Source organism: Salmo salar, chromosome 05 (genome assembly GCF_965601325.2).
Source record: "Salmo salar chromosome 05, fSalSal1, whole genome shotgun sequence".
Taxonomy (NCBI): domain Eukaryota; kingdom Metazoa; phylum Chordata; class Actinopteri; order Salmoniformes; family Salmonidae; genus Salmo; species Salmo salar.
The window spans coordinates 9,119,195-9,263,373 of NC_138295.1; the positions used below are offsets into that span (position 1 = coordinate 9,119,195).

General features: G+C 42.4%; 2 protein-coding genes and 1 long non-coding RNA gene across 7 annotated transcripts; 1 reads left to right on the forward strand and 2 right to left on the reverse strand.

The window, feature by feature from the left end:
• Positions 1-387: 387 nt before the first annotated feature.
• LOC106604187 (glycine receptor subunit alphaZ1) lies at positions 388-112,179 on the forward strand. Of its 4 annotated transcripts, XM_045717859.2 has the most exons (12): positions 388-1,368; positions 24,272-24,295; positions 25,009-25,133; positions 41,640-41,666; positions 42,233-42,271; positions 64,076-64,143; positions 79,361-79,584; positions 85,043-85,125; positions 85,675-85,812; positions 93,364-93,578; positions 96,564-96,710; positions 107,728-112,179. In XM_045717859.2, exons 1-12 carry the CDS (start codon positions 1,298-1,300, stop codon positions 108,019-108,021), a joined length of 1,455 nt encoding a protein of 484 aa, XP_045573815.1. In that variant the 5' UTR covers positions 388-1,297; the 3' UTR covers positions 108,022-112,179. The 4 variants fall into 4 exon arrangements, with proteins under 4 accessions (XP_045573815.1, XP_045573818.1, XP_045573816.1 ...); XM_045717862.2 differs by lacking the exon at positions 41,640-41,666; XM_045717860.2 differs by lacking the exon at positions 24,272-24,295.
• On the reverse strand, positions 94,066-112,751 carry LOC123743075 (uncharacterized). Of its 2 annotated transcripts, none has more exons than XR_006769816.2 (5): positions 112,467-112,751; positions 112,189-112,248; positions 105,945-106,435; positions 102,678-102,876; positions 94,066-96,677 (listed from the first exon to the last, which is right to left on the reverse strand). It is a non-coding gene; the product is annotated as an uncharacterized LOC123743075 (long non-coding RNA). The 2 variants fall into 2 exon arrangements; XR_006769815.2 differs by having other exon boundaries at positions 94,066-96,682.
• Positions 112,752-128,970: 16,219 nt separating this feature from the next.
• On the reverse strand, positions 128,971-137,907 carry LOC106604193 (ras GTPase-activating protein-binding protein 1). Its single transcript, XM_014198624.3, has 12 exons — positions 137,759-137,907; positions 136,586-136,702; positions 136,371-136,452; positions 135,980-136,153; positions 135,765-135,855; positions 135,408-135,501; positions 132,157-132,379; positions 131,690-131,791; positions 130,987-131,104; positions 130,488-130,616; positions 130,052-130,161; positions 128,971-129,769 (listed from the first exon to the last, which is right to left on the reverse strand). Exons 2-12 carry the CDS (start codon positions 136,678-136,680, stop codon positions 129,527-129,529), a joined length of 1,461 nt encoding a protein of 486 aa, XP_014054099.1. The 5' UTR covers positions 136,681-136,702; positions 137,759-137,907; the 3' UTR covers positions 128,971-129,526.
• Positions 137,908-144,179: the final 6,272 nt, after the last annotated feature.

A 144,179-nucleotide genomic window follows, 5' to 3' on the forward strand; every position in this document is an offset into this window, starting at 1 on the left:
TTTTGCCGCCCTTGCAACGCTCACTTATCAAAAGTAACCTACATGAACAGTGAAATAAAAAGGAAAATACTTAATGCTGGCTGACAACCCCCCTCCAAAGGAAAATAAATAAAATTACATAATAATTGCTTAGTCGGTCCAATGATCAACATGTCAACCACTGTAGACACTGGGATGAGCAAACAGTCGACTACACTAAAAAGTACATAGAAATATGATAACCTAACATTAGACAAATCATGGACTATTCTCTATTTCCATACCAATGCGCGGGACATTAAAACTCTGCAGATGACAGCCCCTCTCTCCAATCAGAGCCGTAGCCGAACTCGTTTCACCAACATGCCGACCAATGGCAACGGCATTTGGGCGTGTGCTCAAAGGTGAGCTGCTTTTTTGAGTTTAGTAAATGACTGCAGCAAGAAATACAGTGGCGGTCTGACGTGAGAGCGCTGAGCTGTAGGAGGCAATGGATGAAGAGGCTAGTCACATCCCGATTTCACTACATTTGACATTATTACGAGGAATCTAAATGCAAGAAGACGAAACCGAGTTGTGAGTCCCGAACTTGACCGGACAATGGAAGTAGCTCTCTGCAGCAGTTACATCTCACCCCTGGGAGTCAACTATCGAGACACGGCGAGTACCTGCAGAAAAACATCAGTCAGCACCGCCGGGGTAACTACAACTACGTGTGGCTTGAAAGCAACACCTCTGTTTTTGGGATGCATATAAGAGAAAGCGTTAAGAAAAAAACACTGACTACGTATGTATATATTTCGTGTAACAACTGTGCAATTCCGCTACTGATCTAGACGTAAAGGGTATACAACCACGTAGTTAAACATCTCCTGAAATTGAGACATTCATTAAGACGCAGAGCACATGCATTGCCACATTTATCACTGAAGGAGGCATGTTGAAATTGACAAATTCCCCTTGTAACAAAATCCAAATGGATCGCATAGAATAAACGTCGGAAATATCTGTGATATCGTAGCCTAACGTGCTTGTACCCTCAAAGCAACAACAACCTGGGCTGAGTGAAATTCCGCAAACCGCGTTTGCCGCTGTCCGTTGTCCTGAAAAAGTACTCATTATTTGGGTTATCCGAATCAATAACGGCGGTCTAAGGAAGAGGGTTTCATGGCCTGGTCGGTTATGAACATCTTGTGGTTTTCTTGTGACTCTGGAATTTGAAAAAAAACAACAGAAGAATTGTTCACCTTGGAGGTCCGAAATCATTAAAGAAATTGGAATTCTACTATCGGTACTCCAGGAGCTGTAGGTATCCCGGATGAGACCGGCAAAAATGTACCGAATAAACGCTCTCGGGATCTATTTGTGGGAAACAATAGTATTTTTCAGGTAAGGAACATTATTTATTGACTTTAATGTGTTAAATATCATTTTATTGCAGTGGGGTCAGAATGTGTCCTAACATAGCTTAACATGTATTGACAAAAGTCTGAATGGAAATAAATCAACGCAGCCAATTGATTAGGTTTAATCACACGATTGTCAAAAGTTGCGTTGGCTTTATTATATATTTATGTAGTCCTAATCATTCCTCTATTGTGAGTGAGTTGCATTAAGTCACACACTACATTGAATTAAGATGTGTGTGAGAGAGACAGCGAGAGCTAATAGCGAACACTAGTGGTCATCAAACGCTAAATGACGTATTCTCTGATGAGGCATATGCTATCAACAGGCAAGTCAGAGTACAGGAACTGAGTACACACTCTCACACACATATCAGGGACGTTTTGTTGTTGTTGGTGTGTAGGCCTATCCATCACCTACTCACTGAGAAGAGACATGTCTTGTGTCTGTCTTCATTTCTCTCATGGGGCCAGTCCACTATATGTAAAAGTCTTAGACTAATCGTTTTTTCTATTCAACTATTGTGAATGAAATGAACAAATCATGTTATTTAAAGACTTTTATATTTCACAGAATATATATTGTAAATGTGCTGGATTATGACTGTTTTGTTTTCTTCCAGTAACCACACAGTATATCCGTCCTGACCAGTTGGAATATTCTAGTCTTTGACATTAATGTCTTTGTATGAATTTATCGACTACTATCAAGCTCTTGATCCTCATACATAAAGTGTATTATTCTCTGTAAATGTGAACAAGGATATCTCCAATGTTCATATTGGAGGGGAGGGAGGTATTCTGTTCAGAGAACAGCTTCTCTCCCATTGGCCCAAACATGGCTCTTTCTCTTTGTTATGCATTGCATGCCTAATCAACATTACATCCTACATTCTAGAATCAAATGAATCATCAGAGTTCTTTTTTAGACTACTTTACATTCTATATTATATTCTATAGTCCATTGGAATCCAGGTACATTCCTTGCAGACAGACAGTGTTTATTTAGCATTCTGGCCAGCGTGTTTAGCTAATGAAGTAGAATCAGGATATTGCAGCCTCAGCTACCACTGCTGAACTCTGCAGTTCTGCTTAATTGATATCTCTTTCCCAGTCTCAACCTAGACCCCCAGACCTCATTTCAAATGCAGACTTATTACCAAGAATTGATTACTTTGTCAATGTCAAAACAGCCTGATGAATGCACATTATATACATGACTGTATATACACACATCTATTTTCGTATAAATTGCACATTTCTTTCTGTTAGGGTTTGTTTTTGGCCCATATCGAAGGTTGCATGCTTGTTTAATGAATGACTATCAGAAAAAGTATGCATTTGACACTGCAAGTGAAAACATTGAATTATCTAATTATGGCCTATGTCAGTCTATGTTCATTTGCAAAACATCTGGGAATACTAGTGCTCGTTCAATCAAAATGAATGACAGGGTATTCCCTACCAGTTTGCCACCAACCATGTAAACAGTGGGAGGAAATTGAGCATTTCAAGCATTCAAAACACATTCTATAACACAGTATATTACACACTATGCACTGTTTATTAAACAGGATATATACTGTATAGCCCATATTAAACAGGATATACACTGTAGAGCCCATATTAAACAGGATATACACTGTAGAGCCCATATTAAACAGGATATACTCTGTAGAGCCCTTATTAAACAGGATATACTCTGTAGAGCCCATATTAAACAGGATATACACTGTAGAGCCCATATTAAACAGGATATACACTGTAGAGCCCATATTAAACAGGATATATACTGTAGAGCCCATATTAAACAGGATATACTCTGTATAGCCCATATTAAACAGGATATACACTGTAGAGCTCATATTAAACAGGATATACTCTGTAGAGCCCATATTAAACAGGATATACTCTGTAGAGCCCATATTAAACAGGATATACACTGCAGAGCCCATATTAAACAGGATATACACTGTAGAGCCCATATTAAACAGGATATACTCTGTATAGCCCTTATTAAACAGGATATACTCTGTATAGCCCTTATTAAACAGGATATACACTGTAGAGCCCTTATTAAAGAGGATATACACTGTATAGCCCATATTAAACAGGATATACTCTGTATAGCCCATATTAAACAGGATATACTCTGTATAGCCCTTATTAAACAGGATATACATTGCTTTCTGCAACGTAGCTCACCAATGTGTGGAAGTGAACATGTGGCCCTAATCCACTAACAAGAATCCCAGACCACCACTGGAGAATATGTACGCAGCAAATGTGTCCACACATAGTCTCTCGTGAATAAATATTCACTGATTTAAATTACGTTAAAGGCCTTACACTACAATTAATACCCCACAATTGTGCAGAAATATGCTAGTCTCAACATTGTAGAATGTGGCTATATGGTGTGTTTTTTTTATTTTTTTATTATCTTGTATTTTATGGCCATCTTTGTCTCTCTGACACCATGACACATGAATGTTAGGGACTTATTACTCTCAGTTGAATAGTTAAATCAACCAAATACATGCATAGTTTTCCATAGCAATATTGGAAATATGGAATCATTTATTTAGGCAAAAAATGTGTTGAATTGACACCTATGGATTTGTGTATTCGTAACATTGCTTTCTATTGTGAACTGGGAAATGTAAAGCTAATTGACTTGGTGATTATTTAATGTATTCCCTCCAGTATCACCTGGTCTATAGGCTCATGAATAGGATTGCAAAGGGTGGGTATTTTACTGGAAACTTTCACAGTTTACCAGTAAACTACCAACATTTTGTTTTCTTTCAAGGATTTGATGTAATCTAGCACAATACATATTGTGGCCCTTTTGGGTACTTCATATTTTCACAGGTCTCTGTAATTATCTCTGGCCCTCTGTGTGGCCTTATCACATGAAAAAAAAGAAATAAAATAATTAAATAACAGGATTTTCAAATAAAAATAGAGTGACAAAGCTGTAAAACATGATTCTACTAAATATAAACCATTTTTTGTGTGTGATTAGTGAACACCATTGTTGTTTAATATGATGGTCTCAGCATGAAACATCCTGTATATATTTGTTTAACACACTTTGATTTATTTTACTATGTCAGTATGTATTTGTTGTCAATGTTTTGGCGTCAAACTCGTGGCAGTTGTGATAAAAGTCAATTGTAGGAAAAGTTTCAGAGTTAGTTGAAAATAATGCCATTGTTGATTAGATGCTTTTTAAAATTAATTAGGCTGTTTTCTGTTGCACCATATGGTCCATCCACTAGAAACGCATTGACAATATGGACACAGATATAACAAAAAATGAATAATATATATGAATAATGTTTTTAAAAGTTATCCAAGTATAAATGACCAAAGATTGCTATAGATTTTCTGTTAATTACCAAAATTGCTGAAGATTCCTGTAACTTTGGTAAACTACTGGTAGCTTTGCGATCCTACTCATGAAACGTAACCTTGAGTTGACCTCTAACAGCAGAAAGCAGTAACACCTCTTGCATGCACAGACACCAAAGCACCAGTTGTATCCAATCACCTATAGAAAACCCCATGTCTTCAAGAAATGTTGCTGTATTTACACACACCATGCTGTTCAGCAAGCCACGTCATGTTCATGGTGATGGTGATGGCAGTCACTTGTTTTCAGGTCAGATAGGCTTTATATATTTATGGTGTGTTTATGTATGTTTTATCTGGGCCTCCCGAGTGGCTCGGCGGTCTAAGGCACTGCATCTCAGTGCTAGAGGCGTCATTAAAGACCCCGGGTTAATTCCAGGCTGTATCACAACTGGCTGTGATTGGGAGTCCCATAGGGCGGCGCACAATTGGCCCAGCGTTGTTAGGGTTTGGCCGGGGTAGGCCGTCATTGTAAATAATAATTTGTTCTTAACTGATTTGTCTAGTTAAATAAAGGTTAAATAAAAAAAAAAACGTATTGTCAGAACAGGCGGGAAAGGTGGATATATTTAGTTATAAATATTGAAGCCTCTAATGAAGAACAATTGACTGGCGTTCTCTACGATCACTTACAATCATCAATTTTAGCCAGGTTAATTTCCAAAGCTTGATGTATGGTAATACATTATTGATCAACGTAGACAAAGACAGATAGCACTATAAATAACATAGCTTATTATCAATGGCCTTACCTCTCTTTCTACTCAGTCATGGATAAATAAATGGAGGAATTCATAGCTCTGAATTCACTAAAACCTTTCAAACACAGACTATGTTCTAATATCCACACAGAACACCAGTTCCAATGCATGTCCAAAATGTTGTTCTATACAGCATGCTGTACTGTACTGCATGCTAACATTGTACGGAGCATGAATTCATGTCATGTTTCACTTCTTGATCTTTAATTTTTTTCAGCTCAACACAGTAACACCCCTAAAGACAAATGCATTACCTTATGCTGCCCACGTTTCTCATTCGTTTTGTGTAATGTCTTTTTTTTTAATGATGATGATGATGATGATGTTGGCTTATTAACAAACATTACGTTAACAGTTTGTACAGGAGAACAGAACCATCCCTCCTATCTGTGTCAGGGACTGGGAGGGGATGAAGGCTTTGGTAGGGCTTTGATTTCTCAGAATGTTACAATAAAAAAGCAAGGATAAGATCAATTAGGATTGTAGTCTTCAGAGGCTTTATTAAGAACATAAGGAGGTAAACTTAAGGCTAATGATTGGTGTTCCACATTAAAGTATGCAGAGCTCAGAGACTGGGGTTGTTTGCATATTATTCTCTCTGGCGCTGGGCGTCAGCTGTTTTTACTGCTGCCTCAGCACCGGCCACGCGGACCAGGACTCTCCACAGTTGGCCGTGGCCTGGCCAAGCAAGCATTGATCAGAAATAATTAAAGCAAATCTAAACTTTGATCATGCAAAACCTAGGAACAAGTCACTCGGGATGGGAGAAGCCCAGACGGAAGGAAGGAAATCATAGATGATCTTGTTGATACCCCCATGGGTGAGGAATCCTGATTCCTGTAGTTTTGAGTGGGATTAACTTCTAGGCCTATTGATTATATGATTTAGTGTGTAAGGGGTCTATCCTACGTTCATATATTATGTTTCTTAACCGAAGGGCCTCAATGATGTAAGGAGAAAGAGTGTGTTGGTCCCAGATTTTCTTGGTGCAAATTCCTGTGGTTTTGTGTGGGATTAACCTCCTTAGATGTTGTGATTTGGTGTGATAGCGATGCTACACTTTCCTATTATACCAAAGCCCCCAATAATGTAAGGAGAAAGAGTGTGCCGGTCCCCTAATTTCACACTGTCAAACAGATTCCTGCGTGGCCCACAGCATGGGCCCATGCTAGCTGTCTAAGGCAATTATCTCTGTAGAGGACACTGTCTAATCTCTCTATAACTAATCTGATTGTGTTGTCAGTTCGAGGGTGTTCAATACTAAATTGAAATGCTTTTTTTCACAGCGTTAGAGTATTGTATTGTCTGTATTGCGTGAGTCCTAACAACAGTTTATTTGCAGCGCTTGATCCCTAGTACTAACCTCATGGTCACAGCCGACTATTGTGTTTAGGTGATTATGATAGGATTCCACCGTGTTGTGTGGTAATTAACTGGTATTAGAATAATCCTTGAGACACTGCATTATCTGCTCAAAGCAAATTCCACTCAAAACATTCTAGAATTCTAACAGTTCTAGAATTCTAAAAGTTCTAGAATTCTAACAGTTCTAGAATTCTAAGATTCTAAGAATTCTAGGCTATACATTCTAGATTTGTCTGTCTTGGTATGGATTGATATTGATGGTTAGTATAGAAGTGTAACTCTTAGGAATGTTCCATCAATGAACCATAATGCCAGTATTGATGGAAGAGACACAGTGATTTGGCAGACTTGACAGAAACTGTTTGGACTGCAGATAGCTTCAGCTTATCAGTTGAGCCACCAGGGCTTCAGGGTATCAGATGGACCACCAGGGTTTCAGGGTATCAGTTGGACCACCAGGGTTTCAGGGTATCAGTTGAGGCACCAGGGTTTCAGGGTATCAGTTGGACCACCAGGGTTTTAGGGTATCCGTTGGACCACCAGGGTTTCAGGGTATCAATTGGACCACCAGGGTTGCTTTTGGCCGTCACAATCATCACCTATTGTTGAAAATTACAGTTGCAACACTGATAGTGTTAACAGTTATCAACACTGTCCAGTCATCAGTGTGAGTATAGAATCAACTACTTTGGCAGTGATTAGGACAACATACTGTATGTGCCTTTCAAATGGCACATTTCCAAAAATGACACAGCAGCAAAAACGCAAACAAAAGCTTAAACGATAGCGAGGAACTATTGAAAATCTAGGAATGCGTCCAAAATGGCAGAGTATTCCCCACTTATACAGTATAGTACACTACTGGTCAGAAGTAGTGCCCTATGGGGTACCATTGTACTATATAGGGTTCACATGCCATTTCTATGAAACCTGATGCATGAAGCCAGTGTTTAGAGAGTAGTGCTTGGCTGACCCAAGCAGCAGCCTCTGGGGTAGTTGGTGACTGCCCTTGTGACAGTAGCAGCAACACAGCCTGGCCAGTGGCCTGGCAGTTATAGTGGCCCACCCACACACAGACTGGTAGCAGTATGGAGAGACATGGGAGACTGCGACCTTCCTCGTTTACAGTACTTCAGTGTTCTGTGTCCATCCTCTTCTGATGGGGGAAGTTTTCTAATATGTTTATTAGTCTACTGATGGGGACAGTTGGTTAATATGTTAGTCTACTGATGGGGACAGTTGGTTACTATGTTTATTAGTCTACTGATGGGGACAGTTGGTTAATATGTTAGTCTACTGATGGGGGCAGTTGGTTAATATGTTTATTAGTCTACTGATGGGGACAGTTGGTTAATATGTTAGTCTACTGATGGGGTCAGTTGGTTAATATGTTTATTAGTCTACTGATGGGGACAGTTGGTTAATATGTTAGTCTACTGATGGGGTCAGTTGGTTAATATGTTAGTCTACTGATGGGGACAGTTGGTTAATATATGAGTCTACTGATGGGGTCAGTTGGTTAATATGTTTATTAGTCTACTGATATGGTCAGTTGGTTTATATGTTAGTCTACTGATGGTGTCAGTTGGTTAATATGTTTATTAGTCTACTGATGGGGACAGTTGGTTAATATGTTTATTAGTCTACTGATGGGGGCAGTTGGTTAATATGTTTATTAGTCTACTGATGGGGGCAGTTGGTTAATATGTTAGTCTACTGATGGGGGCAGTTGGTTAATATGTTAGTCTACTGATGGGGACAGTTGGTTAATATGTTTATTAGTCTACTGATGGGGACAGTTGGTTAATATGTTAGTCTACTGATGGGGTCAGTTGGTTAATATGTTAGTCTACTGATGGGGACAGTTGGTTAATATGTTTATTAGTCTACTGATGGGGACAGTTGGTTAATATGTTAGTCTACTGATGGGGACAGTTGGTTAATATGTTTATTAGTCTACTGATGGGGTCAGTTGGTTAATATGTTTATTAGTCTACTGATGGGGGGTCAGTTGGTTAATATGTTAGTCTACTGATGGGGACAGTTGGTTAATATGTTAGTCTACTGATGGGGACAGTTGGTTAATATGTTAGTCTACTGATGGGGGCAGTTGGTTAATATGTTTATTAGTCTACTGATGGGGACAGTTGGTTAATATGTTTATTAGTCTACTGATGGGGACAGTTTGTTAATATGTTTATTAGTCTACTGATGGGGTCAGTTGGTTAATATGTTTATTAGTCTACTGATGGGGACAGTTGGTTAATATGTTTATTAGTCTACTGATGGGGACAGTTGGTTAATATGTTAGTCTACTGATGGGGTCAGTTGGTTAATATGTTTATTAGTCTACTGATGGGGTCAGTTGGTTAATATGTTTATTAGTCTACTGATGGGGGCAGTTGGTTAATATGTTAGTCTACTGATGGGGGCAGTTGGTTAATATGTTAGTCTACTGATGGGGACAGTTGGTTAATATGTTAGTCTACTGATGGGGACAGTTGGTTAGTATGTTTATTAGTCTACTGATGGGGTCAGTTGGTTAATATGTTTGTTAGTCTACTGATGGGGACAGTTGGTTAATATGTTTATTAGTCTACTGATGGGGTCAGTTGGTTAATATGTTAGTCTACTGATGGGGGCAGTTGGTTAACATGTTTATTAGTCTACTGATGGGGTCAGTTGGTTAATATGTTTATTAGTCTACTGATGGGGTCAGTTGGTTAATACGTTCATTAGTTTATTGATGGGGACAGTTGGTTAATATGTTAGTCTACTGATGGGGTCAGTTGGTTAATATGTTAGTCTACTGATGGGGACAGTTGGTTAATATGTTTATTAGTCTACTGATGGGGTCAGTTGGTTAATATGTTTATTAGTCTACTGATGGGGACAGTTGGTTAATATGTTAGTCTACTGATGGGGTCAGTTGGTTAATATGTTAGTCTACTGATGGGGTCAGTTGGTTAATATGTTAGTCTACTGATGGGGACAGTTGGTTAATATGTTAGTCTACTGATGGGGACCGTTGGTTAATATGTTAGTCTACTGATATGGTCAGTTGGTTAATATGTTTATTAGTCTACTGATGGGGTCAGTTGGTTAATATGTTTATTACTCTACTGATGGCGACAGTTGGTTAATATGTTAGTCTACTGATGGGGTCAGTTGGTTAATATGTTTATTAGTCTACTGATGGGGTCAGTTGGTTAATATGTTTATTAGTTTACTGATGGGGGCAGTTGGTTAATATGTTAGTCTACTGATGGGGGCAGTTGGTTAATATGTTAGTCTACTGATGGAGACAGTTGGTTAATATGTTAGTCTACTGATGGGGACAGTTGGTTAGTATGTTTATTAGTCTACTGATGGGGTCAGTTGGTTAATATGTTTGTTAGTCTACTGATGGGGACAGTTGGTTAATATGTTTATTAGTCTACTGATGGGGTCAGTTGGTTAATATGTTAGTCTACTGATGGGGGCAGTTGGTTAACATGTTTATTAGTCTACTGATGGGGTCAGTTGGTTAATATGTTTATTAGTCTACTGATGGGGTCAGTTGGTTAATATGTTCATTAGTTTATTGATGGGGACAGTTGGTTAATATGTTAGTCTACTGATGGGGTCAGTTGGTTAATATGTTAGTCTACTGATGGGGACAGTTGGTTAATATGTTTATTAGTCTACTGATGGGGTCAGTTGGTTAATATGTTTATTAGTCTACTGATGGGGACAGTTGGTTAATATGTTAGTCTACTGATGGGGTCAGTTGGTTAATATGTTAGTCTACTGATGGGGTCAGTTGGTTAATATGTTAGTCTACTGATGGGGACAGTTGGTTAATATGTTAGTCTACTGATGGGGACCGTTGGTTAATATGTTAGTCTACTGATGGGGTCAGTTGGTTAATATGTTTATTAGTCTACTGATGGGGTCAGTTGGTTAATATGTTTATTACTCTACTGATGGGGACAGTTGGTTAATATGTTAGTCTACTGATGGGGTCAGTTGGTTAATATGTTTATTAGTCTACTGATGGGGACAGTTGGTTAATATGTTAGTCTACTGATGGGGACAGTTGTTTAATATGTTAGTCTACTGATGGGGTCAGTTGGTTAATATGTTAGTCTACTGATGGGGACAGTTGGTTAATATGTTAGTCTACTGATGGGGACAGTTGGTTAATATGTTAGTCTACTAATGGGGTCAGTTGGTTAATATGTTTATTAGTCTACTGATGGGGACAGTTGGTTAATATGTTAGTCTACTGATGGGGACAGTTGGTTAATATGTTAGTCTACTGATGGGGACAGTTGGTTAATATGTTAGTCTACTGATGGGGTCAGTTGGTTAATATGTTAGTCTACTGATGGGGACAGTTGGTTAATATGTTTATTAGTCTACTGATGGGGACAGTTGGTTAATATGTTAGTCTACTGATGGGGACAGTTGGTTAATATGTTTATTAGTCTACTGATGGGGTCAGTTGGTTAATATGTTTATTAGTCTACTGATGGGGGTCAGTTGGTTAATATGTTAGTCTACTGATGGGGCCAGTTGGTTAATATGTTAGTCTACTGATGGGGACAGTTGGTTAATATGTTAGTCTACTGATGGGGGCAGTTGGTTAATATGTTTATTAGTCTACTGATGGGGACAGTTGGTTAATATGTTTATTAGTCTACTGATGGGGACAGTTTGTTAATATGTTTATTAGTCTACTGATGGGGTCAGTTGGTTAATATGTTTATTAGTCTACTGATGGGGACAGTTGGTTAATATGTTTATTAGTCTACTGATGGGGTCAGTTGGTTAATATGTTAGTCTACTGATGGGGTCAGTTGGTTAATATGTTTATTAGTCTACTGATGGGGTCAGTTGGTTAATATGTTTATTAGTCTACTGATGGGGGCAGTTGGTTAATATGTTAGTCTACTGATGGGGGCAGTTGGTTAATATGTTAGTCTACTGATGGGGACAGTTGGTTAATATGTTAGTCTACTGATGGGGACAGTTGGTTAATATGTTTATTAGTCTACTGATGGGGTCAGTTGGTTAATATGTTTATTAGTCTACTGATGGGGACAGTTGGTTAATATGTTTATTAGTCTACTGATGGGGACAGTTGGTTAATATGTTAGTCTACTGATGGGGTCAGTTGGTTAATATGTTTATTAGTCTACTGATGGGGACAGTTGGTTAATATGTTAGTCTACTGATGGGGTCAGTTGGTTAATATGTTAGTCTACTGATGGGGTCAGTTGGTTAATATGTTAGTCTACTGATGGGGACAGTTGGTTAATATGTTAGTCTACTGATGGGGACAGTTGGTTAATATGTTAGTCTACTGATAGGGTCAGTTGGTTAATATGTTTATTAGTCTACTGATGGGGTCAGTTGGTTAATATGTTTATTACTCTACTGATGGGGACAGTTGGTTAATATGTTAGTCTACTGATGGGGACAGTTGGTTAATATGTTTATTAGTCTACTGATGGGGACAGTTGGTTAATATGTTTATTAGTCTACTGATGGGGTCAGTTGGTTAATATGTTAGTCTACTGATGGGGACAGTTGGTTAATATGTTAGTCTACTGATGGGGACAGTTGGTTAATATGTTAGTCTACTGATGGGGGCAGTTGGTTAATATGTTTATTAGTCTACTGATGGGGACAGTTGGTTAATATGTTTATTAGTCTACTGATGGGGACAGTTTGTTAATATGTTTATTAGTCTACTGATGGGGTCAGTTGGTTAATATGTTTATTAGTCTACTGATGGGGACAGTTGGTTAATATGTTTATTAGTCTACTGATGGGGACAGTTGGTTAATATGTTAGTCTACTGATGGGGTCAGTTGGTTAATATGTTTATTAGTCTACTGATGGGGTCAGTTGGTTAATATGTTTATTAGTCTACTGATGGGGGCAGTTGGTTAATATGTTAGTCTACTGATGGGGGCAGTTGGTTAATATGTTAGTCTACTGATGGGGACAGTTGGTTAATATGTTAGTCTACTGATGGGGACAGTTGGTTAGTATGTTTATTAGTCTACTGATGGGGTCAGTTGGTTAATATGTTTGTTAGTCTACTGATGGGGACAGTTGGTTAATATGTTTATTAGTCTACTGATGGGGTCAGTTGGTTAATATGTTAGTCTACTGATGGGGGCAGTTGGTTAACATGTTTATTAGTCTACTGATGGGGTCAGTTGGTTAATATGTTTATTAGTCTACTGATGGGGTCAGTTGGTTAATATGTTCATTAGTTTATTGATGGGGACAGTTGGTTAATATGTTAGTCTACTGATGGGGTCAGTTGGTTAATATGTTAGTCTACTGATGGGGACAGTTGGTTAATATGTTTATTAGTCTACTGATGGGGTCAGTTGGTTAATATGTTTATTAGTCTACTGATGGGGACAGTTGGTTAATATGTTAGTCTACTGATGGGGTCAGTTGGTTAATATGTTAGTCTACTGATGGGGTCAGTTGGTTAATATGTTAGTCTACTGATGGGGACAGTTGGTTAATATGTTAGTCTACTGATGGGGACCGTTGGTTAATATGTTAGTCTACTGATATGGTCAGTTGGTTAATATGTTTATTAGTCTACTGATGGGGTCAGTTGGTTAATATGTTTATTACTCTACTGATGGGGACAGTTGGTTAATATGTTAGTCTACTGATGGGGTCAGTTGGTTAATATGTTTATTAGTCTACTGATGGGGTCAGTTGGTTAATATGTTTATTAGTTTACTGATGGGGGCAGTTGGTTAATATGTTAGTCTACTGATGGGGGCAGTTGGTTAATATGTTAGTCTACTGATGGAGACAGTTGGTTAATATGTTAGTCTACTGATGGGGACAGTTGGTTAGTATGTTTATTAGTCTACTGATGGGGTCAGTTGGTTAATATGTTTGTTAGTCTACTGATGGGGACAGTTGGTTAATATGTTTATTAGTCTACTGATGGGGTCAGTTGGTTAATATGTTAGTCTACTGATGGGGGCAGTTGGTTAACATGTTTATTAGTCTACTGATGGGGTCAGTTGGTTAATATGTTTATTAGTCTACTGATGGGGTCAGTTGGTTAATATGTTCATTAGTTTATTGATGGGGACAGTTGGTTAATATGTTAGTCTACTGATGGGGTCAGTTGGTTAATATGTTAGTCTACTGATGGGGACAGTTGGTTAATATGTTTATTAGTCTACTGATGGGGTCAGTTGGTTAATATGTTTATTAGTCTACTGATGGGGACAGTTGGTTAATATGTTAGTCTACTGATGGGGTCAGTTGGTTAATATGTTAGTCTACTGATGGGGTCAGTTGGTTAATATGTTAGTCTACTGATGGGGACAGTTGGTTAATATGTTAGTCTACTGATGGGGACCGTTGGTTAATATGTTAGTCTACTGATGGGGTCAGTTGGTTAATATGTTTATTAGTCTACTGATGGGGTCAGTTGGTTAATATGTTTATTACTCTACTGATGGGGACAGTTGGTTAATATGTTAGTCTACTGATGGGGTCAGTTGGTTAATATGTTTATTAGTCTACTGATGGGGACAGTTGGTTAATATGTTAGTCTACTGATGGGGACAGTTGTTTAATATGTTAGTCTACTGATGGGGTCAGTTGGTTAATATGTTAGTCTACTGATGGGGACAGTTGGTTAATATGTTAGTCTACTGATGGGGACAGTTGGTTAATATGTTAGTCTACTAATGGGGTCAGTTGGTTAATATGTTTATTAGTCTACTGATGGGGACAGTTGGTTAATATGTTAGTCTACTGATGGGGACAGTTGGTTAATATGTTAGTCTACTGATTGGGACAGTTGGTTAATATGTTAGTCTACTGATGGGGTCAGTTGGTTAATATGTTTATTAGTCTACTGATGGGGACAGTTGGTTAATATGTTTATTAGTCTACTGATGGGGACAGTTGGTTAATATGTTTATTAGTCTACTGATGGGGGCAGTTGGTTAATATGTTAGTCTACTGATGGGTCCAGTTGGTTAATATGTTAGTCTACTGATGGGGACAGTTGGTTAATATGTTAGTCTACTGATGGGGGCAGTTGGTTAATATGTTTATTAGTCTACTGATGGGGGCAGTTGGTTAATATTTTAGTCTACTGATGGGGGCAGTTGGTTAATATGTTAGTCTACTGATGGGGACAGTTGGTTAATATGTTAGTCTACTGATGGGGGCAGTTGGTTAATATGTTTATTAGTCTACTGATGGGGGCAGTTGGTTAATATGTTAGTCTACTGATGGGGGCAGTTGGTTAATATGTTAGTCTACTGATGGGGGCAGTTGGTTAATATGTTAGTCTACTGATGGGGGCAGTTGGTTAATATGTTTATTAGTCTACTGATGGGGTCAGTTGGTTAATATGTTTATTAGTCTACTGATGGGGACAGTTGGTTAATATGATTATTAGTCTACTGATGGGGACAGTTGGTTAATATGTTTATTAGTCTACTGATGGGGGCAAATGGTTAATATGTTAGTCTACTGATGGGGATAGTTGGTTAATATGTTTATTAGTCTACTAATGGGGACAGTTGGTTAATATGTTAGTCTACTGATGGGGACAGTTGGTTAATATGTTTATTAGTCTACTGATGGGGTCAGTTGGTTAATATGTTTATTAGTCTACTGATGGGGAAGTTGGTTAATATGTTTATTAGTCTACTGATGGGGTCAGTTGGTTAATATGTTTATTAGTCTACTGATGGGGACAGTTGGTTAATATGTTAGTCTACTGATGGGGTCAGTTGGTTAATATGTTAGTCTACTGATGGGGTCAGTTGGTTAATATGTTTATTAGTCTACTGATGGGGACAGTTGGTTAATATGTTAGTCTACTGATAGGGACAGTTGGTTAATATGTTTATTAGTCTACTGATGGGGTCAGTTGGTTAATATGTTTATTACTCTACTGATGGGGACAGTTGGTTAATATGTTAGTCTACTGATGGGGTCAGTTGGTTAATATGTTTATTAGTCTACTGATGGGGACAGTTGGTTAATATGTTAGTCTACTGATGGGGACAGTTGTTTAATATGTTAGTCTACTGATGGGGTCAGTTGGTTAATATGTTAGTCTACTGATGGGGACAGTTGGTTAATATGTTAGTCTACTGATGGGGACAGTTGGTTAATATGTTAGTCTACTAATGGGGTCAGTTGGTTAATATGTTTATTAGTCTACTGATGGGGACAGTTGGTTAATATGTTAGTCTACTGATTGGGACAGTTGGTTAATATGTTAGTCTACTGATTGGGACAGTTGGTTAATATGTTAGTCTACTGATGGGGTCAGTTGGTTAATATGTTTATTAGTCTACTGATGGGGACAGTTGGTTAATATGTTTATTAGTCTACTGATGGGGACAGTTGGTTAATATGTTTATTAGTCTACTGATGGGGGCAGTTGGTTAATATGTTAGTCTACTGATGGGTCCAGTTGGTTAATATGTTAGTCTACTGATGGGGACAGTTGGTTAATATGTTAGTCTACTGATGGGGGCAGTTGGTTAATATGTTTATTAGTCTACTGATGGGGGCAGTTGGTTAATATTTTAGTCTACTGATGGGGGCAGTTGGTTAATATGTTAGTCTACTGATGGGGACAGTTGGTTAATATGTTAGTCTACTGATGGGGGCAGTTGGTTAATATGTTTATTAGTCTACTGATGGGGGCAGTTGGTTAATATGTTAGTCTACTGATGGGGGCAGTTGGTTAATATGTTAGTCTACTGATGGGGGCAGTTGGTTAATATGTTAGTCTACTGATGGGGGCAGTTGGTTAATATGTTTATTAGTCTACTGATGGGGACAGTTGGTTAATATGATTATTAGTCTACTGATGGGGACAGTTGGTTAATATGTTTATTAGTCTACTGATGGGGGCAAATGGTTAATATGTTAGTCTACTGATGGGGATAGTTGGTTAATATGTTTATTAGTCTACTAATGGGGACAGTTGGTTAATATGTTAGTCTACTGATGGGGACAGTTGGTTAATATGTTTATTAGTCTACTGATGGGGTCAGTTGGTTAATATGTTTATTAGTCTACTGATGGGGAAGTTGGTTAATATGTTTATTAGTCTACTGATGGGGTCAGTTGGTTAATATGTTTATTAGTCTACTGATGGGGACAGTTGGTTAATATGTTAGTCTACTGATGGGGTCAGTTGGTTAATATGTTAGTCTACTGATGGGGTCAGTTGGTTAATATGTTTATTAGTCTACTGATGGGGACAGTTGGTTAATATGTTAGTCTACTGATGGGGACAGTTGGTTAATATGTTAGTCTACTGATGGGGGCAGTTGGTTAATATGTTAGTCTACTGATGGGGACAGTTGGTTAATATGTTAGTCTACTGATGGGGGCAGTTGGTTAATATGTTTATTAGTCTACTGATGGGGTCAGTTGGTTAATATGTTTATTAGTCTACTGATGGGGACAGTTGGTTAATATGTTAGTCTACTGATGGGGCCAGTTGGTTAATATGTTAGTCTACTGATGGGGTCAGTTGGTTAATATGTTTATTAGTCTACTGATGGGGGCAGTTGGTTAATATGTTTATTAGTCTACTGATGGGGAAGTTGGTTAATATGTTTATTACTCTACTGATGGGGGCAGTTGGTTAATATGTTTATTAGTCTACTGATGTGGCAGTTGGTTAATATGTTAGTCTACTGATGGGGACAGTTGGTTAATATGTTAGTCTACTGATGGGATCAGTTGGTTAATATATTTATTAGTCTACTGATGGGGGCAGTTGGTTAATATGTTAGTCTACTGATAGGGTCAGTTGGTTAATATGTTAGTCTACTGATGGGGACAGTTGGTTAATATGTTAGTCTACTGATGGGGACAGTTGGTTAATATGTTAGTCTACTGATGGGGGCAGTTGTTTAATATGTTTATTAGTCTACTGATTGGGTCAGTTGGTTAATATGTTAGTCTACTAATGGGGTCAGTTGGTTAATATCTTAGTCTACTGATGGGGACAGTTGGTTAATATGTTAGTCTACTGATGGGGGCAGTTGGTTAATATGTTAGTCTACTGATGGGGTCAGTTGGTTAATATGTTTATTAGTCTACTGATGGGGGCAGTTGGTTAATATGTTTATTTTCTACTGATGGGGGCAGTTGGTTAATATGTTAGTCTACTGATGGGGTCAGTTGGTTAATATGTTTATTAGTCTACTGATGGGGGCAGTTGGTTAATATGTTAGTCTACTGATGGGGTCAGTTGGTTAATATGTTAGTCTACTGATGGGGACAGTTGGTTAATATGTTAGTCTACTGATGGGGGCAGTTGGTTAATATGTTAGTCTACTGATGGGGACAGTTGGTTAATATGTTAGTCTACTGATGGGGGCAGTTGGTTAATATGTTTATTAGTCTACTGATGGGGTCAGTTGGTTAATATGTTTATTAGTCTACTGATGGGGTCAGTTGGTTAATATGTTTATTAGTCTACTGATGGGGACAGTTGGTTAATATGTTTATTAGTCTACTGATGGGGTCAGTTGGTTAATATGTTAGTCTACTGATGGGGACAGTTGGTTAATATGTTAGTCTACTGATGGGGTCAGTTGGTTAATATGTTAGTCTACTGATGGGGGCAGTTGGTTAATATGTTAGTCTACTGATGGGGACAGTTGGTTAATATGTTAGTCTACTGAACGGGGCTGTTGGTTAATATGTTTATTAGTCTACTGATGGGGTCAGTTGGTTAATATGTTAGTCTACTGATGGGGACAGTTGGTTAATATGTTAGTCTACTGATGGGGGCAGTTGGTTAATATGTTAGTCTACTGATGGGGTCAGTTGGTTAATATGTTTATTAGTCTACTGATGGGGGCAGTTGGTTAGTATGTTTATTAGTCTACTGATGGGGGCAGTTGGTTAATATGTTAGTCTACTGATGGGGTCAGTTGGTTAATATGTTTATTAGTCTACTGATGGGGGCAGTTGGTTAATATGTTAGTCTACTGATGGGGTCAGTTGGTTAATATGTTAGTCTACTGATGGGGAAAGTTGGTTAATATGTTAGTCTACTGATGGGGACAGTTGGTTAATATGTTAGTCTACTGATGGGGACAGTTGGTTAATATGTTAGTCTACTGATGGGGTCAGTTGGTTAATATGTTAGTCTACTGATGGGGGCAGTTGGTTAATATGTTAGTCTACTGATGGGGTCAGTTGGTTAATATGTTAGTCTACTGATGGGGACAGTTGGTTAATATGTTAGTCTACTGATGGGGACAGTTGGTTAATATGTTTATTAGTCTACTGATGGGGACAGTTGGTTAATATGTTAGTCTACTGATTGGGTCAGTTGGTTAATATGTTAGTCTACTGATGGGGACAGTTGGTTAATATGTTTATTAGTCTACTGATGGGGGCAGTTGGTTAATATGTTTGTTAGTCTACTGATGGGGGCAGTTGGTTAATATGTTAGTCTACTGATGGGGGCAGTTGGTTAATATGTTAGTCTACTGATGGGGACAGTTGGTTAATATGTTAGTCTACTGATGGGGGCAGTTGGTTAATATGTTAGTCTACTGATGGGGACAGTTGGTTAATATGTTAGTCTACTGATGGGGGCAGTTGGTTAATATGTTTATTAGTCTACTGATGGGGTCAGTTGGTTAATATGTTTATTAGTCTACTGATGGGGACAGTTGGTTAATATGTTAGTCTACTGATGGGGCCAGTTGGTTAATATGTTAGTCTACTGATGGGGTCAGTTGGTTAATATGTTTATTAGTCTACTGATAGGGGCAGTTGGTTAATATGTTTATTAGTCTACTGATGGGGTCAGTTGGTTAATATGTTTATTACTTTACTGATGGGGGCAGTTGGTTAATATGTTTATTAGTCTACTGATGTGGCAGTTGGTTAATATGTTAGTCTACTGATGGGGACAGTTGGTTAATATGTTAGTCTACTGATGGGATCAGTTGGTTAATATGTTTATTAGTCTACTGATGGGGGCAGTTGGTTAATATGTTAGTCTACTGATAGGGTCAGTTGGTTAATATGTTAGTCTACTGATGGGGACAGTTGGTTAATATGTTAGTCTACTGATGGGGACAGTTGGTTAATATGTTAGTCCACTGATGGGGGCAGTTGTTTAATATGTTTATTAGTCTACTGATGGGGTCAGTTGGTTAATATGTTAGTCTACTAATGGGGTCAGTTGGTTAATATCTTAGTCTACTGATGGGGAAGGTTGGTTAATATGTTAGTCTACTGATGGGGGCAGTTGGTTAATATGTTAGTCTACTGATGGGGTCAGTTGGTTAATATGTTTATTAGTCTACTGATGGCGGCAGTTGGTTAATATGTTTATTAGTCTACTGATGGGGGCAGTTGGTTAATATGTTAGTCTACTGATGGGGTCAGTTGGTTAATATGTTAGTCTACTGATGGGGACAGTTGGTTAATATGTTAGTCTACTGATGGGGTCAGTTGGTTAATATGTTAGTCTACTGATGGGGACAGTTGGTTAATATGTTAGTCTACTGATGGGGGCAGTTGGTTAATATGTTTATTAGTCTACTGATGGGGTCAGTTGGTTAATATGTTTATTAGTCTACTGATGGGGTCAGTTGGTTAATATGTTTATTAGTCTACTGATGGGGACAGTTGGTTAATATGTTTATTAGTCTACTGATGGGGACAGTTGGTTAATATGTTTATTAGTCTACTGATGGGGTCAGTTGGTTAATATGTTTATTAGTCTACTGATAGGGTCAGTTGGTTAATATGTTTATTAGTCTACTGATGGGGGCAGTTGGTTAATATGTTAGTCTACTGATGGGGTCAGTTGGTTAATATGTTTATTAGTCTACTGATGGGGGCAGTTGGTTAATATGTTAGTCTACTGATGGGGTCAGTTGGTTAATATGTTAGTCTACTGATGGGGGCAGTTGGTTAATATGTTAGTCTACTGATGGGGGCAGTTGGTTAATATGTTAGTCTACTGATGGGGACAGTTGGTTAATATGTTAGTCTACTGATGGGGGCTGTTGGTTAATATGTTTATTAGTCTACTGATGGGGTCAGTTGGTTAATATGTTAGTCTACTGATGGGGGCAGTTGGTTAATATGTTAGTCTACTGATGGGGACAGTTGGTTAATATGTTAGTCTACTGATGGGGGCAGTTGGTTAATATGTTAGTCTACTGATGGGGTCAGTTGGTTAATATGTTTATTAGTCTACTGATGGGGGCAGTTGGTTAGTATGTTTATTAGTCTACTGATGGGGGCAGTTGGTTAATATGTTAGTCTACTGATGGGGTCAGTTGGTTAATATGTTTATTAGTCTACTGATGGGGGCAGTTGGTTAATATGTTAGTCTACTGATGGGGTCAGTTGGTTAATATGTTAGTCTACTGATGGGGACAGTTGGTTAATATGTTAGTCTACTGATGGGGACAGTTGGTTAATATGTTAGTCTACTGATGGGGACAGTTGGTTAATATGTTAGTCTACTGATGGGGTCAGTTGGTTAATATGTTAGTCTACTGATGGGGGCAGTTGGTTAATATGTTAGTCTACTGATGGGGTCAGTTGGTTAATATGTTAGTCTACTGATGGGGACAGTTGGTTAATATGTTAGTCTACTGATGGGGACAGTTGGTTAATATGTTTATTAGTCTACTGATGGGGACAGTTGGTTAATATGTTAGTCTACTGATTGGGTCAGTTGGTTAATATGTTAGTCTACTGATGGGGACAGTTGGTTAATATGTTTATTAGTCTACTGTTGGGGGCAGTTGGTTAATATGTTTGTTAGTCTACTGATGGGGGCAGTTGGTTAATATGTTAGTCTACTGATGGGGTCAGTTGGTTAATATGTTAGTCTACTGATGGGGTCAGTTGGTTAATATGTTAGTCTACTGATGGGGTCAGTTGGTTAATATGTTTATTAGTCTACTGATGGGGACAGTTGGTTAATATGTTTATTAGTCTACTGATGGGGACAGTTGGTTAATATGTTTATTAGTCTACTGATGGGGTCAGTTGGTTAATATGTTTATTAGTCTACTGATGGGGTCAGTTGGTTAATATGTTTATTAGTCTACTGATGGGGACAGTTGGTTAATATGTTTATTAGTCTACTGATGGGGACAGTTGGTTAATATGTTTATTAGTCTACTGATGGGGTCAGTTGGTTAATATGTTTATTAGTCTACTGATGGGGTCAGTTGGTTAATATGTTTATTAGTCTACTGATGGGGGCAGTTGGTTAATATGTTAGTCTACTGATGGGGTCAGTTGGTTAATATGTTTATTAGTCTACTGATGGGGGCAGTTGGTTAATATGTTAGTCTACTGATGGGGTCAGTTGGTTAATATGTTAGTCTACTGATGGGGTCAGTTGGTTAATATGTTTATTAGTCTACTGATGGGGTCAGTTGGTTAATATGTTTATTAGTCTACTGATGGGGGCAGTTGGTTAATATGTTAGTCTACTGATGGGGGCAGTTGGTTAATATGTTTATTAGTCGACTGATGGGGACAGTTGGTTAATATGTTTATTAGTCTACTGATGGGGTCAGTTGGTTAATATGTTAGTCTACTGATGGGGGCAGTTGGTTAATATGTTAGTCTACTGATGGGGTCAGTTGGTTAATATGTTTATTAGTCTACTGATGGGGTCAGTTGGTTAATATGTTAGTCTACTGATGGGGTCAGTTGGTTAATATGTTAGTCTACTGATGGGGCAGTTGGTTAATATGTTAGTCTACTGATGGGGCAGTTGGTTAATATGTTAGTCTACTGATGGGGGCAGTTGGTTAATATGTTTATTAGTCTACTGATGGGGACAGTTGGTTAATATGTTAGTCTACTGATGGGGACAGTTGGTTAATATTTTAGTCTACTGATGGGGTCAGTTGGTTAATATGTTAGTCTACTGATGGGGACAGTTGGTTAATATGTTTATTAGTCTACTGATGGGGACAGTTGGTTAATATGTTTATTAGTCTACTGATGGGGTCAGTTGGTTAATATGTTTATTAGTCTACTGATGGGGACAGTTGGTTAATATGTTTATTAGTCTACTGATGGGGACAGTTGGTTAATATGTTAGTCTACTGATGGGGACAGTTGGTTAATATGTTTATTAGTCTACTGATGGGGTCAGTTGGTTAATATGTTAGTCTACTGATGGGGACAGTTGGTTAATATGTTTATTAGTCTACTGATGGGGACAGTTGGTTAATATGTTTATTAGTTTACTGATGGGGTCAGTTGGTTAATATTATAGTCTACTGATGGGGGCAGTTGGTTAATATGTTAGTCTACTGATGGGGTCAGTTGGTTAATATGTTAGTCTACTGATGGGGACAGTTGGTTAATATGTTTCTTAGTCTACTGATGGGGACAGTTGGTTAATATGTTTGTTAGTCTACTGATGCGGTCAGTTGGTTAATATGTTAGTCTACTGATGGGGTCAGTTGGTTAATATGTTTATTAGTCTACTGATGGGGGCAGTTGGTTAATATGTTTATTAGTCTGCTGATGGGGACAGTTGGTTAATATGTTAGTCTACTGATGGGGTCAGTTGGTTAATATGTTTATTAGTCTACTGATGGGGGCAGTTGGTTAATATGTTTATTAGTCTACTGATGGGGTCAGTTGGTTAATATGTTTATTAGTCTACTGATGGGGACAGTTGGTTAATATGTTTGTTAGTCTACTGATGTGGTCAGTTGGTTAATATGTTAGTCTACTGATGGGGTCAGTTGGTTAATATGTTTATTAGTCTACTGATGGGGTCAGTTGGTTAATATGTTTATTAGTCTACTGATGGGGACAGTTGGTTAATATGTTAGTCTACTGATGGGGTCAGTTGGTTAATATGTTTATTAGTCTACTGATGGGGGCAGTTGGTTAATATGTTTATTAGTCTACTGATGGGGGCAGTTGGTGAATATGTGTTGGAATAACTTTTGAGCTGACATGACAAAATTTGCTCTTTGTTGTTGGGTTAATGATCACAGTTGTATATAAAATAAAGGCTTGTCGTTGGTGTTATTATCACATGTGATGTCAGTTCTATTTTGCGGCGGTGGTTACTGTAACACGTTTGTTATTTTCTTTCTCCTCATCTCATCTATTTCATCTCATCTATTTCATCTCAGTTTCAGAACACTGCATGCATGAAACATTAAAGGGAAAGCCTCCCTGGTCATCATCTGTCATCCTAATTATCCATAAGAGGTTCATTCTGGATATGCAAATCATCCCTGCACCAAATAATTGGGAAGTAATTAACCTATTTTCTATTTTCAGCTTTCTTTTTGGAGCTATAAGTTGGTATGTTTTTGGTATTTTCAAAAAACGTTGATTATGTTATTATCCTGTCATCACAGGAAATGGATTGTGAGGTTACAGATATTTGTAGTTATGTAAACCTTGCTTTTATTCTGTGTATGGAATGTTAATACTATTTTGTTGATGGATTTAAAAAAGGAAATACAAAAATGAATGTAGATGAGATATGTAGAACATAGCCAATAAACATACTGTTCTGTGTTGTAGGCTACGATGTAAAGAAGAATGAATGTAGATGAGATATGTAGAACATAGCCAATAAACATACTGTTCTGTGTTGTAGGCTACGATGTAAAGAAGTCGAATAACAACAACTTAATGGATAATCAATATTATTGATTATCCCCGGAGCATATAACTCATGAAGTGGATACTTCCTAAAATGTCCCCTCAAAGTTCCTACATTACATGGAGCTAATCAAAACTGCTATATATTTATTTGGAAGGCAAGTAAAGTAGTTGACTTCATATTGATTCACAGTATATAGCAAATGGACAAGTGAAGGGAATCAGTAATGGTAGCGTCCCTCAACAGAAAATCCTTGTTGGATTGGATTACTCTCAGAATGCTGCTATGTATGACAACAACTCACCATTCAAATCTCAGTTGTACACCTATCTCTCTCTCTCTCTTTCTCTCTCTCTCTTTCTATCTCTCTCTCTCCCTCCTTTTCTTTTCTCTCTTCTGTCTCTAGCTTGGCAGCCTCTAAAGAAGCCGCGGCTCGAAAAGCTGCCTCCCCAATGCCTCCCTCTGAGTTCTTGGACAAACTCATGGGCAAAGTTTCGGGTTATGATGCAAGAATCAGACCTAATTTTAAAGGTAGGAGTAGTCACCAAGACACAGTGGGATAAAACAGGAATGTAGCCAAGCACAACCAGAAAAAACATATTCCAGTCAGGATCGTAAAGAGAGGACAGTGTAGTTAAACTATGGAATCTATATAATATCAATATATGAGATATCTTTATTTTACTATTGATTTGGGCTTTAGTAAATAATTCTGATTTAAATGAGTTGGTTCTTTGAATACATTATCCGAGTGAGGTCATTTTCACACATTAAACATAACACTTTTTAACACTTTTTACACCTTAAACACTTAACACTTTTAAACCTTAAAATATTGAATTAGGCTGTTACGATGTTCCCAAATATTTACAGGATGTGGCTACAATGAAATGGAGTCATGTTATTATTTTATTGTGGAAGGCTGGCTACATTCCTGTAAAAACGTCACAACCGTCTCAATGTCCTGAATGTCTGTTTGGTGGTATACTGTAGGTAGTGTGTTGCTAAACATGTTTCTGTAACGTTAAAAGTGGCATTTTCCTATATGGACACACCCATAAAGACACATGTCAGAGGTTTCCTTATTGAACTACGGTCAGCAATACAGCTACGTTATGATGACTCAGTCCGAGCTATGATGTTCAGTGGTATAGCACCTTTGTGGCAACCCTCCAAATGTATCAATGTATCAATCCCAAAATTCCCAAAATAGAGTTCCTCTATTTTACAATATTTTTTGCTCTAGTATTATTACTACAATTATTTTCAGTACATCCTTATCTGAGGTGGTATAATTTACATACTTTATGGTATACAAAACATATATATATATATACATATTTTTTGTAAATATTCCCATCACAATAACGGAATGAATAACATAATAATAAGACAAAAATATGAATCCAATGTTCTGCATGAGAAACACCTCCCACAAACAACCCGTTTCCATACCATACACTGAGATGAGCATGGGTTCTGAAGACAATTGAAAGAATTTGATTCTGATTATCTATCGAAGATACATGCTTTGATACTCTGCAAATATTTCATGTTAACTAACTACAATGGGACTACTACTCTGTGTCCATGTTAAACATGTAACATGATGTTTTGGCTCATGAATTGCTGTGCCTTTTACAGGTATATTACATGTGATTTCCATGAGTATGATATCTCAGTATATGCAGTACTGAATCCAGGAGTGTTTGCTGTGACTAAGCATGAATTATTCAGCCTGCTAGAGTTGCAAAACCACATCTACTCATATAGTTAGACTACATAACGTCTCTTCACTATGCTCACGATGTTCACTGCAACAAAAAAACAAAAACGTTTTGCTTTGCTGTATAAACTGTTTTATGTACAGAGGCTTTGTATGAATGTATTGAATGTTATTTTATGAGCCGACGTCTCCATTCATAATGCTAACATTGATGACGTTGTGACGGATTATAGGATGCACTGGCTTGTCTGACCTGTAGAGTTCTGCTTTCAGCTAAACCTACTACATCACAGTTATAGTACACAGCCCAGAGAAAGTGCTCACTACAGGATCAGCTCAGCCTCAGTGGGCTTATCAAGTGCTTTAATACAAGAAGCACAATAGCAGTTTTCATGCTGGTGAGTGTAAATATGGTCAGATATTCGCTAAAAACTCCAATGAAAGCTAACAGTATTCTAATGTAAAATGTCTTTGCATATTAAGGAAAAATACATGACTTTATGTAATATATAATGTTAATCATATGACTAGTGTGTGGCGAAAGGCCTATTGTCATGGGATGGAACAATGTGAGATAGATTCAGAGGTTAGTCAGGGCTGTCAGGTCAACGCTGTATTGTAGTGTGAGTGGTAGACTCACTCATTCAAGCAGTCCTTCTCCCATCCTGCCAGCCAAACACATGAATCCCATTCATGAAATAAACAGGCTGGCAGGTCATTTCTTAATAATGAATGTCTGTTCAAAGACTAAGAAACATCTTCAGTCAGAGCTCCGAGAATGATGGGGGGTTGTTTATAAGATATTCAGTAAACACAATGGAAAGTTTGAACTGCTATGTTCTTTCTAGAATTAGAATGGCAAAAATATTGTTTATAGAATTGTAGAACTGCAGAGGCATTCTTTAGAACATTAGAATGTTAGAACGTTAGAAGGTATTTAATTAGAACATTAGAACATTACAATGTTAGAAGGCCTTTTTTAGAACATTAGAATGTTAGAACGTTAGAAGGCATTCTTTAGAACATTAGAACATTAGAACGTTAGAAGGCATTCTTTAGAACATTCGAATGTTAGAACGTTAGAAGGCATTCTTTAGAACATTAGAACATTAGAACGTTAGAAGGTATTCTTTAGAACATTAGAATGTTGAACGTTAGAAGACATTCTTTAGAACATTAGAATGTTAGAACGTCAAAAGGCATTCTTTAGAACATTAGAATGTTAGAAGGCATTCTTTATAACATTAGGACGTTAGAAGGCATTGTTTAGAACATTAGAATGTTAGAACGTTAGAAGGCATTGTTTAGAACATTAGAATGTTAGAAAGTTAGAAGGCATTGTTTAGAACATTAGAATGTTAGAACGTTAGAAGGCATTGTTTAGAACATTAGAATGTTAGAAAGTTAGAAGGCATTGTTTAGAACATTAGAATGTTAGAACGTTAGAAGCCATTCTTTAGAACATTAGAATGTTAGAAAGTTAGAAGCCATTCTTTAGAACATTAGAATGTTAAAACGTTAGAAGCCATTCTTTAGAACATTAGAACGTTAGAACGTTAGAAGGCTTTCTTTAGAACAGAAGGTTAGAAGGCATTCTCTGTAGGTCTAACAACAGAGCACACCTCCTCAATCTACCACCACCTCTGCTGATGTGGTGGCACAGCAAGAGTGAACAACAGGGAGAGAAAGAGCAGAGAATTGCCTGAAGCTGAATGTGCTGCTGAATGTGCTGGCATGAGAGGAAATTATGCTGATCATGACTGGGACTCACTGTGGGGAAGCCTTCTAATTGATTTAGCAGGATCTCTATTGGAATGAAAAATAGGAAATATCCTTCAGACACATTTGGGACCTCCCATGTATGGTACGAGTTTCTTTTTTATATTTAATTCATTACACTTTAACGTTCAATCTCCAACAACGGCTAAGAAGGTTAAGGTAGTCTTCCCAACGCCCCCCCACACACCTACTCTCCCCTTCCCACCCCCCCACACACCTACTCTCCCCTTCCCACCCCCCCCACACACCTACTCTCCCCTTCCCAACGCCCCCCCACACCCCTACTCTCCCCTTCCCAACCCCCCCAACACACCTACTCTCCCCTTCCCAACCCCCCAACACACCTACTCTCCCCTTCCCACCCCCCCAACACACCTACTCTCCCCTTCCCAACCCCCCAACACACCTACTCTCCCCTTCCCAACCCCCCACACACCTACTCTCCCCTTCCCACCCCCCCACACACCTACTCTCCCCTTCCTAACCCCCCCAACACACCTACTCTCCCCTTCCCACCCCCCCACACACCTACTCTCCCCTTCCCAACCCCCCAACACACCTACTCTCCCCTTCCCACCCCCCCACACACCTACTCTCCCCTTCCCAACCCCCCCAACACACCTACTCTCCCCTTCCCAACCCCCCCACACACCTACTCTCCCCTTCCCAACCCCCCCAACACACCTACTCTCCCCTTCCCAACACCCCCCCAACACACCTACTCTCCCCTTCCCACCCCCCCAACACACCTACTCTCCCCTTCCCACCCCCAACACACCTACTCTACCCTTCCCACCCCCCCAACACACCTACTCTCCCCTTCCCAACACCCCCCCAACACACCTACTCTCTCCTTCCCAACACCCCCCCAACACACCTACTCTCCCCTTCCCAACCCCCCCACACACCTACTCTCCCCTTCCCAACCCCCCCAACACACCTACTCTCCCCTTCCCAACACCCCCCCAACACACCTACTCTCCCCTTCCCACCCCCCCAACACACCTACTCTCCCCTTCCCACCCCCAACACACCTACTCTCCCCTTCCCACCCCCCCAACACACCTACTCTCCCCTTCCCAACACCCCCCCAACACACCTACTCTCTCCTTCCCAACACCCCCCCAACACACCTACTCTCCCCTTCCCAACCCCCCCAACACACCTACTCTCCCCTTCCCAACGCCCCCCCACAGCCCTACTCTCCCCTTCCCACCCCCCCAACACACCTACTCTCCCCTTCCCACCCCCCCAACACACCTACTCTCCCCTTCCCACCCCCCCAACACACCTACTCTCCCCTTCCCACACACCTACTCTCCCCTTCCCACCCCCCCAACACACCTACTCTCCCCTTCCCAACGCCCCCCCACAGCCCTACTCTCCCCTTCCCACCCCCCAACACACCTACTCTCCCCTTCCCAACCCCCCCAACACACCTACTCTCCCCTTCCCAACGCCCCCCCACACACCTACTCTCCCCTTCCCACCCCCCAACACACCTACTCTCCCCTTCCCACCCCCCAAACACACCTACTCTCCCCTTCCCAACACCCCCCCAACACACCTACTCTCCCCTTCCCACCCCCCCCACACACCTACTCTTCCCATCTCAACGCCCCCCCACACACCTACTCTCCCCTTTCCAACCCCCCCAACACACCTACTCTCCCCTTCCCACCCCCCCAACACACCTACTCTCCCCTTCCCACCCCCCCAACACACCTACTCTCCCCTTCCCACCCTCCCAACACACCTACTCTCCCCTTCCCACCCCCAACACACCTACTCTCCCCTTCCCACCACCCCACACACCACCTCTCCCCTTCCCACCCCCCCAACACACCTACTCTCCCCTTCCCACCCCCCCAACACACCTACTCTCCCCTTCCCACCACCCCACACACCACCTCTCCCCTTCCCACCCCCCCAACACACCTACTCTTCCCATCTCAACGCCCCCCCACACACCTACTCTCCCCTTTCCAACCCCCCCAACACACCTACTCTCCCCTTCCCACCCCCCCAACACACCTACTCTCCCCTTCCCACCCCCCCAACACACCTACTCTCCCCTTCCCACCCCCCCAACACACCTACTCTTCCCTTCCCACCCTCCCAACACACCTACTCTCCCCTTCCCACCACCCCACACACCACCTCTCCCCTTCCCACCCCCCCCCCCCCCAACACACCTACTCTCCCCTTCCCAACCCCCCCAACACACCTACTCTCCCCTTCCCAACCCCCCCAACACACCTACTCTCCCCTTCCCACCCCCCCAACACCCCACCACCCCAACACACCTACTCTCCCCTTCCCACCCCCCCAACACACCTACTCTCCCCTTCCCACCCCCCAACACACCTACTCTCCCCTTCCCACCCCCCCAACACACCTACTCTCCCCTTCCCACCCCCCCAACACCCCACCCCCCCAACACACCTACTCTCCCCTTCCCACCCCCCCAACACACCTACTCTCCCCTTCCCACCCCCCAACACACCTACTCTCCCCTTCCCACCCCCCAACACACCTACTCTCCCCTTCCCACCCCCCCAACACACCTACTCTCCCCTTCCCACCCCCCAACACACCTACTCTCCCCTTCCCACCCCCCCAACACCCCACCCCCCCAACACACCTACTCTCCCCTTCCCACCCCCCCAACACACCTACTCTCCCCTTCCCCCCACCTCAACACACCTACTCTCCCCTTCCCACCCCCACACCACACCTACTCTCCCCTTCCCCCCCAACACACCTACTCTCCCCTTCCCACCCCCCCAACACACCTACTCTCCCCTTCCCAACCCCCCCAACACACCTACTCTCCCCTTCCCAACCCCCCCAACACACCTACTCTCCCCTTCCCACCCCCCCAACACACCTACTCTCCCCTTCCCCCCCAACACACCTACTCTCCCCTTCCCACCCCCCCAACACACCTACTCTCCCCTTCCCAACCCCCCCAACACACCTACTCTCCCCTTCCCACCCCCCCAACACACCTACTCTCCCCTTCCCACCCCCCCAACACACCTACTCTCCCCTTCCCACCCCCCAACACACCTACTCTCCCCTTCCTAACCCCCCCAACACACCTACTCTCCCCTTCCCAACCCCCCCAACACACCTACTCTCCCCTTCCCACCCCCCCAACACACCTACTCTCCCCTTCCCAACCCCCCAACACACCTACTCTCCCCTTCCCACCCCCCCAACACACCTACTCTCCCCTTCCCACCCCCCCAACACACCTACTCTCCCCTTCCCACCCCCCCAACACACCTACTCTCCCCTTCTCAACGCCCCACCACACACCTACTCTCCCCTTCCCAACACCCCCCCAACACACGTACTCTCCCCTTCCCACCCCACCACACACCTACTCTCCCCTTCCCACCCCCCCCAACACACCTACTCTCCCCTTCCCACCCCCCAACACACCTACTCTCCCCTTCCCACCCCCCCAACACACCTACTCTCCCCTTCCCACCCCCCAAAACACCTACTCTCCCCTTCCCACCCCCCCAACACACCTACTCTCCCCTTCCCAACCCCCCAACACACCTACTCTCCCCTTCCCACCCCCCCAACACACCTACTCTCCCCTTCCCACCCCCCCAACACTCCAACCCCCCAACACACCTACTCTCCCCTTCCCACCCCCCAACACACCTACTCTCCCCTTCCCACCCCCCCAACACCCCAACCCCCCAACACACCTACTCTCCCCTTCTCAACGCCCCACCACACACCTACTCTCCCCTTCCCAACACCCCCCCAACACACCTACTCTCCCCTTCCCACCCCCCCAACACACCTACTCTCCCCTTCCCCCCCCAACACACCTACTCTCCCCTTCCCACCCCCTCAACACACCTACTCTCCCCTTCCCACCCCCCCAACACACCTACTCTCCCCTTCCCCCCCAACACACCTACTCTCCCCTTCCCACCCCCCCAACACACCTACTCTCCCCTTCCCACCCCCCCAACACACCTACTCTCCCCTTCCCACCCCCCCAACACACCTACTCTCCCCTTCCCAACCCCCCCAACACACCTACTCTCCCCTTCCCAACCCCCCCAACACACCTACTCTCCCCTTCCCAACCCCCCCAACACACCTACTCTCCCCTTCCCACCCCCCAACACACCTACTCTCCCCTTCCCACCCCCCCTTCCCACCTACTCTCCCCTTCCCACCCCCCCAACACACCTACTCTCCCCTTCCCAACCCCCCCAACACACCTACTCTCCCCTTCCCACCCCCCCAACACACCTACTCTCCCCTTCCCAACCCCCCCAACACACCTACTCTCCCCTTCCCACCCCCCAACACACCTACTCTCCCCTTCCCACCCCCCCAACACACCTACTCTCCCCTTCCCAACCCCCCCAACACATCTACTCTCCCCTTCCCACCCCCCCAACACACCTACTCTCCCCTTCCCACCCCCAACACACCTACTCTCCCCTTCCCAACCCCCCCAACACATCTACTCTCCCCTTCCCAACCCCCCCAACACACCTACTCTCCCCTTCCCACCCCCCCAACACACCTACTCTCCCCTTCCCAACCCCCAACAACCTACTCTCCCCTTCCCACCGCCCCAACACACCTACTCTCCCCTTCCCACCCCCAACACACCTACTCTCCCCCCCCCACACACACACCTACTCTCCCCTTCCCACCCCCCCAGAACACCACCTCTCCCCTTGTCTAAAGTAGTGCACTATATAGGGAATAGGGGGCCATTTGTGACACAAGCATAGAGCTGTAGGTAGGGTGAGGCCCCACTGCCTGTCTAGCAGTGATGAACAGTGGTGGGCTGTACAGCTGTGACTCCAGTCTCCTCTTCAACCTTGTCCCTCCTCATCAGTCACAGTGAGGAGTAGCTTGGCCGAGAACCATGACGCTGTGCAGATTCCACCAAAATACACATCACCACCCCATCTCCCATCACCCCATCCTGACAGTCTGTCAGTCAGTCAGTCATCACCCCACCCTGGGTTGTTACTGCTCTTTCTGTCAGACAGCCAGTCAGACTGTCAGTCTGTCAGTCAGTCAGTCATCACCCCACCCTGGGTTGTTACTGCTCTTTCTGTCAGACAGCCAGTCAGACTGTCAGTCTGTCAGTCAGTCAGTCATCACCCCACCCTGGGTTGTTACTGCTCTTTCTGTCAGACAGCCAGTCAGTCTGTCAGTCAGACAGTCAGTCAGTCATCACCCCACCCTGGGTTGTTACTGCTCTTTCTGTCAGACAGCCAGTCAGACTGTCAATCTGTCAGTCAGTCAGTCAGTCAGTCATCACCCCACCCTGGGTTGTTACTGCTCTTTCTGTCAGACAGCCAGTCAGACTGTCAGTCTGTCAGTCAGTCAGTCATCACCCCACCCTGGGTTGTTACTGCTCTTTCTGTCAGACAGCCAGTCAGTCTGTCAGTCAGACAGTCAGTCAGTCATCACCCCACCCTGCTGCTGCTTCTGATGCCTCAGTCAGACAGTCAGACAGCCAGTCAGACATCCAGTCAGTCAATCAGTCAGTCAGTCAGTCAGTCAATCAGTCAGTCCATTCAGACAGTCAGTCAGTCAGTCCATTCAGACAGCCAGTCAGTCAGTTAATCAGACAGTCATTTAGTCAGCCAATCAGACAGTCAGTCAGGCAGTCAGCCAGACAGCCAGTCAGCCAGCCAGTCAGACAGTCAGACAGCCAGTCAGCCAATCAGACAGTCAGTCAGCCAGTCAGCCAGACAGCCAGTCAGCCAGCCAGTCAGATAGTCAGACAGCCAGTCAGCCAGTCAGTCAGTCAGTCAGTCCATTCAGACAGTCAGCCTGTCAGACAGTCAGCCAGTCAGTCAGACAGTCCATTCAGACAGTCAGCCAGTCAGTCAGTCAGACAGTCAGACAGTCCATTCAGACAGTCAGACAGTCAGCCAGTCAGTCAGACAGTCCATTCAGACAGTCAGACAGTCAGCCAGTCAGTCAGACAGTCCATTCAGACAGCCAGTCAGTCAGTCAGCCAGTCAGTCAGACATTCCATTCAGACAGTCAGCCAGTCAGTCAGTCAGACAGTCAGACAGTCAGTCAGTTAGCCAGTCAGTCAGTCAGCCAGTCAGTCAGTCAGACAGTCCATTCAGACAGCCAGTCAGTACGTCAGTCCATTCAGACAGTTAGTCAGTCAGTCAGCCAGTCAGTCAGTCAGACAGTCCATTCAGACAGTCAGCCAGTCAGCCAGTCAGTCAGACAGTCAGTCACTTAGTCCTCTCTGCTCTCTCTTTCTCCCAAGCAGCTTCCTTTTTAAAGGCTGCCATGTCACATCACAGTGATGATCAGTGTAACCAAACGCTTTCACAATCAACTAGCTGTGTCACTTTGCTTCTGAATTAGTTTTGCGAGACAAGGAAACATCTGTAAATATACAGTCCTTGCTCCTGTGTATTTACTGTTTCTGGCTTCTGGCTTATTTTTCCCTACGCACCGAGTCTCTCTCGCTCTCTCTCTCGCTCTCTCTCTCTCTCTCTCTCTCTCTCGCTCTCTCTCTCGCTCTCTCTCTCCCTCTCTCTCTCTCTGTTCTACCTCTTCTTCTTCTCCTTCTCTTTTTGTTTCAACCTACCTGACTGGGGAGATGAAATATTATTAACTGGTGGAGCGTGACGTTCATTTGGTGTTATCAGCACTTGTTTAATGGGTAGCTAATAGGATTAATGGAATACCCTAATGAGAGAGGGGGCTGTGTTCAGATGCTGCTGCGTTCATATACACATGGCAACAGGGAACCACCCGGACTGATCTGCTGACTACGTCAGGAACATTAAAAGGAATGGACAAGGGTTCTTTATTGTACTGTGTGGGTTCATTAAAGAACAATCCTCAACCAGAGTTATATTCCCAGATATAACACACACACCAGCCAGTAACTGCATTACGTACTGACATTGAAACTTTAGTCTGCCTTCTTCTTAAAACAATCTATGTCAATTGAATTATTTGAGTTAATTCACTATGTTTGGTGAATGAGAAAGACATTTTCGGTCCCGAGAATAGTCAAAGGAGTTACTCCGGATGCTTGCCTTGGTAATGGATTCTCTAGGATCTAAACATTTGGACTGAACTGCTATATTGCCCTGGGAGTAGAAGTTGAATATCATTGCAGGGGTGACTCTCCCTTGAGTTATGACAAAAGTATTGATCATGTTTCAAAGTCTAAGGAGAGGCAGAATTGTAAGGACACAGCAGAAAATTGAATGGATAATGTAGCAGTCAGTCCACTGTTAGAGGGCAGGACAGGACAAGATAGGACAGAATAAGACAGGACAAGATAGGACAGGATAAGACAGGACAAGATAGGACAGGACAAGATAGGACAGGACAAGATAGGACAGGACAGCAGGATATGACAGGATAGGACAAGATAGGACAGGATAAAACAGGACAAGATAGGACAGGACAAGATAGGACAGGACAAGATAGGACAGGACAGCAGGATATGACAGGATAGGACAGGACAAGATAGGACAGGACAGCAGGATATGACAAGATAGGACAGGACAATATTAGATAGGACAAGATAGGACAGGACAAGATAGGACAGGACAGCAGGATATGACAGGATAGGACAGGACAAGATAGGACAGGACAGCAGGATATGACAGGATAGGACAGGACAGGATAGGACAGGACAGCAGGATATGACAGGATAGGACAGGACAAGATAGGACAGGACAAGATAGGACAGGATAAGACAGGACATGATAGGATAGGACAAGATAGGATAGGACAGGACAGCAGGATATGACAGGATAAGCCAGGACATGATAGGATAGGACAAGATAGGATAGGACAGGACAGCAGGATATGACAGGATAAGACAGGACATGATAGTATAGGACAGGATAGGACAGCAGAACAGGATAGGACAGCAGGACAGGATAGGACAGCAGAACAGGATAGGACAGCAGGACAGGATAGGACATCAGGACAGGAAAGGACAGGATATGACAGCAGGACAGGATAGGACAGGACAGGATAGGACAGGACAGGATATGACAGCAGGATAGGACAGGATAGGACAGGACTGGATAGGACAGCATACACAGGATAGGATAAGACAGGACAGGATAGGACAGCAAGACAGGATAGGACAGCAGGACAGGATAGGACAGAACAGGACTGGATAGGACAGCATACACAGGATATGATAGGACAGGACAGGATAGGACAGCATACACAGGATAGGACAGGACATGATAGGACAGGATAGGACAGCAGAACAGGATAGGAGAGCAGGACAGGATAGGACAGCAGGACAGGATAGGACAGCAGGACAGGATATGACAGCAGGATAGGACAGGATAAGACAGGACAGGATAGGACAGCATACACAGGATAGGACAGGACATGATAGGACAGGATAGGACAGCAGTACAGGATAGGACAGCAGGGCAGGATAGGACAGGACATGATAGGACAGTATAGGACAGGATGTGACAGGATATGACAGGATAGAACAGGATATGGCAGGACAGGATAGGACAGCAGGACAGGATAGGACAAGATAGGATAGCAGAACAGGATAGGACAGGATAGGACAGCAGCCTAGGACATGATAGGACAGGACATAACAGGACAGGATATGACAGGATAGGATAGGATAGTACAGCAGGACAGGATAGGACAGGATAGAAAAAGATAGGATAGGACAGGATAGGACATGACAGGATAGGACAGGACGGGACAGGATAGAATATAACAAGATAGGACAGGATAGAACAAGATAGGACAGGATAGGATAGAACAAGATAGGACAGGACAGGACAGGATAGGACAGGATAGGACAGGATGGGACAGGACATGATAGAACAAGATAGGACAGGATTGGACAGGATAGGATAGAACAAGATAGGACAGGACAGAATAGGACAGAATAGGACAGAATAGGACAGGATAGAACAAGATAGGACAGGATAGGGTTGAACAAGATAGGACAGGATAGGACAGGATTTAACAAGATAGGACAGGACAGAATAGGACTCGACAGGATGGGACAGGACAGGATAGAACAAGATAGGACAGAATAGGACAGGATAGAATAGGACAGGATAGAACAAGATAGGACAGGATAGGATTGAACAAGATAGGACAGGATAGGATAGGATAGTACAGCAGGACAGGATAGGACAGGATAGAAAAAGATAGGACAGGATAGGACAGGGTGTAACAAGATAGGACAGGATAGGACATGACAGGATAGGACAGGATAGGACAGGATAGGATAGAACAAGATAGGACAGGATAGGATAGAACAAGATAGGACAGGACAGAATAGGACAGGATAGAACAAGATAGGACAGGATAGGATTGAACAAGATAGGACAGGACAGGATAGGACAGGATAGGACAGGATATAACAAGATAGGACAGGACAGAATAGGACAGGATGGGACAGGACAGGATAGAACAAGATAGGACAGGATAGGACAGGATAGGATAGAACAAGATAGAATAGGACAGAATAGGACAGGATAGAACAAGATAGGACAGGATAGGAATGAACAAGATAGGACAGGACAGGATAAGACAGGATAGGACAGGATATAACAAGATAGGACAGGACAGAATAGGACAGGATAGGACAGGATAGGACAGGATAGGACAGGATAGAACAGGATAGAACAAGATAGGACAGGATGGGATAGAACAAGATAGGACAGGATTGGACAGGATAGAACCAGATAGGACAGGACAGAATAGGACAGGATAGGACAGGACAGGATAGGACAGGATAGAACAAGATAGGACAGGATAGGACAGGACAGGATAGGACAGGATAGAACAAGATAGGACAGGATAGGACATCATGGGATAGGACAGGACATGATAGGACAGGATAGAACAAGATAGGACAGGACAGGATAGAACAAGATAGGACAGGATAGCACAAGATAGGACAGGAGAGAATAGGACAGGATAGGACAGGATAGAACCAGATAGGACAGGACAGAATAGGACAGGATAGGACAGGACAGGATAAGACAGGATAGAACAAGATAGGACAGGATAGGACAGGACAGGACAGGATAGGACAGGATAGCACAAGATAGGACAGGAGAGAATAGGACAGGATAGGACAGGATAGGATAGAACAAGATAGGACAGGACAGGATAGAACAAGATAGGACAGGATAGGATAGAACAAGATAGGACAGGACAGGACAGGATAGGACAGGATAGGACAGGATGGGACAGGACATGATAGAACAAGATAGGACAGGATTGGACAGGATAGGATAGAACAAGATAGGACAGGACAGAATAGGACAGAATAGGACAGAATAGGACAGGATAGAACAAGATAGGACAGGATAGGGTTGAACAAGATAGGACAGGATAGGACAGGATTTAACAAGATAGGACAGGACAGAATAGGACAGGACAGGATGGGACAGGACAGGATAGAACAAGATAGGACAGAATAGGACAGCATAGAATAGGACAGGATAGAACAAGATAGGACAGGATAGGATTGAACAAGATAGGACAGGATAGGATAGGATAGTACAGCAGGACAGGATAGGACAGGATAGAAAAAGATAGGACAGGATAGGACAGGGTAGAACAAGATAGGACAGGATAGGACATGACAGGATAGGACAGGATAGGACAGGATAGGATAGAACAAGATAGGACAGGATAGGATAGAACAAGATAGGACAGGACAGAATAGGACAAGATAGAACAAGATAGGACAGGATAGGATTGAACAAGATAGGACAGGACAGGATAGGACAGGATAGGACAGGATATAACAAGATAGGACAGGACAGAATAGGACAGGATGGGACAGGACAGGATAGAACAAGATAGGACAGGATAGGACAGGATAGGATAGAACAAGATAGAATAGGACAGAATAGGACAGGATAGAACAAGATAGGACAGGATAGGAATGAACAAGATAGGACAGGACAGGATAAGACAGGATAGGACAGGATATAACAAGATAGGACAGGACAGAATAGGACAGGATAGGACAGGATAGGACAGGATAGAACAGGATAGAACAAGATAGGACAGGATGGGATAGAACAAGATAGGACAGGATTGGACAGGATAGAACCAGATAGGACAGGACAGAATAGGACAGGATAGGACAGGACAGGATAGGACAGGATAGAACAAGATAGGACAGGATAGGACAGGACATGATAGGACAGGATAGAACAAGATAGGACAGGATAGGACATCATGGGATAGGACAGGACATGATAGGACAGGATAGAACAAGATAGGACAGGACAGGATAGAACAAGATAGGACAGGATAGCACAAGATAGGACAGGAGAGAATAGGACAGGATAGGACAGGATAGAACCAGATAGGACAGGACAGAATAGGACAGGATAGGACAGGACAGGATAAGACAGGATAGAACAAGATAGGACAGGACAGGACAGGATAGGACAGGATAGCACAAGATAGGACAGGAGAGAATAGGACAGGATAGGACAGGATAGAACCAGATAGGACAGGACAGAATAGGACAGGATAGGACAGGACAGGATAAGACAGGATAGAACAAGATAGGACAGGATAGGACAGGACAGGACAGGATAGGACAGGATAGGACCGGATAGAACAAGATAGGACAGGATAGGACATGATAGGATAGGACAGGACATGATAGGACAGGATAGAACAAGATAGGACAGGATAGCACAAGATAGGACAGGATAGGACAGGATAAGACAGGACAGGACAGATAGTTGTAGTATCCAACCATCCACTACTGTAGTACTTTGTAAAAATCTGTTCTTAGTATGAGTCTACTGTACATGTAAACAAATGAGAAAGACCTTTCAAAAGAAATAAACAGTAGCTTTATTCTATTAATTTTAATGAGATAATATCAAATAATATCAAAGATAATATTAAACTCCTATTGTTGGGAGTTTGCCCTTGACATTGTTATTCAGCATGATGTCAAACATTAACACTTTTTAATTGAATGAATGTGAGAATGGTTGAATCGTTTAATCGGATGCTGCATCTTTCTGTCCGGTCACTGAAGCTTCTCTAATACTACTGTGAGGAGAAGAGGAGATGGTGTCATGAAGGCTACTGTCACTTCCTGTCATTTGGGTCATTTCATTTCTGATACTGGGAAGTGGGAAAACGGTGATCACACTTGAGTGTGACATTAAAGTTGCCATATAATTGTTTACTCTGACAGGATAATTCAAGACCCCAAGCAAATGTTTTTATTTTCCATGCTAGACGTATTTAACTGTCGCCTTTCGAGATTTGTCCTTTTGTGAAACAGTGCGTGAGTGAGATGCTACCAGGCCCAGATGGATTCATTCTAAAACTCGAATGTGCTTTCTTATAGCTGATTATTCACTATTTTTGAATGTTGAACAAAGCCTGTACCTCTCTGTAACGCATGGAGAATAGATTTTACACTCTGCTAGTAATTAGCCATAATGAGATTGCAAGCATGGAAGAAAGAAAACAAGAGGTGGTTTAATGTTTGGATCAGGTTTTCAGATCTCAACTAGATCCTTGGCACAGAGGATAAGCTCAGGCTTAGATTGACACAATAGGGATTGCCTTGCGTGCAAAGTGTAAAAACAAGAGGAAGAAAAATAATCCTCACTGGATCCAGCCAGATTATAGAGTTTGAATCACCTGTCTACAACAGTTCATGGTCATGCAGAATACTGTCCATCTATCTTAAAGAACGATTTCCTTTTCTCCTGACGTTGATGGATTAAAATATCCCCACAAAGACTTCAGCTCTGTGTAGTCGCCATCTCTCATCAATGACACTTGACAGGTATAGGAAAGTAGGCAGGTTGCATGCCGCCTGGTTTACAAATTCAATGTGCCTCCGGAGCACAAAGAGAAAACGTATCAACACACAATCTTTGTTGAGAAAATACATTTACTATTTACCTTTGAATAATAATTCCTCTGTGTCGACAGGAGAGAGGAATTAGGAATGAAACGGCAGTATGTCAAATGAGCAGCAAATGTCATCTGGGAAGGAGCAAACTTTCTGTTGAACTGATTAAGATCTTCTGAAATAATTATTGAAATGTATGTTTGTGTTAATGTATTTGTTATGTACAGTACCTTATCATTAACAGCCTTTGGATGTAAAAGGTGAGATTGAACAGGTTGAAATATTAAATCAGGTATTTGGTGTTATCTTTTGCATGCCTTATTTATTTTATACGCTTACCAAATATGTGCAATATGGGGACTAATTCTTCTATCTTGATTGTAATAAGTTGGTTTGTTGTGCTGGATTGGTGAAAAGCCAACCAGGTTTGAAATGATGCATGGCCAACTTCAGTCATGGCAATTTATAAAAAAGGTAATTTCCGGAATAACTGGAAAAGGCCCAGGTACTGTAAAACAATGAATTGCTCACTTCTGTGTGTGAGCTTTTGTGTTTTATATCACTTCGTCCACTAAGTACACTTCCTGTTCCTGTTCTCTTGTGTTGCACCAATTTTGCTGCTCAGTTGCAGGGGTCCCCCCGAGTGGAAGAGGTAAAAATATAATTTTTTTAGATTAATAAAATCTAAAAAAATAAGATTTTTATATCCCATTTATTAGAAAATGTGTTTGAAACACTTAGTAGTTGCTTGATAAGAAAATGTAAGCATTTAAGCATTTAAAGCCAAATGATGCAAGCAGATCTAAGCGAAGCCAGTTTAACATGTAGTCTATGCATCTTTCCCTTGTCTGATGTTTTTCATCTTAGTGCATTTTGCTAACCTCACCTTCTGCCCACCGTGAAGAACTATGCCTTGCAACCCTCCTCTACCCCTCCTCTCATCTCTGCATCGCCTCCTCTCCTGCCCGCCCGCTATGACGTTCTCCAACACAAACTTGTGCATCCCTCCTTCCTGCTATTGCCTTCAGTAATTTTGGCCACCACAAGTTTTCCTTCCTTTCCCTGCCGCACACTTACCTGTATAAGTTCTGAAGTGTTGGCAAGTTGTGATACTAGATGTGTTTTTATTGTTGTTTTCCGCATTGAGAAAAACAATGTGAGTACTTGCTGTTAGAATATGTTGTGTTTTAATCATTATCTTTTTTTTTTTTTTATTAGACCCACAAGGCCCCAAAACAGAAGCTTCTCACAAGAAAGGTACTTTATTTTTATTCATCACGGAATAAAGTATGCAAGTCACTCTCTCTCAACGCCACTCAGGCAATCTTCACTTTTAAAGCAAGAAAAAAAAGAACAAAAAAGAAGAAAACCAAGCACATTTAATGTGTTAAAGGGGATACACGTATTTACTGTTAATGCATAATGCTGTGAGCTGTATCAGTCTGCTGATAGTTTGTCTTCAGATTTTTTTTCCTAAGAGATTATTGTCGAACAGCTGGCAATTAAGAAATTAGCTCAAAACATTAGTCCAATATTTCAAGCCTTTATGTTTGCAATTTATGTTGACGTGGTCACTTCTGCCTTTTTACTAATTGTTGTTCTGCACAGTAAAGTGTGAATACAAATTTGAATCATGCACAGGAAAATGTTAGTTCTCGGTTAAAAAAAACCAAGCTTTTTCCCGGACGGTAAGCTTTGCTGTTAAAGTTTTATGATACATGTGTATTATATTCTGATGTGGAGATATGATCCTATTGTGATGATTACAATTAAGGGATAGCTGGTGCTACAGATCATTCCATTCATTTACAGCCTAAAAGACCTCAATGGCTACTTGACCTGTTTTCCTCCTAACAGGACTGCTATACATGACAGGAATTATTAGTAACCTGTCTGCCTTTTTTTTGCTGAAACATTGTGTCTGTATTGTCATTAGAATTAATTACAGAGATTCTTGCTGAGGTTGAAAAGCAACAATCATGGAATGCATTCATTTATTTGTTTTAAATTGAAATTAATCCCTCTATAAATTTAACAACATCAACTGTATTTAAAATCTTCTGTTTTTAAACATAATCCTATTTGTTTGTGCAACTTGCTAAGTGAGATGATTGTATGAATATGGGAAATTGTAAAAGGCTGAATCTGTTATTCATTCTTTTAAATATGCAATATGGACAGCATTACTGGAAGCAGAATGACTTTGATCAACAAAATGTGTGTGTGTGTGTGTGTGTGTGTGTGTGTGTGTGTGTGTGTGTGTGTGTGTGTGTGTGTGTGTGTGTGTGATTCTACTATAGTCAACAGATAGTCCAGGATTTAAAGCTGCTTAACACAGAGAATGACTTGCTCCAGATTTCAGCCATTCAGTTCAACTGATCTACTCTCTTCTCCTGCTATACACACCAACCAAGGAAACAATGTGTTTATCCATAGCTAGCTGTGGATTTAATAGAGTGTGTATACTCCTATTGATGTCTCCCAATTCAATTCATTACTAGGGATTGACTCCATATACAACAACCAAGAAAACAGGATTTTATCCATAACTATACTGAACAGAAATATAAATGCAACATGCTACAATTTCATCAATTTTACTTAGTTACAGTTCATATATATAAGGAAATCAGTCAATTTAAATAAATTCTATTTCTAAGTTAAAAAGGTATTAGGTGAACAATAGGTAAGTAAAGAAATAAAAACAACAGTAAAGAAACGGTGAAAAATAACAGTAGCGAGGCTATATACAGGCACCGGTTAGTCAGGCTGATTGAGGTAGTATGTACATGTACAGTAGATATGGTTAAAGTAACTATGCATATATGATGAACAGAGAGTAGCAGTAGCGTAAAAGAGGGGTTGGCGGGTGGTGGGACACAATGCAGATAGCCCGGGTAGCCAATGTGCGGGGGCACCGGTTGGTCGGGCTAATTGAGGTAGTATGTACATGAATGTATAGTTAAAGTGACTATGCATATATGATAAACAGAGAGTAGCAGCAGCGTAAAAAGAGGGTTTGGGGGGGCACACAACGCAAATAGTCCCGGTAGCCATTTGATTACCTGTTCAGGAGTCTTATGGCTTGGGGGTAAAAACTGTTGAGAAGCCTTTTGGTCATAGACTTTGTGTAACAGTATAGCTTCCGTCCCTCTCCTCACCCCAACCTGGGCTTGAACCAGGGACCCTCTGCACACATCAACAACTGACACCCACGAAGCATCGTTACCCATCGCGCCACAAAAGCCACGGCCCTTGCAGAGCAAGGGGAACAACTACTTCAGGTCTCAGAGCGAGTGACGTCACCGATTGAAACGCTATTAGCGCGCACCGCCGCTAACTAACTAGCCATTTCACATCGGTTACATTGCCGCTCCGGTACCGCTTGCCATGCGTTAGTAGAGAAAACAGTCTATGACTTGGGGTCTTTGACAATTTTTAGGGCCTTCATCTGACACCGCCTGGTGTAGAGGTCCTGGAAGGCAGTCAGCTTAGCCCCAGTGATGTACTGGGCCATACGCACTACCCTCTGTAGTGCCTTGCAGTCGGAGGCCGAGCAGTTGCCATACCAGGCAGTGATGAAACCAGTCAGGATGCTCTCGATGGTGCAGCTGTAGAACCTTTTGAGGATCTGAGGACCCGTGCCAAATCTTTTTAGTTTCCTGACAGGACCTTCTAATGATCATGCTGTTTAATCAGCTTCTTGATATGACACACCTGTCAGGTGGATGGATTATCTTGGCTAAAGAGAAACTCTCACTGACAGGGGTGTTATCCAATTTGTGAACAAAATTTAAGAGAAATAAGCTTGGAAATGTATGTGATCTTTATATCACCTCATGAAACATGGCATCAACACTTTACATGTTGCGTTTATACAGTATTTATGTTCAGTATCGATATGGATTTGAAATACTGTGTACAAACTTGAACCATATTTTCTCGTCACGATAGCGACCGACAAGCTTTTTTATATAAGTTAAAACCAAACCTGCTCTAGTGTTTACTGAGCCTAAACAAAGTGCAATCACCTTACTTGTAATTTATTGAATCAAGCTGAGCTGCCCTGTTTCACCATATCACATGATCAGTTTAGAATGCCCTGTTTCACCATATCACATGATCAGTTTAGAATGCCCTGTTTCACCATATCACATGATCAGTTTAGAATACCCTGTTTCACCATATCACATCACATGGTCAGTTTAGAATGCCCTGTTTCACCACATCACATCACATGATTGGTTTAGAATGCCCTGTTTCATCACATCACATGATCAGTTTAGAATGCCCTGTTTCATCACATCACATGATCAGTTTAGAATGCCCTGTTTCACCATATCACATCACATGATCAGTTTAGAATGCCCTGTTTCATCACATCACATGATCAGTTTAGAATGCCCTGTTTCACCATATCACATCACATGATCAGTTTAGAATGCCCTGTTTCATCACATCACATGGTCAGTTTAGAATGCCCTGTTTCACCATATCACATCACATGGTCAGTTTAGAATGCCCTGTTTCACCATATCACATCACATGATCAGTTTAGAATGCCCTGTTTCACCATATCACATCACATGATCAGTTTAGAATGCCCTGTTTCATCATATCACATCACATGGTCATTTTAGAATGCCCTGTTTCATCACATCACATGGTCAGTTTAGAATGCCCTGTTTCAACATATCACATCACATGGTCAGTTTAGAATGCCCTGTTTCATCACATCACATGGTCAGTTTAGAATGCCCTGTTTCACCATATCACATCACATGATCAGTTTAGAATGCCCTGTTTCACCATATCACATCACATGGTCAGTTTAGAATGCCCTGTTTCAACATATCACATCACATGATTGGTTTAGAATGCCCTGTTTCACCATATCACATCACATGATCAGTTTAGAATGCCCTGTTTCACCATATCACATCACATGATCAGTTTAGAATGCCCTGTTTCACCATATCACATGGTCAGTTTAGAATGCCCTGTTTCACCATATCACATCACATGATCAGTTTAGAATGCCCTGTTTCACCATATCACATCACATGGTCAGTTTAGAATGCCCTGTTTCAACATATCACATCACATGATTGGTTTAGAATGCCCTGTTTCACCATATCACATCACATGATCAGTTTAGAATGCCCTGTTTCACCATATCACATCACATGATCAGTTTAGAATGCCCTGTTTCACCATATCATATGGTCAGTTTAGAATGCCCTGTTTCATCACATCACATGGTCAGTTTAGAATGCCTTGTTTCACCATATCACATGATCAGTTTAGAATGCCCTGTTTCATCATATCACATGATCAGTTTAGAATGCCCTGTTTCACCATATCACATGATCAGTTTAGAATGCCCTGTTTCATCACATCACATGGTCAGTTTAGAATGCCCTGTTTCACCATATCACATCACATGATCAGTTTAGAATGCCCTGTTTCATCACATCACATGGTCAGTTTAGAATGCCCTGTTTCACCATATCACATGGTCAGTTTAGAATGCCCTGTTTCACCATATCACATCACATGATCAGTTTAGAATGCCCTGTTTCACCATATCACATCACATGGTCAGTTTAGAATGACCTGTTTCACCATATCACATCACATGATTGGTTTAGAATGCCCTGTTTCACCATATCACATCACATGATCAGTTTAGAATGCCCTGTTTCACCATATCACATGATCAGTTTAGAATGCCCTGTTTCATCACATCACATGGTCAGTTTAGAATACCCTGTTTCATCATATCACATGGTCAGTTTAGAATGCCCTGTTTAATCATATCACATCACATGATCAGTTTAGAATACCCTGTTTCATCATGTCACATGGTCAGTTTAGAATGCCCTGTTTCATCATATCACATCACATGATCAGTTTAGAATACCCTGTTTCACCATATCACATGGTCAGTTTAGAATGCCCTGTTTCATCATATCACATCACATGATCAGTTTAGAATACCCTGTTTCATCATGTCACATGGTCAGTTTAGAATGCCCTGTTTCATCATATCACATCACATGATCAGTTTAGAAGGCGTGAGAGGCTGGAGGGAAAGGAGAGGAGATCTCGTTCAGCACAAACATTCACGTCAATTGTAGATCCTATTAGTAGACAGATACTCTGATAGATGATGCCTATTAGGTTAAACACATGGAATTACAAAATGAAGTAAAAATATTGGGACCACTTAATGGCAGTTTGTGGCCAGTATATTTAAGTAAGATTTATACAAGACTGATTCACATGTTATTTGATGTAGTTAATGAAACGTGTATTGAAGTATCTGGTATTTTCAAACACTTTTTTCGGTTTATTTGAGTATTTTCAAATACACAGCCCAAGCAAGTACTTTTATTTGAGTATTTGAATGCTTATTTGTAAAAACCAAATAGTCTACCAAATTGTATTTGAGAGTATTTTCAAATACTTATTTCAAATACTATTTTCATATACCCGGGTTAAATGCATGGGCGTGTATTTGAGTTAGTGTATTTGAGTACTTTCAAATATTTTCCCAGTGTGTTTCCAAAATACATTAAAATATTACAATAAAATATATCTGAATATGTATGTAAAAGTAATTGAGATATTTGAAATAGTATTTGAACCCTGGTCTGGTAGGTATAGCCCACAGTTAATTACTGCTGTTTGATGTCAAAATTGTTGGAAATATTCAACTAAAGCAGATTGATACTATGGCATAGAGTGCACTGGTCCCTGTCTGGTTAGTATGTGACATCACGGGTATTAAAAACCATTAGAACCAGTTCAATATCACCAGTCCACTAGTCCAATATCAACTGAAATGACCACAGCTTCATTTGATTTGCCCTCTCAACAGAGTGCTTGCCCGTACTCAGTTGATTGCTTCAGCCGATGACTGATACAGCGGTGCTCAGTATCATGGTACCCCTAACCTCCCTGACGCTCTTGTTTTCACTCTCAAGATGATTAAAACACTAAGCAAAGAGCGAACGTCACGACGTCTGCTAAAATCATTGACTGATCCATTTTATGCCTTCCGTCACACTCCGTACCAGCTCCATGCAGTACACCTCGCTCTTGGGCTATGTCTCAAATGGCACCCTATTCCCTATATAGTGCACTACTTTGACCAGAGCCCTATGGGCCCTGGTGAAAGTAGTGCACTATATATGGAATAGGGTGCCATTTGGGATGAAGCCCTCTCTCTCTCTCTGGCTCTCTCTCTCTCGCTCTCTCTCTCGCTCTCTCTCTCTGGCTCTCACTGTAATCCACTGGAATAATACCCTAGTCAACTGTTCTGCGTTCGGTATCCCGAGCCACGGCCTGGCTATTGATTAATGTCCTTCTGGAGTCACACTGCTCCAAGCCTGTCATGTCCTCCCATCTGGCCCAGCTAACCCAGGGCCCAGGAAAAGGCTCTGGTAATTTAGTCACCTGTCATTACTTATAGGCATGTGACATAGCAAACTCTGAGTATCTAGGCTCTTATCTGTACTGGCCATCAGTGCTAGCCATCAAGAGCTTTCAGGGGGACTCCCAAATGGCTTCCTATTCCCTGTATAGTGTACTGCTTTTGACCAGGGTCCGCATAGAGCTCTCGTCAAAAGTTGTGTTCTATTGGAATAGGGTGCAATTTTATATGCATCTTCAGGGCCTCCATCCAGCTAGCTAGCTGCCCACTATATGCAGCTTCAGGGCCTCCATCTAGCTAGCTAGCTGCCCACTGATATGCAGCTTCATGGCCTCCATCCAGCTAGCTAGCTGCCCACTATATGCAGCTTCAGGGCCTCCATCCAGCTAGCTAGCTGCCCACTATATGCATCTTCAGGGCCTCCATCCAGCTAGCTAGCTGCCCACTATATGCAGCTTCAGGGCCTCCATCTACCTAGCTATCTGCCCACTATATGCAGCTTCAGGGCCTCCATCCAGCTAGCTAGCTGCCCACTGATATGCAGCTTCATGGCCTCCATCCAGCTAGCTAGCTGCCCACTATATGCAGCTTCAGGGCCTCCATCCAGCTAGCTAGCTGCCCACTGATATGCAGCTTCAGGGCCTCCATCTAGCTAGCTAGCTGCCCACTATATGCAGCTTCATGGCCTCCATCTAGCTAGCTAGCTGTCTACTATATGCAGCTTCAGGGCCTCCATCTAGCTAGCTAGCTGTCTACTATATGCAGCTTCAGGGCCTCCATCCATCCAGCTAGCTGCCCACTATATGCAGCTTCAGGGCCTCCATCCAACTAACTAGCTGCCCACTGAATTCAAATACATTTCATCTAAATAATGAGACATTGAGAGCAACCCCCCCCGCGCATGGAACCTGTCAGGGATGTCCTATCATGCCATTCCATTTCTCCTAAAAGCCTCCTCCTGAATGCCAGCCAGCTCAGAAAAGTTTCTCCTTGTAAGTGCACGATGTTAAAGCGGTGAATGTGATGCATGGTGGGAGAATGTATTTGCGTGGTGGGAGAATGTTTGTAAGATGGAACAACCATTTCTCATGTTGCACAGTCCAATTAAAATGTGACTGAAATATTATCTATGCTGCAGATTGCTGTTGTTGATTTCTCATGAAGCCTATCAACAAGGCTTTATTGTTCTTCCAAAGACTGTTTATTATGCACAGGGGAAGGATGAAGACTGTTTTCATATATATATACAGTATATATACAGTATGTTTACAGTATGTATACAGTATGTATCACAAATCAAATTAAGCAAAACAGCTACTCTACTTCAACATACTGTGGGTTTACCACCAGTATTGTTTCTTCCTTGTTGATTCAGGTATTTGATCTCAGTTTGCCCATCTCTAATACATCTCTAATACATCTCTAGTGTTATTCATGACGCTTTGACAATACCAATGCCCCTCTGCCTCTATCAGCTGTGGTGTCTCCACATAATGAAAAAACAGCTTAGGCAATAACGCTATAACCTCTCTCTCTATCTCTCTCTCTCTCTCTCTCTCTCTCTCCAGCTTGTAGGTATAAAATGAGTTGAGCATTTGTGGAATATATATTAGCTCAATAAAACCTAAAACCGCTTGGCCAACACTGTATAGGTACCAGGCTTAAAGCTAGATAAATATTTAATGCCTGGAAGCCATTGTATTTCTGCTGATGGCAGCTCGATTGTGAAGTGGTCCATTATAATGTTTGTTTTTTATTCATATAAAAAAATGTTAAGGCACACTTACATTCTCTCACTCGCTCTTTCTCTCTTTCTCTCTCTATCTCTCTCTCTCTGTTTCTCTCTCTCTGTTTCTCTCAAATTCAAATTCTGTCACGTCCTGACCACAATAAGTTGTTATTTTCTATGGTAGAGTGGTCAGGGCGTGACAAGGGTTGTTGATGTGTTTTTGTGTTCTGTTTTCTATTTCTATGTTGTAGTTCTAGTTTGTCTATTTCTATGTTGGGGTTTATTGGGTTGACCTCCAATTGGAGGTAGCTGGTCCTTGTTGCCTCTAATTGGAGGTCATATTTAGTAGGGGTGTTTCTTCATGTTGTTTGTGGGTGATTATCTTGTGAGTAGTGTGTAATCCTCTTTGCGTCACGGGTTGTTGTTTTTGTTAGTTAAAGTATTTATGTATTGCATCACGTTTCACGGTTAAAATAAATATGTGGAACACAAACTCTGCATCGTGGTCCGCTCCTTATAACAGCCGTGACAGAATCACCCACCATAAAAGGACCAAGCAGCGTGCCCAGGAGGAGCAGGGATCCTGGGCCAGGGAAAGGGGTGAATGGAGGACGTCCTGGACATGGGAGGAGGTAATGGCAGGGGACAAGACCCTGCCATGGAAGCAGGTGGAGACAGCAAGGGAGGAGAGGCGATATTACGAGGAGCTAGCCCAACGAAGGAAGCACGAGAAGCAGCACCCAAAACTTTTTTTGGGGGGGCACACGGGCAGATTGGCTGGGGCGGTTTTAAGACCTGAGCCAACTCCCTGTGCTTACCGTGGGGAGCGAGTGACCGAGCAAGCACCTTGTTATGCGATGGTGCGCACTGTGTCGCCAGTGCGCACTCACAGCTCGGTGCGCTCGGTGCAAGCTCCTCACCATTGCCGTGCGAGTGTTGGCCGTCAGCCAGGTAGAAGGGCGCCGGTTCAGCGTATCTGGTCTCCAGTGCGTCTCTTCGGTCCAGGTTATCCTGCGCCTGCTCTACGCACAGTACCCCCCTTTCAACAGCACAGCCCAGTACGTCCTGTCCCTGCTCCCCGCACTAGCCCTGAGGTGCGTGTTACTGGTCTGGCGCCTCCTAAGCCAGTCCCACGCATCAGGCCTCCAGTGCGCCTGCACAGTCCAGTACGTCCTGTCCCTGCTCCCCGCACTAGCCCTGAGGTGCGTGTTACTAGTCTGGCGCCTCCTAAGCCAGTCCCACGCATCAGGCCTCCAGTGCGCCTGCACAGTCCAGTACGTCCTGTCCCTGCTCCCCGCACTCGCCCTGAGGTGCGTGTTACTAGTCTGGCGCCTCCTATGCCAGCCCCACGCATCAGGCCTCCAGTGCGCATCCATAACCCGCTACAGCCAGTGCCTTCTGTGTGCACTCGGCCATTAGTGCGTCTTCCCAGTCCGGTGAAACCGATTCCTGCTCCACGCACTCTCCCTCCAGTGCGCATCCATAACCAGGTACAGCCAGTGCCTGCTGTGAGCACTCGGCCCCCAACGACGTTCCTCAACCCGGAGCCTCCAGCGGTGGTCTGCAGCCCGGAGCCTCCAGCGGTGGTCTGCAGCCCAGAGTCTTCAGCAGCGGCTTTTAGCCCAGAGTCTTCAGCGGCGGTTGGCGGCCCGAAGCCTCCGACGATGATCCATGGTCTGGTTCCTCCGGACAAACAAGCGGGGGAATCAGCGGGCGGTGGGGGTACTACGCCCGGAACCAGAGCCGCCGCCATAGATATTTTTCACCCACCCTACCCTCCCTTTGTGTTTTGTGTTTTTGTTTTGGTTTGTTTTTTTGGGGGGGGGTTTGTGTTTTTTTTGTGTTTGCATTTGGAGTCTGCACCTTTGGGGGGGGGGGGGGGGGTACTGTCACGTCCTGACCATAATAAGTTGTTATTTTCTATGGTAGAATGGTCAGGGCGTGACAGGGGTTGTTGATGTGTTTTTGTGTTCTGTTTTCTATTTCTATGTTGTAGTTCTAGTTTGTCTATTTCTATGTTGGGGTTTATTGGGTTGACCTCCAATTGGAGGTAGCTGGTCCTTGTTGCCTCTAATTGGAGGTCATATTTAGTAGGGGTGTTTCTTCATGTTGTTTGTGGGTGATTATCTTGTGAGTAGTGTGTAATCCTCTTTGCGTCACGGTTTGTTGTTTTTGTTAGTTCAAGTATTTATGTATTGCATCACGTTTTGCGGTTAAAATAAATATGTGGAACACAAACGCTGCATCTTGGTTCGCTCCTTATAACAGCCATGACAAATTCAAGTTCAAGAAGCTTTATTGGCATGAACAAACATTGTGTCAATATTGCCAAAGCAACAATGTATAGAGAATAAATTGTAATAAAATTATAAAGAATAATAATATGAAATGGTAGTAAATAATAATACAAAGAAAAAAATAACAACGAAATGATAACAGTCAATAGTGGAAATATAAAAGACTAAACATGGAACCTTAGAACTAACTGTCATCTTCAACTTTACATCACCACTACCATCATCATTACTACCACTACCATCATCATTACTACCACTACCATCATCATTACTACCACTACCATCATTATTACTACCATTAACATCATCAGTACTACCACTACCATCATTACTACCACTACCATCATCATTACTACTACCATCATCATTACTACCACTACCATCATCAGTACTACCACTACCATCATCATTACTACCACTACCATCATTACTACCACTACCATCATCATTACTACCACTATCATCATCACTACCACTACCATCATCATTACTACCACTACCATCATCATTACTACCACTACATCATCAGTACTACCACTACCATCATCATTACTACCACTACCATCATTACTACCACTATCATCATCACTACCACTACCATCATCATTACTACCACTACCATCATCATTACTACCACTACCATCATCATTACTACCACTACCATCATCAGTACTACCATCATCATTACTACCACTATCATCATCACTACCACTATCATCATCAGTACTACTACTACCATCATCAGTACTACTACTACCATCATCACTACCACTATCATCATCAGTACTACAACTACCATCATTACTACTACTACCATCATCAGTACTACCACTATCATCATCAGTACTACAACTACCATCATTACTACTACTACCATCATCAGTACTACTACTACCATCATCATCACTACCACTATCATCATCAGTACTACAACCAGCATCATTACTACTACTACCATCATCATTACTACTACCACTACCATCATCAGTACTACAAATACCATCATCATTACTACTACCACTACCATCATCATTACTACCACTACCATCATCATTACTACCACAACCATCATCAGTACTACCACTACCATCATTACTACCACTATCATCATCACTACCACTACCATCATCATTACTACCACTACCATCATCATTACTACCACTACCATCATCATTACTACCACAACCATCATCAGTACTACCACTACCATCATCATTACTACCACTACCATCATCATTACTACCACTACCATCATCAGTACTACACTACCATCATCATTACTACCACTACCATCATCATTACTACCACTACCATCATCATTACTACCACTACCATCATCAGTACTACCATCATCATTACTACCACTATCATCATCACTACCACTATCATCATCAGTACTACTACTACCATCATCACTACTACTACCATCATCAGTACTACCACTATCATCATCACTACCACTATCATCATCAGTACTACAACTACCATCATTACTACTACTACCATCATCATTACTACCACTACCATCATCAGTACTACCACTACCATCATCAGTACTACCACTACCATCATCATTACTACCACTACCATCATCATTACTACCACTACCATCATCAGTACTACCACTACCATCATTACTACCACTATCATCATCACTACCATCATCATTACTACCACTACCATCATCATTACTACCACTACCATCATCAGTACTACACTACCATCATCATTACTACCACTACCATCATCATTACTACCACTACCATCATCATTACTGCCACTACCATCATCAGTACTACCATCATCATTACTACCACTATCATCATCACTACCACTATCATCATCAGTACTACTACTACCATCATCACTACTACTACCATCATCAGTACTACCACTATCATCATCACTACCACTGTCATCATCAGTACTACAACTACCATCATTACTACTACTACCATCATCAGTACTACTACTACCATCATCATTACTACCACTACCATCATCAGTACTACCATTACCATCATCAGTACTACCACTACCATCATCATTACTACAACTACCATCATCAGTACTACAACTACCATCATTACTACAACTACCATCATCAGTACTACTACTACCATCATCATTACTACAACTACCATCATCTGTACTACTACTACCATCATCATTACTACAACTACCATCATCAGTACTACTACTACCATCATCATTACTACAACTACCATCATTACTACAACTACCATCATCAGTACTACTACTACCATCATCAGTACTACTACTACCATCATCAGTACTACCACTACCATCATCATTAAACTGCTGTCACTACCATCATCAGTACTACTACTACCATCATCATTACTACAACTACCATCATCATTACTACCACTACCATCATCACTACTACAACTACCATCATCAGTACTACTACTACCATCAACAGTACTACTACTACCATCATCAGTACTACTACCACCATCATCAGTACTACTACCATCATCAGTACTACTACTACCATCATCAGTACTACACTACCATCATCAGTACTACAAATACCATCATCATTACTACCACTACCATCATCATTACTACCACTACCATCATCATTACTACCACTACCATCATCATTACTACCACTACCATCATCATTACTACCACTATCATCATCAGTACTACTACTACCATCATCACTACTACTACCATCATCAGTACTACCACTATCATCATCACTACCACTGTCATCATCAGTACTACAACTACCATCATTACTACTACTACCATCATCAGTACTACTACTACCATCATCATTACTACCACTACCATCATCAGTACTACCATTACCATCATCAGTACTACCACTACCATCATCATTACTACAACTACCATCATCAGTACTACAACTACCATCATTACTACAACTACCATCATCAGTACTACTACTACCATCATCATTACTACAACTACCATCATCTGTACTACTACTGCCATCATCATTACTACAACTACCATCATCAGTACTACAACTACCATCATTACTACAACTACCATCATCAGTACTACTACTACCATCATCTGTACTACTACTACCATCATCATTACTACAACTACCATCATCAGTACTACTACTACCATCATCATTACTACAACTACCATCATTACTACAACTACCATCATCAGTACTACTACTACCATCATCAGTACTACTACTACCATCATCAGTACTACCACTACCATCATCATTAAACTGCTGTCACTACCATCATCAGTACTACTACTACCATCATCATTACTACAACTACCATCATCATTACTACCACTACCATCATCACTACTACAACTACCATCATCAGTACTACTACTACCATCATCAGTACTACTACTACCATCATCAGTACTACTACCACCATCATCAGTACTACTACCATCATCAGTACTACTACTACCATCATCAGTACTACACTACCATCATCAGTACTACAAATACCATCATCATTACTACCACTACCATCATCATTACTACCACTACCATCATCATTACTACCACTACCATCATCATTACTACCACTACCATCATCAGTACTACAACTACCATCATTACTACAACTACCATCATCAGTACTACTACTACCATCATCAGTACTACTACCACCATCATCAGTACTACTACTACCATCATCAGTACTACTACTACCATCATCAGTACTACCACTACCATCATCATTACTACAACTACCATCATCAGTACTACCATCATCATCACTACCACTATCATCATCAGTACTACTACTACCATCATCAGTACTACCACTACCATCATCATTACTACCATCATCAGTACTACCACTACCATCATCATTACTACTACTACCATCATCAGTACTACCACTACCATCATCAGTACTACTACTACCATCATCATTACTACCACTATCATCATCATTACTACCACTACAACTACCATCATCAGTACTACTACTACCATCATCAGTACTACTACTACCATCATCAGTACTACTACCACCATCATCAGTACTACTACTACCATCATCAGTACTACCAATACCATCATCAGTACTACCACTACCATCATCATTACTACTACTACCATCATCAGTACTACCACTACATCATCATTAAACTGCTGTCACTACCATCACCCTCTTTCTCTCTCTTTAGTTGAAACTATCTGTGTCTCAAATTGGATGTGTAATTGCAACTGTTTAGTAAAACAGAGAGGAGTGTGATGGTGGATGGGTCTTCCTCATGGTACCTGTGTTTTACAACCCCCAAAGGACGGATATTGTATCTACACAGGGATGTCACCACCATCGTCCATGGGTTACTGCTATACTAAACCACTGCAGAGCAGTGAAAAACCGCATAGCTGCTTGATTTACAGACAGAACTTCATTACACCCATGCTATGGCCCACTAGCAGTAATCAACTCACTGGCTTTGTGGTTAGAGTGTCTGCCCTGAGATTGGAAAGTTGGGCGTTTGATCCCTGGCCAAATCATACCAAAGACTGTAAAAATGGGACCCGATATGTCAATCCCTGGCACTCAGCATAAAGGAGATAGATTGGGGGCAATAGACTAGTGTCTTGTCCAGGGGGTGTACTTGTACATCAAGCTACCTCCCGATACAGGAACAGAAGATCAGATCCAGCTAGCCTAGTGGTTAGAGTGTTGGGCCAGTAACTGAAAGGTTGCTGGATCAAATCCCTGAGCTGACAAGGTAAAAATCTGTTGTTCTGCCCCTGAACAAGGCAGTTAACCTGCTGTTCCATTTACATTTTAGTCATTTAGCAGACACTCTTATCCAGAGCGACTTACAGTAGTGAATGCATACATTTCATACATTTTCTTTTCTCCATACTGGTCCCCTGTGGGAATCAAACCCACAACCCTGGCGTTGCAAACACCATGCTTTACCAACTGAGCCACACAGGACCACGGTTGGCCGGGTGCTGAAGATTTGGATGTTGATTATGGCAGCCAGCCCCACACCTCTCTGATTCAGAGGGGTTGGGTTAAATGTGGAAGACACACCTCTCTGATTCAGAGGGGTTGGGTTAAATGTGGAAGACACACCTCTCTGATTCAGAGGGGTTGGGTTAAATGCAGAAGACACACCTCTCTGATTCAGAGGGGTTGGGTTAAATGTGGAAGACACAGCTCTCTGATTCAGAGGGGTTGGGTTAAATGTGGAAGACACACCTCTCTGATTCAGAGGGGTTGGGTTAAATGTGGAAGACACACCTCTCTGATTCAGAGGGGTTGGGTTAAATGCAGAAGACACACCTCTCTGATTCAGAGGGGTTGGGTTAAATGTGGAAGACACACCTCTCTGATTCAGAGGGGTTGGGTTAAATGTGGAAGACACACCTCTCTGATTCAGAGGGGTTGGGTTAAATGTGGAAGACACACCTCTCTGATTCAGAGGGGTTGGGTTAAATGTGGAAGACACACCTCTCTGATTCAGAGGGATTGGGTTAAATGTGGAAGACACATTTCAGTTGAATGTATTCAGTTGTACAACTGTCTAGGTATCCCCCTTTCCTATGAGCCATTCTGGCTTGTGCAAGCCAAGGCTTTACCTAACTTAACAGTTATATGAAGGTGTGAGGAGAATACTGAATACTCATCAGTAAATACTGTGCTGATGGGTAATATTGGGATTGTGGTTTAGAATGGGTCCCTATGGCATGTATGTCCAATCTTTATTCCAAGAGTGAAAATGAATTGTTCTGCTTAAATTACTTGACTTGCAGCTCTCGTTACTCTTGATTGTTTTTCCAGTTTACAAAAATCAATGAGTGGCGTACTGATAGCTAAGGCCATGGTCATCTCTTAGCAAGGCAAGGTGGGATGTAGCGAAGCGTTAGTTTCATTATGGTTCATTGCTGTTGTCACTTGTTTTTATTAATGAAAGTGGAGTTTTTCTTTTTTTTATGAAAGTGGAGATTGGAAGGACAGTACACCACAACCTCAGCAGCAAAGCAGAGAGAGAGAGACAAAGACACTTCCTACCTCTCTCTCTCTCTCTCTCTCTCTCTCTCTCTCTCTCTCAATTTCAATTCAATTACATTTAAGGGTCTTTATTGGCATGGGAAACATATGTTAACATTGCCAAAGCAAGTCAAATAGATAATAAACAAAAGTGAAATAAACAATGCAAATGAACAGTAAACATTACACTCACAAATGTTCCGAAATAATAAAGACATGTAAAATGTCATATTATGTCTATATACAGTGTTGTAATGATGTGCAAATAGTTAAAGTACAAAAGGGAAAATCAATAAACACACATATTGGTTGTATTTACAATGGTGTTTGTTCTTCACTGGTTGCCCTTTTCTTGTGGCAACAGGTCACAAATCTTGCTGCTGTGATGTCACAGTGGTATTTCACCCGATATGGGAGTTTATCAAAATTGGGTTTGTTTTCGAATTCTTTGTGGGTCTGTGTAATCTGAGGGAAATATGTGTCTCTAATATGGTCATACATTTGGCAGGAGGTTAGGAAGTGCAGCTCAGTTTCCACCTCATTTTGAGGGCAGTGTTCACATAGCCTGTCTTGTCTTGAGAGCCAGGTCTGCCTACGGCAGCCTTTCTCAATAGCAAGGCTATGCTCACTGAGTCTGTACATAGTCAAAGCTTTCCTTAATTTTCCTCAAAGCTTTTTCTGTTTAGGGACAAATTGCATTCTAGTTTGCTCAGTTGTTTTGTAAATTCTTTCCAATGTGTCAATTAAGTATCTTTTTGTTTTCTCATGATTTGGTTGGGTCTAATTGTGTTGCTGTCCTGGGGCTCTGTGGGGTCTGTTTGTGTTTGTGAACAGAGCCCCAGCACCAGCTTGCTTAGGGGACTCTTCTCCAAGTTCATCTCTCTGTAGTTGATGGCCTAGTTATGGAAGGTTTGGGAATCGCTTCCTTTTAGGTGGTTGTAGATTTAACGGCTCTTTTCTGGATTTTGATAATTAGTGGGTATCGGCCTAATTCTGCTCTGCATGCATTATTTGGTGTTTTTTACATTGTACACTGAGGATATTTTTTCAGAATTCTGCATGCGGTGTCTCAATTTGGTGTTTGTCCCATTTTGTGAATTCTTGGTTGGTGAGCAGACCCCAGACCTCACAACCATAAAGGGCAAGGGGTTCCATAACTGATTCATGTATTTTTAGCCAGATCTTAATTGGTATGTTGAATTTGATGTTCCTTTTGATGGCATAGAATGCCCTTCTTGCCTTGTCTCTCAGATCGTTCACAGCTTTGTGGAAGTTACCTGTGGCGCTGATGTTTAGGCCAAGGTATGTATAGTTATTTGTGTGCTCTAGGGCAACGGTGTCTAGATGGAATTTGTATTTGTGGTCCTGGCAACTTTACCTTTTTTGGAACACCATTATCTTTGTCTTACTGAGATTTACTGTCAGGGCCCAGGTCTGAGAATCTGTGTGGAATATCTAGGTGCTGCTGAAGGCCCTCCTTGGTTGGTGACAGAAGCACCAGATCTCTCTCTCTCTCTCTCTCTCTCTCTCTCTCTCGCTCTCTCTCTCTCTCTCTCTCTCGCTCGCTCTCTCTCGGTGCACTGTGCCCAGACCATTATGAATAAACATAGTAAAGCAAATCATTGTGCCTTACAGTATGAGTCACCCTGCCTTGACAGTTAATGAGCTGTCCTTTATCCCTCTCTCCCCATTGTGGAGAAAGAGAGAGAGAGAGAGAGAGAGAGGACATTACATTTCCCAACCCTTTCAGTCACCACACTGCAAGGAAGGAATGTCAAGAAAATACAAATGATTACATCTACTTCCTCCTCTTTTCTCCTCCTCTTTTCTCCCCCACTTTCCTCATCCTCTTTCCTTCCTCTTTTCTCATTCTCTCTCCTCCATTTCTCTTTTCTCATCCTCTTTCCTCCTCTTTTTACCCCTCTTTCCTCCTCCTCTTTTCTCCTCATCTTTCCTCCTCCTCTTTCCTCATCTTCTTTCCTTCCTCTTTTCTCCTCTTTTTTCCTCCATCTCTTTCCTCCTCCTCTTTCCTCCTCTTTCCTCCTCATCCTCTTTCCTTCCTCTTTTCTCCTCCTCTCTCCTCCATTTCTCTTTTCTCATCCTCTTTCCTCCTCTTCCCTCCTCTTTTCTCCTTCACTTTCCTCCTTCTCTTTTCTCCTCCTCTTTCCCCCTCTTTCCTCCTATTTTGTCCTCTTCTCTCCATCTCTTTTCCACTCCTCTTTCCTCCTCCTCTTTCTCCTCCTCTTTGTTCCTCCTCTTTTCTCATCCTCTTTCCTTCCTATTTTCTCCTCCTCTCTCCTCCTTCTCTTTTCTCATCCTCGTTCCTCCTCCTTTTTACCTCCTCTTTTCTCCATGTCCTCTTTCCTTGTCTTTCCCCCTCCTCTTTTCTCCTCCTCGTTCCTCCTCTCTCCTCCTCTTTTCTCCTCTTTCGTCCTCTTTCCTCCTCCTATATTCTCCTTCTCTTCCCTCCTCTTTCCTCCTCCTCTTTCCTCCTCTTTCCTCCTCCTATATTCTCCTCCTCTGTCCTCCTCTTTTCTTCTCCTCTCCCTCCTCTTTCCTCCTCCTCTTTTCTCCTCCTCTTTCCTCCTCCTCTTTTCGCCTCCTCTTTCCTCCTCCTCTTTCCTCCTCTTTTCTTCTCCTCTTCCCTCCTCTTTCCTCCTCCTCTTTCCTCCTCCTCTTTCCTCCCCTTTCCTCCTCCTATATTCTCCTCCTCTTCCCGCCTCTTTCCTCCTCCTCTTTCCTCCTCCTCTTTTCTCCTCCTCTTTTCTCCTCCTCTTTCCTCCTCTTTTCGCCTCCTCTTTCCTCCTTTCTCCTCCTCCTCTTTCCTCCTCTTTTCTCCTCCTCTTTCCTCCTTTCTCCTCCTCCTCTTTCCTCCTCTTTCCTCCTCCTCTTTTCTCCTACTCTTTCATCCTATTTTCTCCTCCTGTTTCCTCCTTTCTCCTCCTCTTTCCTCCTCATCTTTCCTCCTCCTCTTTTCTCCTCCTCTTTCCTCCTTTCTCCTCCTCCTCTTTCCTCCTCTTTCCTCCTCATCTTTCCTCCTCCTCTTTTCTCCTCCTCTTTCCTCCTTTCTCCTCCTACTCTTTCATCCTATTTTCTCCTCCTCTTTCCTATTTTCTCCTCCTCTTTCCTCCTTTCTCCTCCTCTTTCCTCCTCCTCTATCCTCCTCCTCTTTCCTCCTCTCTCCTCCTCTCTCCCCCTCCTCTTTTCTCCTCCTATTTTCTCCTCCTCTTTCCTCCTCCTCTTCTCCTCCTCTCTCCTCCTCTCTCCCCCTCCTTTTTTCTCCTCCTCTTTCCTCCTCCTCTCTTCTCCTTCTCTTTTCTCCTCTTTCCCCAGCCCTGAAAATAAATTCTTAATATGGCTGAGTAGCATTGTCGGAGTTTGTTTGTCAGACACCATGGAAGAAGACACTGTATGAAAGTTTTAAATGTTAGAATGTTTTTATGTGGGATCATTAATGCACGATTGTTGGTTATAGGCCTACTTTAGTCAGAAGCATTCATGCTATGAAAGGTGACTTCAAATTATTTGGAAGATGTCCTGAGTTATTTTTTTCTTGATTACTTAGTTTGTCCTTGTTAGTCTGTGATTACTGTATTGATTTTTATTTAATTAGATGATGTACCTCAAAAACAAGATATTTGCTCCGGGGTAAAATGTGATGATTATTTATGTGTGTGTGTGTGTGTGTGTGTGTGTGTGTGTGTGTGTGTGTGTGTGTGTGTGTGTGTGTGTGTGTGTGTGTGTGTGTGTGTGTGTGTGTGTGTGTGTGTGTGTGCTCTCCACTTCCTTAGTGCAGCAGCTGTGAGACAGTGACAGGGACAATAATTGTTCATCAAAATAATTCAGAGCCTTCAGTTCATTGTAGCCGCCAGGCATCTGTATTAGAGGAAGCTAGAAACCTTAAACACGGAGGTTGTTTGTGTTAAAATGTAAAGGATGTGAGGGAATGTAGTCCTGCTGTGACATGTGACTATGTGCACTTAGACTGTGCCGTATATATGACTGTACCTTCATGTCCCACACATTTGATGTAGTGTACGATTAAGTTCAAATGTTGTAAAGTTTTTGATGTTAACCTGACATGTCATCAATAAGTAGAAGCCTTTAATTGACCAAAATGATTGGCTTTCAGGCTTTACGTAAAGGTAAATGATTGGCTTTCAGGCTTTACGTAAAGGTAAATGATTGGCTTTCAGGCTTTACGTAAAGGTAAATGATTGGCTTTCAGGCTTTACGTAAAGGTAAATGATTGGCTTTCAGGCTTTACGTAAAGGTAAATGATTGGCTTTCAGGCTTTACGTAAAGGTAAATGATTGGCTTTCAGGCTTTACGTAAAGGTAAATGATTGGCTTTCAGGCTTTACGTAAAGGTAAATGATTGGCTTTCAGGCTTTACGTAAAGGTTCCGGTGATGAGGAAGGCTTTTTCTTGGAATTGGTGCGTAATATAATTTACTGTTCAAAGCCAATATCTGTCATTTCCTGAGGTGATGGATGGGGGCTAGACTTGTTCCCATTGTTGTCCTTTTTCCCTGAGCCAATTGAAAGTCAACTCTTGTCACCGGGCACTGGGTAATCACATTTTTGTTTGTACAAGCAAGTAATACGGCCTTCAACGGACATGCTTCAAACCTGTGGTGTTTGTTCTAACCTTGGCACTGTTGCCTGGAAACAACCTTGGAGTGTCTCTGAGGATCTTAGTGGGGGGGGGGGGGACATTCTCATAATCTCTCAGTCAACATGGAGCACTGTGTGTTTACAACGTGAATATTACAGTACCTCTGTGTACAGTTTTACACAGGCTTATGGGATATTTCGTTGTGGTCCTCTGTAACTCAGTTGGTAGATTCCCAGGACCACTCGTACTTAAAGAATGTAAGTCACTTTAAGTAAAAAAACTTCTGCTAAATAGCACATGTTATTATATTAATATTTATATAATGTGTTCCACAAATATACTACTTAACACAATCCATTTGTGTCTCTTTTTTCAGTGTAATAAAGGAGGAAGGAGGAAGAACTGTGTTTTCAGTGTAATAAAGGAGGAAGGAGGAAGGACTGTGTTTTCTGTGTAATAAAGGCGGAAGGACTGTGTTTTCTGTGTAATAAAGGAGGAAGGACTGTGTTTTCTGTGTAATAAAGGAGGAAGGAGGAAGAACTGTGTTTTCAGTGTAATAAAGGAGGAAGGACTGTGTTTTCAGTGTATTAAAGGAGGAAGGACTGTGTTTTCAGTGTAATAAAGGAGGAAAGACTGTGTTTTCAGTGTAATAAAGGAGGAAGAACTGTGTTTTCAGTGTATTAAAGGAGGAAGGACTGTGTTTTCAGTGTAATAAAGGGGGAAGAACTGTGTTTTCAGTGTAATAAAGGAGGAAGGACTGTGTTTTCAGTGTAATAAAGGAGGAAGGACTGTGTTTTCAGTGTAATAAAGGAGGAAGGACTGTGTTTTCAGTGTAATAAAGGAGGAAGGACTGTGTTTTCAGTGTAATAAAGGAGGAAGGACTGTGTTTTCAGTCTGCAAGGATTGTTTTTTGTTTCACAGTTCTTTAAAAAGAAAATAATATTATTTATTTTTCATTCTTTCACAGGTCCCCCTGTAAACGTAACATGCAACATTTTTATTAACAGTTTTGGGTCCATCGCTGAAACAACAATGGTAAGTCCAAATACGTTTACCTTTTCAGTGTAAAAACCCTTCAACACAAAGTACATTCCTTTCTGTTGATATTGATGTTTTGAAGTTAATGTAAGGAATTGTTTATTTTCAACAGTATTTTGACTTGTATAACTATGCCTCTAAGATTGTGATTGAATGTAAATAATGATGTCCTTAATTTGCGGTGTGTCAACATTTTCTTCTGGAATTACAAGCAGTGCCTCATCAACCTGAATATTTAGAATAATACTTATCTGCCTCATTGAACTTCCTCTCTACTCAAAACTCAGTTCCCACGGATTTCATATCTAGTGTTCAAATGGCTTCGCGTCTTCAAGGGGGCGTCATTCAAACTCATTTTGGAAAGAGTACAAATTTATCAGGTGGTTTATATTATGAAATAATCAGTTGATGATTATTTATCAATATAGTAGAACTAGAGGTCTAAGATCTCTAGCAAAAGATACAGAGGTGAAATATATGTTGTTTGATGGACAGTAGACCAACATGGAGACAGAAGGACAGTATACCAACATGGAGACAGGAAGACAGTAGACCAACATGGAGACAGAAGGACAGTAGACCAACATGGAGACAGAAGGACAGTATACCAACATGGACACAGGAAGACAGTAGACCAACATGGAGACAGAAGGACAGTAGACCAACATGGAGACAGAAGGACAGTAGACCAACATGGAGACAGAAGGACAGTAGACCAACATGGAGACAGGACAGTAGACCAACATGGAGACAGAAGGACAGTAGACCAACATGGAGACAGAAGGACAGTAGACCAACATGGAGACAGAAGGACAGTAGACCAACATGGAGACAGAAGGACAGTAGACCAACATGGAGACAGAAGGACAGTAGACCAACATGGAGACAGAAGGACAGTAGACCAACATGGAGACAGAAGGACAGTAGACCAACATGAAGACAGAAGGACAGTAGACCAACATGGAGACAGAAAGACAGTAGACCAACATGGAGACAGGACAGTAGACCAACATGGAGACAGAAGGACAGTAGACCAACATGGAGACAGAAGGACAGTAGACCAACATGGAGACAGAAAGACAGTAGACCAACATGGAGACAGAAGGACAGTAGACCAACATGGAGACAGAAGGACAGTAGACCAACATGGAGACAGAAAGACAGTAGACCAACATGGAGACAGAAGGACAGTAGACCAACATGGAGACAAGGACAGTAGACCAACATGGAGACAGAAAGACAGTAGACCAACATGGAGACAGGAAGACAGTAGACCAACATGGAGACAGAAGGACAGTAGACCAACATGGAGACAGAAGGACAGTAGACCAACATGGAGACAGAAGGACAGTATACCAACATGGAGACAGGAAGACAGTAGACCAACATGGAGACAGAAAGACAGTAGACCAACATGGAGACAGAAGGACAGTAGACCAACATGGAGACAGAAGGACAGTAGACCAACATGAAGACAGGACAGTAGACCAACATGGAGACAGAAAGACAGTAGACCAACATGGAGACAGAAGGACAGTAGACCAACATGAAGACAGAAGGACAGTAGACCAACATGGAGACAGAAGGACAGTAGACCAACATGGAGACAGAAGGACAGTAGACCAACATGGAGACAGAAAGACAGTAGACCAACATGGAGACAGAAGGACAGTAGACCAACATGGAGACAGAAGGACAGTAGACCAACATGGAGACAGAAGGACAGTAGACCAACATGGAGACAGAAGGACAGTAGACCAACATGGAGACAGAAGGACAGTAGACCAACATGGAGACAGAAGGACAGTAGACCAACATGGAGACAGAAGGACAGTAGACCAACATGGAGACAGAAGGACAGTAGACCAACATGGAGACAGAAGGACAGTAGACCAACATGGAGACAGAAGGACAGTAGACCAACATGGAGACAGAAGACAGTAGACCAACATGGAGACAGAAGGACAGTAGACCAACATGGAGACAGAAGGACAGTAGACCAACATGGAGACAGAAGGACAGTAGACCAACATGGAGACAGAAGGACAGTAGACCAACATGGAGACAGAAAGACAGTAGACCAACATGGAGACAGAAGGACAGTAGACCAACATGGAGACAGAAGGACAGTAGACCAACATGGAGACAGAAAGACAGTAGACCAACATGGAGACAGAAGGACAGTAGACCAACATGGAGACGAAGGACAGTAGACCAACATGGAGACAGAAAGACAGTAGACCAACATGGAGACAGAAGGACAGTAGACCAACATGGAGACAGAAAGACAGTAGACCAACATGGAGACAGAAGGACAGTAGACCAACATGGAGACAGAAGGACAGTAGACCAACATGAAGACAGAAGGACAGTAGACCAACATGGAGACAGAAAGACAGTAGACCAACATGGAGACAGAAAGACAGTAGACCAACATGGAGACAGGACAGTAGACCAACATGGAGACAGAAAGACAGTAGACCAACATGAAGACAGAAGGACAGTAGACCAACATGAAGACAGAAGGACAGTAGACCAACATGGAGACAGAAAGACAGTAGACCAACATGGAGACAGAAAGACAGTAGACCAACATGGAGACAGGACAGTAGACCAACATGGAGACAGAAGGACAGTAGACCAACATGGAGACAGAAGGACAGTAGACCAACATGGAGACAGAAGGACAGTAGACCAACATGGAGACAGAAGGACAGTAGACCAACATGGAGACAGAAAGACAGTAGACCAACATGGAGACAGAAGGACAGTAGACCAACATGGAGACAGGACAGTAGACCAACATGGAGACAGAAGGACAGTAGACCAACATGGAGACAGAAGGACAGTAGACCAACATGGAGACAGAAAGACAGTAGACCAACATGGAGACAGAAAGACAGTAGACCAACATGGAGACAGAAGGACAGTAGACCAACATGGAGACAGAAGGACAGTAGACCAACATGGAGACAGAAGGACAGTAGACCAACATGGAGACAGAAAGACAGTAGACCAACATGGAGACAGGACAGTAGACCAACATGGAGACAGAAGGACAGTAGACCAACATGGAGACAGGACAGTAGACCAACATGGAGACAGAAGGACAGTAGACCAACATGGAGACAGAAGGACAGTAGACCAACATGGAGACAGAAGGACAGTAGACCAACATGGAGACAGAAGGACAGTAGACCAACATGGAGACAGAAGGACAGTAGACCAACATGGAGACAGAAAGACAGTAGACCAACATGGAGACAGAAAGACAGTAGACCAACATGGAGACAGAAGGACAGTAGACCAACATGGAGACAGAAAGACAGTAGACCAACATGGAGACAGAAGGACAGTAGACCAACATGGAGACAGAAGGACAGTAGACCAACATGGAGACAGAAGGACAGTAGACCAACATGGAGACAGGACAGTAGACCAACATGGAGACAGAAGGACAGTAGACCAACATGGAGACAGGACAGTAGACCAACATGGAGACAGAAGGACAGTAGACCAACATGGAGACAGAAGGACAGTAGACCAACATGGAGACAGAAGGACAGTAGACCAACATGGAGACAGAAAGACAGTAGACCAACATGGAGACAGAAGGACAGTAGACCAACATGGAGACAGGACAGTAGACCAACATGGAGACAGAAGGACAGTAGACCAACATGGAGACAGAAGGACAGTAGACCAACATGGAGACAGGACAGTAGACCAACATGGAGACAGAAGGACAGTAGACCAACATGGAGACAGAAGGACAGTAGACCAACATGGAGACAGAAGGACAGTAGACCAACATGGAGACAGAAAGACAGTAGACCAACATGGAGACAGAAGGACAGTAGACCAACATGGAGACAGGACAGTAGACCAACATGGAGACAGAAGGACAGTAGACCAACATGGAGACAGAAGGACAGTAGACCAACATGGAGACAGAAGGACAGTAGACCAACATGGAGACAGAAGGACAGTAGACCAACATGGAGACAGAAAGACAGTAGACCAACATGGAGACAGAAAGACAGTAGACCAACATGGAGACAGAAGGACAGTAGACCAACATGGAGACAGAAGGACAGTAGACCAACATGGAGACAGAAGGACAGTAGACCAACATGGAGACAGGACAGTAGACCAACATGGAGACAGAAGGACAGTAGACCAACATGGAGACAGGACAGTAGACCAACATGGAGACAGAAGGACAGTAGACCAACATGGAGACAGAAGGACAGTAGACCAACATGGAGACAGAAAGACAGTAGACCAACATGGAGACAGAAAGACAGTAGACCAACATGGAGACAGAAGGACAGTAGACCAACATGGAGACAGAAAGACAGTAGACCAACATGGAGACAGAAAGACAGTAGACCAACATGGAGACAGAAGGACAGTAGACCAACATGGAGACAGAAGGACAGTAGACCAACATGGAGACAGAAGGACAGTAGACCAACATGGAGACAGAAGGACAGTAGACCAACATGGAGACAGAAAGACAGTAGACCAACATGGAGACAGAAAGACAGTAGACCAACATGGAGACAGAAGGACAGTAGACCAACATGGAGACAGAAGGACAGTAGACCAACATGGAGACAGAAGGACAGTAGACCAACATGGAGACAGAAGGACAGTAGACCAACATGGAGACAGAAGGACAGTAGACCAACATGGAGACAGAAGGACAGTAGACCAACATGGAGACAGGACAGTAGACCAACATGGAGACAGAAGGACAGTAGACCAACATGGAGACAGAAGGACAGTAGACCAACATGGAGACAGAAGGACAGTAGACCAACATGGAGACAGAAGGACAGTAGACCAACATGGAGACAGAAGGACAGTAGACCAACATGGAGACAGAAAGACAGTAGACCAACATGGAGACAGAAGGACAGTAGACCAACATGGAGACAGAAGGACAGTAGACCAACATGGAGACAGGACAGTAGACCAACATGGAGACAGAAGGACAGTAGACCAACATGGAGACAGAAGGACAGTAGACCAACATGGAGACAGGACAGTAGACCAACATGGAGACAGAAAGACAGTAGACCAACATGGAGACAGAAGGACAGTAGACCAACATGGAGACAGAAGGACAGTAGACCAACATGGAGACAGAAGGACAGTAGACCAACATGGAGACAGAAAGACAGTAGACCAACATGGAGACAGAAAGACAGTAGACCAACATGGAGACAGAAGGACAGTAGACCAACATGGAGACAGAAGGACAGTAGACCAACATGGAGACAGAAAGACAGTAGACCAACATGGAGACAGAAGGACAGTAGACCAACATGGAGACAGAAAGACAGTAGACCAACATGGAGACAGACGCATTGCAGGTATCAGATCATAGAAACAGACACAACCCGCTGGGCACAGATGTCAATTCAACGTCTATTTCACGTTGGTTCCACGTCACCTCGTTGAAATGACATGGAAACAACGTTGATTCAACCAGTGTTTGCCCAGTGGGATAGCAGGTAGCAGATCAATGTGTGCTCTGCTGGAAATCCCTGTCTGTACACGAGTCAAATACAGTCAAGGACTGTGGCAGTCATAGAAATGATAGGTTGACTTTCTATTCATCTGGAGGCACTCAGTTAGATAGTATGGAATTCAAACAAGCCCTGATGACAGATCATTCCTACCGCTTCCTACCTTACTGTCGTCCATAATGACAGCATATTTAAGGGTCCTGGAGAGCACAAAGCAGGGAGAGAAAATAAAGCAAGGGGCTGGGATGGAATGGGCTGGGATGGAATGGGATGGGCTGGGGCTGGGATGGAATGGGCTGGGATGGAATGGGCTGGGATGGAATGGGATGGGATGGGCTGGGATGGAATGGGCTGGGGCTGGGATGGAATGGGCTGGAATGGAATGGGCTGGGATGGAATGGGATGGGATGGGCTGGGATGGAATGGGCTGGGGCTGGGATGGAATGGGCTGGAATGGAATGGGCTGGGATGGAATGGGCTGGGATGGAATGGGATGGGATGGGATGGAATGGGCTGGGATGGAATGGGCTGGGATGGAATGGGCTGGGATGGGCTGGGATGGAATGGGATTGGATGGAATGGGATGGGCTGGGATGGAATGGGCTGGGATGGAATGGGCTGGGGCTGGGATGGAATGGGATGGGGCTGGGATGGAATGGGATGGGATGGGGCTGGGATGGGCTGCGATGGAATGTGCTGGGACCGGATGGAATGGGCTGGGATGGGCTGGGATGGACTGGGATGGACTGGGATGGGCTTGCATGGGATGGGATGGAATGGGCTGGGCTGGGCTGGGATGGGAGGGTAGGGGAGGGGAAGGGTTGGGTTGGGATGGGAGGGGATGGGAAGGAATGGGCTGGGCTTGGAGGGGCTGGGATGGAATGGGATGGGAGGGGATGGGATGGGTTGGGTTGGGATGGGATGGAATGGAATGGGCTTGGATGGGATGGCATTGGATGGGATGGGAGGGGTTGGGATGGGAGGGGCTGGAATGGGAGGGCTGGGATGGGAGGGGAGGGGAGGGGATGGGATGGGCTTGAATGGGCTGGGATGGAATGGGCTGGGATGGAATGGGCTGGGATGGAATGGGCTGGGATGGACTGGGATGGACTGGGATGGGCTGGCATGGGATGGGATGGAATGGGCTGGGATGGGAGGGTAGGGGAGGGGAAGGGTTGGGTTGGGATGGGAGGGGATGGGAAGGAATGGGATAGCCTTGGATGGGATGGCCTTTGATGGGCTGGGCTTGGAGGGGCTGGGATGGAATGGGATGGGAGGGGATGGGATGGGTTGGGTTGGGATGGGATGGAATGGAATGGGCTTGGATGGGATGGCATTGGATGGTCTGGTCTTGGATGGGATGGGAGGGGTTTGGATGGGAGGGGCTGGAATGGGAGGGGTGGGCTGGGATGGGATGGGAGGGGAGGGGATGGGATGGGCTTGAATGGGCTGGGATGGAATGGGCTCGGATGGAATGGGCTGGGTTGGGCTGGGATGGAATGGGATGGGTTGGGATGGGCTGGGATGGGCTGGGATGGACTGGGCTGGGATGGGATGGGCTGGGATGGAATGGAATGGAATGGGCTGGGATGGGTTGGGATGGGTTGGAATGGGCTGGGATCTACTGGGATGGAATGGGATGGAATGGGGTGGGATGGAATGGGCTGGGATGGGAGGGGATGGGAAGGGATGGGATGGAATGGGCTAGGATGGACTGGGTTGAGTTGGGATGGGAAGGGATGGGATGGGATAGCCTTGGATGGGATGGCCTTGGATGGGCTGTGCTTGGAGGGGATGGTCTGGGATGGGAGGGGAATGGGATGGGTTGGGATGGGATGGGATCGGATGGAATGGGCTGGGATTGGCTTGGATTGGCTGGGATGGGCTGGGATTGGCTTGGATGGGCTGGGATGGGAGGGGCTGGGTTGGGATGGGAGGGGATTGGCTGGGATGGGATGGGAGGGGACGGGCTGAGTTTGGAGGGGATGGGAGGGGCAGGGATGGGAGGGTAGGGGCTGGCATGGGATTGGAGGGGATGGGTTGGTAGGATTTGGGATGGGATGGGCTAGGAGGGGTTGGGTTGGGAGGGGATGGGCTGGGATGGTAGGGGGAGGGGAGGGGAGGTGATGGGCTGGGATGGGATGGGAGGGGAAGGGATGGGATGGGAGGGGAAGGGCTGGGATAGGAGGGGATGGGCTGGGATGGTTGGGGATGGGCTGGTAGGGGATGGTCTTGGATGGGAGGGGAGGGGATGGGCTGGGCTGGAATGGGATGGGAGGGGAATGGCTGGGATGGGAGGGGATGGCCCTAGTCTCAAGTCTCCATGCCAAGTCTCCCTGGGTGAGACGCATCAGTAGAGCTTTAACTAAAACTCCTGCAGACTGCACAACCTCCTCATGCAGAACAAATTCATGATTTTCCACTCTTTTTCTCCCTGTACACTCCACAACCAGTGAAATTGATCCGGAAGCCTTTCCTCCTACTCTCTGTCTCTCTCTGTCTCTCTCTCTCTGCCTCTCTCTCTCTCTCTCTCTCTCTCTCTCTCTCTCTCTCTCTCTCTCTCTCTCTCTCTCTCTCTCTCTCTCTCTCTCTCTCTCTCTCTCTCTCTCTCTCTCTCTCTCTCTCTCTCTCTCTCTCTCTCTCTCTCTCTCTGCCTCTCAATTAAATTCAATTTAAGGGCAAATAGGTAAAGTACAAAATGGAAAATAAAAAAACCTAAATATCGGTTGTAGTTGATCAAAATTGGGTTTGTTTTCGAGTTCTTTGTGGATCTATGTAATCTGAGGGAAATATGTGTCTCTAATATGGTCATACATTTGGCAGGAGGTTAGGAAGTGCAGCTCAGTTTCCTCCTCATTCTTTACTTGAGGGCCAGGTCTGCCTACGGCGGCCTTTCTCAATAGCAAGGTTATGCTCACTGAGTCTGTACATAGTCAAAGCTTTCCTTAAGTTTGGGTCAGTCACAGTGGTCAGGTATTCTGTGTAATCTCTGTTTAGGGCCAAATAGCGTTCTAGTTTGCTCAGTTTTTTGTAAATTATTTCCAATTTGTCAAGTTTTCTCATGATTTGGTTGGGTCTAATTGTGTTGCTTTTCTAGGGCTCTGAGGGCTGTTTGTGTTTGTTAACAGATCCCCAGGACCAGCTTGCTTAGGGGACTCTTCCCCAAGTTCATATGTCTGTAGGTGATGGCTTGTTATGGAAGGTTTGAGAATCGCTTCCTTTTAGGTGGTTGTAGAATTTAACGTCTCTTTTCTGGATTTTGATAATTAGCGGGTATCGTCCTAATGTCACGCCCTGACCTTAGAGATCCCTTTTATTCTCTATTTGGTTAGGTCAGAGTGTGACTAGGGTGGGAAATCTATGTTTCTATTTCTTTGTTGGCCTAGTATGGTTCCCAATCACAGACAGCTGTTTGTCGTTGTCTCTGATTGGGGATCATACTTAGCCAGCCCTTTTTCCCACCTTAGATTGTGGGATCTTGTTTTTGGTACTGTGCTGTATTGCCCTACAGAACGTTACGTTTTCGTATTTATTTTGGTTTTGTTTTGGTGTTCATCTAATAAATTAAGATGTACGCTTACCACGCTGCACCTTGGTCCGATCCTTCTATCGACGAACGTAACACTTAATTCTTCTCCACATGCATTATTTTGTGTTTTACACTGAGGATATTTTTGCAGAATTCTGCATGCAGAGTCTCAATTTGGTGTTTGTCCCATTTTGTGAAATCTTGGTTGGTGAGCAGACCACAGACCTCACAACCATAAAGGGCAATGGGTTCTATAACTGATTCAAGTATTTTTAGCCAAATCCTAATTGGTATGTCGATTTTTATGTTCCGTTTGATGGCATAGAAGGCCCTTCTTGCCTTATCTCTCAGCTCATTCACATTTTATTATACCTTTATTTAACTAAGCAAGTCAGTTAAGAATAAATTCTTATTTTCAATGACGGCCTAGGAACAGTGGGTTAACTGCCTTGTTCAGGGGCAAAATGACAGATTTGTACATTGGCAGCTCGGGGATTCGAACTTGCAACCTTTCGATTACTAGTCCAACGCTCTAACCACTAGGCTACCACTAGGCTACCCTGCCACCCCACATCTTTGTGGAAGTTACCTGTGGCACTGATGTTTAGGCCGAGGTATGTATAGTTTTTTGTGTGCTCTAGGGCAACTGTGTCTAGATGGAATTTGTATTTGTGATCCTGGCAACTGGACCTTTTTTGGAACAGCAATATTTTTGTCTTACTGAGATTTACTATCAGGGCCCAGATCTGACAGAATCTCTGCGGAAGATCTAGGTGCTGCTGTAGGCCCTCCATGGTTGGGGACAGAAGCACTAGATCATCAACAAATAGTAGACATTTGACTTCAGATTCTAGTACGGTGAAGTCGACTGTTCTAGTGCCCTCGCCAATTTGTTGATATATGTTGAAGAGGGTGGGACTTAAGCTGCATCCCTGTCTCACCCCCCGGCCCTGTGGAACGAAATGCGTGTTTTTTGCCAATTTTAACGACACACTTTGTGTACATGGATTTTATAATGTTGTATTTATTTCCCTCAACACCACTTTCCATCAATTTGTATAGCAGTCCCTCATGCCAAATTGAGTCAAAAGTTTTGCCTTTGATTTGGTTTGTTTGTAAATTAGGGTGTCCAGGGTGAATACGTGGTGTCGTACGATAATTTAGTAAAAAGCCTATTTTCTTTCTCTCTCTCTGTCTCTGTCTCTCTCTCTGTCTCTATCTCTCTCTCATTCACACAGAAACGTTCAAACTAGTTGAGAAAGAAATGGACTAAGGGATGGGTGGAGGTGAAACTAAAGAGAATTAGATCATTCAATCTTTAGTGCTTATAGGGCTGTGAGAACAATGTTTCATGCAGTAATGATCCGACTGAGTCTGCGTCGCAAATGGCACCCTATTCCCTGTATAGTGGGCTCTGGTATAAAGTAGTGCACTATGTAAGGAATAGGCTACCATTTGGGACGCACATGACTCCTGGTCCACAATAGCAACCTGAGGTCCTCTGTGACCCACCACTGTCTAATTGTTTACCCGGCTTTAAAGTTACGATTCCCAGGGGGAAAAGCCAGAGGCTATTTCATTAGCTCTCCTAACTTGTGTCCCAAATGGAAAACCTATTCTTTGACCTGGGCTCAGGGGCATTGGGCAAAAGTAGTGCACTATGTAGGCAATAGGATGCCATTTTGGGACTCATTCCTAGACTGCTGCTCTTTCATTTTCCTGTTTGTTACAGGGTGTTGGTGGAGTTGGTTGGGTGTTGCACCATGCAGACCAGAGTCATCATGAGACTGCATAGCCAAACCTTTAACTTTTAAAATGTCACAGCCAGGACTAGGAGAGGGTGCATTTGGCCTTCGGCTTGAATCGCATTAAGGATTGGGTGCTATGCTGTTGTGGTAAATCAGTTTGCTGAGATAAATCACACTCAACATGTCTGAGAAAGTTCACCTATGGCTTCTGCTGATGCTGATGGATGAGTGTGTGAGACAACTCTATGCTTTGTAATCCAACAGTATACTCCATGATTCAAAATCAGACTGTTGTAGAAGAGGTTGGGTTAGAACAAGACTGAGACCTGCTGTGTTGTTGGCTCTGGAGCTAATTCCTTGGCTCCTGACTTGATCCTCTTTTCACGTGTAGGAGACCCGTGTTTGAACCCAATTGGTCCCACTATGTTAAGGATCCTTTTTTTCAATCACACACATTAAATACGTTTACATTTGGTGACCGCGGTGGGATTTGGTCTGAGATGACAATTTTAATTATATCTTTCTTGATCTCACTTATAATGTGTAATAGTAAGTTAATAGTAACAAACAGTCGAATCAGTCATTGTAGTAAGGTAGTGTTGGCAATCATCGAAATGGAATGACTCAATATAGCCGCCCATTCACCCATCACCAAACATTGACTTGAACAGGGGATTTCCTGTTCTAGTAATTATATTTCTATGTTGGCAACAAACCAATGCCTAATGAATACCCCTGTGGTAAACTAGCAGTGTTTCCCAGTCTGCAATCTCTCTTCGTCTGCAAGGCTACTGAGGTAGATGATAGATAGACTTCATCCCAAATGGCACCCTCATAGGGCCCTGGTCAAAAGTAGTGCACTAAATAGGGAATAGGGTGCCATTTGGACTGCAAATATATTTTTGGTCGAATGGCTGCTGTATGTGTCTGTAGTTGCTCAACTCCCATGGTCTCTACACTTTTAGAAAAAAAGGTGCTATCAAGAACCTAAAAAGGTTATTTGGCTGTCCCCATTGGAGAACCCTTTTAAGAACCCTTGTTGGTTCCCGATAGAACATGGAACCTAAAATGGTTCTACCTGGAACCAAACGGTTTTACCTTGAACCAAAAAGGGTTCTGCTATGGGGAGAGCCGAAGAAGCCTTTTGGAACCCTTTTTTCTAAGAGTGGAGATATATTACTGATTCAGTCACTTCTCTCTGCTAGTGAACAGCAGCAGATGTGTTGTCATAATGTGTGAGATATTATCTAACTACCCTGGAAGATAATCTTAAAACAGCCTCGATTCTGACATTTTTTTATTTTATCCTTTGTTGGGGAAATATTTTCATATTCCACCTGTGTGTTTAAAATCTAGATTGCTACTACTTTAAATAATGAAAAGGTCTATGAAGACCTCATTCTGTAATCATAGTCAGACTAGACCTCATTCTGTAATCATAGTCAGGCTAGACCTCATTCTGTAGTCATAGTCAGGCTAGACCTCATTCTCTAATCATAGTCAGACTAGACCTCATTCTGTAGTCATAGTCAGACTAGACCGCATTCTGTAGTCATAGTCAGACTAGACCTCATTCTGTAGTCATAGTCAGACTAGACCTCATTCTGTAGTCATAGTCAGAGTAGACCTCATTCTGTAATCATAGTCAGACTCGACCTGATTCTGTAGTCATAGTCAGACTCGACCTCATTCTGTAGTCATAGTCAGACTCGACCTCATTCTGTAGTCATAGTCAGACTAGACCTCATTCTGTAGTCATAGTCAGAGTAGACCTCATTCTGTAGTCATAGTTACACTAGACCTCATTCTGTAATCATAGTCAGACTCGACCTCATTCTGTAGTCATTGTCAGACTTGACCTCATTCTGTAGTCATAGTCAAACTCGACCTCATTCTGTAGTCATAGTCAGACTAGACCTCATTCTGTAGTCATAGTCAGAGTAGACCTCATTCTGTAGTCATAGTTACACTAGACCTCATTCTGTAATCATAGTCAGACTCGACCTCATTCTGTAGTCATAGTCAGACTCGACCTCATTCTGTAGTCATAGTCTGACTAGACCTCATTATGTAATCATAGTCAGACTACACCTCCTTTTGTTGTCATTGTCAGACTGGACCTCATTCTGTAGTCATAGTCAGACTGGACCTCATTCTGTAATCATAGTCCTACTAGACCTCATTATGTAATCATAGTCAGACTAGACCTCACTATGTAATCATAGACTAGACCTAATTCTGTAATCATAGTTACACTAGACCTCATTCTGTAGTCATAGTTACACTAGACCTCATTCTGTAGTCATATTCAGACTAGTCCTCATTCTGTAATCATAATCAGCTTAGACCGCGTTCTGTAGTCATTGTCAGACTGGACCTCTTTATGTAATCATAGTCAGACTAGACCTAATTCTGTAATCATAGTCAGACTAGATCTCATTCTGTAATCATTGTCAGACTAGACCTCATTACGTAATCATAGTCAGACTAGACCTCATTGTGTAATCATAGTCTTACTAGACCTCATTATGTAATCATAGTCAGACTGGACCTCATTCTGTAATCATAGTCAGACTGGACCTCATTCTGTAGTCATAGTCAGACTAGACCTGATTCCGTAATCATAGTCGGACTAGACCTCATTATGAAGTCATAGTCGGACTAGACCTCACTATGTAGTCATAGTCGGGCTAGACCTCATTATGTAATCATAGTCGGACTAGACCTCATTCTGTAATCATAGTCGGACTAGACCTCATTGTGTAATCATAGTATTACTAGACCTCATTATGTAATCATAGTCAGACTAGACCTGATTCTGTAGTCATAGTCAGACTAGACCTCATTATGTAATTATAGTCATACTATACCTCATTATGTAATTATAGTCAGACTAGACCTCATTCTGTAATCATTGTCAGACTAGAGCTTATTCTGTAATCATAGTCAGACTAGACCTGATTCTGTAATCATAGTCAGACTAGACCTATTTCTGTAAAAATAGTCAGACTAGACCTCATTCTGTAATCATTGTCTCATAGTTAGACTATACCTCATTCTGTAGTCATAGTCAGACTAGACCTGATTCTGTAGTCATAGTCAGACTAGACCTGATTCTGTAGTCATAGTCAGACTAGACCTGATTCTGTAGTCATAGTCAGACTAGACCTGGTTCTGTAATCATAGTCAGACTAGACCTGATTCTGTAATCATAGTCAGACTAGACTTCATTTTGTAATCATCGTCAGACTAGAGCTGATTCTGTAGTCATAGTCGGACTAGCCCTCATTCTGTAATCATAGTCGGACTAGACCTCATTATGTAACCTTAGTCGGACTAGACCTCATTCTGTAGTCATAGTCGGACTAGACCTCATTCTGTAATCATAGTCAGACTAGACCTCACTCTGTAATCATAGTGAGACTAGACCTAATTTTGTAATCATAGTCAGACTAAACCTCATTATGTAATCATAGTCAGACTAAACCTCATTATGTAATCATAGTCAGACTAAACCTCATTATGTAATCATAGTCAGACTAAACCTCATTATGTAATCATAGTCAGACTAAACCTCATTATGTAATCATAGTCAGACTAAACCTCATTATGTAATCATAGTCAGACTAAACCTCATTATGTAATCATAGTCAGACTAAACCTCATTATGTAATCATAGTCAGACTGGACTCTACATTTGTTGTTCTTTTTTTTCTCCGTAAAAACTCTTCTTTCTTTTTTTAAACAAAATTCCCCTAATAAAGAAACAGGTCTATCTGTGTGTAGTGAGATAATTGCTCGACAATGTCCTTCTAATGTTGTGGCTGATTGCCATTGGAAAGGTCACCTGCTGTCCCCTCAGTCGACTGATATATCATGCCTCGCTACATTACAGCCTAGACAGCTTAATGGTCATTATGGGATGATATAACGGCACGCTCGTTCTCTAGAATAATTGACAATTACGGTGAACTGTTGTGGCTATAGGCCACAGCTCTATTGAGGGTCTTCTAAAGGACATTTACATGATGAACCACCAGGACCATTATTTATCTCCTGCCTTAAGAATGCTACTGCTACTCAGACATGCGTGATTTGCATAAACAATCTACACCTGGAAAGCCCAATAACGTCTATAGTCTTTAGTTTAACTAAGCTTTATTCAATAAAAAATGCATTGGGTTTTTAAGGTCGAAAGAATTGGAAACCGATCCCCATGTCTTGTGCACTCATTTAACCCAGAAATGTATGATTATATTAAACAATTAAACAAACAAACCAATCAACCAACCAACAAATCAAACCTCCCTCTGAGTCCTGGCTATGCAATGCACTGACATAGCTTGGCCTTTCTCTGATAATCTGATGCACTTATTGACATTTAACTGTTCTCTCCCCAGGACTACAGAGTGAATATCTTCCTGAGACAGCAATGGAACGACCCCAGGCTGGCCTATAGTGAATACCCCGACGATTCTCTTGACCTGGACCCATCTATGTTGGACTCTATCTGGAAACCTGATTTGTTCTTCGCCAATGAAAAAGGCGCCAATTTCCATGAGGTTACGACTGACAACAAGCTACTAAGGATTTCAAAAAATGGGAACGTATTGTATAGTATTCGGTATGCTATTCTTTTCTTGTTGTATCTTCCTCTTGTTAGTTTCTCAGAATGTCTACCCGGTGCTAGGCCTATGGCTGACGGATTCATGTCTACCCGGTGCTAGACCTATGGCTGATGGATTCATGTCTACCCGGTGCTAGACCTATGGCTGACAGATGAATGTCTATCCGGTGCTAGACCTATGGCTGACAGATGAATGTCTATCCGGTGCTAGACCTATGGCTGACAGATGAATGTCTACCCGGTGCTAGACCTATGGCTGACAGATTCATGTCTACCCGGTGCTAGACCTATGGCTGACAGATGAATGTCTACCCGGTGCTAGGCCTATGGCTGACAGATTCATGTCTACCCGGTGCTAGACCTATGGCTGACAGATGAATGTCTACCCGGTGCTAGACCTATGGCTGACGGATTCATGTCTACCCGGTGCTAGACCTATGGCTGACAGGTGAATGTCTATCCGGTGCTAGACCTATGGCTGACAGATTAATGTCTACCCGGTGCTAGACCTATGGCTGACAGATGAATGTCTATCCGGTGCTAGACCTATGGCTGACAGATGAATGTCTATCCGGTGCTAGACCTATGGCTGACAGATGAATGTCTATCCGGTGCTAGACCTATGGCTGACAGATGAATGTCTACCCGGTGCTAGACCTATGGCTGACAGATGAATGTCTATCCGGTGCTAGACCTATGGCTGACAGATGAATGTCTATCCGGTGCTAGACCTATGGCTGACAGATGAATGTCTATCCGGTGCTAGACCTATGGCTGACAGATGAATGTCTACCCGGTGCTAGACCTATGGCTGACAGATGAATGTCTATCCGGTGCTAGACCTATGGCTGACAGATGAATGTCTACCCGGTGCTAGACCTATGGCTGACAGATGAATGTCTATCCGGTGCTAGACCTATGGCTGACAGATGCTCTCTGATTTGTCTCTATATTGCTTATGGTAGAAACAAAACATAAATTAACATCCAAACAACAACTAAAGTGATCTCCTTTAAATGTGAGCATGTTTGCAGTGTATTTGATCTGTTATCAAGCCTAGTATTCAACACTTGGACAGGCATAGGGGAATTGGATCCTTATAAACAGCCATGGGAAGACAGTGAGAAGAGGCCTTCTCATTTCTTACCTTGACACCATTAAATTAACCCATTAGATCGCTTTGATTCTCACCTGACCCCGCGCTAAAGAGAACCTGTCTGTGTCTTTGATTCTCACCTGACCCCGCGCTAAAGAGAACCTGTCTGTGTCTTTGATTCTCACCTGACCCCGCGCTAAAGAGAACCTGTCTCTGTGTCTTTGATTCTCACCTGACCCCGCGCTAAAGAGAACCTGTCTGTGTCTTTGATTCTCACCTGACCCCGCGCTAAAGAGAACCTGTCTGTGTCTTTGATTCTCACCTGACCCCGCGCTAAAGAGAACCTGTCTCAGTGTCTTTGATTCTCACCTGACCCCGCGCTAAAGAGAACCTGTCTCAGTGTCTTTGATTCTCACCTGACCCCGCGCTAAAGAGAACCTGTCTCAGTGTCTTTGATTCTCACCTGACCCCGCGCTAAAGAGAACCTGTCTGTGTCTTTGATTCTCACCTGACCCCGCGCTAAAGAGAACCTGTCTCAGTGTCTTTGATTCTCACCTGACCCCACGCTAAAGAGAACCTGTCTGTGTCTTTGATTCTCACCTGACCCCGCGCTAAAGAGAACCTGTCTCAGTGTCTTTGATTCTCACCTGACCCCGCGCTAAAGAGAACCTGTCTCAGTGTCTTTGATTCTCACCTGACCCCGCGCTAAAGAGAACCTGTCTCAGTGTCTTTGATTCTCACCTGACCCCGCGCTAAAGAGAACCTGTCTGTGTCTTTGATTCTCACCTGACCCCGCGCTAAAGAGAACCTGTCTCAGTGTCTTTGATTCTCACCTGACCCCACGCTAAAGAGAACCTGTCTGTGTCTTTGATTCTCACCTGACCCCGCGCTAAAGAGAACCTGTCTCAGTGTCTTTGATTCTCACCTGACCCCGCGCTAAAGAGAACCTGTCTCAGTGTCTTTGATTCTCACCTGACCCCGCGCTAAAGAGAACCTGTCTCAGTGTCTTTGATTCTCACCTGACCCCGCGCTAAAGAGAACCTGTCTGTGTCTTTGATTCTCACCTGACCCCGCGCTAAAGAGAACCTGTCTCAGTGTCTTTGATTCTCACCTGACCCCACGCTAAAGAGAACCTGTCTGTGTCTTTGATTCTCACCTGACCCCGCGCTAAAGAGAACCTGTCTGTGTCTTTGATTCTCACCTGACCCCGCGCTAAAGAGAACCTGTCTGTGTCTTTGATTCTCACCTGACCCCGCGCTAAAGAGAACCTGTCTGTGTCTTTGATTCTCACCTGACCCCGCGCTAAAGAGAACCTGTCTCAGTGTCTTTGATTCTCACCTGACCCCGCGCTAAAGAGAACCTGTCTGTGTCTTTGATTCTCACCTGACCCCGCGCTAAAGAGAACCTGTCTGTGTCTTTGATTCTCACCTGACCCCGCGCTAAAGAGAACCTGTCTGTGTCTTTGATTCTCACCTGACCCCGCGCTAAAGAGAACCTGTCTCAGTGTCTTTGATTCTCACCTGACCCCGCGCTAAAGAGAACCTGTCTCAGTGTCTTTGATTCTCACCTGACCCCACGCTAAAGAGAACCTGTCTCAGTGTCTTTGATTCTCACCTGACCCCACGCTAAAGAGAACCTGTCTGTGTCTTTGATTCTCACCTGACCCCGCGCTAAAGAGAACCTGTCTGTGTCTTTGATTCTCACCTTACCCCGCGCTAAAGAGAACCTGTCTGTGTCTTTGATTCTCACCTGACCCCGCGCTAAAGAGAACCTGTCTGTGTCTTTGATTCTCACCTGACCCCGCGCTAAAGAGAACCTGTCTGTGTCTTTGATTCTCACCTGACCCCGCGCTAAAGAGAACCTGTCTGTGTCTTTGATTCTCACCTGACCCCGCGCTAAAGAGAACCTGTCTGTGTCTTTGATTCTCACCTGACCCCGCGCTAAAGAGAACCTGTCTGTGTCTTTGATTCTCACCTGACCCCGCGCTAAAGAGAACCTGTCTGTGTCTTTGATTCTCACCTGACCCCGCGCTAAAGAGAACCTGTCTGTGTCTTTGATTCTCACCTGACCCCGCGCTAAAGAGAACCTGTCTGTGTCTTTGATTCTCACCTGACCCCGCGCTAAAGAGAACCTGTCTGTGTCTTTGATTCTCACCTGACCCCGCGCTAAAGAGAACCTGTCTCAGTGTCTTTGATTCTCACCTGACCCCACGCTAAAGAGAACCTGTCTGTGTCTTTGATTCTCACCTGACCCCGCGCTAAAGAGAACCTGTCTGTGTCTTTGATTCTCACCTGACCCCACGCTAAAGAGAACCTGTCTGTGTCTTTGATTCTCACCTGACCCCGCGCTAAAGAGAACCTGTCTGTGTCTTTGATTCTCACCTGACCCCGCGCTAAAGAGAACCTGTCTGTGTCTTTGATTCTCATCTGACCCCGCGCTAAAGAGAACCTGTCTGTGTCTTTGATTCTCACCTGACCCCACGCTAAAGAGAACCTGTCTGTGTCTTTGATTCTCACCTGACCCCGCGCTAAAGAGAACCTGTCTGTGTCTTTGATTCTCACCTGACCCCGCGCTAAAGAGAACCTGTCTCAGTGTCTTTGATTCTCACCTGACCCCACGCTAAAGAGAACCTGTCTGTGTCTTTGATTCTCACCTGACCCCACGCTAAAGAGAACCTGTCTGTGTCTTTGATTCTCACCTGACCCCGCGCTAAAGAGAACCTGTCTGTGTCTTTGATTCTCACCTGACCCCGCGCTAAAGAGAACCTGTCTGTGTCTTTGATTCTCACCTGACCCCGCGCTAAAGAGAACCTGTCTGTGTCTTTGATTCTCACCTTACCCCGCGCTAAAGAGAACCTGTCTGTGTCTTTGATTCTCACCTGACCCCGCGCTAAAGAGAACCTGTCTGTGTCTTTGATTCTCATCTGACCCCGCGCTAAAGAGAACCTGTCTGTGTCTTTGATTCTCACCTGACCCCACGCTAAAGAGAACCTGTCTCAGTGTCTTTGATTCTCACCTGACCCCGCGCTAAAGAGAACCTGTCTCTGTGTCTTTGATTCTCACCTGACCCCACGCTAAAGAGAACCTGTCTGTGTCTTTGATTCTCACCTGACCCCGCGCTAAAGAGAACCTGTCTGTGTCTTTGATTCTCACCTGACCCCGCGCTAAAGAGAACCTGTCTGTGTCTTTGATTCTCACCTGACCCCGCGCTAAAGAGAACCTGTCTGTGTCTTTGATTCTCACCTGACCCCGCGCTAAAGAGAACCTGTCTCTGTGTCTTTGATTCTCACCTGACCCCGCGCTAAAGAGAACCTGTCTCAGTGTCTTTTCTGATTGAAAAAAGAAACCTTATAAATAACATTTGTCGTGTAACAGTGATGATATCACACTGCGGTATAAGTAAACTATGAATGCAATGCAACCAATATACCTGCTCCTCACCTACCTACATGTATCTCAAGATAAAAGTAACAGCAGCCCTCTAGGTTGAAGCACGAATGGCTGCTGCTTTTAAAGGTGTTTTCTATACTCGCGGTATGAACAGTAACATGGAGATGCAACCCGTCTGTTTGGGGATGAGGTTCACATGCATGGCTAGCAGGAAGGTGTTCGTCATGAGGGGAAGAATGTTCTGAGGTGTATAATGTAACCTTTTATATTAAAGGCCATCATGACAGGAAATATAGAACAATATGTTACCCTGCTACTCCTGTAATGCTGTGCTAGTGGTTTATAAGAATAACGCAACAAAACATACCTTATTATATGACGTTATAATGGCGTACACATGCATATAACATGTTGTTATAAGTGCCGGTAAAGTGTTACCAACATTATGACCTAGTTTAATGATGGATGCTATGTGACCAGAATAACACTGATCCTGGCCTGTCCCATGGACCTGATGTGTTCTAGAAAGTTCTAAATTCCATTCTATCCTATTCCATTCTATAATATTTCATTTATTCTATTCCATTATATTCTGTTCTATTCTATTCCACTCTATCCTATTACATTCTATCCTATTCCATTCTATCCTATTCCATTATATTCCATTATATCCTATAACATTACATTCTATTCCATTCTATAATATTTCATTTATTCTATTCCATTATATTCTATTCCGTTCTATTCTATTCCACTCTATCCTATTCCATGCTATTCTATTCTATTCCACTCTATCCTATTCCATTCTATTATATTCCATTCTATTCCATTCCATTATATTCCATTCTATTCTATTTAAACTTGTTAACAAAATAACGCTGATCCTGGCCAGTCTGTTCTGTTCTGGTCTTTCCTGTTTTATGCTGTTCTGTTCTGTTCTGTTCTGTTGTGTTCTATTCTATGTGACCAGAATAACACTGGTCCTGGCCTGTCCCATGGACTTGAAGAACTTCCCAATGGACGTACAGACCTGTATCATGCAGCTGGAGAGTTGTGAGTATTCCATTATCCTTTAGGAACACAGTTATCACACACGCGCACACACACACACACACAGATAGGGTAGGGGGAAGTATTTATTTTGTGTTGGTGAGATGGATGTGTCCCTGGTCTGGAGGACAGTATGATGAAAGGCTAGGTGATTTACACGGCCCCTCCAGCAGCAGAGAGCAGATACAGGGAAGGGACAGGGAGGGAGTTAGGGGGACAAACCTGCTCCAACCTGCTCTAACCAGCCAACACTGGCCTCTCCCTCCCTCCCCACCTCCTCTCTTTGGAAATGATGGCATTGTCTTTTTTCTTGACTTATTGTTCTCAGGTGTGAAGAATGAAAACAACATGTATTGCTTCTATATGAACACTGTGGAGCTACGGTAGAGTTGGTTGATCAAGGCATTTAAACCTTCATCATACCACATTGTCAATAATGATTTTTTTTCTCTCTTACAAACAGCTTGAATGTACTGTGATACTAATCTGTGGTAGTAAGACTGTAGTAATACTGTGGTAATAATGATCTTATTTCAAACTGTTCCCATCCAGTCGGCTATACGATGAATGATCTCATATTTGAGTGGGATGAGAAGGGAGCCGTGCAGGTAGCAGACGGGTTGACATTACCTCAGTTTATACTGAAAGAGGAGAAAGACCTGCGATACTGTACCAAGCACTACAACACAGGTTGGTTTGTCTCTCTTCACCTCTCAGGCTACATCTACCTTATATCTTTATTTGGGGGGTGTTGTATGTTAAGCTAAACTCTCTTTCTCTATGTTGGGCTTTTGTTGACTATCTGAGAACAGCGTAACATAGACATTACAGGGTGCATTGTTAGGACACATAATGCTGGAACACAGAGTGGGAGAAAGAAGGGAGGAAGGACCGAAACCAATCAGAGCTTTGTCCAAAATGGCCCCCTATTCACTGAAAACCATCTGGCCACTCAACTTCATCAGTCTCACACTGTTACACTCCAGATACAACAGAAGAAAACAGAGACTGAAGGCCAGTCCAGATGGAATCTAAACAGAGAATGAAGGCCAGTCTAGATGGAATCTAAACAGAGACTGAAGGCCATTCTAGATTAAATCTAAACAGAGACTGAAGGCCAGTCCAGATGGAATCTAAACAGAGACTGAAGGCCAGTCCAGGTGGAATCGAAACAGAGACTGAAGGCCAGTCCAGATGGAATCTAAACAGAGACTGAAGGCCAGTCTAGATTAAATCTAAACAGAGACTGAAGGCCAGTCCAGATGGAATCTAAACAGAGACTGAAGGCCAGTCCAGATGGAATCTAAACAGAGACTGAAGGCCAGTCCAGATGGAATCTAAACAGAGACTGAAGGCCAGTCCAGATGGAATCTAAACAGAGACTGAAGGCCAGTCCAGATGGAATCTAAACAGAGACTGAAGGCCAGTCCAGATGGAATCTAAACAGAGACTGAAGGCCAGTCTAGATTAAATCTAAACAGAGACTGAAGGCCAGTCCAGATGGAATCTAAACAGAGACTGAAGGCCAGTCCAGATGGAATCTAAACAGAGACTGAAGGCCAGTCCAGATGGAATCTAAACAGAGACTGAAGGCCAGTCCAGATGGAATCTAAACTGAGACTAAAAGCCAGTCTAGAATAATCTAAAATAGAATAGAGTGAGAGAAACACAAAAGGTAACAGAAAGAAAAATAGGTGTACTGTTATTTTCTACTATGATTTGATATATGATTTAATATTTGATATGATATAATTTTGATATTATTTGATATGATTTGATATGATTTCATATGATATGCTATGATTTCAAATGATTTGATAGGATATGATTTGATAGGATTTAATATGATATGCTATGATTTCATATGATTTGATAGGATATGATTTGATATGATTTAATATGATATGATATGATTTTATATAATTTTGATATGATTTGATATGATATGATATAATTTTGATATGATTTGATATGATATAATTTTGACATGATTTGATATAATTTTGATATGATTTGATATGATTGAATTTTGATATAATTTGATATAATATAATATGATATCATTTTGATATGATTTGATATGATATGATTTGATATGATGTGATATGATTTGATATGATATTATTTTGATATGATTTGATATAATTTTGATATGATTTGATATGATTTGATAAGATAGAATTTTGATATGATTTGATATGATTTGATATGATATCATTTTGATATGATTTGATATAATATAATATGATATCATTTTGATATGATTTAATGTGATATGATTTGGATTTGATATGATTTGATATGATTTTATATGGTATGATATGATTTGACATAAATTTGATATGATATGATATAATTTTGAAATGATTTAATATGATTTGATTGATATGATATGATATGATTTGATATAATTTGATATGATATAATTTTGATATGATTTGATTGATATGGTATGATTTGATATGATATGATTTGATATAATTTGATATGATTTGATTTGATATTTGTTTTTTTCAGAGCATTTTGTTTGTTCTGTTGTTGACCTGACATTGGACTATTTCTATAACATATCCCATGTCCCCCAAACAAAATTGATATGTGGTGCCATAAAAATCAGGATTGTTATAAATATCATAACATCGCTCAGGAGAAGGTGACATCTGGAAATGACAGACCGGATGATGGACGGTGTCTGTCTGCTAACTCTAGAATCCTGTTCTCTCAGACATGGACAGCCCTGACATGGCTGAGTACAGATGCTAGATGGCATGCTAAATCCCCTCCTCCCACACACTCACACACTCACACACTGAACACAGTGGGCAGGCAGGTTAGAACCTGGCACACTCAGAGCCACATAATGAGCATATTGGAACAAACCTGGACCTCATATGACCAGGGAGAGGAAAGGAGTGAGCATGCTTCTCTCTATCTCTACCCTTCATAATTCATCTTCTTTTTTTTGTGGTGGTAAACACCAGTGACAAACCCTCAGGTCTTCCCTCGGTCTCTGTCCCCACTCCCCTCCGTGACCTCTTGGGGATGGATTCTTCAAGGACAGTCTCTCTCCCTCTTGCTCTCGGTCTATCTCTCTCTCTCTCTCTCTCTCTCTCTCTCGACCCCCCTCTCTCTGTATCCCAGCATTATTTGTTTTCGATCTGTAAATATCATATCCGTGGTCTGAGAGACCAGTCATTTTCTCTGTCTGTCTGTCTCTCTGTCTCTGTCTCCTTGTCTCTCTCTCTGTCTGTCACATACACCCCCCTATCATAGAGAGACCATCATATCTTATCAGATGAAAAATATGGAGTGTACTTAAAAGCCCTGAAGTGTAAACCAGCTATTAATCACTTAAAAGCCCTGAAGTGTATCACAGCTATTAATCACTTAAAAGCCCTGAAGTGTAACACAGCTATTAATCACTTAAAAGCCCTGAAGTGTAACACAGCTATTAATCACTTAAAAGCCCTGAGGTGTATCACAGCTATTAATCACATAAAAGCCCTGAAGTGTATCACAGCTGTAAATCACTTAAAAGCCTTGAGGTGTATCACAGCTGTAAGTCATTTAAAAGCCCTGAAGTGTATCACAGCTATTAATCACTTAAAAGCCCTGAAGTGTAACACAGCTATTAATCACTTAAAAGCCCTGAAGTGTAACACAGCTATTAATCACTTAAAAGCCCTGAGGTGTATCACAGCTATTAATCACATAAAAGCCCTGAAGTGTATCACAGCTGTAAATCACTTAAAAGCCTTGAGGTGTATCACAGCTGTAAGTCATTTAAAAGCCCTGAAGTGTATCACAGCTGTAAATCACTTAAAAGCCCTGAAGTGTAACACAGCTATAAATCAATTTCAATGACGCTGTAGCCTCCTTCCATGTCTCTCTCTCTCCACATCCAAAACAATACACTAGCATTAAACTCTAATTGAATTGAAAGTCTTCAACACAAAGACAGCTGTCTTCCATGGATCTAAGCTGATTAAATGGCTGGTCAGCAATCTGGAGCATCTAGCCACTCTGACAGACAAGACACCCCTGGTGCTTACATCACACAGTCAGCATGAAAAAGAAAGAGGATACCTATCATGAGTTTATAATGCCCTCTTTTAGCTTCTGTTCTGGGTTATGTCCAAAATGGCACCCTAGTCACCCTACTGCCTATGAGCCCCGGTCAAAAGTAGTGTACTATATAGGGAATAGGGTGCTGTTTGGGAGTAAACTAACATAACACCTGTCAGCTGCAGTGGGTTCAACCACAACATAACACCTGTCAGCTATAGTGGGTTCAACCACAACATAACACCTGTCAGCTATAGTGGGTTCAACCACAACATAACACCTGTCAGCTATAGTGAGTTCAACCACATCATAACACCTGTCAGCTATAGTGGGTTCAACCACAACATAACACCTGTCAGCTATAGTGGGTTCAACCACAACATAACACCTGTCAGCTATAGTGGGTTCAACCACAACATAACACCTGTCAGCTATAGTGGGTTCAACCACAACATAACACCTGTCAGCTATAGTGGTGTGTTACATTGGAATGTAGGGGGTACTTTACCTACAGCCACTCTGTCAAACTGATGTTCTCTCCAGGGCTCTGCCTCAGTCTCTTCCAACACTTCAGGGAAATAGGAGGATAATTAAGTTAGGAGGCAATTCAGCACTGAGGGTATCCACAGCCATGTGGAAAAGGAGCTTGAATAGCCATTGCCTTGCCTACAGTTATCTTTCTTCTTTGTGTTCTTGAGACATGCAGAACAGAAAGATTGGATGATGTGTTACAGTATATCTGTAATGATAACAGAAGATCCATAACACAGCAGCAACAACAGTAAAATATTAGATAATAATATATCATATTATATCATAGTATATATACTGTATTGTAGTAATAATATAATATTGGGGACTGTATTGTAGTAATAATATAATATATATTATATCATAGTATATACTGTATTGTAGTAATAATATAATATATATTATATCATAGTATATAGACTGTATTGTAGTAATAATATTATAATATATCATAGTACAGTCGCGGCCAAAAGTTTTGAGAATGACACAAATATTAATTTCCACAAAGTCTGCTGCTTCAGTGTCTTTAGATATTTTTGTCAGATGTTACTATGGAATACTGAAGTATAATTACAAGCATTTCATAAGTGTCAAAGGCTTTTATTGACAATTACATGAAGTTGATGCAAAGAGTCAATATTTGCAGTGTTGACCCTTCTTTTTCAAGACCTCTGCAATCCGCCCTGGCATGCTGTCAATTAACTTCTGGGCCACATCCTGACTGATGGCAGCCCATTCTTGCATAATAAATGCTTGGAGTTTGTCAGAATTTGTGGGGTTTTGTTTGTCCACCCGCCTCTTGAGGATTGACCACAAGTTCTCAATGGGATTAAGGTCTGGGGAGTTTCCTGGCCATGGACCCAAAATATTGATGTTTTGTTCCCCAAGCCACTTAGTTATCACTTTTGCCTTATGGCAAGGTGCTCCATCATGCTGGAAAAGGCATTGTTCGTCACCAAACTGTCCCTGGATGGTTGGGAGAAGTTGCTCTCGGAGGATGTGTTGGTACCATTCTTTATTCATGGCTGTGTTCTTAGGCAAAATTGTGAGTGAGCCCACTTCCTTGGCTGAGAAGCAACCCCACACATGAATGGTCTCAGGATGCTTTACTGTTGGCATGACACAGGACTGATGGTAGCGCTCATCTTGTCTTCTCTGGACAAGCTTTTTTCCCGGATGCCCCAAACAATCAGAAAGGGGATTCATCAGAGAAAATGACTTTACCCCAGTCCTCAGCAGTCCAATCCCTGTACCTTTTGCAGAATATCAGTCTGTCCCTGATGTTTTTCCTGGAGAGAAGTGGCTTCTTTGCTGCCCTTCTTGACACCAGGCCATCCTCCAAAAGTCTTCGCCTCGCTGTGCGTGCAGATGCACTCACACCTGCCTGCTGCCATTCCTGAGCAAGCTCTGTACTGGTGGTGCCCAGATCCCGCAGCTGAATCAACTTTAGGAGACGGTCCTGGCTCTTGCTGGACTTTCTTCGGCGCCCTGAAGCCTTCTTCACAACAATTGAACCGCTCTCCTTGAAGTTCTTGATGATCCGATAAATGGTTGATTTAGGTGCAATCTTACTGGCAGCAATATCCTTGCCTGTGAAGCCCTTTTTGTGCAAAGCAATGATGACGGCACGTGTTTCCTTGCAGGTAACCATGATTGACAGAGGAAGAACAATGATTCCAAGCACCACCCTCCTTTTGAAGCTTCCAGTCTGTTATTTGTACTCAATCAGCATGACAGAGTATCATGCCCTGACCATAGAGAGCCTTTTATTCTCTATGTTTGTTAGGTCGGGGTGTGACTAGGGTGGGTAATCTAGGTTGTTTTATGTCTATGTTGGCCTGGTATGGTTCCCAATCAGAGGCAGCTGTTTATCGTTGTCTCTGATTGGGGATCATATTTAGGCAGCCATTTCCCCACTGGTTCTTGTGGGATCTTATTTTGAGTACATGCATGCTGCACCTCTTATGTTACGGTTCATTGTTGTTTCCTTTTTGTTTTGTAAGTTTCACAAAAATAAAGATGTGGAACTCAGAGCACGCTGCGCCTTGGTCCGTCTCTCCACACAGCCGTGACACAGAGTGATCTCCAGCCTTGTCCTCGTCAACACTCACACCTGTGTTAACGAGAGAATCACTGACATGATGTCAGCTGGTCCTTTTGTGGCAGGGCTGAAATGCAGTGGAAATGTTTTTGGGGGATTCAGTTCATTTGCATGGCAAAGAGGGACTTTGCAATTAATTGCAATTCATCTGATCACTCTTCATAACATTCTGGAGTATATGCAAATTGCCATCATACAAACTGAGGCAGCAGACTTTGTGAAAATTAATATTTGTGTAATTCTCAAAACTTTTGGCCACGACTGTATATAGACTGTATTGTAGTAATAATATAATATATCATAGTATATAGACTGTATTGTAGTAATAATATTAGAATATATCATATTATATCATAGTATATACTGTATTGTAGTAATAATATTGTAATATTTCATAGTATAGACTGTATTGCCTATTTAACTATCTTTAATCTTGTGTCACACCTTAATACTGAACCCCTGCTTTCTCCTCTGTCTGTGTCCTCTGTATAATACTGAACCCCTGCTTTATCCTCTGTCTGTGACCTCTGTATAATACTGAACCCCTGCTTCCTCCTCTGTCTGTGTCCTCTGTATAATACTGAACCCCTGCTTTCTCCTCTGTCTGTGTCCTCTGTATAATACTGAACCCCTGCTTTCTCCTCTGTCTGTCCTCTGTATAATACTGAACCCCTGCTTTCTCCTCTGTCTGTCCTCTGTATAATACTGAACCCCTGCTTTCTCCTCTGTCTGTGTCCTCTGTATAATACTGAACCCCTGCTTTATCCTCTGTCTGTCCTCTGTATAATACTGAACCCCTGCTTCCTCCTCTGTCTGTGTCCTCTGTATAATACTGAACCCCTGCTTTCTCCTCTGTCTGTGTCCTCTGTATAATACTGAACCCCTGCTTCCTCCTCTGTCTGTGTCCTCTGTATAATACTGAACCCCTGCTTTCTCCTCTGTCTGTGTCCTCTGTATAATACTGAACCCCTGCTTTCTCCTCTGTCTGTGTCCTCTGTATAATACTGAACCCCTGCTTTATCCTCTGTCTGTCCTCTGTATAATACTGAACCCCTGCTTCCTCCTCTGTCTGTGTCCTCTGTATAATACTGAACCCCTGCTTTCTCCTCTGTCTGTGTCCTCTGTATAATACTGAACCCCTGCTTCCTCCTCTGTCTGTGTCCTCTGTATAATACTGAACCCCTGCTTTCTCCTCTGTCTGTGTCCTCTGTATAATACTGAACCCCTGCTTTATCCTCTGTCTGTCCTCTGTATAATACTGAACCCTTGCTTTCTCCTCTGTCTGTGTCCTCTGTATAATACTGAACCCCTGCTTTATCCTCTGTCTGTGTCCTCTGTATAATACTGAACCCCTGCTTTCTCCTCTGTCTGTCCTCTGTATAATACTGAACCCTTGCTTTCTCCTCTGTCTGTGACCTCTGTATAATACTGAACCCCTGCTTTCTCCTCTGTCTGTGACCTCTGTATAATACTGAACCCCTGCTTTCTCCTCTGTCTGTCCTCTGTATAATACTGAACCCCTGCTTTATCCTCTGTCTGTGCAGGAAAGTTCACTTGTATCGAGGCTCGTTTCCATCTGGAGAGGCAGATGGGCTATTACCTGATTCAGATGTACATCCCCAGCCTTCTGATTGTCATTTTGTCCTGGGTGTCCTTCTGGATCAACATGGACGCTGCACCTGCCAGAGTGGGACTGGGCATTACCACCGTGCTCACTATGACCACCCAGAGCTCCGGCTCCCGAGCCTCCCTCCCCAAGGTGAGGATTGTCCTAGATGAACTACAAACCACACTCTGTCTATTGTCCTAGATGGTCAAACTAACTCAACATGAGAAAAAAGGGATTTTCAGATTAATAAGGAAGAGGGACTTTGCATGAGGGACTATGATTTTATAATTATGTCCTGGAAAAGTATCCTCCCATTTTGTTTGTTGACATTAGGTGATTCATGTTCTCTGGAAAATTGAACAAGTGAACCGTGATTTGTATGCAGTTCAGTTGTCACAATAATGATCACACAACATGGCTGAGCGTAGGTGCACACAGCACAGATTGCTCTCCCTCTTCCACGCCTCACTAACTTGGTGCATTGGTGACAGGGAGGGAAGGAGAGGATAGAGGGCCATTTTGAATGACAACAACATTCAGTCACCCTCAACAAATCTAGCCACCATGGAAAATTGACTTTTTGCTGTCATTATTTTCTATCCCCCTGTTGTAGTGCTCTACTTTCAAAACAAAGAGATGAAGAATGAAGAATTTTAATTGATCAAGTACTGTAAAACTAAAAAAACACATCAAAATATCTGATCTAGTGTGGAAAACTAGAAATCCCACAATCCAACGACACCAGGAAAGAGTAAAAGTAATCTGTCTGTCTCGGGCTGCTGACTTCTCATCATTTGAACAATGTCTTGTGAACCATGCATTCTGTAATGCCACCTAAACTGCATTCCAGGGCCACTTGGTCATTGACTTGTCAAATACAGTGAGCTTCAGATAAACTGACAAGCCAACCCAGTCTAGCTTTAGTCCCATTTCCAGGTCAAAGATGTGGTTTCCATACATCTCTCTCTCTCACTGCCAATCCAATTGACCGTACAGACTACTGTGTACTGGACAGTTCTTAGAGTTTGAAGTTAAATGTTGTCTTTGTAGCAGACATCAAATGAATGAATCAAGGCTCATAGGATTATTAGATACAGATCCGGTGCCTTCAGAAAGTATTCAGACCCCTTGACTTTTTCCACATTTTGTTACCTTACAGCCTTATTCTAATTTAATTTAATTTTTTAAGTCCTCATCAGTCAACACACAATACCCAATAATGACAAAACAAAAACAGGTTTTTAGACATTTTTGCTAATGTATTAAAAATTAAAAACAGAAATTCCTTATTTACGTAAGAATTCAGACCCTTTGCTATGAGCCTCGAAATTGAGCTCAGGGTGCATCTTGTTTCCATTGATCATTCTTGAGATGTTTCTACAACTTGATTGGAGTCCATCTGTGGTAAATTCAATTGATTGCACATGATTTGGAAAGGCACACACCTGTCTATATAAGGTCCCACAGTTGACAGTGCATGTCAGAGCAAAAACAAAGCCATGAGGTCGAAGGAATTGTCCATAGATCTCCGAGACAGGATTGTGTCGAGGCACAGATCTGGGGAAGGGTACCAAAAAATGTCTGGAGCATTGAAGGTCCCCAAGAACACAGTGGCCTGCATCATTCTTAAATGGAAGAAGTTTGGAACCACCAAGACTCTTCCTAGAGCTGGCCGCCCGGCCAAACTAAACAATCGGGGGAGAAGGGCCTTGGTCAGGGAGGTGACCAAGAACCCGATGGTCACTCTGACAGAGCTCCAGTTCCTCTGTGGAGATGAGAGAACCTTCCAGAAGGACAACCATCTCTGCAGCACTCCACCAATCAGGCCTTTATGGTAGGGTGGCCAGACGGGAGCCACTCATCAGTAAAAGGCACATGACAGCCCGCTTGGAGTTTGCCAAAAGGCACCTAAAGGACTCTCAGACAATGAGAAAGAAGATTCTCTGGTCTGATGAAACTAAGATTGAACTGTTTGGCCTGAATGCCAAGTGTCACGTCTGGAGGAAACCTGGCACCATCCCTACGGTGAAGCATGGAGGTGGCAGCATCATGCTGTGGGGATGTTTTTAAGCGTCAGGGACTGGCAGACTAGTCAAGATCTAGGGAAAGATGAACGGAGCAAAGTACAGAGAGATCCTTGATGAAAACCTGCTCCAGAGCTCTCAGGACATCAGACTGGGGCGAAGGTTCACCTTCCGACAGGACAACGACCCTAAGCACACAGCCAAGACAACGCAGGAGTGGCTTCGGGACAAGTCTCTGAATGTCCTTGAGTGGCCCAGCCAGAGCGCGGACTTGAACCCAATTGAACATTTCTGGAGAGACCTGAAAATAGCTGTTCAGTGACGCTCCCCATCCAACTTGACAGAGCTTGAGAAGATCTGCAGAGAAGAATGGGAGAAACTCCCCAAATACAGGTGTGCCAAACTTGTAACGTCATACAGTACCCAAGAAGACTCAAGGCTGTAATCGCGTGTCACGTCCTGACCAGCAGATGGAGCTATTGTATTAGTTTTGGGGTCAGGACGTGGCAGTTTTGTGTGTGTGAATGTTTGTTGGTGATTGGGACTTCCAATTGAAGGCAGGTGTGTTGAGTTGCCTTTGATTGGAAGTCCTATATAGGTGTGTGTGTTTTTCTTTGGGGTTGTGGGTAGTTGTTTTTGCACTGCGTTTAATAGCCTGCAGAACTGTTGCTGTTGTCATCTTTATTGTTTTGTCAAGTGGATGCTTTACTCCTTTTTTTTTATTAAAACCATGAGTATCCATATTCCCGCTGCGTCTTGGTCCTCTTCTCTCCATGACAACTTCTGTGACATCGCTGCCAATGGTGCTTCAACAAAGTATTAAGTAAAGGGTCTGAATACTTATGTAAATGTGATATTTCAGTTTTGCAACATTTTCTACAAACCTGTTTTTGCTTTGTCGTTATGGACTATTGTGTGTAGATTGATGAGGGGGAAATGATTGAATCCATTTTAGAATAAGGCTGTAATGTAACAAAATGTGGAAAAATTCTAGGGGTCTGAATACTTTCCGAATGCAGATGGTACTGTACATTATCTTCGACTCCAAGGTCAGTTGGTGTTGTAGTTGTTGTTGTCCTCCTCCTGCTTACCACCGTGTCCTCAATCACAGGTGTCGTATGTGAAAGCCATTGACATCTGGATGGCCGTGTGCCTCCTGTTTGTCTTCTCGGCCCTGCTTGAGTACGCTGCTGTGAACTTCATCGCTCGGCAACACAAGGAACTGCTGCGCTTCAGGAGGAGAAGGAGACACATGAAGGTCAGTTAACTGCTTTTTTAAATTATTGTGATCAAATGTATAATATTCAATCAAGGATTAGACTAACACTTTTCACAGGAACCCTTCCCATCACCTCAACCCCCTCCTCTCAGACCAGCAAGAGAGCCAGCCAGCCTCAGTTAAATATGACACTTTTTGTTTTCTCATATTCTCTACAAGTACACAACAGTTCATATTTAATGCTGAGTGAATATTGAGAATGATTAAAGTCATTAGGATGTGTCCCAAATGGCACCCTAGTCCCTTTATAGTGCACTACTTTTGACCAGAGCCCATAGAGAATAGGCTCAAATGTAGTGCATTACACATCCATGTACACAGACCAAACAGAAGAATGAGCTGTGTATCAGATTCACAACAATATAATTATTCCCACAAGCCCTACAGTGCCTTGTAAAAGTTCATCCCCCTTGGCGTTTTTCCTATTTTGTTGCATTACAACCTGTAATTTAAATGGATTTTTATTTGGATTTCATGTAATGGACATACACAAAATAGTCCAAATTGGTGAAGTGAAAAAAATTACTTGTTTCAAAAAATTTGAAGAAACAAAAAACGGAAAAGTGGAGCGTGCATATGTATTCACCCCTTTGCTATGAAGCCCCTAAATAATATCTGGTGCAACCAATTACCTTCAGAAGTCACATAATTAGTTAAATAAAGTCCACCTGTTTGCAATCTAAGTGTCACATGATCTGTCACATGATCTCAGTATAAATACACCGGTTCTAAAAGGCCCCAGAGTCTGAAACACCACTAAGCAAAGGGCAAGGGGCCCCACCAAGCAAGCAGCACCATGAAGACCAAGGAGCTCTCCAAACAGGTCAGGGACAAAGTTGTGGAAAAGTACAGATCAGGGTTGGGTTATAAAAAATATCAGAAACTTTGAACATCCCACAGAGCACCATCAAATCCATTATTAAAAAATAGAAAGAATATGGCACCACAACAAACCTGCCAAGAGAGGGCCGCCCACCAAAACTCAGGGACCAGGCAAGGAGGGCATTAATCAGAGAGGCAACAAAGAGACCAAAGATAACCCTGAAGTAGCTGCAAAGCTCCACAGCGGAGATTAGAGGAGCTGTCCATTGGACCACTTTAAGCCGTACATTCCACAGAGCTGGGCTTTACGGAAGAGTGGCCAGAAAAAGCCATTGCTTAAAGAAAAAAATAAGCAACCATGTTTGGTGTTCACCAAAAGGCATGTGGGAGACTCCCCAAACATACGGAAGAGGGTACTCTGGTCAGATGAGACTAAAATGGAGCTTTTTGGCCATTAAGGAAAAAGCTGTGTCTGGCGCAAACCCAACATCCCCCATTACCCCGAGGTCACCATCCCCACAGTGAAGCATGGTGGTAGCAGCGTCATGCTGTGGGATGTTTTTCATCTGTAGGGACTGGGAAACTGGTCAGAATTGAAGGAATGATGGATGGTGCTAAATACAGGGAAATTCTTGAGGGAAACCTGTTTCAGTCTTCCAGAGATTTGAGACTGGGACGGAGGTTCACCTTCCAGCAGGACAATGACCCTAAGCATACTGCTAAATTAACACTCGAGTGGTTTAAGGGGAAACATTGAAATGTCTTGGAATGGCCTAGTCAAAACCCAGACCTCAATCCAATTGAGAATCTGTGGTATGACTTAAAGATTACTGTACACCAGCGGAACCCATCCAACTTGAAGGAGCTGGAGCAGTTTTGCATTGAAGAATGGGCAAAAATCCCAGTGACTAGATGTGCCAAGCTTATAGAGACATACCCCAAGAGACTTGCAGCTGTAATTGCCGCAAAAGGTGGCTCTACAAAGTATTGACTTTTGGGGAGGGGGGGGGTGAATAGTTGTGCACGCTCAAGTTTTCATATTTTTTTTTTCTTATTTCTTGTTTGTTTCACAATAAAAAATATTTTGCATCTTCAAAGTGGTAGGCATGTTGTGTAAATCAAATGATACAATTCTCCCTAAAATCTATTATAATTCCAAGTTGTAAAACAATAGAATAGTCAAAATGCCAAGGAGGGTGTATCAGATTCACAACAATGGAATTATTCCCACATGCCTTAACGTAGTCTGACATAATCTATCGTCTAACAGGCCCAGGAGGACACCAGGTTGTAACGGTAGGGTTTAAAGGCCACTGCATTACAACATTCCCAATGGGCGGTGCCTGTTATCCTTGTATTAAAATCAGTTAAACAAGTAGCCTGGTCCCAGATCTGTTTTGCTGTATAGCCAACTCCTGTGGTCATTGGTATACCTAGTCTTTCATGCACAATGACCAAAGGAGTTGGCAAGACAGCACAAACAGATCTGGGATCAGGCTATAAAACAAGTAGAATGAAATTGAAAACCCCATCGCTACACTCTGTGTTTTTTTGCTTTTAATAAGATGTCAGATCCAAACAAACTCCATAGCTGTTGTTTGTCTGATAGTGTTTGTGTTGTTGATGTCTTGAAGACTGAATATCAAATACAGCTATCAAAGTATGACTCATTTAGTAGTATCTTTCTACCACAGAGAGTGTTGCTCCCTCGTCCTAAAACTCAGATCCAGCTCGGGGACTCTTTCTCTGCATCAGTCGTCTCATTTCTCTGAGGGGCAGCTAGACGGAGGAATTCAGATGTTGGATTGTTTTTTTTTTACTGTTTAATCAATCCATTTTATCTGTACAGATGAATTGATCAAATCCAAGACCATGTGATTTATTTAGAAGTAAACCTGTCAGCCTTGAAGCTAATAGAATAGGTCTGAGGAGGAGGAGGGGAGAGGGGAAGAGGAGGAGGAGGAGGAAGAGGAGGAGGAAGAGGAGAAGGAGGAGGGGGGAGAGAAAACACAGGAGTTAGACATAAACATTCCATAAAGTCCTTGTCATTCCGTGCTCCTTGACCGGGCAGACAGGCAGGCAGGAGGTTACACCCACTGACTACTTCCAAGGGAATATGGATCCAGTCAATCATTCAAAAGAGAGTAAAACATCTCAAAATAAATCCTCAATACTATTGTTATAATCCATAATCCCTGAAAGTAGGGTTTGTACTAGGTGAGGGTAGATTAGTCTACTGTTCCCTGGAGCACTAGTCTCTCTCAGGTAAATTGAGAAGCTGGCCACATCCCCAATGGCAACCATAGGGCTCTGGTCAAAAGTAGTGCACTATACAGGGAATAGGGTGCCATAGGGCTCTGGTCAAAAGTAGTGTGCTATTTATTTTAATTTTTTCATTTCACCTTTATTTAACCAGGTAGGCTAGTTGAGAACAAGTTTTCATTTACAACTGCGACCTGGCCAAGATAAAGCAAAGCAGTGCGACACAAACGGAATAAACAAGCGTACAGTCAATAACACAATAGAAAAATCTATATGCAGTGTGTGCAAATGTAGTAAGATTAGGGAGGTAAGGCAATAAATAGGCCATAGTGGTGAAATAATTACAATTTAGCAATTAACACTGGAGTGATGGATGTGCAGATGATGATGTGCAAGTAGAGATATTGGGGTGCAAAATAACAAAAAAAATGGAATAGGGTGCCATTTGGGACATAACCGCAGAGTACCATACAGTGTTTAGTGCTCCCATCTCTACAAGAGATGATAGCTGGTAGTCCCGGAGTTTGGCAGGAATGACTCAGATCTTCCTCCACTCTTTTACATGGTATGAGTTCTGGAGATTCCGGTTTGGTGATGTCATCATGTAGTCTAGTATGTAAAATGCAAGTCAAGCATTATTCTGCTGCGTTTTATAGAAAATGCTGACAAGTCTTTGTTTGAGTGGTGTTAGACCTATATAGTATTGCAGTTAACAATATTTTCATAAAATAGGACAAATATAAGCACCTGCCAAAATATTATTTTGTATTATTATATAGTGTAGTATTGAAGTTAACTATATTATCATATTATGTTATTATATTAACATTTTTATAATGTAATTATTAACCAAATATCCTGTGAAAATGATTTATAAATCCTTGTTTGAGAGGTGTTAGGCCTATAGTATTGAAATTAATAATATTATCTGGTGTTGATGATTTTAAGCCCATTATGAAAGGCCATATCCTACATTTACTTAAAGCTCTGAATGATATTGATCGTTTTTGGAGTTTTATCAGATGACAGGCTAGCTGCTATGTAAAATAGCTAGATTGATGTTGTATGACTTTACCATCCTGATCTACAGAAAGACATGTTGTATGACTTTACCATTACCAGTTCAGTGTGTGTGTGTGTGTTCAGCCTTCTAAAGACTATGATTCAGGCAGTTCAGCCTTCTAAAGGCTATGATTCAGGCAGTTCAGCCTTCTAAAGACTATGATTCAGGCAGTTCAGCCTTCTAAAGACTATGATTCAGGCAGTTCAGCCTTCTAAAGACTATGATTCAGGCAGTTCAGCCTTCTAAAGGCTATGATTCAGGCAGTTCAGCCTTCTAAAGGCTATGATTCAGGCAGTTCAGCCTTCTAAAGACTATGATTCAGCCAGTTCAGCCTTCTAAAGACTATGATTCAGGCAGTTCAGCCTTCTAAAGGCTATGATTCAGGCAGTTCAGCCTTCTAAAGGCTATGATTCAGGCAGTTCAGCCTTCTAAAGACTATGATTCAGGCAGTTCAGCCTTCTAAAGACTATGATTCAGGCAGTTCAGCCTTCTAAAGGCTATGATTCAGGCAGTTCAGCCTTCTAAAGGCTATGATTCAGGCAGTTCAGCCTTCTAAAGACTATGATTCAGGCAGTTCAGCCTTCTAAAGACTATGATTCAGGCAGTTCAGCCTTCTAAAGACTATGATTCAGGCAGTTCAGCCTTCTAAAGGCTATGATTCAGGCAGTTCAGCCTTCTAAAGGCTATGATTCAGGCAGTTCAGCCTTCTAAAGGCTATGATTCAGGCAGTTCAGCCTTCTAAAGGCTATGATTCAGGCAGTTCAGCCTTCTAAAGACTATGATTCAGGCAGTTCAGCCTTCTAAAGACTATGATTCAGGCAGTTCAGCCTTCTAAAGGCTATGATTCAGGCAGTTCAGCCTTCTAAAGACTATGATTCAGGCAGTTCAGCCTTCTAAAGGCTATGATTCAGGCAGTTCAGCCTTCTAAAGGCTATGATTCAGGCAGTTCAGCCTTCTAAAGACTATGATTCAGGCAGTTCAGCCTTCTAAAGACTATGATTCAGGCAGTTCAGCCTTCTAAAGGCTATGATTCAGGCAGTTCAGCCTTCTAAAGACTATGATTCAGGCAGTTCAGCCTTCTAAAGACTATGATTCAGGCAGTTCAGCCTTCTAAAGGCTATGATTCAGGCAGTTCAGCCTTCTAAAGACTATGATTCAGGCAGTTCAGCCTTCTAAAGACTATGATTCAGCCAGTTCATCCCAGAGGACTGCTCCTCTCCTCTCTCTGCAGTGAGGAACCTGTCACTTCTACCCTCGACACAATAAAACAACCTCTCTGGTTCTCTCTGGTTCTGGCTGAGCATCGGGGCACATAGCACACACACACTCAGCTCCAGGACCAATCTTCAACAGCCGCAGTGGAAATCTTGTTGTTTCTCCGTTGGTGTTTAATTGATCGATGATTGTCACTGATATCCTAGAGAGTTCCCATCAGCTACTATCTGACCTGGTTGAAAACTGATGGTCGCTGATTAGAAAGACATTGAGTGTGAAATCTACAAACGAACGCTGCAGCCTTTCGTGTGTGTGTGTGTGTGTGTGTGTGTGTGTGTGTGTGTGTGTGTGTGTGTGTGTGTGTGTGTGTGTGTGTGTGTGTGTGTGTGTGTGTGTGTGTGTGTGTGTGTGTGTGTGTGTGTGTGAGCGCGAGTGTGTGTAGATGTTTGTGTGTGTGTGAGAGTGCGAGTGTGTGTGGATGTTTGTGTGTGCGAGAGCGCGAGTGTGTGTGGATGTTTGTGTGTGCGAGAGCGCGAGTGTGTGTGGATGTTTGTGTGTGTGTTTGTGCGTGTGTGCGGGCGTACCTCTATGTGAAGGTGACAGATTGAGGTCTCCCCCTCCTGGCCAGATGGTGTAACTGCAGACGGCAGATCAATAGCAACAGGCAGACTATTCATCTGCCTGTTGCCTTGAAGTATAGACTGACTGTCCAGCAGCAGCCCACTCCCTCGACACACGCTCACAATCACACACACACATGTACCCGACAAGCTCCTCTCGAGACTGAAAGAAAGAGAGAAAGGTCTTAGGAGTAAACTAAATAATGAAATCACTTGCCCAACTGCAGCCTACCAACATTATCCACCAGCATTGAATAAAATAATATCAAACTGCATGTCATTTGAAGCTTCTCTCGATACTGTAAGAAAGGCCTTACCGAATAAACATGAATGAATATTGACTTGATTAAAACTTGACCGAAATGCAGAATAAAGGATATCAATGGTGTCTCCTTTAAAGATTGTATAAAGAATATCAATGGAATTATAGCAATTGCAGAATTCATAATAATACATGATTTAATTAGCCATAGAAACATGTCTGCAGCCTATACCCAACCACAATAACAACAGCCAAATAGCCCATGCATTAAAGATGCACTCCAGGATCTTAAGCGTAACAAATTCGTAACATATATACTGAACAAAAAATATAAACACAACATGCAACAATTTCAAAGATTTTACTGAGTTACAATTCATATGTAAGGAAATCAGTCTATTGAAATAAATTCAAAAGGCCCTAATCTATGGATTTCACATGACTGGGCAGGGGCGCAGCCCTGGGGAGGCCTGGGAGGACATAGGCCCACCCACTTGGGAGCCAGGCCCAGCCAATCAGAATGAGTTTTCCCCCACAAAATGGCTTTATTACAGACAGAAATACTCCTCAGTTTCATCAGCTGTCCGAAGAAGCCGGGTGTGGTGGTCCTGGGCTGGCGTGGTTACACGTGGTCTGCGGGTTTTAGTCCAGTTGGACATAATGCCAAATTCTCGAAAACAATGTTGGAGGTGGCTTATGGTAGAGAATTGAACACTCTGGTGGACATTCTTGCAGTCAGCATGTTAATTGCATGCTCCCTCAAAACTTGAGACATCTGTGACATTGTGTTGTGTGACAAAACTGCTCATTTTAGAGTGGCCTTTTATTGTCCCTTGCAGAAACATCTCAGCTAAGTGGATAGCTACTTTCTTTCAGCTATCCTTTTCTTTTCCCCTCCAGTCCAAACTGAGATATATTAATAACTAGGTGACATGATGTAACCCCTAGACTGAAGATACACTGCTCCACTGGCTAACGATGACAGGGCCTTATAAGGACCAGACTTCCTGATTGAACAAGGATAATCAGCTCATTAGACCTGATTAGCTACTGTTCAAGTGGAATCTTTCACACGGGATCGTCTCGGGTGTGTGTGTGTTCTGAGGTTGTACCACCAACAACGGGGGATAAGACACTGGATTAGCTAGGTAAATAAGTGGCATGTGACAGATAACCAAGTGGAAGCTACTCTCTGCCAGTGTCTGCAGGACATGAAGGGGCTAAATTATGTGAACTCATTGTTTCTTTGCAAAGTAAAAGATAATACATACAAAAATAATACATAGAACAAAAGACAAGTTATTGAACTTCTGTACAATATTTTCACAGTACAAAATATATTACGTAGTTTAAAGATGTTATAATTTAGTTGTGTTTCAACTGTGAAGAATATTTGTAAACAGTTTTACATGAACAATGTCTAAAATCCAGAATTTCTGCCATTCTGAAGCAAGAACCTTTACAGCACCGGTGAGAGAGACAATTTAGTTGTGTTTCAACTGTGAAGCAAAATATCATGTTCAAAGAAGTCAGTCCTAGACCAGACGAGCAAGGTATTTATTTTATTTAACTTTGTGTCCGAGAAACCAGCCCTAAACATTACTACTACTACTACTTCAACATTGTTCTCAGATTACCTGATCCTTTAGTAATGAATATACCAATCCTCGATATAAAAACGTGATAGCACGATATTAAAAAAGGAATGAAAATCCAATTGGAATGACTGGGAAAGGGGTCATGTATTGGCATTGGGCTAAATTGCTTTGGGAAATCATCAAATGAATGGCAAGACACCAACTCCTGGAGGAGAAGTTGATGATAGTTAGTCGTGACACTTCCCAAAACGACTTTGTGCAAATCAGCATTTTCCTTTTTCCAAGGCTGCATGACACCGCGACCCACGCAAAGGCAAATGTTTAGTAAAAACATAAGATGGAGCCTCCAACTAGTTGGCTTTACGGTTCTCTTTAATCTCAGCCATTAATCACAGCACCACACAGTAAGAGATGTACAGGCATCTATCATGAGGATGTGATGGATGGAGGAGTTAAGACGTCCTTCTCTCTATGTCTCACTAGACACCAAACAACCAACCAATCGGTCACCTCTCTTTAAATTCAATCTCAATTCAAAGGGCTTTATTGGCATGGGAAACATATGTTTACATTGCCAAAGCAAGTCAAATAGATAATAAACAAAAGTGGAATTAACAATGAAAATTTGACAGTAAACATTACACCCACAGAAGTTGGAAAAGAAGAGAGACATTTCAAATGTCATATTATGGCTATGTACAGTGTTATAACGATGTGCAAATAGTACAAAAGGGAAAATAAATAAACATAAATATAGGTTGTATTTACAATGGTGTTTGTTCTTCACTGGTTGCCCTTTTCTTGTGGCAACAGGTCACAAATCTTGCTGCTGTGATGACACACTGTGGTATTTCTCCCAATAGATATGGGAGTTTATCAAAATTGGATTTGTTTGGGGATTCTCTCTCTGACTTGCAAAAGGAGGAGAATGAGTGAGGGAGGGAGGAGGAGAGAGGAAGATTGAGCTTGATACTGCTTTTGTTCCAAGCCATACATTGTCTCCCTCACCACCACAAACCCAAAGGGCACCATTCCTCTCTCTCGCTATTTATCTCCCCTTCATACAATAAGAGTCTCTGCCCAGCTTACTGCTTTAATGGTGGAATGTTGAAGTAGGGGGCCGGGTAATGAATCAGACAGCCTGGGCTGGGGCGGGCGGGCAGGCGCTGTGAAAATGTATGTGTCTCAAATGGCATCCTATTCCCGACATCGTACACTACTTTTGAACATAGGTCTAAGTCGAAAGTAGTGCACTATGTAGGGAATATGATGCCATTTTGGGACGCCATCCTCCGCCGTCCCTCTTTACTGCTCCACGTCACGTCCCCCAGCCAACACATTAATCATACGGCAGGAGGAATGAATACTTACAAATGGTGGGCCAGCGCCACTGAAGGACAAGGGAAGGTTGACGCACAGCGTAGCCAGCATTAGATGTTTCAGTCACTGTTACAGGAAAACAGTGGAGCAGCGTAGCCAGCGTTAGATGTTTCAGTCACTGTTACAGGAAAACAGTGGAGCAACGTAGCCAGCGTTAGATGTTTCAGTCACTGTTACAGGAAAACAGTGGAGCAGCGTAGCCAGCATTAGATGTTTCAGTCACTGTTACAGGAAAACAGTGGAGCAACGTAGCCAGCGTTAGATGTTTCAGTCACTGTTACAGGAAAACAGTGGAGCAGTGTAGCCAGCATTAGATGTTTCAGTCACTGTTACAGGAAAACAGTGGAGCAACGTAGCCAGCGTTAGATGTTTCAGTCACTGTTACAGGAAAACAGTGGAGCAGCGTAGCCAGCATTAGATGTTTCAGTCACTGTTACAGGAAAACAGTGGAGCAACGTAGCCAGCGTTAGATGTTTCAGTCACTGTTAGAGGAAAACAGTGGAGTGGAGGAGACGATCCAAAATGGGGGAGAAAGGAGAAGACCCGCCTCCCGTGTGGTGTGTGTGTGTGTGTGTGTGTGTGTGTGTGTGTGTGTGTGTGTGTGTGTGTGTGTGTGTGTGTGTGTGTGTGTGTGTGTGTTCATCCATTCAGCCCAACACACATGAACAGTTATAAATGGGGTGGTATAAAGACAAAGACAGAAGGAGGACATGGAGTCTACAAATGGAACCTAGAAAACTAAGGCTTGTATTTTAGACAAGGACAGAAGGACATTTACATTTTTCATACCAAGCAAAGACAGATAAGGGACCCTGATTGTTTGTGTGTGATGAGGTATTGTGGAGGCAGGGATTGTGTTAGCCAGCTACCTGTAATGAAATTGCTGTCAATAGGAAAATGCAATTTACGTACGTATGATATCGAGATAACGTGTCCTTTATAACATGTGCAAACCTTGCCTCATAACCTTGAGTGATGTCATAGCTAAAATGTGAATCATCGACCCGTGCAATCCATATTTATCACAGTGCATATCAATGGTTAATGAGATAGTATCTGGATCATGTTGGACTTTGATTTTTAAGGCTCAACCATATGTGCCTCATTATGTTAATTCATGTCTCTGCATTACTTAAAGGCCCACTGTGATTTTCACAGCCATTATATGTGTTTTCAATTCACTAAGTCTGTTAAGAGCCTTTTCCTTAACGGCCCACTATGATTTAAGTCTGTTAAGAGCTTTTTCTTTGAAAGCCCACTATGATTTAAGTCAGTTAAGAGCCTTTTCTTTGAAAGCCCACTATGATTTAAGTCTGTTAAGAGCCTTTTCTTTGAAAGCCCACTATGATTTAAGTCAGTTAAGAGCCTTTTCTTTGAAAGCCCACTATGATTTAAGTCAGTTAAGAGCCTTTTCCTTAACGGCCCACTATGATTTAAGTCTGTTAAGAGCCTTTTCTTTGAAAGCCCACTATGATTTAAGTCAGTTAAGAGCCTTTTCCTTAACGGCCCACTATGATTTAAGTCAGTTAAGAGCCTTTTCTTTGAAAGCCCACTATGATTTAAGTCTGTTAAGAGCCTTTTCTTTGAAAGCCCACTATGATTTAAGTCAGTTAAGAGCCTTTTCTTTGAAAGCCCACTATGATTTTCAACATCATGTTATTACAACTTAAGGGGTGGGCCTTTAAGAGATATACAGAGAGAGAGCAGGCCTGGATATCAAATGTGTAATGGGTTTTTTGATTCCTAACAGAATGAATATTCGGCTGTGTTACAGGAGGATGAGGGTGGTGAGGGCCGGTTCAGCTTCACCGCCTATGGCATGGGCCCTGCCTGCCTGCAGGCCAAAGACGGCATGGCCATCAAAGGGAACAACAACAACGCCCCGACCGCCACTGCCGGCCCTCAGGAGAAAACGGTGGAAGAGATGCGCAAGCTCTTCATCGGCCGCGCGAAGAGGATCGACACGGTCTCTCGCGTGGCTTTCCCTCTAGTCTTCCTCATTTTTAATATTTTCTACTGGCTCGTATACAAGATCATCCGAAGCACGGATGTACACCAGATGACGTAAGCAAGGGAAGAGAGAGAGTTCAATACCACGCCATCCTTCTCCCAACCCCAATACTCCTCGCTCTTCACTTGCTCACTTGCTTTTGGTGGCTATCGCCTTGGCAACGGTAATTTATCAATATTTGTTCTTTTCTTTTCCCCCCCTCTTTTCAACCTGAATAATCCGGACCAGTGCAATAGCAATGCAGTAAAATGCATGATATATGAATGTGGCAATATATTTACAAAACGATAAAGAAGTAAATGTTAAGACTTTTAACCGATACATCCGAGAACTTGGGAATTTATGATAACTGAGAATTTAAAAAGAAAGAGATGTTCTTCTAAGAAGTGTTTGTTTATTTTCGCAACTCAAAGAAGACAGATACTGCATTATAAAGAAGAAGAAGGAGTTGGGGAAACATACTATATATCTATCATATATTTAAAAACGGTTATTTCTTCGAAAGGCAGATGTCTGGATGGAACACGAGGGATGGATTTTAAAACGATACTAAGACGATTTAGTGTTTCCGTTAATAAAGTGATGCAAGGATCATGTGTCCTATATATCTCAATTAGCTTCAATGTGTGTTGCAAGCACTTATCAACGCTCCCTGAGCCCTCAACAAAAAACGGACATTTCATGTGGTTGATGCTGCTATCAACTATATGAAGGAAACTTGATGAGTGGGGGAGTGAAAATAATATTATATTGTTTCTAACCGCTGTGGTCAACGTGTTCCTCTGTCTGCCCTTAACTTCATTTCTCAATTGCATATCGTTTTTAATTTAGGAGTCAAGTATATATCATGTTGCTGTAGAGCTCAAGCTCTTCTTGGGAACTTTAAATTCTAAAGGGACATTTGCCATCATTCACATATCCTCATTGTTGCATTCATTCATTCATTTATCCATGTGCTTTTTTTTTTAAAGGATTTGGTACTTAAATCAAATATGATTCATTAAAAGTGAATCTACACTGGAAAAGCATTTTTTTTTAAATCCTGATTCTTCCTACTCATTTCATTGAAGATATACTGTTAACATTTGTTTAGTTCTTTTCATAGCTTATTATCCAGTTACGGTAAGATACCCAGCAGGCGATGGAGAAAAATGTAGTGAGTTAAGATTAAAACAAGAAAACACCTACTGTACCTTAACAATTATTACCATTAATATATTTACACACATTAATAATGTAGCTAAAAAACATATGCATTATTATCATCATTTACTAAATATGCCTAAAAGATATTCACTCAAAATCATGGAAAATAGTTTGATACTTTAACATCAATGATTAACACAATGTTCTCATTGGTGTATAATGCAGTACATGTTATAGTTCACAATACTACAGTATACTGTGAAACTGATTGATTAATACATGTATTTAACTAGTCAGTGGCTTGATTTAAGATACTGAAATCTATTACTTCTCACCAGGCTTTTCTATGCAATAATTAATATATGCAATTATTTTTTAATTAGCTTTACCATTTACAAAACATTATGATGAATCTGTTTGAGCTTGTGTGCCATCAAGTTTTTTAATTTAAGACATCACAGATCACAGTGCTCATATTTCCAATGGTGGACATACATACAAACATACACGAGGCCTTCATATCTACATCCCCAAACATAATGTAAACTATTCACCCTCCTCCTAGGCCCATCATTCTCCACACATTTACATTCAACTACCACCGGGCCAAGCTACAGTGGCTTTTCATATTGCATATTTAAGACTTTCTGCTCTCTGTAGCCCCAACTCTGGTACATTGTTTACCTAGCCTAAAGTGCTAAAGTCACCAAGCCCCAGAAATAAAGACTACACTACTGCTACCACTGGAAGTATGGCCTGCGAGACATTGTCATGGATGGGAGACTCGGACACAGTGGAAATAAACACTTGTCGAGTGAGTTTTTGCATTTAACTTCAATGCCAAATGTTATTTTCCTCTACCTGGTTTTTATTCCAAACCAAATAAGTATTTTGTTAACCTACGATCATTGCCTTCCTGGTTCGGTTTTGAATATGATGACATAAGGGGAAAGATGCCAGAACACCTTTGCAACAGAAATGATGCACTGGTTCAGGATATTATTTAGGTTCAGTTGTTGTAACTTAAATTGATTCAGTTCTTTCCATTGACTTCCCAGTGTGTGGATAAAGTGCTTCCATTTCTTTTTGTGGTAATATGATGCTATTCAATTAACAATATTATATATTTTGATATGAAACTTTTTCAGCTTCTTCATCCCTGTTTTTTCTTCTTGAAAAGTATAATCCATTACTTTAACAGGTCATAGATTTTCACGTGTGTTAATGATAGTTTGAGGTGGTTTGATGTTTGAGGCTTGATGGACTTGCACAAGAGATTAGAACAATATTTTACATTTCGGTCAACTATTTCTTAAATTCATATTATCTTCCAGTAATTCATATTACCTTCCAGTTGAGGCAGTATTTGTCAAAACATATGTGTGTTTTTAACAGACACAATCCATGGGTAAATTGATTTGAAGGTCTATGTTTTTGTAGTAGTATTATTTTATCCCAGCAAATTAACTTTTCAGCATGGGGCATACTTATGTAATTTATAATGTTATGCTTTACCCAAAACTATGCATTTATAAAAGTTAATTGTTAGAATGGGGTTAAAACATATTGGCCATTTAAAATATCAGCACAGTAAACAATATGTTTTGAAAGTGCTGAATGATTTGTTGATAGATACAGTATTTATTTGTTGGCTGCAATATTTCAGTACAGAATTTGACCATGAATCTTTCCTCAGTTTTGACTTCCTCAGCCAAAAATATCCATTAAATAAAATGCTATCCAGTGTTGAATATGCAACAAACTAGGAACTAGTCATATCATGTACCGCCACTCAACCACCATGATATTCACTCATCCATTCAATAGTTATGGATTGAACTCTATGCCCTGACCATGTGAAGGATCACTGCACTTGGGAAAATGTTATATGGATTTATTGTAACCAATTGCTTATTAAGGTGCATTATTACTAGTGACCTGTCCAGGGCATGTACTTGTACATCAAGCTGCCTCATGCTACAGAAACAGGAGATAGGCTCCAGGGTTGGGGTCAATTCCAATTTAAATTGAATTTTAATTCAATTCAGAATCGACCTGGAATTTGAATTGAATACATGGGAAATGAATAGGCAGAAAGAATTGAATTGGAATTGAATTTCTGGAATTTACCCTGACCCTGATAGGCTCCTGCCCTACGGGACAAGGGGCAGGGGCTCGGACAAGGCTTACTTTGTTTATTATGTTATTCAAGATGGAAATGACACTTACTACTCTGAATAGACAACTTCAACAAGGTCTAATGGATTCTAGAACACTGACACATTCTACAACAACAATTGTATGTTTAACTTAATTGCTCAGCAGATCAATGTTCAAAGTATGGAAGTGGTAGGAATGTTCACTGATGGGGAAACCTCCATTGGACAGATAGGACTTCCTACCCATATCTACCTGACCTATCATAATGTCAAATATTATTGACAATGAAGGAAGTTCATATAATATTTGGCATATAGGACAGTGCAATATGAACATTTTAAAAGTATGAAATTCAACTAGCATGTTATGATTTGTTAGTAATTGCTGTTAACAACAGCTGTTTGATTCTGTTTATTGTATTTTTAATATATCAAATGCCCTGGTTGTGGTGACGCACTCACCACCCAGTGATAGAGATGGACAGAAATAACCAGTCATGAACTGAACTGTACACAAAAATGGAAACGTTTCTATTTATGTATTTCTATTCATTTTTAGCACAAGTTGGAATGGCCTTAATTTAGTTTAACTTGCTTAAATATTGTGTATTGGCACAAAGTGCACATCTTAATTTGCTAATTACAGTTATGATAATAATCCAAGAGTGCACTTCAGAAGAAGGAAAAAAGTTCAGCAAATCCTTTTTTTTTCATTAAAATGTGAAAACACTGAATATTTTGCATGAATATAAATACAATGGCAAATATTTTTGGCTTGTACAAAAATGTTAGCAATTTGAAGAAAAAAAGGAATGTACAATTTCTGCTGTAAATGTATATAACTAAATATTTATTGAAATATGTCATTATAAGTAATTCTAATTACAATTAAAGGTTTTCTGAACAAAAATCTCTTTACCTTTTTTTGGAAGAATTGTCAAGAGTTGGACTATTGCTTTCTGTTACACAGCTCAAGTATCTGTGTATAATCATAAGAAGTACAAAAAATGTCAAACAATAAATTATGTCCGTAGGTTGTTGTATTCATTCTATCACTAACTAGCAAAAAGCCCTTGAGGAGACAATTATTTTTCTCTTCACTTTATGATTGAATTAGGCTTGCTATAATTGACTTTTAAAAACATGTTACATAAGTGGTACGCATTAAAAAAATTAAATACAAATTGTCATTATTACCATTTGTAAGGTCATATTCCTAAGATTCAGTGGCCTAAAGATAAATTCGTACACAACGGAGATGGACGGTACAGTAGCAGTGTTTCAATGTCGTCTTTCGCCACAAAATGAGCGGTTCCTCCGGCATTCCTTCCGCAGCCGTGGGGACAGTGTGATCTGATCTATAGGCTATATAGGCTATTCATTAAAGCGGCCTATTTTCCATTGATAACCAAATGTAATGTCAGCAACTTGTTCAAACAGTAAACCAAACATCAAGAATCCACCCAAAAAAGGCATTTTGTTTACAAGTATAGACGGATTAGATGACAACATCACGAAAACTATGCACACGCTTCAATGGGGCAAAGGTCCGTGTGCTGTTGTGATTCTGGAAGGCCAGATATCTAGCAAAAATGACAAGAAGCTGATTGATTTCTTTCTCCCTGCGCTGCTAATGACAATTTTGGTCTGCTCATACAGGAGTAATAAAGGCACAGTGCACTAATTTTATTAAAAAAATATCTATATATTCGCTACTGTTTTTATGGAATATCTACATAGGCATACAGAGGCCCATTATCAGCAACCATCACTCCTGTGTTCCAATGGCACGTTGTGTTAGCTAATCCAAGTTTATCATTATAAAAGGCTAATTGATCATTAGAAAACCCTTTTGCAATTATGTTAGCACAGCTGAAAACTGTCGTTCTGATTAAAGAAGCAATAAAACTGTCCTTCTTTAGACAAGTTTAGTATTTGGAGCATCAGCATTTGTGGGTTTGATTACAGGCTCAAAATGACCAGAAACAAAGAACTTTCTTCTGAAACTCGTCAGTCTATTCTTGTTCTGAGAAATAAAGGCTATTCCATGCGGGAAATTGCCTGTGTACTACTCCCTTCACAGAACAGCGCAAACTGGCTCTAACCAGAATAATGTAGAAAGAGGAGTGGGAGGCCCCGGTGCACAACTGAGCAAGAGGACAAGTACATTAGAGTGTCTAGTTTGTGAAACAGACACCTCACAAGTCCTCAACTGGCAGCTTCATTAAATAGTACCCGCAAAACACCAGTCTCAAAGTCAACAGTGAAGAGGCAACTCAGGGATTCTGGCCTTCTAGGCAGAGTTCCTCTGTCCAGTGTCTGTGTTCTTTTGCCCATCTTAATATTTTATTTTTATTGGCCAGTCTGAGATATGGCTTTTTCTTTGCAACTCTGCCTAGAAGGCCAGCATCCCGGAGTCGTCTCTTCACTGTTGACGTTGAGACTGGTGTTTTGTGGGTACTATTTAATGAGGCATCTGTTTCTCAAAATGGACACTCTAATGTACTTGTCCTCTTGCTCAGTTGTGCAACGGGGCCTCCCACTCCTCTTTCTATTCTGGTTAGAGCCAGTTTGCGCTGTTCTGTGATGGGAGTAGTACCCAGCGTTGTTCGAGATCTTCAGTTTCTTGGCAATTTCTCGCATGGAATAGCCTTCATTTCTCAGAACAAGAATAGACTGACAAGTTTCAGAAGAAAGTTATTTGTTTCTGGCCATTTTGAGCCACAAATGCTGATGCTCCAGATACTGAACTAGTCTAAAGAAGGCCAGTTTTATTGCTTCTTTAATCAGGACAACAGTTTTCAGCTGTGCTAACATAATTGCAAAAGAGTTTTCTAATGATCAATTAGCCTTTGAAAATGATAAACTTGGATTAGCTAACACAACGTGCCATTGGAACACAGGAGTGATGGTTGCTGATAATGGGCCTCTGTACGCCTATGTAGATATTCCATTAGAAAACTCAGCCGTTTCCAGCGACAATAGTAATTTACAACATTAACAATGTCTACACTGTATTTCTGATCAATTTTATGTTATTTTGATTGACAAAAAAAGTGTTGCTTTTCTTTCAAAAACAAGGACATTTCTAAGTGATCCTAAACTTTTGAACAGTAGTGTATATATATATATATATATATATATATATATATATATATATATATATATATATATATATATATATATATATATATATATTGGGGGGGGGGGGGGGGTGCTGCAGCACCCTCAGAACCCCTACCTCCTGCTATTTGGTCTATAGTGACTCTGTTGTGAAATGGTAGCCGAATGCTGTAGCCAACTAGCTAGACATGTTCTTTTTCGTTATCATGTGACCAAAACAGGATGACTAGCGAGGGAATGTGACTCTTCCTTGCTTTCACAAAATGAAATGACAAAAATTACAATATACTTTGCTCTAGCCTCCTTGTGAATGGGAGTGGGACCGGTGAGAATATCATGTGACCACAATGTGCCCGATGCTCCAAAAATTCCCCTCCCCATGTGCATGCACGCCATGTTCCTGCCACGTTCCTACCATGTTTCAGCCATGTTTCTGCCATGTTTCAGCCATGTTCCTGCCATGTTTCAGCCATGTTCCTGCCACGTTCCTGCCATGTTTCAGCCATGTTTCAGCCATGTTCCTGCCATGTTTCAGCCATGTTTCAGCCATGTTTCAGCCATGTTCCTGCCATGTTTCAGCCATGTTTCTGCCACATTTCAGCCATGTTCATTCCACGTTTCAGCCATGTCTCAGCCACGTTTCAGCCATGTCTCAGCCATGTTTCAGCCATGTTTCTGCGTCGTTTCTGCCATGTTCCTGCCACGTTTCAGCCATGTTCCTGCCACGTTCCTGCCACGTTTCAGCCATGTTCCTGCCATGTTCCTGCCACGTTCCTGCCATGTTTCAGACATGTTTCAGACATGTTTCAGCCATGTTTCTGCCACTTTCAGCCATGTTCCTGCCATGTTTCTGCCATGTTCCTGCCACGTTCCTGTCATGTTTCAGCCACGTTTCAGCCATGTTTCTGCCATGTTCCTGCCATGTTTCTGCCATGTTCCTGCCATGTTCCTGCCACGTTCCTGCCACGTTCCTGCCATGTTTCTGCCATGTTTCTGCCAAGTTTCAGCCATGTTTCTGCCATGTTCCTGACATGTTTCTGCCACGTTTCAGCCATGTTTCTGCCATGTTTCAGCCATGTTCCTGCCATGTTCCTGCCATGTTCCTGCCACGTTCCTGCCACGTTCCTGCCATGTTTCTGCCATGTTTCTGCCAAGTTTCAGCCATGTTTCTGCCATGTTCCTGACATGTTTCTGCCATGTTTCAGCCATGTTTCTGCCATGTTTCAACCATGTTTCTGCCATGTTTCAGCCACGTTCCTGCCACGTTCCTGCCATGTTTCAGCCATGTTCCTGCCACGTTCCTGCCATGTTACAGCCATGTTTCAGCCATGTTTCTGCTTAGGGCCTCGATACTTACATCCACCTGCAGCTGACTGAGCTGTTAATTGTGTCAGATGACAAGCTCACACACACACACACACACACACACACACACACACACACACACACACACACACACACACACACACACACACACAGCTGTTAATTGTGTTAGATGACAAGCTCACACACACCACACACACACAGCTGTTAATTGTGTTAGATGACAAGCTCACACACACACACCACACACACACAGCTGTTAATTGTGTCAGATGACAGTTGGTTGATTGGCTGTGGGTGGTTCACCAGAACAGGTGCAGAAATGTATTAATGAATTCATCAGTCAAGGAGCCCAATATACTGTAGACCTACAGATGTGTATGGAATGTAAGACATAGTGTTTTCTGACTTATAGAGGGAGACCATAGAGAGGGAGAACCTAGAGAGGGAACCTAGAGAGGGAGACCGTAGAGAGACGGAACCTAGAGAGGGAGACCCAAGAGAGAGGGAACCTAGAGAGGGAGACCCTAGAGAGGGAGACCCTTGAGAGGGAGACCCTAGAGAGACAGAACCTAGAGAGGGAGACCCTAGAGAGAGGGAACCTAGAGAGGGAGACCCTAGAGAGGGAGACCCTAGAGAGGGAGACCCTAGAAAGGGAAATCAGTATGCTATATGAACACAGACAGTATGCTATATGAACACAGACATTATGCTATATGAACACAGACAGTATGCTATATGAACACAGACAGTATGCTATATGAACAGAGACAGTATGCTATATGAACACAGACAGTATGCTATATGAACACAGACAGTATGCTATATGACACAGACAGTATGCTATATGAACACAGACAGTATGCTATATGAACATAGACAGTATGCTATATGAACACAGACAGTATGCTATATGAACACAGACAGTATGCTATATTAATACAGACAGTATGCTATATGAACCCAGACAGTATGCTATATGAACACAGACGGTATTCATTCTGAACACAGACAGTATGCTATATGAACACAGACAGTATGCTATATGAACACAGACGTATTCATTCTGAACACAGACAGTATGCTATATGAACACAGACAGTATGCTATATGTATGCTATATGAACACAGACAGTATTCATTCTGAACACAGACAGTATGCTATATGAACACAGACAGTATGCTATATGAACACAAACAGTATGCTATATGAACACAGACAGTATGCTATATGAACACAGACAGTATGCTATATGAACACAGACAGTATGCATTCTGAACACAGACAGTATGCATTCTGAACACAGACAGTATGCTATATGAACACAGACAGTATGCTATATGAACACAGACAGTATGCATTCTGAACACAGACAGTATGCATTCTGAACACAGACAGTATGCTATATGAACACAAACAGTATGCTATATGAACACAGACAGTATGCTATATGAACACAGACAGTATGCTATATGAACACAGACAGTATGCATTCTGAACACAGACAGTATGCATTCTGAACACAGACAGTATGCTATATGAACACAGACAGTATGCTATATGAACACAGACAGTATGCTATATGAACACAGACAGTATTCAAAATGAATTGATCAAACACTGATCTGTTTAGTACTTTTGTTTTACAGGTTTAGAGAGTAGATATTTCAGTGAAATTAAATATTACACATCGTAATTGAAAATCATGGAGACACAACCTTCATTAGTGCAAAGCCTCCCTATAGGTTTCAAGTGAACAGCATCTATCTATATTATACGCATGATTCTGTATTATGTTTCATGTTTTGTGTGGACCCCAGGAAGAGTAGCTTCTGCTTTTGCAACAGCTCATGGGATTCCTAATAAAATACCAAATACCAAAAATAGGATCCAAAATAAAACACCAAAATGCAGTGTGAAGGATGTCAGTTTCCCTCTGATAGTCCAATGAATGCAAAGGGTCTGATGGTGATGTGCCTAGCAATCCAATCAGAAGCACTTTGGATGCATTTAGACAGCCCGCCCAATTCTGATATACTTTTTTTTCACTAATTGGTATTTTGACTAATCAGATCAGCTCTGAAAAAATATCTGGCGTGAAAATATTTGATGTGATTGGTCAAAAGACCAATGTGTGGAAAAAATATCAGAATTGGGCTGCCTGTCTAAACACGGCCTATGAACATGTTTCCATCCAACCATTTTATTTGGTTGAATTATCTGATGCATGAAAAAAGTCACGACAGGGCTAATGGAAACAGGATATGCCAGTACAATTTTATAACTGCCGACAGTAAATTTGTTCATATTTTTTCACATCTTTTTGTGTAGATAAAATGAATTGTGCGAAAAATTGCGGTGGAAACGCCTTTATCTCCAAATATTTATATAATAAACATCATATTGAATGTAAACTCGGAGTCACGCAATGATGTGTTGTGTGGTCTTCCCAATATTAATCGGGAAAGCATGCAGTTTATTAGGCTACAGATTAAATAAATGATGATGAACTTCACAGGGTGGTGAATGTGCACACTGTGAGCTTGATGCTCATCAAAAATAAATATATTTTTCTGGTGACATGATGATGCTTAAATATCTTATTCTGGTGACATGATGACGCTTAAATATCTTATTCTGGTGACATGATGACGCTTAAATATCTTATTCTGGTGACATGATGATGCTTAAATATCTTATTCTGGTGACATGATGACGCTTAAATATCTTATTCTGGTGACATGATGATGCTTAAATATCTTATTCTGGTGACATGATGACGCTTGGCTGCCATTTGACAAATAAAACACATATCGCTCCTACCCATAATAATGTCATAATGCCATAATGCAGGTAGTTTACCCGCACTGTGTCTGCGAGCTGTTGGCTAGAGCGCACATACCAGAGTGGGCACGTTTGCTAAATAACACAACCGTTTTTGTGACAAAACCACCAGTAGAGTTGAAAAATCCATTTAAATTGTATTTTTAAATCAGTAAAATGTCATTTAACCGCAAAATGATTGTTTATGTGTCATCACGCACAGCCTTCCATTTGGGACATAAACGAGCTCTCCCTAACCTACCTACCTCCAATAAACATATTGAGGTATGATGTAAAAAAAAATCTCACCACACAGTGACTGACTGAACCTTCTCCTAAACACACAAGCGCAGGTTTCCATTAAGCCTGTTTTTTTTTTTACAAAAGCGATGTCGCAACAAAAAAATATTGCGACATGTGTAATGGAAACGGCAGATATAGGATGCATTTTTATCTGTTCGACAGTGGTAGATTTTTCTTTTGGTCGAACTTTCTTTATTGCGACATGATGGAAACAGTGTTTTTCAATAAATTATTATTTGCCGAATAATTTTGAAGGTACACGGGCACGTCATGTCATCACTTCACTATAAAGCTCCACTTCACATTTAATTCTAAATGCCTGAACTTCCTCCTCTGTAATGTGATATTTTTAGCTGTTGGATGATGATGACCCATTAAAGGACTGGCCTCAATCAAACGCCCTAAATGGCAGCCTATTTCCTAATCAAGTGCACTACTTACCCCATAGGGCTATGAGAAATAGTAGTGCACTATATAGGGAATAAGGTGTCTTTTGGGACATTGTCATAGCTCTGGCTCCTCTGCCCTTGTTCAAGTGAGTGGGTAACAACTCACTGCCCATCCCCCTCCCCTTCTCCCAGACCAACCCGCTGCAGAAACAGTATACTACAGGGGGACTCATCGGAATGACATTACAGCTGACTCTGAAAACCACCCCCAGGGCTTGAAGCCAGTGAAACATGAAGGCTTTGACAGACATTCGTTTCACAGTGTTTGAAATCAGAGCATTAGTAATTTTTTTTTTGGTGACCCTGCAAATGCTCCCTAAAATGAGTAATCTGTTTTTGTTGTGTTGATGGTGATGACTAAACCTTTGTGATTTCGCCCCATGATAATGAAGCCTTTTACATTTCTTCACACGCCAGGATGTGAATGCTAATAGATTCAAACAATCTTAATGAGAGTCTTGATTGCCTCCAACGTGTTTGTGTTTGTGTTTGCTTGACTGCATTCCTGTGTGTGTGTGTGTGTGTGTGTGTGTGTGTGTGTGTGTGTGTGTGTGTGTGTGTGTGTGTGTGTGTGTGTGTGTGTGTGTGCGTGTGTGCGTGCGTGCGTGCGTGCGTGCGTGCGTGCGTGTGTGGGTGAGACCCAAATGGCGTCCTATTCCCATAGACCCTGGTCAAAAAGTAGTGCACTATGTAAGGAATAGGATGCCATTTGGGAAGGGTTTGTCCAGCTGGAGGGCCTTATGCTCAGAGGGTTGTTGCCAGCTGTGCCAGGACATTCTCAGCCCATGTGGGTCACAGGGTGGGGATACCAAATACGATAGGACCGATACACCCTGAGAGGTTATGTTGCATCCTCCTCCACATCATGAATACTAATGAACACAGTCTCTGGCCACCTGCTGGAAGACCTTGTCCTTGCTAGTGAGGAAATCTACAGGACCATTTGCTGGGGGTGTATTCATTAGAGCACCCCGTTTCAATCTAAGTTCAGGTAGTACCACCCCGTTTCAATCTAAGTTCAGGTAGTACTACCCCGTTTCAATCTATGTTCAGGTAGTAACACCCCGTTTCAACCTAAATTCAGGTAGTACAACCCCGTTTCAATCTATGTTCAGGTAGTACCACCCCGTTTCAATCTAAGTTCAGGTAGTACCACCCCGTTTCAATCTAAGTTCAGGTAGTTCCACCCCGTTTCAATCTAAGTTCAGGTAGTACCACCCCGTTTCAATCTAAGTTCAGGTAGTACCACCCCGTTTCAATCTAAGTTCAGGTAGTTCCACCCCGTTTCAATCTAAGTTCAGGTAGTACACCCCGTTTCAATCTAAGTTCAGGTAGTACCACCCCGTTTCAATCTAAGTTCAGGTAGTTCTACCCCGTTTCAATCTAAGTTCAGGGAGTACACCCCGTTTCAATCTAAGTTCAGGTAGTACCACCCCGTTTCAACCTGTTCAGGTAGTTCCACCCCGTTTCAACCTAAGATCAGGTAGTTCCACCCCGTTTCAATCTAAGTTCAGGTAGTTCCACCCCGTTTCAATCTAAGTTCAGGGAGTACAACCCCGTTTCAACCTAAGTTCAGGTAGTGTTATGTGTTATTACATACAGCCGGAAATAATTTTAGCATATCAGAGCGGTGGTAACACACCAGCATTACGAAGCAAACTGGAAACCACATATGCTGAGGCAGCATTTATTGTTGCTGGGGATTTTAACAAAGAAAATCAGAGGAAAACACTACCGAAGTTCTACCAACACATTGACTGTAGTACTCGCTCTGAGAAAACATTGTACCACTGCTACTCAACTTTTCGAACTGCCTACAAAGCCCTCCCCAGCCCTCCCTTCAGCAAATCTGATCATGACTCCATTTTGCTCCTCCCTTCCTATAGGCAGAAACTCAAACAGGAAGTACCCATGCTAAGGACTATTCAACGCTGTTCTGACCCATCGGAATCCATGCTCCAATATTGTTTTGATCACGTGGACTGGGATATGTTCCAGGTAGCCTCAGAATAACATCAACGAATACGGTGACTGTTCATCAGGAAGTGTATAGGAGATGTTGTACCCACTGTGACTATTAAAGAAGGTTGACGACATCCGATCCTCGTTTGCTAAGTCAAACGACACTGCTGGTCCTGCTCACACTGCCCTACCCTGTGCTTTGACCTCTTTCTCCCCTCTCTCTCCAGATGAAATCTCGCGTCTTGTGACGGCCGGCCGCCCAACAACCTGCCCACTTGACCCTATCCCCTCCTCTCTTCTCCAGACCATTTCCGGAGACCTTCTCCCCTACCTCACCTCGCTCATCAACGCATCCTTGACCGCTGGCTACGTCCCTTCCGTCTTCAAGAGAGCGAGAGTTGCACCCCTTCTGAAAAAACTTACACTCGATCCCTCCGATGTCAACAACTACAGACCAGTATCCCTTCTTTCCTTTCTCTCCAAAACTCTTGAACACCGATGTCTCGCTTCCAGACAAGCTAAACACCTTCTTTGCCCGCTTTGAGGATAGTACAGTGCCACCGACGCGGCCCACTACCAAGGACTGTGGGCTCTCCTCTGTGACCGACGTAAGACATTTAAACGTGTTAACTCTCGCAAGGCTGCCGGCCCAGACGGCATCCCTAGCCGCATCCTCAGAGCATGCGCAGACCAGCTGGCTGGAGTGTTTACGGACATATTCAATCTCTTCCTATCCCAGTCTGCTGTCCCCACTTGCTTCAAGATGTCCACCATTGTTCCATAGAATTCACTTCTGTCATCATGAAGTGCTTTGAGAGGCTAGTTAAGGATCATATCACCCCTACCTTACCTGTCACCCTAGACCCACTTCAATTTGCTTACCGCCCCAATAGATCCACAGACTATGCAATCGCCATCGCACTGCACACTGCCCTATCCCATCTATGTAATAATGCTGTTAATTGACTATAACTCAGCATTCAACACCAGAGTACCCTCCAAGCTCATCATTAAGCTCGGGGCCCTGGGTCTGAACCCCATCCTGTGCAGCTGGGTCCTGGACTTCCTGACGCCCCCAGGTGGTGAAGGTAGAAAACAACACCTCCACTTCGCTAATCCTCAACACAGGGGCCCCACAAGGGTGCGTGCTCAGCTCCCTCCTGTACTCCCTGTACTCCCTGTCCACGCATGACTGCGTGGCCACACATGCCTCCAACTCAATCATCAAGTTTGCAGACAACACAACAGTAGTAGACCTGATTATGAACAATGACAAGACAGCCTACAGGGAGCAGGTGAGGGCCCTGGGAGTGTGGTGCCAGGAAAATAACCTCTCACTCAACGTCAACAAAACAGAGGAGCTGATCGTGGAGTTCAGGAAACAGCAGAGGGAGCACGCCTCCATCCACATCGACGGGACCGCAGTGGAGAAGGTGGAAAGCTTCAAATTCCTGGGTGTACACATCACTGACGATCTGAAATGGTCCACCCACACAGACAGTGTGGTGAAGTAGGGCAACAGCGCCTCTTCAACCACAGGAGGCTGAAGAATTTTGGCTTGGCCCCTAAAACCCTCACAAACTTTAACAGATGCACAATTGAGAGCATCCTGTCAGGCTGTATCACCGCCTGGTAAGGCAACTGCACAGCCTGCATCCGCAGGGCTCTCCAGTGGGTGGTGCGGTCTGCACAACGCATCACCGGGGGCAAACTACATACCCTCCATGACACCTACAGCACCCGATGTCACAGGAAGGTCAAAAAGATCATCAAGGACAACAACCACCCGAGCCTCTGCCTGTTCACCCCGCAATCATCCAGAAGGCGAGGTCAGTACAGGTCCATCAAAGCAGGGACCGAGAGACTGAAAAACAGCTTCTATCTCAAGGCCATCAGATTGTTAAATAGCCATCATTAACCGGCTTCCACCCGGTTACGTAACCCTGCACCTTAGAGGCTGCTGCCTTATATAGATAGAATCGCTGGGCACTTCAATAACTAGTCACTTTAATAATGTTTAAATAATATTTACATACTGCTTTACTCATCTCATATGTATATACTGTTTTCTATTCTACTGTATTTTAGTCAATGCCACTTTTAGTCAATGCGCGATCTAATATTTATATATTTCTTAATTCCATTATTTTATTTTTAGATTAGTGTGTATTGTTATGAACTGTTAGAGCTAGGAACACAAGCATTTATCTAGATACTACTGCACTGTTGGAGCTAGGAACACAAGCATTTCTCTAGATACTACTGCACTGTTGGAGCTAGGAACACAAGCATTTATCTAGATACTACTGCACTGTTGGAGCTAGGAACACAAGCATTTATCTAGATACTACTGCACTGTTGGAGCTAGGAACACAAGCATTTATCTAGATACTACTGCACTGTTGGAGCTAGGAACACAAGCATTTATCTAGATACTACTGCACTGTTGGAGCTAGGAACACAAGCATTTATCTAGATACTACTGCACTGTTGGAGCTAGAAACACAAGCATTTACTTAGATACTACTGCACTGTTGGAGCTAGGAACACAAGCATTTATCTAGATACTACTGCACTGTTGGAGCTAGAAACACAAGCATTTATCTAGATACTACTGCACTGTTGGAGCTAGAAACACAAGCATTTATCTAGATACTACTGCACTGTTGGAGCTAGGAACACAAGCATTTATCTAGATACTACTGCACTGTTGGAGCTAGGAACACAAGCATTTATCTAGATACTACTGCACTGTTGGAGCTAGGAACACAAGCATTTCTCTAGATACTACTGCACTGTTGGAGCTAGGAACACAAGCATTTATCTAGATACTACTGCACTGTTGGAGCTAGGAACACAAGCATTTATCTAGATACTACTGCACTGTTGGAGCTAGGAACACAAGCATTTATCTAGATACTACTGCACTGTTGGAGCTAGGAACACAAGCATTTATCTAGATACTACTGCACTGTTGGAGCTAGGAACACAAGCATTTATCTAGATACTACTGCACTGTTGGAGCTAGAAACACAAGCATTTATCTAGATACTACTGCACTGTTGGAGCTAGGAACACAAGCATTTATCTAGATACTACTGCACTGTTGGAGCTAGGAACACAAGCATTTATCTAGATACTACTGCACTGTTGGAGCTAGGAACACAAGCATTTCTCTAGATACTACTGCACTGTTGGAGCTAGGAACACAAGCATTTATCTAGATACTACTGCACTGTTGGAGCTAGGAACACAAGCATTTATCTAGATACTACTGCACTGTTGGAGCTAGGAACACAAGCATTTATCTAGATACTACTGCACTGTTGGTACTAGGAACACAAGCATTTATCTAGATACTACTGCACTGTTGGAGCTAGGAACACAAGCATTTATCTAGATACTACTGCATGGTGGAGCTAGGAACACAAGCATTTATCTAGATACTACTGCACTGTTGGAGCTAGGAACACAAGCATTTATCTAGATACTACTGCACTGTTGGAGCTAGAAACACAAGCATTTATCTAGATACTACTGCACTGTTGGAGCTAGAAACACAAGCATTTATCTAGATACTACTGCACTGTTGGAGCTAGAAACACAAGCATTTATCTAGATACTACTGCACTGTTGGAGCTAGTAACACAAGCATTTCAGTACACCCACAATAACATCTGCTAAATATGTGCATGTGACCAATAAAATTAGATTATGCTTTTTATAGATTTTTTTTACTCACCTCACTTTGATTGACCAATTGAAAGAAGTTCAACAACAAGTTGAAACTGAAAACATGGTTCTTGTGGGTGTATTACATTGTTATTGATTATTGTTGGGTTTTTTGAGTTGAGTTTGCAAGAAAGGCATTTCACTGTACTTATGCATGTGACATTAAAACTTGAAAGTTGTTTCAAAGCCGAACACAACGAAATGTACAGTGCCTTCTAAGGTGATGATTCATTCAAAACAGCCATACAAATATTATATATTATAATATAAATATAAATAGGCCTATATATGAGACCAAGCCTGCATTTTTTTATTATTAAAATGATTATGCCAATACATCGCATGCTGCATATTATGCATGGCAGAAAAATATTTTAAAAAACTGATTTAAGAAGTCTTTGGTACATAATTGGACTGTATTATTATGCATTATTATCTATTTCTCTCTCTCTCTTTCGGTGGACCTGTGCCTTAGGACCATGCCTCAGGACTACCTGGCCTGATGATTCCTTCAACTGTTCTGCCTTCGGCGATGGAACCCTGACCTGTTCACCGGACGTGCTGCCTTGTCCCAGACCTGCTGTTTTCAACTCTCTAGAGACAGCAGGATGGGTAGAGATACTCTGAATGATCAGCTATGAAAAGCCAACTGACATTTACTCCTGAGGTGCTGACTTGTTGCACCCTCGACAACTACTGTGATTATTATTACTTGACCCTGCTGGTCATCTATGAACATTTGAACATCTTGGCCATGTTCTGTTATAATCTCCACCCGACACAGCCAGAAGAGGACTGGCCACCCCTCATAGCCTGGTTCCTCTCTAGGTTTCTTCCTAGGTTTTGACCTTTCTAGGGAGTTTTTCCTAGCCACCGTGCTTCTACACCTGCATTGCTTGCTGTTTGGGGATTTAGGCTGGGTTTCTGTACAGCACTTTGTGACATCAGCTGATGTAAGAAGGGCTTTACGAATACATTTGATTGGTGCTGGATGGACTAGTTACCTTATTCTACTCACCAAACTGTCTATGCATGAGTCTGGGACAGAACATATAGACCAAGGCGATACTGTTGGTTCATTGATTGTGTAGGGCATGTTACAGTTAGCCTACAATTGCAGTGAATTTGTATTTGAAAACCTAGTAATAGGACATGTTTTATATTTTCATTATTAAATAGGCAGACATTACCTTTATTTACAGAATGTCCTCCCCTCTCTCCTTCATTTCTTTCTCCAGCGGACAGAGGTGTCAACATTTTTAATTAAACATGTTACTATGGATGTTCCTGAACATTTTTCACTTGGTTTCCCAAGTCCAACCCAGGAAAAAAAATAACATTAAAAAAAAAAAATGTTAAGAAAGCCCATAACATGCAGCCACTCCTGTCACGCAGCATAGGCTGTATGCTGCTCAACCTGTGGTTGATGCAGGAGGTAAATATAGAAAGTCGCCTACCTGGTGGGAAAGGCCTCCATTTGCTATTTGAGTGCATGTGGATAACACTTATTTTTTATCTTGCCCCTTTTCCTGCCCCTTTGATAATGGGCTGTTCTAAATCGAAACAAATGTTACATATTAGCAGTTCTGGAAAAAGTACCCAATTGTGATATTTGAGTAAAAGTATAGATACCTTAATAAAAAGTTACTCAAGTAAAAGTCAACCAGTAAAATACTACTTGGGTAAAAGTCTAAAAGTATTTTCCTGTCCTGCTAAGCATTCGAAATGTAACGAGTACTTTGGGTTGCCAGGGAAATTGTATGGAGTAAAAAGTACAATATTTTCTGTAGGAATTTAGTGAAGATTAAAAGTTGTCAAAAATATAAATAGGAAAATAAAGCACAGATACTCCCAAATACAACTTAAGTAGTACTTTAAAGTATTTTTACTTAAGTACTTTACACCACTGCATATTAGTAAAGACAAGATTAAATTGAAAATAGTCTGATTATATTCTTCTTACTATACAATCATAATATAAAATAATGGCACAGGATTTAAGCATATCTTGTCTGCTAAATGAACAACCCTACAGCATGGCTCAAAGCCAGATAACATACAGTAGGCCAACTCATATTGTGTTCTTTTGAAATACATTTTGTTCGTATCATGTTTCTTTAGAATAGTTATTGTGATGGTGTATATTAAATGGATTTATTTATCTTCCAAAGGTGCGCATCAGCAGCTTGTATGCGGCTTATATGTGTGAATTCCTGCCGATGCTTAACGTGTTTATGTTAATTAATGGTCAATTACTGTAAGACCAGCTGGCTTTTGCATGACAAAAAGTCATGACCACCACAGTCCTTTTAGTAAGTAACACACTGTTTCAACCCTAATATACTAAGATACACTACATGACCAAAAGTATGTGGACATCTGCTCCCTGAACATCTCATTCCAAAATCATGGGCATTAATATGGAGTTGGTCCCTCCTTCGCTGCTTTAACAGCCTCCACTCTTCTGGGAAGGATTTCCATTAGATGTTGGAACATTGCTGCGGGGACTTGCTTCCATTCAGCCACAAGAGCATTAGTGAGGTCAGAGCACAGATGTTGGCCGATTAGGTCTGGCTTGCAGTCAGCGGTCCAACGTTGGGGCGGCAGGTAGCCTAGCGGTTAGTGTTGGATCAATAACTGAAAGGTGCTCAGATCGGATCACCGAGCTGACAAGGTAAAAATCTGTCGTTCTGAACAAGGCAGTTAGCCCACTAGGGTGTCATTGTAAATAACAATTTGTTCTTAACTGACTTGCCTAGTTAAATAAAGGTTTAAAAAATTTCATTCCAAAGGTGTTTGATGGGGTTGAGGTCAGGGCTCTGTGCAGGCCAGTCAAGTTCTTCCAAACTCAACAAAACATTTCTCAACAAAGCAACAGCTCTTGTGCTGACGTTGCTTCCAGAGGCAGTTTGGAACTCGGTAGTGAGTGCTGTAACAGATCATTTTTACTCGCTTCAGCACTCTGCAGTTTCGTTCTGTGAGCTTGTGGCCTACCACTTAGCCGTTGATGCTCCTAGACGTTTCCACTCCAAAATAAAAGCACTTACAGTTGACCGAGGCAGCTCCTGCAGGGCAGACATTTGACAAACTGACTTGTTGGAAAGGTGGCATCCTATGACAGTACCACGTTGAAAGTCACAGAACTGTTCAGTATGGGCCATTCTACTGCCAGTGTTTGGCTATGGAGATTGCATGGCGGTGTGCTCAATTTTATACACTTGTCTGCAACGGGTGTGGCTGAAATATATACTTGTGTATATATAGTGTAGGTTGACTTATTCAATTATAGTCAAGGTAGTCCCAAAGAGGGTGTTGGCCTGACAATGGTGTGCCATTTGAAACCCTATGATAGATACTGATACTCCTGAATAGCACTAGAATATACTGATGTTTTAATACTGATTTTAAACCATGCCATGGCTGTAGTGTACTGTACTAAAGCAGCTGTCTGTTTTGATGAAGTCTTCCAGAGCCGTATGTTGTCCATTGCAGCCGGTAATTTCCTCTTCCGTCTGGTGCCGCTCCTAAACTAGTCCACGTGATCTCTAGTTTACATGACCATGCTGTTAGGATGGAAATCAATGTTAACCCTTTTATGTAGGAAACACCATGCTGACCTACAAGAGAAGGGAAACTACTTGTTGTACATCCATTTCCCGTCTCATTTACATCTTGGCAATACATTTGCTCGGTGTTAAAGAATGACTTCCTTAATCCTCTTGGTTCCTGTGTGGAACACAAGGCATCAACTACAGGAGTGCCACTGCTGCCTTTATTGGGGATGGCATCTCTGATGGTTCGTGGCCAGCTTTCCTTCTCATAATAAATAAGGGCCGGTTTCCTGGACAGATTAAGCCTCATCTTGCACTAAAAAGCAAGCTCATTGGACCGCCAGACATGCTTTATAGTCCAGAAGTAGGACTAATCTGTGTCCAGGAAACCAGCCCATAAAGATCAACTCAATGTATAGACTACAGCAGTCAGGTTTAAAACAGTAAAACATGTTTATTCAGTTCTCTCATCAGCTGATTGGTCATGATGAAGTGCATCAGTAGTGAAAGGCAGACAGGATTTGTTACATGCTCGATAACCATTTACAAACATGATTCAACTCCACAATTTAAAATAAAACCATTACTTGCATTTGACCTGAAAAGACAGTGGTGGTAATACACAGGACCGCCCAAGAAGTACATACACGTTCCTTTAAGAAACAGGGAGAGAATGCCAAAACCAAACTGGGTTGTTCCAATTCAAGTAGTTAGTTTAAGACCCTTTTTTCAAAAACATTATTATTTTTATTTTTTTTACTTTCAACAAATTCAAGTTCAGGATGATGTAAAAGACGAGGAGAAAAGTCCAGATCATGTCAACGTCAGGAGAAAGGAGAGATGGATCACATTCCAGAATCCCAAGGAACAAAACAAAAAGCGAAGGGAGGGAGGGATTGAGAAGCCATCTTTGTTTTACAATACTCAAGAGTCGGGGCAACTGACATCAGTAGTAGTAACTGGCATGGTAGTAGAGCATCAGACCAACATTCACTGACGAGGTCCCATGTAGCGACCTCCCTCGTTGGGTCCAGCGCCTCGTCCAGAGCCAAAGCTGGGTTTCTGTGCCATGCCACCCCTGGTGGGGGGGCCTCTGGGCCCTCCTATCCTCTCTCGGGGCCCTCCGGGGCCACCTGGACCTCTGGGGCGAATGTCTCGGCGGTCCCCTTCCCGGGCGGAGCGTGTCTTCTTTTCCTCCACGTTCAGTCGGACATCTCCTCTGAACTTAATGGGCTACAAATGAAAGAGGACTGTTAGTATATTAACTCATTTAAATGATCAAAAACAACTAAAGATCAGAGTGGGCTTTTAGAAAGAATTGTGTCTGTACATGCATTAAAAAAATTGAATGACATGTAGTGCTTCCAAACAGACATTTATGGGAATGTGAAGCACCTTTCTATCATCATCGTCGAAATGGAGCCGAAGGCTTTGCAAAATGGAGCCGAGTTCATCAAATCTTCATGTTGGTAATTAAAACACTCAGACTTAACATATGTTTAAAATAATTATTACCCGGTTGCTTAGGATTTTCTGTACAGGTTCCGAATCGTCAAACACCACAAATCCAAAGTTGGGAAGCTTTCCTCCGCTGTTGATCCGTAGCTCAAGCACAGTACCATACTCTGTAGGAAGAACCAGATCGTATTAAAATGACACCGTTTCAACCAATCGATTACTTCCATCAGTTGCTGCAAAGCGTTCCGTGTTCTGTTGCAGAGACGCAGATCATTTAAAATGAGAAAGATCAATGTCGTCTAACTCTTTTACAGGTCATTTGGGGACTATGATCAATTAAGACTAGCCATCTAAATCTGGTAGTACTGCACCCCAGTACTGTCAGAGTTGTTGATTACCATGTGCTGTCCCTATTTAATCAATTATTTGCCAGTTGAAACCATAAAGCTATTAATTCAAAAGCTTTTTTGCAGACCATTAAAAAACGACATACGTTGGAAAAAGTCCTTGAGCTCTGCCTTGTCCACATCATGGGGAACGTTCCCTACAAACAGCTGGTGAGCGTCTGGATACCTCACCACACGGCCAACCTCCGAAGACTCTCCCTGCTCTCCTTCCCGCACTGCAGACCAAGAGCAGACCCGACAGAGGCATGAGAGGAGATCACTTTATTAACGGTCACGCATACACGTCTGATGTTTCTTTAAAGAATAAGCACTATATATACACACACACACACACAGAGTTCAGACAGATTCCCATTCAGAGTTCAGACTAACAGACAGGTTTACATCCAACGTAGACAGCAAACTGTAGAAAAACATTTTTTTTTTTACAACGGAAAACTTAAATCTGTGTTCTTATTGGACAAGGTCAGGTAGTACATCCAAGTTGCACTTCATTTCGATACATTTTCTACCTCCTGAACATGATCCAGCTTCCTGGTGGATGGTACCGTGTGTTAGGGTGAGATGCTATCTGGTGGATCATACCTCCTGGTCGGGGTCCTCTGTTGACTGGTGGGGGGCCTGGCCTTGCTTCCCGTGGTCTCTGCTCTCCTCTCGGTTGTGTTCTCTGTGCTGCGGCTTCTGTTTTCACCTCCACCCTGGGCTAAAGCACCAAGACAAGACCCTGAGAAACCAGGCTAGAAGACCAAGACAACAAGACTCCAAGCTAAATCACTAGTTGATTGTGTTCGTTGTCCTTTAAGAGGAACGTTGATTTAAAGTCACATGAAAATGTTAATTATACCGAATCATCAATATAGTACATGTGGTCTTTCAACTGGTAGGATACATGTGTACTAGGTGATTTTATCCCCTTAGTAATCAATATAGTACATGTGGTCTTTCAACTGGTAGGATACATGTGTACTAGGTGATATTATCCCCTTAGTAATCAATATAGTACATGTGGTCTTTCAACTGGTAGGATACATGTGTACTAGGTGATTTTATCCCCCTAGTAATCAATATAGTACATGTGGTCTTTCAACTGGTAGGATACATGTGTACTAGGTGATTTTATCCCCTTAGTAATCAATATAGTACATGTGGTCTTTCAACTGGTAGGATACATGTGTACTAGGTGATTTTATCCCCTTAGTAATCAATATAGTATTTGTGGTTGTTTCTTCTGCTGGTATTTAATACATCATGTAGGCTACAGGAGGAGTGTTTTTGTATGTTAACGTACCGTTGCCGATGGGACTTTGACGACGTGTGGGGGGATGCCTGAGACGGGGACAACTCCGCTAGGGGGAAGGTTCTTACTGGTCACAGACGCCCAGGAGAAAGGCTGGAGGAGAGACGAAACAGACGTTATTAAATCAAGCTGAATGAGGTCTGGTAGCTGTACAGGGAAACCACTAGAAGCTAGGTAAACCTAATGAAGAACATCAAGGGCCAAAAGGAAGGAATTTCTAAGCAATAGTAGTTAATCTACAAAATTAGCTATCATAGCTGATGCAACCAAAATGGTTCTTAAACCAAAATGAAATAACCAGAGGTGTAGACAAGTCACATATTGCCTAGTGACCTCGACAGTGGATAACCAGCCAAAACACAGCATCCAGAGAGGAATATACAGCCAGGTCACACAAGGAATCACAACCACCATGTTGACATGGCCACAGCGTAGACAACATAAGGGTTGAGACCTACCCGGTTATCTTCAGCGGGTGCGGGGGCAGGGTCAGCAGTGGCAGAGGGCAGGGGTGAGGAGACTGGACACTTCTCTCCCTGCTCCTCTGTGGTGTGTTCCTGCTGCTGCTGGGTCTCTGGCTCCAGGTCCCGTTTTCCATCCACCACGTCTGGCTCCGCCTCAGGTTCTGCCTCAGGCTCTGGGGTTAAAGCCACCTCCTCCTCTGGCCTCTTGACCTCGGTGCTGATATAACCCAGACACACACACATATCTAATATTAACCCAGACACACACACACACATATCTAATATTAACCCAGACACACACACACACATATCTAATATTAACCCAGACACACACACACAATCTAATATTAACCCAGACACACACACACAATCTAATATTAACCCAGACACACACACACAATCTAATATTAACCCAGACACACACACACAATCTAATATTAACCCAGACACACACACACACATCTAATATTAACCCAGACACACACACACACATCTAATATTAACCCAGACACACACACACACATCTAATATTAACCCAGACACACACACACACATCTAATATTAACCCAGCACACACACACACATCTAATATTAACCCAGACACACACACACACAATCTAATATTAACCCAGACACACACACACACACATCTAATATTAACCCAGACACACACACACACATCTAATATTAACCCAGCACACACACACATCTAATATTAACCCAGCCACACACACACATCTAATATTAACCCAGCCCACACACACACATCTAATATTAACCCAGACACACACACACTCTAATATTAACCCAGACACACACACACACATCTAATATTAACCCAGACACACATCTAATATTAACCCAGACACACACACACACACATCTAATATTAACCCAGACACACACACACACATCTAATATTAACCCAGACACACACACACACACACACATCTAATATTAACCCAGACACACACACACATATCTAATATTAACCCAGACACACACACACATATCTAATATTAACCCAGACACACACACACATATCTAATATTAACCCAGACACACACCTAACATTAACCCAGACACACACACCTAACATTAACCCAAGCATAGACTACAACGAAGTGGTACTAAATAAGTGGCAAGTAATTTATTGGGTAATCCACCAATGTTTCGCATCGCAGAAAAGACTAATTAAATTTGACATCCAAATTGTCTGGGGGGGTGCAATGCAAAATGTGTTGTCAAAGTTTCCAGTGTACCCGCCGAGAGGGGATTGTTTCTCCAAAACAGCCAAGACTAGAGGTCGACCGATTATGATTTTCCCACACCGATACCGATTATTGGAGGACCCCCCCCGGGGGAAAAAGACAGATGAATCAGATTTTTTTATATATCAATCTATCAATAATGACAATTACAACAATACCGAATGAACACTTAACATAATACATACATAAAAATCTATTTACTCTCAAATAATGAAACATGTTCAATTTGGTTTAAATAATGCAAAAAACAGTGTTGGAGAAGAAAGTAAAAGTGCAATATGTGCCATGTAAAAAAGCTAACATTTAAGTTCCTCGCTCAGAACATGGGAGCATATGAAAGCTGGTGGTTCCTTTTAACATGAGTCTTCAATATTCCCAGGTAAGAAGTTTTAGGTTGTAGTTATTATAGGAATTATAGGACTATTTCTCTCTATACCATTTGGATTTCATATACCTTTGACTATTGGATGTTCTTATAGGCACTTTAGTATTGCCAGTGTAACAGTATAGCTTCCGTCCCTCTCCTCGCTCCTACCTGGGCTCGAACCAGGAACACATCGACAACAGCCACCCTCGAAGCATCGTTACCCATGTAGAGCAAGGGGAACAACCACTCCAAGTCTCAGAGCGAGTGACGTTTGAAACGCTATTAGCGTGTACCCGGCTAACTAGCTAGCCATTTCACATCATTTACACCAGCCTCATCTTGGGAGTTGATAGGCTTGAAGTCATAAACAGCTCAATACATTGCGAAGGGCTGCTGGCAAAACACACGAAAGTGCTATTTTGAATGAATGCTTACGAGCCTGCTGCTGCCTACCATCGCTCAGTCAGACTGCTCTATCAAATCATAGACTTAATTATAACATAATAACACACAGAAACACGAGCCGTAGGTCATTAATATGATCGAATCCGGAAACTATCATCTCGAAAACAAAACGTTATTCCTGTTACATTGCACAACCTTCAGTGTTATGTCATAATTACGCAAAATTCTGGCAAATTAGTTCGCAACGAGCCAGGCGGCCCAAACTGTTGCATATACCCTGACTCTGCGTGCAATGAACGCAAAATGACACAATTTCACCTGGTTAATATTGCCTGCTAACCTGGATTTCTTTTAGCTAAATATGCAGGTTTAAAAATATACTTCTGTGTATTGATTTTAAGAAAGGCACTGATGTTTATGGTTAGGTACAGTCGTGCAACGATTGTTCTTTTTTCGCAAATGCGCTTTTGTTAAATCATCCCCCGTTTGGCGAAGTCGGCTGTCTTTGTTAGGAAGAAATAGTCTTCACACAGTTCGCAACGAGCCAGGCGGCCCAAACTGCTGCATATACCCTGACTCTGTTTGCAAGAGAAGTGGCACATTTTCCCTATTTAAAAGAAATTCATGTTAGCAGGCAATATTAACTAAATATGCAGGTTTAAAATATATACTTGTGTATTGATTTTAAGAAAGGCATTGATGTTTATGGTTGGAGCAATGTGTACCTAAGCAATTATATGCAACGCAGAACAGGCTAGATAACCTAGTAATATCAACCATGTGTAGTTAACTAGTGATTATGATTGATTGATTGTTTTTTATAGGATAAGTTTAATGCTAGCTAGCAACTTACCATGGCTTCTTACAGCATTCGCGTAACCTCGTGGAGTGCAATGTAAAGCAGGTGGTTAGAGCGTTGGACTAGTTAACCGTAAGGTTGCAAGATTGAATCCCTGAGCTGACAAGGTAAAAATCTGTCGTGCTGCCCCTGAACAAGGCAGTTAACTCACTGTTCCTAGGCCGTCATTGGAAATAAGAATGTGTTCTTAACTGAGTTGCCTAGTTAAATAAAGGTCCATTTAAAAAAAAAAGAAAAAAAAAAAAACTGCCAAATCGGCGTCCAAAATACCGATTTGTATGAAAACTTGAAATCGGCCCTAATTAATCGGTCGACCTCTACTATGGTGGATACGTTTCCTTACCAAGGTGTCTGTTTGTAGAAGGTTGCAGCCTCTTCCTGGACCACCTCAGGTGATGGTACTCTCTCTTCCATCTCCTCCACATCCTCATCAGACTCTGAAACACCAAGAACATGACTGAGTCCCAATTATAGCAGTTTTAGAGCGGAATGAAATACCCGTTACATTTTAGTCATTTAGCAGATACGGTGAATTTATATAATTCATAATAGTAGCGTTGACCCAGAGGTACAAAGCACCGCAATGGAGTTCAATAAGAGCAACACCTCTAACCATTATGTATTAGTCACGCGACATAAATTACATATGAAACCAAACAAGCCAAACGTAAAGAAGCTTCCTAATCTTTAACATGCTCACCTTCAGGGGGTTCTGAGTCAGAATCCCCAAACACTTCGTCTTGGTAACGGAATACATCGTTGTGAACGTAGAACTTGTTTGTTACAGTGCCCTGAAACACCAACGACATTGAGTTTAAAACAATCAACCCTTTAACTGAACTGGACACTAATACATAAATGAAAACATTTCAAGGACAAATTTCCAATGTCCATCTATACAGTTGAAGGAACTACCTCAGGGGCCAGCACGAATGTCTGCATGAATTTGCGCATGGGCTGCATGTCGTTGGACAGCTCCCCCATCACTTGCACCACCACGCCCTCGTTCAAGGTCGCATGGGCGTCAACATGTCTGATCTTGGTGTGGCAGTCACGAAAGTTCAGCGCCAACACTTTTTTATGGATCTCCTTTATACGGAAATAAAGACCTTGATGAGAATCTCAAACTTCAAATGTGTTAGCCTTGTATCAGAAAGCCTAACTGACAATATATTACCCATCTTTAATATGAACATACTGAGATCTTTGCCATAAAAATCATGTGTGGATGTGTCGCGTTGGATATTTTATAAAGGAAACATATAATACTGCTTCACGAAGTAATAAACTGTATTGTAGTACTCACCGACTGGCCGTAGACTGATTCAACCGGTTTGCCATTGTTGTCCAGACCTCCATGTACATAGGATGAATTTTTCCCATAAAACCTAAAACAAGAGTAAAATCAGTTACTTCTCGTCTTTGTAGTAGAGGCATAGATAGCTTAGTAATATATTAAAGCAGATCACAATAGAACAGATAGTGTTTGGGAAGAATGTTGTAGTACTGTACTGGTTTTACCTGTGCAGGTAGTCGGGTGCCTGGTTGAGTAGTGTGTAGTACTGTCGGACAAACTCCCGCCCGACGAGCTGGGCACTTGGCTTCTCCATCACCATTTCTTTGGTCAGCTGGAGAGAACTGAAACATCGTGTGGTTGTCATGGTGTGGATAATGGAGTCTGATCTGTACCAGTCACCATCCGTGTCTGTTCTGTCTGACAAACCGGCAAGCCTTAGCCATATCACCCAGCTATTTATTAAGCCAATCATGGCGACAAGTACCATTAGCGCTAACTTTACAGGAGGCTGTGCAAGAGCAGAATTAGCATTCAATCTAATCTGTGGATGACTAGCTCGCTAGACATCTAGTCAATTCAACCAATAATAGGTTTCAGTTCATAGTAGTATGAAATTAATTGTAGGAGAGAAATGAGTCGCCCAGACCCACCCAGCGAAAAGGTCTAACGTTATTTAGCTAAGTTGTGCTTCAAGGGTCTATGTCTAGAAAGGCCGAATTGCAACACCGGTCACATCATTGACAGAATAACCATTTTATCGAAATGTAACGATTTTGGCATGCCCGTTATGTCGCTGGCCAGACAACTATATCTTATAACCCAATCAACTCGGACAGCTGGAAATAGCTAACTACGATAGATTGTATAACCAACACGTGCGGTAAATACCATGCTGGCTAACTAGTTAATTTCCTAGGCTAGCCACCGCTCCTTTCCGCTCCGTTAATTTACCGAGTTACCGTTAGTTACCTAACGTAGCAGACTAAACAAACAGTCGACTGATAATCTTCGACATCAAACTGATATCATAAACACTTTAACAAACAAACATCACTAACTGGGCAGCCATGGTTCGCTAGCCATTCCAGCTAGTTAGCTAAAGCCGGGAAAAGGCCAGTCTTTTAACCACCCCATCGGATTAGTTGGAACATTTCGACGGTCCACTCGGGCATTAACTGACTGATTTAACCCACATCATCCGATTTAAGTCTCATTCGTGACACATTTAATAATTTAAGGAAATAATTAAACTGGCTAGCTAGCACAACTAAAATGACTTAGCTTTATCAAGCTAACAAGCGTTAGCTTACTAGTTAGCATCAAACAACGCCCTACGATTACGAATATTACTGCTGCGGATATTTATTCAATAATTCCAAACAGGGTAATGTACTTACCAGGAGGCAATTGTTAAAATTATTTATTTATAAATTTAAAAAATCCCCTCCGCTCTGCCAGGCGGTAGATAGAAAGATTGTTCTTGCAGGGCAGCGAACAACGTGTTCGGCTGCTCTTTTACCGGTCTCAAACGTGGGACATGGACAACCTAACCAGAATGTACAGTCTTAAGATGCATGAACCAATGAATTTACGGCGAGAGGAAATATGTCGCCAATCAAATGTATGTACTCTGAGCAGTTTAGTGTACAACCAATCGTTGTGGAGTATGTGTCGACCTGTCAGTCTAAATGTAGCCAATAGGAAACGAGTGTGGTGGGATTCCGATTGTGGGTATGATTGGTTAAACATTTTACGGAGCGGCCCACGCTGGATCATGCCCCTATCGAAATTAATGGGGGCGTTTTTCGTTGCATTGATTTAACACTCCCACCACACTTTTATTTATTTATTGAACCTTTATTTTAACAGGAGGTCGTGCTGAGATGAGCCCTGTATACACACCAATACACACCAAACACATCAATAGGCTGGCTATACATTCTGTATATACACATTTAACATTTTAGTTGTGTTAAGATTGCTAGGTGGGACAACCGCATTTCACAGTCATTGTAAGTAAATCTTTCCTCAATAAAGTAACTATCTGCAATGTCTGAGCTAGTAAGGGGGGAAAAAAAGTCAAGTGCAAGTTGTAGATCACAATAATATTTTTGTTTTGGGGGGTGCTGTGGGTTTATTTAAGAGGTAGGGTTTCAGCTGTTTTCAGAGGATGTGCAGGGAGCGTGATAATGCATGAAGGGCACATGAACCTGCAGGAGCGAGTCACTTCTTCAGTGTTTGCATAGAACGACAGGGTGTTTTACAGGTTCACGCCAAAGTTCATTGCACTCTGGGAGTGGGACATCGTGGAGTTGTCAATCATGATGGAAAGGTCTTGGAGCTGGAAGGCCTTCCCCAGGAGGAAGAGCAGCTCTGTTTTTTTTAGGTTGAGCTTAAGGTGGTGGGCTGACATCCTATCTGAGATATCTGCCAGGCACGCAGAGATGCGTGTTGCCACCTGGGCATAGCTGCGTGAAATAGGAGTGCTGACGGTGCTGCAGCACCCGCTGAAAAATAAAAAATTGCACTGGGCCTTTAATAGTCCTATATTAGTGGACCTATACAGCATTCTGCAGCGCTGGGCCTTTAATAGTTCAATATTAGTGGACCTATATAGCAGTCTGCAGCGCTGGGCCTTTAATAATCCTATATTAGTGGACCTATATAGCAGTCTGCAGCGCTGGGCCTTTAATAGTCCTATATTAGTGGACCTATATAGCAGTCTGCAGCACTGGGCCTTTAATAGTCCTATATTAGTGGACCTATATAGCAGTCTGCAGCTCTGGGCCTTTAATAGTCCTATATTAGTGGACCTATACAGCAGTCTGCAGCGCTGGGCCTTTAATAGTCCTATATTAGTGGACCTATATAGCAGTCTGCAGCGCTGGGCCTTTAATAATCCTATATTAGTGGACCGATATAGCAGTCTGCAGCGCTGGGCCTTTAATAGTCCTATATTAGTGGACCGATATAGCAGTCTGCAGCGCTGGGCCTTTAATAGTCCTATATTAGTGGATCTATATAGCAGTCTGCAGCGCTGGGCCTTTAATAGTCCTATATTAGTGGACCTATATAGCAGTCTGCAGCGCTGGGCCTTTAATAGTCCTATATTAGTGGACCTATATAGCAGTCTGCAGCGCTGGGCCTTTATTAGTCCTATATTAGTGGACCGATATAGCAGTCTGCAGCGCTGGGCCTTTAATAGTTCTATATTAGTGGACCGATATAGCAGTCTGCAGCGCTGGGCCTTTAATAGTCCTATATTAGTGGACCTACTGTACATAGCAGTCTGCAGCGCTGGGCCTTTAATAGTCCTATATTAGTGGACCTATATAGCAGTCTGCAGCGCTGGGCCTTTAATAGTCCTATATTAGTGGACCTACTGTATATAGCAGTCTGCAGCGCTGGGCCTTTAATAGTCCTATATTAGTGGACCTATATAGCAGTCTGCAGCGCTGGGCCTTTAATAGTCCTATATTAGTGGACCGATATAGCAGTCTGCAGCGCTGGGCCTTTAATAGTCCTATATTAGTGGACCGATATAGCAGTCTGCAGCGCTGGGCCTTTAATAGTCCTATATTAGTGGACCTATATAGCAGTCTGCAGCGCTGGGCCTTTAATAGTCCTATATTAGTGGACCTATATAGCAGTCTGCAGCGCTGGGCCTTTAATAGTCCTATATTAGTGGACCGTATATAGCAGTCTGCAGCGCTGGGCCTTTAATAGTCCTATATTAGTGGACCTATATAGCAGTCTGCAGCGCTGGGCCTTTAATAGTCCTATATTAGTGGACCGATATAGCGGTCTGCAGTGCTGGGCCTTTAATAGTCCTATATTAGTGGACCTATATAGCAGTCTGCAGCGCTGGGCCTTTAATAGTCCTATATTAGTGGACCTATATAGCAGTCTGCAGCGCTGGGCCTTTAATAGTCCTATATTAGTGGACCTATATAGCAGTCTGCAGCGCTGGGCCTTTAATAGTCCTATATTAGTGGACCTATATAGCAGTCTGCAGCGCTGGGCCTTTAATAGTCCTATATTAGTGGACCGATATAGCAGTCTGCAGCGCTGGGCCTTTAATAGTCCTATATTAGTGGACCGATATAGCAGTCTGCAGCGCTGGGCCTTTAATAGTCCTATATTAGTGGACCGATATAGCAGTCTGCAGCGCTGGGCCTTTAATAGTCCTATATTAGTGGACCTATATAGCAGTCTGCAGCGCTGGGCCTTGTATAGTCCTATATTAGTGGACCGATATAGCAGTCTGCAGCGCTGGGCCTTTAATAGTCCTATATTAGTGGACCTATATAGCAGTCTGCAGCGCTGGGCCTTTAATAGTCCTATATTAGTGGACCGATATAGCAGTCTGCAGCGCTGGGCCTTTAATAGTCCTATATTAGTGGACCGATATAGCAGTCTGCAGCGCTGGGCCTTTAATAGTCCTATATTAGTGGACCTATATAGCAGTCTGCAGCGCTGGGCCTTTAATAGTCCTATATTAGTGGACCTATATAGCAGTCTGCAGCGCTGGGCCTTTAATAGTCCTATATTAGTGGACCGATATAGCAGTCTGCAGCGCTGGGCCTTTAATAGTCCTATATTAGTGGACCTACTGTATATAGCAGTCTGCAGCGCTGGGCCTTTAATAGTCCTATATTAGTGGACCGATATAGCAGTCTGCAGCGCTGGGCCTTTAATAGTCCTATATTAGTGGACCTACTGTATATAGCAGTCTGCAGCGCTGGGCCTTTAATAGTCCTATATTAGTGGACCTATATAGCAGTCTGCAGCGCTGGGCCTTTAATAGTCCTATATTAGTGGACCGATATAGCGGTCTGCAGTGCTGGGCCTTTAATAGTCCTATATTAGTGGACCTATATAGCAGTCTGCAGCGCTGGGCCTTTAATAGTCCTATATTAGTGGACCGATATAGCAGTCTGCAGCGCTGGGCCTTTAATAGTCCTATATTAGTGGACCTACTGTATATAGCGGTCTGCAGCGCTGGGCCTTTAATAGTCCTATATTAGTGGACCGATATAGCAGTCTGCAGCGCTGGGCCTTTAATAGTCCTATATTAGTGGACCTATATAGCAGTCTGCAGCGCTGGGCCTTTAATAGTCCTATATTAGTGGACCGATATAGCAGTCTGCAGCGCTGGGCCTTTAATAGTCCTATATTAGTGGACCTATATAGCAGTCTGCAGCGCTGGGCCTTTAATAGTCCTATATTAGTGGACCGATATAGCAGTCTGCAGCGCTGGGCCTTTAATAGTCCTATATTAGTGGACCTACTGTATATAGCAGGTCTGCAGCGCTGGGCCTTTATTAGTCCTATATTAGTGGACCGATATAGCAGTCTGCAGCGCTGGGCCTTTAATAGTCCTATATTAGTGGACCGATATAGCAGTCTGCAGCGCTGGGCCTTTAATAGTCCTATATTAGTGGACCTATATAGCAGTCTGCAGCGCTGGGCCTTTAATAGTCCTATATTAGTGGACCGATATAGCAGTCTGCAGCGCTGGGCCTTTAATAGTCCTATATTAGTGGACCGATATAGCAGTCTGCAGCGCTGGGCCTTTAATAGTCCTATATTAGTGGACCTATAGAGCAGTCTGCAGCGCTGGGCCTTTAATAGTCCTATATTAGTGGACCGATATAGCAGTCTGCAGCGCTGGGCCTTTAATAGTCCTATATTAGTGGACCTATATAGCAGTCTGCAGCGCTGGGCCTTTAATAGTCCTATATTAGTGGACCGATATAGCAGTCTGCACCGCTGGGCCTTTAATAGTCCTATATTAGTGGACCTATATAGCAGTCTGCAGCGCTGGGCCTTTAATAGTCCTATATTAGTGGACCTATATAGCAGTCTGCAGCGCTTGGCCTTTAATAGTCCTATATTAGTGGACCTATATAGCAGTCTGCAGCACTAGGCCTTTAATAGTCCTATATTAGTGGACCTACTGTATATAGCAGTCTGCAGCGCTGGGCCTTTAATAGTCCTATATTATTGGACCTATATAGCAGTCTGCAGCGCTGGGCCTTTAATAGTCCTATATTAGTGGACCTAGAAAAGATTCTTACAAAATTTGGAAAGGAGAAAAGAAATTGAGTGTCATCCGCATAGCAATGATCGGAGAGACCATGTGAGGATATGACAGCCGAGTGACTTGGTGTATAGAGAAAAGAGAAGAGGGGGGCCTAGAACCGAGCCCTGAGTATTTGGTGCAGAAAGATAATCTCCATGTCACCTGGTAGGACAGGCCTGCCAGGTAGGATGAAATCCAAGAGGGTGCAGAGCCTGAGACACCCAGCTCTGAGAGGGTGGAGAGGAGGATCTGATGGTTCACGGTGTCGAAGCCAGTGCATAGATTAAGGAGGACGAGGAGATAGGACTCTGCTTTGGCAGAGCCAAGAGCCTCCGTGACCTTGGGAAGAACAGTCTCATCAATATTCACATAAATATTCACATCAATAAATGAAAAAATCAAAACACAATCATAGAAAACAAACACATTCTTCAGTAAAAAAAAAAAGTTTTTGAATCAGTCTTTTGAATAGTGGTACAGGCACCAAGTCATCCAACTATAGAGATCCTTTGGAGATCATTCTACATATAAGGTGCAAAAAAAACTAAAAGCAGATTTACCTCTCATTGCACATCGTAGGGATCTCCAGAGTTAGCTATCCCTGAGACCAGTGTCTCGTACGTCTGTAACGATGTAGTAAGGTACAGCGGAACTTTATGCAGGAGGGCTTTATAAACAAAAAGAGTACAATGGAACGATCTACGAGACTTTAAAGATGGCCAGCCTACTTTCTGATACAGAATACATTGATGTGTCCTGGACCCATCCATTCATTGACTGAACCCATCACCCGTAATAAAGCGTGGTGCGCGAAGATGAACTGCATCCAATGGCTTCAATACAGTGGCAGCTTCACCTGGTGGGCAGCGTTCTCTTTCAGCACCGATGGAATGAACCCAAAACTGAAACTTCTGACCAACCGGTGCGACAGGCGAGTTAAATCAAGCGTACCTATATAGTCTAGAGAAGTTATGCGTTCATCCACTAGGGGGCGACACAAATACACACAGACCTCTTCATATCACATGATGTCTGGACTGAATTGTAGCCAGTTGGGGTTATTCTCAATCCCTAATTGCATGATAATGAGTTTGTGTTCATCTGACGGTTGACCACTCATATGGAACCTTATTGTATCAGAACTTTTGCCCAACATCTATCAAATTTTCACTGGTCATCTTCCCTCCATTCTTTTGACTGTCATGATCTGATTCTTGAAGATATTACATTTTGCAAAAACGTTATGGGTTGTGTTCAAAACATAGAATTGTTATATGGGGGATACAACCTTCCCAGCTCTGCAGATTTTGCTGTGAAGAGACAGAATCATTAGATCATTTGTTTTGGTACTGTGCATATGTAGCTTGTTTTTGGTCACAGGTCCAGAAATGGCTGAAGAATTGCAACATTTACCTGGAGCTAACTCTGCAGATAGCACTGCTGGGTGATTTGAAAAGTCATAGTCAATCAATCAATAATATAATAATACTTTTAGCAAAAAATGTTCTCTTTCATTTACAATCTGTAGAAACTATGAGAATAGAATGGTTCAGAACTTTTGTGAAACTTCACAGCACAGTTGAAAAATATAGTGCAAATAGAAATCCAACATGGATGGTGTTAAGAGATAGATGGGAGAGGTTGAATGGATCTGAAGGGTGGGACTAATAACAACAAGATAACTCATGTAAAATGTACTGTGTCCTCAAACTGTATATAGGCTCAGAACTTTT

What these genes read in the sequence shown, in the direction of transcription:
- LOC106604187 (XM_045717859.2), top strand. Translation starts at nt 1,298, where the DNA reads ATGAGACCGGCAAAAATGTACCGAATAAACGCTCTCGGGATCTATTTG. An exon ending in GGTCCCCCCGAGTGGAAGAG is followed by an intron (nt 41,667 to 42,232) that starts GTAAAAATATAA and finishes TTTTTTTATTAG; the next exon opens with ACCCACAAGGCCCCAAAACA. An exon ending in CCATCGCTGAAACAACAATG is followed by an intron (nt 64,144 to 79,360) that starts GTAAGTCCAAAT and finishes TTCTCTCCCCAG; the next exon opens with GACTACAGAGTGAATATCTT.
- LOC106604193 (XM_014198624.3), bottom strand. Translation starts at nt 136,680, where the DNA reads ATGGTGATGGAGAAGCCAAGTGCCCAGCTCGTCGGGCGGGAGTTTGTC. An exon ending in AATCAGTCTACGGCCAGTCG is followed by an intron (nt 136,154 to 136,370) that starts GTGAGTACTACA and finishes TTCCGTATAAAG; the next exon opens with GAGATCCATAAAAAAGTGTT. An exon ending in TCAAAGTCCCATCGGCAACG is followed by an intron (nt 131,105 to 131,689) that starts GTACGTTAACAT and finishes TTGGTGCTTTAG; the next exon opens with CCCAGGGTGGAGGTGAAAAC.